Source organism: Amblyomma maculatum, chromosome 2 (genome assembly GCF_055883805.1).
Source record: "Amblyomma maculatum isolate TAMU_Amacu chromosome 2, ASM5588380v1, whole genome shotgun sequence".
Classification (NCBI taxonomy): Eukaryota; Metazoa; Arthropoda; class Arachnida; order Ixodida; family Ixodidae; genus Amblyomma; species Amblyomma maculatum.
The window spans coordinates 13,719,557-13,863,735 of record NC_139345.1 but is presented as its reverse complement, the minus strand read 5'-3'; the positions used below and the strand labels follow the sequence as shown (position 1 = coordinate 13,863,735).

Here is a 144,179-nt window from a genome sequence, read left to right as displayed (position 1 = left end):
CTAGCTCATGCTGCACTTGTGTATTAATAGTAACAGAGTTTGCACGTTATTTAGTGCCCTGACCAGGCTCATCTTATTGATATTAGGGGGAGCCGTTCATATTAGAGCTGTAAAGATTCGTGGTTTATCACTACTCTTGTCTCACTAGTTTAACCAGTTCAAAACATCGTTTTGACAGTTTCTTCCCTATCAGACGGCATACTTTGCAACCACCTCAACACACACGATCTGACCTGGGATGCTCTAAAAATTAGCCCCTTATACATGCAAGCAAATGTGCTTAGGTATTTTCTGCTATCCTTGAGTAAAGCGGTCTTCTTGAGGAAAATATTTTCAAATATGTGATGAATGATCCTACCTTTTAACTTGTAAAGTTAGTGATTGATTGGGATGTGCAGGATCCTTTCTAATTCACTACTGCACTGCCACCTCAAAAGAGCTCACTGACTTGCCTATAACAAGTTCTGTGAAATGTTCTGCCCTCTCTCTCTCTCTCTCTCTCTCTCTCTCTCTCTCTCTCTCTCTCTCTCTCTCTCTCTCTCTCTCTCTCTCTCTCTCTCTCTCTCTCTCTCTCTCTCTCTCTCTCTCTCTCTCTCTCTCTCTCTCTCTCTTTTGAATGTTGTACTGTTATGTTCTGTACATAGTAAGTGCGCATGTATAGCAGAGACTAATATTTGTCCTGCTCTGTTTAATGCCATAAAGGGCTGCCTTAGTGTACATCAAACAAGTGCCTCAGCTGCATGTACAGCATTTATGAAAAGGCATACATGACTGGTTCCATTACATGGTGCCATTTGTGCTTGCTTGACTGGCTCTCATCAGGCAACTGTTTGTAGCTTGCACATCTGTTCTCCTGCATGTGCTTTTCCTCAGCATAGGACTTGATGCTCTGCTTCCTTGGTTGGCTCTGGTCTGGCAGCTGTTTCTGTCCAGACCACCTGTTTGATTTCACATTTGCTGGGCAGTCCATTGTGTCGAGCATCTATGCTTCTTCGTCTTTGATTGCTTGTGTTGCATCATGTTGCGATCTTGTTCAATAAGGCTAACACAGATGCGTCATATCCATAAGCTTTTTCCTCCACCTGCCTTGCATGCTCTGCTTTTCTGGCTGTGTACCACATTCAGCTGCGCTGTCGTCATTTTTTGTTGCAGCATTGTTTTGTTCTCTCTTGTCATGTATAGTGTAATTCACTGGCATTGAGGTGGCGGGGGCATAATTTAAGGTGCTTACTAGGTGCACTTCATTGATTTGCTTCACCATTAAAAACGCTTGCTTGCATTTTTCACTGGGATGAACAAAAGCTGGGCGGAACTTGTGTGCGCACTGCCCTTGCATTCACATTGCTGAATCAGTCGATATTCTCCACCTCATATTACAGCCTAGCCATCTCATGAGTGCCAGGCACGTCATTAAATAAGTTTTTCTGTCTCTTTTCTCATTTGCCAGTAAAGCTTCTGCACTTTGTGTGAGGATGCTACTCTGCAAGTTATCAGTCCCTGCTGCCTACACACAGTTTGAGTGGCTAATGTCTCATCACGCTTTATCCCCATTTCATTTTTTTTCTTTGACATCCTCCATCCCAATTTCCTGTTGGCATCAGGTGAAGGTGTGCCGCACTCAGGTCAAGTGCCCACCTGATCCAATCTGGGAAGAGGACTTTCTGCTCGAGTGAGCTCTTTTTGCATTGTTCTCCGTGTCATCGTTGTTGTTCTTTCCCTTGTTTTGTTGTCTTCCTGAGCTTACTGACTGCAGTGTTTTCCTTGTGAAGCTACTGACGTTCAGAGCTGTGGGGTAAAAACATGGGCATGCAGAGATGTTACTTGATGCATATTTGTTCTAGTTTTGTGAAGTTTCGAAAATGATTTGCTCCACTGTCAGGATTGCTGGCTTGCGTTGTCACCATCTCTATCTCCTTTCTTTGTCCTATTCCTTTTTACTGATATGCTTGTCTCGATCGAAAAGCCAGTTTTTTATTGACACATTTTTTTACCTCAAATGGTAAATTTTTCTGTATTAAATTTAGAAACTGTTGAGTGTTCAGAGGATTGAGTTAAGACATTAAGACATGTCTTTACAAGATTTCATTGTGAAATGTACTACTTGTTAAGGAATTCCAAAGGTATGCAACCTTAGAGTGTTTGGCACAGCTTAGTAGGACTCTGTCTCTTTTGAAGTGAAAGGGGCTGTTTTTAATCACATTTTGTGAGTGCTATAAGATGGCCATTGTTTTAGACCTGACTACTAAGGATCATCAAGATGTTCTCAACAAGTTCGTTAGTTCCAGTTATCTCTGGCGAATTCATCATAGCTGTTGCATCTCCACAGGGATCTTCCGTCAGACGTCACATCTTTCACCATTACTCTTTACACTAAAGGGAAAAGGTCAAAAGACATGGAAATGGGTAAGTGGCACAATGCTCTCTTGTACTTGCATGACATTTAGCAGTGTTTCTTTAGTGATCAGCCACCCCACCGTGGTGGTGCAGTGGTTAGGGCGCTCGACTGCTGTGCCTAAGAATGCGGGATCGAATCCTGGCCGCGGCGGCCGCATTTTAATTTAGGCTAAAAGCAAGTGTGCTGTGCAACGTTAGTGCATGTTAAAGAACCCCGGGGCGTCGAAATTTCCAAAGCTTTTCACTACAGTGCCTCTCATAGCCTGAGCATAGCCTCAGTCACTTTGGGGGTGTTAATCCCCAGAAACCAAATCAAACCATCTAGTGACCAGCCACCGCCTGTTCCTCTGCTTCTTTCCTTCCAGCGGAAGTTACTGTTGAGTTGGACAGCCTGGTCAACTGTGAAGAGACCGAAGAGTGGTTCTCCTTGGGGGGGCTTACACCACCCATCCGTGAGGATTGGGGGTCCCTGCGTGTGCGCATTCGCTACGTACACGAGGTCATCATGCCACTGGCTGAGTACACGGCATTCAAGGAGGTGCGTGCAGTGGTCAGTTGCATCTAGTAAAATTGCTGCTCGGATAGTGATTGTAAAAACCAACACTAATTTTGCAGCATGAAATAGTTGGGGGCAAGTTATTAATGCTTGGAGAGGCTGTTACGATATAATTCCTTCTGTCAGATTCTAATCAATTCTTGCCATGCACCTATCTCTCTATCTCATTGGCAGCCAAGGCTGATTGGGTAACAAGGAAATGCAAAATAACCAGAATGAATATGAAATCACTTTCATTCTCTCCATAGATGTCAGTGCACATACCAACATACACGCATGCTGTAATCAGGCCCGTAATTACATAGATGGGCGTCGTGAAACTTTTTTCCCTCGACGTATGCCCAATAATTGTATACTCAGTGACATCTGTTTACTAATTACACCTCATTTTTACATATCTAGGTCCTTTCCAGCCCAAGCAAATCATCTTTCTTGAAATAGAATGGGTGCTTGATGTGCACTGTTTTGTCATGGCCCTGCAAGCACTCCACTACAGCGAGGAAATTTTCTGTTCCTTACTCTCTGCATTGCTTGTACCGGAAAACTCGTGCAGTGACAGTGACTTTCATTTTGTCACCATTCAGGCATTCCTATAATAGCACTCCTAAGACGTATATTTACTGCAAAATTCTGGCAACAATATTTGAATGTGCTAGTTAACTACTCATGTGGTAGAACAAACAGCATGTGTACCTATCACCACTACTGCTGTGTTACGTCCATTTCATGAAAATCGTCAATAAGGGCAGCCTGTTTTGATAGAAAATCTCTACCCGCCAGAACTGCTGAAAAATGTGGATAAGCATGAGAAAGCGGTACTTTGGAAATAGTATAGCAGTGGGGCTGATTCCTCGAATTTGGTGTACTTTGCCCCCGATAAGTGCAAGTAATGCTTGCAAAATATGTAGCTAGTTGCATGTGATGTGTTGGTAGTTGCTCCTGTGTCAGCATTAAGATGACAACAGCATTGGTTACTTGTTACTCATGGTGCCTGTCACCTACCTCTGTCAATTAACTGTTGAAGAGCAAATTAATGAAATTGCACATTATGTGATGCTTGATGTAGCCAGGCATGTGCAGCTTGCAGTATCCATGTTGGCAACACAACTTCGATCTCTCGTGCCTTATGTGGCAGTTGGTAGTGGATGAGGAGCTCCACCTGGTGAGCGTTCTGGCAGACTTGTGCCACAAGGATCGCACTCCCCTGGCCAGTGCCGTGCTCCGGGTGTTCCGCTACGAGAGAAAGGAGGCGCTCCTGCTCAGGGACATGAACAACCGGGAGATCGACCTCGAGGGTGCGCTGGACCTTTCCTTTCTTCTTTTGCTCACATTCCTCTTTTAATGCGAAAGCCATTGTCCAGCCTTGCCTCTCCTCAATTTTCTTATGTGATGCCTTGCTGGTTGCCAGATCAACTTTAACACCAGTCATTGCTGAGATACCAAAGTGGCGAGTGGGACGACTACATGCCATTTGCTCATACAGCATCGTTAACAAACCTTCATTTGGTGCCTGACTTCTTCCCTAATATCAAAATAGTTATGCAACCCTTCTTCATACAGCGATACCTTATTGCTTCTTTTTTACCATCCATTTGCTAGTTGAGTTGAAGGCTGTTTGCGATTGGTTTTGAACCAGCGAAATATATCTCCAATTGTATGCTGTGAAAAAAATAAAACAAAAACATTTAACACTTTGCTAAACTCGCTTAAAGCAGTTACGTCTTAATTAAATCCCTAGCAGTCTTTCTTTATTTAGAGTGCTGAATACTGCTAGAGTACTAAATAGAGCTATGTAGCTCTATTCAGTGCGAAAGCCTAGTTTCATATTGTGCTAGGCATTTTACCTTCAGCCAAGCTCAAGGTCAAGCCTTCAAAGTCAAACCACAGTAACATCAGTGCTGTCCCATGACATTGACCTTTGATCTTTCACCTTGAGTAACATACTCTAGACAAACACTACATCAAGGAACCACATAATTCATGACATCACAAGGTCATATGATTTGTATAAAGAAGCTACCGAGCCTTTGCCGAGCCAGTCATGGAACAGGAGCCAAGCATGAAGCCAAGTCTGATCGTAAAGGTTAGTGGCAAGTGATAGTTGGCAGATGACATGGCTGAGCACCCATTCATAAGTAACGATGTAACATGACATAACGATGCCACATGTCACGAATTTGGAGAAGTTGACAACTTAGTTTTGCTCATTTGAGTTGGGAGGATGGGATAGGAATCAACCTTCCAGGCCTCTTGGGTGGCGAATAAGGCGGACTACTTCTAGGCCATAAAGGCAAGTTTGTGCGGCTTGCTTAATGTGGGGCTTATATATCTGTTGCGCGGCAATTGCGAGCACCCAAGCATCTCATGTCACCAATAAATCGAAAACCTGTAGCATAAGCGCAAAGTGAAGAAACGTAACCGTGAAGAAACAGAAAGATGATCGCATGATGTGTGATTATTTACCTCTATTAAAGAAATTGTTGGAAGATGAATGCACAAACTCATTCACGCTTGTGTAGAGCACTTGATCAAGCGGTGCTGTGCAGTGGAAATGAAGCTTAATTTTAAAGCAGGTACCCGCTTTCAGTGACAATACTTGTTTTTATGTGCAGACGAATAAAATAGAATATAGTAGTTGTGATAAGATTTTGTGCCATTTACTCTGGAGGATACCACTGGAGCACTCTGGACTAGTGTGGTGGGGTCTGTAGATTTCCTGTATTGGGCGAGAGGAAACTTAAATGGTTTCCTAGCCGTTTGCAACTACACTGGCACAGACATCAGCACATTCTCTCAAATGCCTGACCTTTCTGCAGTAGGAATTCGCATAGTTTGCTCTGAATACTGCATTGCATTGTTTTTTGTATGCAATATAGTGGTGAAGAACCTTTTAGTAGAGGAAAAACTGAGAAAAAGGAGAAAAAACAAGCTACAGAATTTGTGGTAAATAGGTTGACATTATTAATCCTCCAAGACCATTGGCACCATGTTTTTAGACTTTTGACTTTTGCAGCAGTTGTACTGCCTACTGTGACGTTTATTTAGGGAACAAACTTGATGCGATCTAATTTGTCTGCCTCAAGGATATCTCTCATCTAAGGTACCTTAGAAAAGTAATTTTCTTTGAGCTTTATGTGCACCAGCAGTTAAAAGTTTATGGAACGCATTATAATCCTCTAATAAATTTAAGCAGTGTACCTTTGATATGGTGTCCCATAACCTTTGGATGTCAAATGTACAGCCTTTGTCAAAAATATACGGCCTAAGGGGTTCGTTTCTAAGCACTCTAACTAAGCCCCTGGAAGCAATACTGGAATATATAGGTAAGCATAGAGAATAATGGGGACTAGATTTGCTGTCTACTGGATCTCGGACGGTGCAGATGCCCCACTATGGGGCTTAGAAGCAAAACCCTTGGGCTGTGTATTTTTGGCAAAATCTGTACATGTTTACCTTATTAATGCTGTTGACATGTTTTCATTAAAGCTGTGTTCTGAGGTATCATTTTCATGTGTCAGAGATAGCAGAGTATGTGCAGCACAGAGAGTAGGTCAGAAGTCCTGTACAGTAGGACTCTGCTGTTATGTTGCTAAGTGTTACATTTTTGTCTGCTATGTCATTATTTACTGGTTCCATTGTAGCTTTCTTAGAATGACACTGCAATGCAAACTCTGTAGTAGCATTGCAATTGTACATTCCTGCATGACACATCACGAGCACAATTGCAGCCATTTAAAATATCAGCATGGCTTGTCATTATTTGCAGTTCATCCCCCGAGTTGCTTAGCAAGGCAATGTCATCAGCAAATCGCAGATTACTGAGGTATTCTCCATCTACCCTTATTCCTAACTGCTCCCATTCCAAGTCTCTGAATACTTCCTCTAAACAAGCTGTGAATAGTACTGGGGAGATTGTGTCTCCTTACCTAACACCTTTCTTTATGGGAATTTTGTTACTTTCTTTATGTAGAACTATGGCTGCTGTGCAGCCACTTTATATATCTTCCAGCACTTTCACGTACGGCTCGTCTACCCCCTGATTTCGCAACGCCTGCATCACCGCCAAGGTTTCAACTGAGTCAAATGCTTTTTCGTAATCAATGAATGCTATGTATAAGGGCTGGTTATATTCCGAGTATTTTTCTATCACCTGATTGATGGTATGGATATGATCGATAGTAGAGTACCGTTTCCGAAACCCTGCTTGATCCTTTGCTTGATTGCAGTCTAAGGTTGTCCTGATTCTATTAGCGATTACCTTAGTAAATACCTTATACGGCTGATTGGTCTGTAATTTTTAAGGTCCTTAGAGTCCCCTTTCTTGTGAATGAGGATAATGTTTGCATTCTTCCATGGTTCCGGTACCGTCGATGACACCAGGCACTACGTATACAGGGTGACCAGTTTTTCTAGCACGATATCCCCCCCATCCTTCAGCAAGTCTGTAGTTATCTGATCCTCTCCAGCTGATTTCCCCCTTTTCATAGTTTCTAGTGCTTTCTTGACCTCGTCCTTCGTCACTGGTGGAACGTCTAACTGTTTTTCCCTACCGCCAATATCATTACGGTCCTGACTACTTTGGCTACTGTAGAGATCTGTATAGAACTCCTCGGCTACTTTCACTATCTTGTCCATTTTAGTGATGACGTTGCCCGCCTTGTCCCTTATCGCATACATCTGGTTTTTGCCTATGCCCAATTTCTTCTTTACCGCTTTAAGGCTTCCCCCGTTCTTTACAGCATGCTCAATTTTCTCCATGGTATACTTCCTTATATCGGCCACCTTGCGCTTATTGATTAGCTTTGATATCTAGGCCAATTCGATCTGGTCTGTTGGATTGGAAGCTTTCATACTCTGGCGTTTCTTAATCAAATCTTTCGTCTCCTTAGACAGCTTACCGGTATCTTCTCTAACTATCCTACCGCCTACTTCTACCGCGCACTCAGTAATGATATCTCTGAAATTATTGTTCCTTGCCTCTAGGGTATTGTCGCCATCCTCAGTTAGAGCTGAATACCTATTCTGTAGCGAGATCCTGAACTCTTCTGTCCTCCCCCTCACCGCTAATTCGTTGATGGGTTTCTTTCTTACTAATCTGTTGCGTTCCTTCTTCAGATTTAGGCTAATTCGGGACCTCACCATCCTGTGGTCACTGCATTGCACTTTCCCGATTACCTCTACATCCTGCACAATGGCGGGGGTTGAACACATTATGAAGTCGATTTCATTTTTAGTGTCTCCGTTAGGACTTTTCCATGTCCATTTCCGGTTTTTCCGTTTGCTGAAGAAGGTATTCATGATTCGTAAGTTATTGCGCTCTGCAAACTCAACTAGTAACTCCCCCCTGCTATTCCTAGAACCAATGCCATAGTCACCTACTACCCTGTCTCCTGCCTGTTTTTTCCCTACCTTGGCATTGAAGTCGCCCATTAGTACAGTATACTGCGTCTTTGCTTTTCGCATTGCCGATTCTACATCTTCATAGAAGCTTTCAACTGCCTGGTCATCATAACTACATGTAGGTGCATAGGCCTGTACAACCTTCAGTTTATACCGCTTATTAAGCCTAATTACGATGCCTGCAACCCTCTCATTAATACTATAGAATTCATCTATATTACCCGCTATGTACTTATTGACAAGGAAACCTACTCCTAGTTGTCGCCTCTCTGGTAAACCTCGATAACACAGTACATGCCCATCCTTCAGTACAGTATATGCCTCATTCGGCCTCCTAACTTCACTAAGCCCTATGACATCCCATTTCATGCCCTCTAGTTCCTCTAACAGCACTGCTAAACTAGCTTCACTAGCTAGGGTTCTAGCATTAAACGTTGCCAGGGTCAGTTTCCAATGGCGGCCTGTCCAGCGGAGCCAGGCTTTCTTAGCACCCCCTGCTGCATCACAGGTCTGACCGCCGCCGTGGTCAGTTGTTCCGCAGCCGCTAGTGACTGAGGGCCGGGGTTTTATGGAACTTATCATAGGAGGTTGTGGCCAATTACTGTACCAGGGTGGCCAACTCCTGTTCTGGTGAGGGAGTGCGTTGCCGGAGGTGTTCACCGGCATCAGGTCGCACCCCAAACCTGTGTATGCAACTCCATCGACACGCGGATTTTTTATCTTTTTTTTTTTTTTTTCATCCGGTGGAGAATTTGACCGGGATTTGAACCCCAGTCCTCTTGCATGCGAGGCGGATGTTCTACCGCTACGCCACCGCTGCACTGCAAATAATGATTGATGAGCTGGACAGAAAAAGTAGAAAGGTAGGCTTGAAAATCAATATGCAGAAAACTAAGGTAATGTTCAACAGCCTCGGGAAGGAACAGCAGTTTACATTAGGTAGCGAAATACTGGAAGTAGTAGGCGAATATGTCTACTTAGGACAGGTAGTAACCGCAGATCCGGACCATGAAAAGGAAATAACAAGAAGAATAAAATTGGGATGGAGCGCATTTGGCAAGCACTCGCAGATTATGACTAGCAGCTTACCGGTATCGCTCAAGAGGAAAGTGTACAACAGTTGCATCTTGCCTGTACTCACCTATGGGGCTGAAACATGGAGGCTAACCAAGAGAGTTCTACTTGAGTTGAGGACAACCCAGAGGGCTATGGAACAAAAAATGGTAGGGGTAACATTAAGAGATAGAAAGCGTGCAGAGTGGGTCAGAGAAATAACTCAAGTTACCGACATTCAAGTGGAAATTAAGAAGAAGAAATGGACATGGGCGGGATATGTAGTGCGAAGAGAGGATAACCGATGGTCGCTGAGGGTAACAAACTGGATTCCAAGGGAAGGAAAGCGTAGCAGGGGGCGGCAGAAAGTTAGGTGGGTGGATGAGATTAAGAAGTTCGCAGGGGTCAAGTGGATGCAGCTAGCACAGAACCGGGTTAAGTGGAGAAATATGGGAGAGGCCTTCGCCCTGCAGTGGGTATAATCAGGCTGATGATGATGATGATGATGATGGCTTGTCATGGCTCGACTGTATCAACAATGGTGAGAACTGCCCATGCTGGGAGTCACCTCGGTGCACATTTAGAGTGCGCATGATGACAATGCGCTGGTGACAGCGGGACACTGCCCATTAGTTTGACCACTACTGTTGACATAGTTGGAGCGACTTATTAGGATGATACTGGATTGTAAATGGCAAGTGAAATGGTATGACACCACCTTGAATGCTGTACAAGGAACGAGAACGACTGCGTCACAACTTTTGATACGAAATCACGCGTCTTTTTTTCAACACGTTTCGCAAAACTAAGGTATGACGGCAGCTTTTCAGCACAATGAACCCAGTATGCTCTCGCATAAAATCTCTCATCTTGTTTTACACAATAAGTAAATTTGGGCACATTTAAACAAATATGCCGACCGTCAATACTTCTGCCCAACCCTGCACCATTCAAACTTCAAATCCATGCTGTCGTTATTTTTTGTAGCGAAAGCTACACTACACCAGCTGCTTCACAATGTCAGCATGGCTGCGCGCTGAGCTGTGGCACCACCGTTCCGTCACCATGGCTGCGCAATGTCTTTTAAGCAGCTAGGGCACAGGGGTCGTGACGAGCAAAGCAGCTGATGACGTCATCAGTGATGTCGCACCTTAACTAGTACTAGTGATAGTTATGACTAGTACTAACTAATGGCTAACTAGTACTAATTAGCCATTAGTCATGGCTAATGACAGAAATTATTGTGATGACGTCATTGGCCGTATGTAACGTCATCATGACGTCACATCTTGCTATGACTAATAACCTGATGTGACGCCATGATAACGTCACATCTGGTCATGACGTCACCACGTGATTCATGCATATACGAAGCTGACCCTGACAGGCATCCGATCCAGGTGTCCTTGCGGAGCCTTTCATTTGGTGCGTATGCCGCACCACACAGCTTACAGAAGCAGACGCAGTAGAGTAGACATCAGCGGATATTGGTTTACAGGAAAGAAAAGGCGCAGTATCTGTCACAAGCTTTAGCCGGTAGCCAAGTCACTAGTAATCAGTAGTCACAACTGCTGTGGTCTTGCACTGCACATGCCAGGCATCCGTGCGACGCCTTTCATAAATAAAGCTGAAACCATAGAGTAAACTACTTTGTGCAAAAGTCATGTCTTTACTTTCAAGCCGAACCTAAGCGCAGCCATGCAGATGTAGCTCTTGCGTAACTCCAGGTTTAACCACAAGCTAAAGCACAGCTAATATTTTTTTTAATCATGGGACAAATTAATGGTAACACCCTCTATATTTGCATTTGTCATTTATCGTTATGGGACTCCTGCTATGTATAAACCACTTTGAAGCTGCTTCTAAGTGAATTTTCACCTGCGACAAAGCCTGTCACAAAATGCTCTTGGCCATTTTCACCACTATAAGGGTTCTTCATTGCTGTCACTGTTTCCACTGCTAAGGCCTGACTCTTCACCACCCTCATGAATAAAGACCTCTTTGCTTCAGTTCATTGCATTTGAAATTCTTCTAACCTTAAAACATTTAATAACAATATTTGGGGACACTGCTGTCAATTCTATCCCTTCAAGAAATAGCATTAAAAGTCCTGGAGTTTTCAGTGTTATGAGAGTTCCACTCGAGAAACAAGCTCATTAAATTTTTGTTGTGGCGCCTTTCCTTGCCATAATGCAGAGGAGACATCAACGTTGTTTCGCACGACGTCATTGACGACGACGCTGATGGACCATTACATGCGCTCGACAGGCCACGAGTTTCTGAAGCACACCGTTTACGAGTCCATTATCCGTGTCATGGATGGGAGGCAGTCCTGCGAGGTGACTGAGCTCTGCCTTTATCTCCGCGTGCGAAGCGTGGCATGCTTAATACTCACTTTGTGAATCTAGCTTCAAGAACCTCCGCATATGTAGTAAGAGTGTATGTATCTGAAAAGTCAATTATAATGAAAAGCACCAAAGCATGCTGTATCACCATTGCTAATCATTTTTGCTTCAGCCATGCTAACATGAACTAGTTTACATGCTCTCAAACCTGATTATTACTAATTGCCAGCATCACTTCTTGTGTTAATTTTAATTCTTTGAATGTAATATTTTGCACTGCTCTGCTGGTTCAGTGTTGTTTGAACGAGTGCAGCTTGCTGAAATGAATTCTTTTGCTAGCGTTAATAGATGCTAGGAGTAGAAGGCAACACAATTAGATCACCATTTTCTTTGTAGCCCCAGTTTGATAATATCATTTTCTTTGTTGCCAGCTGAATCCCAGCAAACTTGACAGCCCTTCAGAGGCCTGTGCCAATGCTGAACACTTGCTTTCTGTGCTTGATTCAGTTGTTGAATCCATCTTCTCATCTGTGGAACATTGCTGCCGGTGGGTACATGCTTTTGCCCCTTTAGTGGTTGCTAACATCTGCCTTCTTGGGGAAGAAGCATTCAGTCAGTCAGTCAATTCTTTCTTTATTATTTTTTTTTTTTGACAAGAATAAAGGTCAGTCCAGTGATGTTGTGATTGCTATGCCAATTGCACCAAACTGTGGCAAAATTCAAAGCCTTCTTCATAGTGTGACATTACAGTGAAATTAATTAATCTGCACCAAAGTCCATGTTTTCACTAGCCGATAAGTACTTCCTCCCAAGAATCGTTCACGCGGTCGTTAGGTATCATGAGCATGGGCATCATTCTGGTAGCACCGATTGCCAGTTTTACACCATAGCTTTTGTGCCTCATAAGCGGCATTGTGTCGAGCAAGAACAGTGCACAGTATGTGCGAAGCGATACAGCTGCGATACAGCTGCGACACTGAACTCAAAACTTTCAATAATATGACTGGACGGGGTGTCTCAACGAAATCGGCTTCATGCCATTGTTGCATTCAGTTTGGTCAGGGCAATACTGTGTAATTCCTCCTTTAGGATAGCATTTTAAATATAGTTTTAGCATAGCACAATCTGTGTTTCACCAACAAGAACTATTTTCATGGGGAGCTATCTGAGCCTGTGCAAATGGTCCTGAAGAGTATGCACTTACCACTCTGCAGGCATTACTAGATGCTCTCTGTGGAAGTGGATTGCGATTCGATGACTTTCCAGTGACTCCATTTTTTTTTCTACACATCGCTTTTCTTTTCTAACTTGGTTACTCGAACAGCAAAAGATGGCATGCAGTGGTGCGCAATTTTTCATTATGTGTAAGCTGTGCCAGCAAAAAAAAAAAATGTCTAGAAAAAAGCACAGCTTACACTGGTAAATGCAGTGTACATCTGTGCCAAGCACTGGAATTTCTCTGGCAAACGCACACTTGGTGGCTTCGGCCAGTCACTTCACTGTCAGTGAGGCATTTGGCCTGTGTTATCAACACTTTCATTTTCGGTTTTTTGCCGGAAGGTTTTTTGCGCCTACAAGGAGGGTAGCACTTTCAGCGGCTTGGACAGAGTAAACGCAGCAACTTGCAAACAGAAAATGAAAGAGAGAGAGAGAGATAGAAGAGTGTCAACAACATTGGCTTGTTGCTGATAACTGTGTGCGAGACCAAGGATGGTAGCAGCGTACACCTCACAAAGGCCGATCCACATGACGGACCATCGATCCGCGGAACGTGTATTACCTATTCACTCATCACTGTCATTGGTCCGATGCCGTCAAGGGACTCAGCAGACCAAAAAGCAGATGACACGCAGGACAAATCAAAGAAGTTGCTAATTAAGCTATTGGCAACGCCGATAGGCAGGCAAAGGAAGGAGAGAAGCTTTTGTCCGTGCGCACCTCAGGCTTACTGACCCCTCTCTGTCAAACTTCCCACCTCCGCATCCCTATCCCTAACAATCGACTATACTCCGTCTCACAAGCTGTTTGCAGCACTGCGAAAGGCAGGGGTGCCTGCACTAGCGTCCCGAATCGGTGGGGTGACAGCAAAAGCACAGTTATCTATTATAGTGCACCAGGGCGCCACTGCCTTTCACAGGGATGGAGTATAACTACAGGGCAGCAGTGCGAAGACCCATTTCCTTCTATTGTCCCACGACAGCAGTCGCAGGCTGCATGCCTGCGGAAAGGGAGCCCATTTCTGGGAAGAATGGGCAGGTTACCACACCTACCGGAAACAGCTTCGCGGCCTGCCTCGAAACTCCACTGGAGAAAAGGCATTTGACATTTCTCGCTGGACAGCTCCATGGGACAACAGCGTGCCTCGCATAGTAGTGACATATGAACACATAATATGCGGTTTGCGGACAGACGGTCCATCGTGTGAATCAGCCTTAAACGTCATACACAGACTTGTTTAGTTTGTAGTGGTTATTGTATAGTGTGGTATGCAAAACAGGACAGTAAGAAAGAATATCGCAGCCGATCTGCGTGGGTAATTGAATGTAAAGTGGGCGTGCCAGCACTACTTGGCCAGGTTAAGCAGAGTTGGATAGGTCCAAATTTATGGACACACTGATGAGACACGCGGCTCAACAGCTGCCATTGCCCCCTCTGATGCCACGTCTCTGTAGTGCGCAGTGCAGCAGTTTCTCCGTCTTTAAGGTCACAGAAAGCGGATCAGACAGAAAAGCAGTGGTCAGGTGTGGGACTTGAGGTCTTAAAGGAAACAGCATGCGCTTTGTTTCCAGTTGCTCGCGTATGAGGCCTCCTTGCTGTGCTTCCTCTTCGCTCACCAAGAGTGAAACAAACCGGTTCACATAGCCAACACGAACTTTTTCACAGCACGTGTGCTTGGTGTAAGAGGGAATCTCGAATAGAGAATGCTTGCCACCCTCTCTCTTTCTTAATTTCTGTTTCACACTGAAGTTATTGTGGCAAACCCTGTACCAAGGCCAGCAGTCTGCTGTTATCAGCTTGTAGTGCTTATCTGCCTCGCTTCTTGGTGCATATGTATACAGTAATTGATTTTTACTTTTTTTTTTTTTTTAGGACATTGAGGTACATTTGTTACTGCCTCCAGAAGAAGGTGGCATCCAAATGGCCTCATGATCCCATGGTGAAGACCAGAGTGGTCAGGTAAGGTTAATTAATGTTAGAAGTGTGTAATGTACGCTTCAATGACCAGCATTCCAAGGCTTTGCACTGTTGGAAGAGATGTGCCATTGAGGAGCACTTTATGTTTTGTAAACATCTTAGAGTAGTCTCGAAAGGCAGCGTGCCAGTGCAGCAGTTGTAACCACATCGTGACCAGCTCCTAGATGGTGGGTTAATTTAAGTTTAAAGAGACACTCTGGCAACATATATCAACTATATTTTCTTTGCAGCAATGGAAAGCTCCTTGCCTGAATAAACGTATACTGACCTCTAAGGCTAAGAAATATGGCAGGACACTATAAAACATTATTTTTGGACATCACTTTCATTATAAATAATTGGCATCGGCTAATCCTGACATTAACTAGGCGGTGGACTATGGCAGTAACGAGCTTTGCATCAACTCAGAGGCATAGGTTTTATCAAACTTACGGTTTAAAGAACTAAAGTGACTTTGAAACTGTCATCAGTATAAAAGCACTGGCGATACCAGCAGCCATTTCTTGCTGTTAGCAGCAGCGCAAATGGCAGCACCATAGTGTCAGCCTGCTTTTTCAAGACTAAAGGCAGTGCAGTGCAATGGACAAAGATGACAGAAACGAAGACAACACAATAATGGGTCATTGTTATCTGCGCAGACTCCTTACTGAACAACAAAAATCGCAATGCTTAGCAGTTAAAACTTTCCGAAACATATCTGCAATATATGCACGTAATTTTCAAATGTAATTTTCCTGTCACCAACCCATGATTTTTCTCTTGCTTTGCAGTGGATTCATTTTCCTCCGGCTTTTGTGCCCAGCCATATTGAATCCAAGGCAGTTCAACCTTATTAGTGGTATGGATTTCTCTTTCTTAGAAACTTATGTGAATGTGCAAATGAGTGGTGAGCAAATTTGCACAACTCTAATTTTTTCCTATAAAGTGGTGTTTACATGAGAGGACCAAAGATTTCTTTGTATATTGCTTCTTATTATGCAAAGGAAGTCCTTTTTACATTTTCTGGCATTTATTTTTATATGTCCTTCTGGTCACTTGTAGTGCTTCTAATTGTTAAAGCATAGTAGCTGATGCATGAAATTGGACGCTTTTTGCTTAAAACACTTTCTTAGGAATAAATTTAACAGGTGCTTTTTATATTAGTCAAGAGCAACTAAAGTAAGAAGTGTGAAATGTAGTTAGCTACCTGTGCTAATCTCTGGTGCTAGTATTTCTTTGTTGGCACCATTACACTTTCCTTCTGCTACAATTTGAGCTCTGCTGCATTGGGAACTCTCATGTGGTTGGCTGTTGCTATAAGTCAGCGGTAAACTATGGGAGAGCTCCGTCTTTAAATGATGCAATAGCGTAAGCTACCGACCCACATAAAAATCCCTGCTTTAACCAAGCCATATGAATGTGTCTGCGTGGCCAATGGGTAACTTGAATTCAAGGGTCCTGGCAGGCTGATTCTGATATCGCCCTCCCATATGGCAGGAGAGGCCTGAGTTGGCAACTCCTGCCAAACATAATGTCAGTGCATGGCCATGTCAGCTGCTGGCTATCGCCAGCCAGCGCCACACTCGTGACTTTTCGCTCACAATGCCGATGCTGGATTTTCTAGTGAACAGGGCCTTTAACGCTATTATTGTGTTGAAAGAACAGCTGTGCCAGGAGAAACAGTGGAGTTGAGTGCCTCCGGTGGGGTGTGAAAGGAGGAATGCTGAACAGCCCTGTGAAATTCTGTCCCTCTCTAGATACTCCATCGGAGACAGCGTCACGCAGTCTCATACTGGTGGCCAAATGCCTGCAGAATCTGGCCAATCTTGTCGAGTTTGGGGCAAAGGTGAGCCAGAAAGAAAGCCACACTGGGACGCACCAGCATTATTGCTCTGATCTCTTTTAACAGGAGCCCTGGATGGAAGTTGTGAACCCTTTCATACTGAAGAACAAAAATCGAATGATTCGCTTCCTGGATGAAATAGCTGTAAGTGCAGCCGCACAGCTTATTTCTTGTTGCTGCATCTGAGTAGCAATCACACGGATGTGCCACCTTATCCTGCATGCCTGTGATAAGCTTGTATGGAGTGGTTCATTCAGTATTAATGGTGACACAGGAGCGCCATAAACCCTCGATACTATTGCCAATGAAAAGCATCAGTCACAATGCTTGGCTGCTAACCAGCCACATGCTGAGAGGGATATTCCCACGTTGGTATCTTTCTCCAGAGGGAAAACTACACAAACAGTGGATCAAATGGACTTTTATCATGCAAAATATTGGATATTTCGTGGCACTGATCACTTTTCATTTGTGGATTTTGTTCACACTTAGCACAGGTTAACATGTAGTTAATGATGGGCATACTTGCTCAAATCACTACTCACGTTAACCACTCCGAAGGTGGCATGTAGCTGAATTTAGAAATGAGGTACTTCTTGTTGTAGTTCATGCATGCTGTAGAGGGTTGCAGCTATGCATTCATTGCATGTTAGGAAGTCAGTGATAGTAAATCTGGATGGTTCAGGTTTCCACTGCTGGGCAGTGCTTAATTTATTTGTATGCAGCATTGTTTTGGTTAGCCTTCCCTTGCTTATCACTTGAAGTGCAATATGTCACTGCTCTGGTGTATCTAAGACGCTGGTTCCTTAATTAAGAAGTTGAATGTGCTGCTCGCACTGTGGATTTAGTATTTGGTGGAACGCGATAAAGGGTAAAGAAATTATAGATGATAGGAAAATGGATGGAGAGAGAAAACAAAATAGTTGAAAAAATGTTAAATATTCAGAAATGTATAGTTTGTCCATCTCATGAGTGGTCTGCCTAGCTGTGCTCCGGTATGTGTTATTATGGGTGCAGACACCCCAGCAAAGGTTGCACACAGTGGGGTGATCATTGCAGTCTCTCGCAAGATAAGTAACATAGTTATGTGTATACATCACATGCTCACAGAATGTTCCTGAAAAGCCGGAGCCAGATGACACGTTTGCTGGGGATCCTGCCCGTGACTTGGCAACGCTGCACCATATATGTGTTATGCACAAGGAAGACTTGCTTGCACAGAGCAACGAAAAGGTACTTGCTTCCTGCTATAGAGAGGAAAGCATGCTTCAGAATGAAACTTTTTTCTTAATTATTAGGGCCAGGTGGCCAAAAATTTTAGATTTGGTCAATTTTTAGGAGCTATTGTCAAATCTGGTGTAAATTCCTGCCTATATAGTTTGGTTAAATTCAAGTCGTGCATTTTAAATATAAGGATGTTTTTGTGCACCTATTTGACCTCAGTATAAATATAGCAAAGAAGTTAGCTGTATGTCATTTCCTTCATTGTAATGCACTCTGCACAATGAGAATAAAGTTTTCTATCTATACATTTTTTGAAGGTTCAAAAATTGCTTTTGCAAATTTATATCTGATTCACAACAACAAATTACAATCAAAAATAGCATAGCTGTATTTTATAAATACTAAAGCGCATCCTTAGAAAATATTATAGTGATACAACGGTGGCAGGTGAAGTAACGTCCTGCACAAGCAGTAAGGTTGCTTAAAATAACAGAGTATTTTAAAATTTCGATAAGCGTTTATTGAGTGGATTGAATGCTTTTTTTTAAAGCAAACATGGGAAAATGCAGCTTATGGAGCTGCAAAGTACCGCATTTCATTAGAATTCTCCTGCAGCGTATGCAAGTCCCTAGCGTTGCCTCTGAAAAGCATCCTCGGTGCAAGCTTTCTTCACCATGTGGCACTGATGGGACTTGGGCTCAGCAGTTTCTTTAGCAGACAACCTTAAGGCTCACAGACTGTCTCGCGCATTACTCGGTAAAATAATTCCCAAGGAGGTAGGATACCTAGTCTCTATAAAACTTTCTTGAAGCCCGTGTGTCCCTGACTGAACCATGGCAACCCGACAACACGCGGTGAAGCAGCTTTGAGCTAATTGCAGTGGTATTTTTGAGAGTCAGGGTGCAGCTTTTGGGGACAGAAACAGCTTGTTTATAATTTTTTTTTAAACTGCTCGGGGATGCACAGAATGCAAAAAAGCTCTTTTTAACCTGCCTGCAATGCCACAAACGTGGTAGACATCATGTTTGAAATTCGTAGCAGTCATAAAAACAGCTCAGTTCTGCCCATTGGTGCGTCACCTCGCATGCTCACAACACTTATTTTTATCACTTCTCGTCTACATTGGAGGCCGGGGTTGGTGGACATCAAAGAGGAAAGGTTTGAGCTAATAAAACAAGCAACAACAAAAGATGCAATTTTTTGATGAAAATCGTCACCTCATTCGTGTGTGCTCGTGTAAAATTGTGAATTTATTCAAAACGATTTTCATAAGAAATCAGGCCATACTCGTGTTTGTATATGTGCCCTTGCATTAGGCATTCTCAAGGTTCTGTTTTTATAATATGCAATTCCTCATAACAGCTTGTTTACCCATGTATCAAGGACACTATTACTGTGCTGTGGTGCATTGCATGCAATACCGCCTACTATAATACACATACTGGTAGCCACGAGGTGGCAAAAAATGCCATAGAATCACAGGAATTTCAGTTTTACTGTGTGGCCAAAAATGGTCCAGTTGCATCCATTGCACAGTAAATATGTCATGGACAAATACAACAACTGGAAAAAGTGTAAAAAATATAAACTGCATTTCCTTAGTTGTCTCATATGAAACACCGACTATAAAGACAACTGATATTTGCTTAAAACTAGCACACTGCAAGCACAGAGCTGGATTGATTGCTGCAGTACAGGCATTGGGCTCCTAACCTTGCTCACAGTGCTCCAGTTTCTTCACCTGTGATTTGTGTGTGACACAAAAATCCATAGCTTTATGAGAGTAAGAGTGGTCATCAAAGCCCACGTGCAGCTTTTGTGGAGAGCTTGATCAGCAACTCGGTAACATGGTGCCAAATGCAAGCTGTAATCGAATAGAATATGGACTGTCTGTCTAAGCACTGATTGCAGTCGATCTAGTGTGGTATTGAGCAAGCAGCACTACTTTTTCACTCTAGTCTCATCACAGCCCCGCATTTCTTTCGCTTTTGTTTCTACTAGACTGTGTAAGCAGTTAAAATATTTTAGGTCTCGAGGAGGTTTTATTGGCTGTCTCTTTTTGTGCTGTATATTGGCCAATCCTTTTTAGAGTTGGAGGCTGCAGCAAAGCTCAAGATGGCAGTTCTCCATCCCGACTTCTTTAGTAGACATCGTTTGTCTGTGCAAAATGCTGCACGCACAAAAATCGTTTTTTTTTTTTCCTCCTTGTAGACCTTTGGTACATTGAACCTTTTTTTTTTTTTTCTTTTCTCAGCCAATATTAAAGAAGGTGATCACAGTCACTGATATGCTGTCCAAGCATCGCCAGCACTACATGGATGCTGCAAGGTAGCCATGGGTCAGCAGTGTCTGTGCACCCTACCTTTACTGCCCAGTCTTTCTGTTTGTGCTGCAATGGCATGCCTCTTCTGGGACCCTTCCTTGTTTCAGCAAAGGAATCATTATGTCAGTCTGTTTTCCACATCCTTGCCTCCATTTGTCATCTCTTGTGTGGTACCAAGCAGCCGTTTGAGCAGTTAACATGTGAATAAACACAGGTGAGCATCTTCCCGCAAGATTTAAAACGCCAATGGTTTGTTTTTCTTCAGGAGGTCACAGGCATCAGATTATGGAATGCTGTTAAGTTATTATTTGAAGCCTCCGTTAATACAGCTGCATCATTATAGTGTCCATGAAGCACCGTTGCTCATGGAATATCTCTCTAGATAGTTCAGATGCTAATGGCCAAAAATAAATTGTAGCTGTAAACCATTTACCAAAGTGCCAATGTACCTGAACCTAACTCTCCTGATTTCTCAGCTTTCCATCTGTTCATTTTGCATCTTCAGGCATTTTGTGATTAGAAGTGTTTACTATGTCCTGTCCTTGCAAATCCAGTGCTACATAAAAGATCACTGTGATAAGAGTGCTAGCCGGAATGCTGCTGTGTTTGCCATGTTGTGCCCGAAGTATTATTCATGCTCTTAGAAAAGCTGCCGTGCGCATAATGCTGCAGAGTAGTCAGCTGTTCGAGTAGTGAAGGTTGCTTTATTGCAATATGCAGTTCGGCTTCAAAAAGTAAAAAAAAGTCAATTTACTATTTTTTTTTTTTTATTCTTAGTTATTAGTATTAGTGGGCCCTACACTTTGCTCAAGATGATCTAGTGCAAAGTTTGTTTGTTTCTTTTTTCTTTTAGCTTGCATTACAGGAGAGGGTTCAGCAGAGCGCAGTGAAAATGGAATTCTAGCTTTTTTTACATACTAAGTGGTGATCGCCTATTTCGGACAAATGGAAACATTATTCAAGAAAAGTTTCATCATTGCACAAAACATGTAAAAACACTAATTTTTCTTTGGAAAGCACTTTTTCACTGCTGGTCCTGTCATTTGCTGGTGTTCACTAATATTTTTATTTTTTTTTTTGCTTAGCTGGTAGCTCATATTCTCTGTATATGTGTGTATTCAATCTCACATAGGCAATTCTCAACCTCCCTTTTTGTGTTAATATGCAACATGTTTAGGTGCTTGATGCTGCCTCTCATGTAAAAGTATTTAGCTAAAATTTCCTATGCCTAACTTTTACTGCTCGATATTATTACTGTATGAATGTAGTGCTTGCTGTGCCTGCCTTTACCTGGAGATATTGTATTTGAAGATAATTATTCCCTAGTGTCACTCATGCAAAAAAGAAACATGCTGCAGATACATCATGCTTACATTTTGACGGTGCTTGTAATGCCTGTAAATAAACTGTATTCATATGCACTTCTCTGTAGGTTTGCTGTCTGTTTTTTGCTGCTTTCACTCTGCATAAAGTAGTAGCATATTCAAATCTGCCACCCCAAACACAGTTTCTAGCTTCGCAAACTGAAAAGCGTGATTATTTGGATTAAAATCCAGAGACTAATCTCCAGAACAGAGATGGGTAATTTCGACCACCTGGGGATCTTTAATGTGCGCTGACATCGCACAGCACACGGTCCCCACTTCGTTTCGCCTCCATCGACACGGCGGCTGCGTTTCGATGGAGACGAAACGAAGTGGCGTCCGTGTGCTGTGCGATGTCAGCGCACGTTAAAGGTCCCCGGGTGGTCGAAATTACTCTTAGTCCTCCACTACGGCTCCCCTTTCTCTCTTTCCACTTCCACCTTCTCTTACGGCGGTGTCCAGGTGTCCACAGGGCAAGTGTGACAGGTACTGCGCCTTTCCCTTCCTGTGAACCAATTATTATTATTATAATAATCTCATAAGGCTTAAACCTAATCTCGCAACTTTTCCCACAAACCAAACCAGCCATTCAATCACCTGCAGGAACAGAACGACATTTGGCATTTGTCAGTATCCTTCAGTGTCAAATGAAGAAAGGATTCTTAGAGCTGGATCCACATGATATCAGGAATACCAATATATAACATTGAACAGAGGTAGGGTTGCCCACCTCTACACCATGATGTTGAGTGGAATGTGCCACAACATTCCTTTCCAGATTGTATTGAGCTATTTTTTATATTTAAGTGAGCATCCTGCTAAAGACTTTTTGCATTGTTATAATTTTCAGCAATGGGCAAGTTTGCTATACAGCATTTCAGTTGCTTTAGTTTGTTTTTGTTTAAGATGTGGATGCCTGCAAGATATATTTTGAAATTTGGACCTTTCAATCGTTTTCCGTGCCGGAAATAGTATGCTCGTTTGAGGTGAGCACCTGGTGACCACCAACTGCGCGGGTATATACCTTGACACGGTCACCCGTTCTAATTGTAACTGGTGCAAGCCCACGCGTGTTCAAATCAACGAAAGCCCTATGGCATCAACTTGCATGGGCATTGGCCGGGACCGTGCTCGTAGTTTATATTGTCTGAATTAAAGGTCAAATTTTACTGTACTGCAATTGCACTCTATACTTCGCAAGATAACTTTAGATCCGAAACCAGTGGGTTGACTGTACAAACTTCCACAGTTATAAAAAGCTCTATTTTTGCATGAATAGATTGTAGTTCATTTGGTTGGGTTGTTTTCAGTAATATGATTAGCTAAATCGGTGTTATACTTTCATTAAAATATATTTGCAATTATATCAAATTTGGCCTAAGTGCTACCACAGATTTTCTAACTAGTATTTGTTATGTTCTTGGAGGAGAATGGGAGAGGCTTTCGCTCTGATGTTGGTATAGTCCGGCTAATGATTTGATATGATCAACAAAAAAACTTCATGGGAATTTGGAAATATATTGCACCCCCATCCCCATTTAATAGCCTCAGCTAAGCCTATTTTGGGGCTTCCAGCATTTCCCACTGAAAATTTTGAAAATGTATTGCACATAACTGCCAAATAGAGATGGCAAACCCCATCATTCACCTACAGATTCAGACATCATACTTGGTTTACTTCTAGCTCAAGCTTATTGCCTACCATAGACTGCAATGCCCAAAATGACAAGCTGAAGATTAGCCATTACTAGACGTGAAGATTTTCAACCTGATAGAGTCGGGTCCAATATTTCGAATGTTCGCACTTAGAAATATGTAACCTTTTTTTTCAATTTTTTGCTATTGCTATACTTTCTAAGACACTTCACAATGCATTTTTAGCAAAGTCACTAGTGAAGTTTGTGCATCTGAAGGCCTGGACTACCTATGTAAGCCTTATTTTTAGATGGATGGATTTTTAAATGATGTACCAAGGCAGTTCCCATAGTTCTTACTTGAGCACTGCAGCCTTCAATAACACACTCCCAACCAGCATAAAAATCAATTCAAACTTTAATAGTGTTTTGTACACCACAAGAATGCAGATCCACAGCCAGGCAAGAAATCTCCAAAATTAAAGGACAGACCACTTTCACCATTTTTGCAGAAGGCCTTAAAAGTAAAGCATCTTCAAATAAAGCTTAAGTTTGTGTATGTGCCTAACATCACTGAATTACATGCACACAATCACGTGGTCTAGTGTCTTTGTACCAAGGACATGAATGTGGCAGCAGGAACTACTATACTAATTCGCTACACAAGTGTAAAAAAAGGCAGGGCTACGTGAAGGTTAACAAGCTTGGCTGCTGCAAAAAAGCAGAATAACTAGCAGTTTGCAACTGCATGCTCGACGGATATGCAGCTAGGCACTTTTGTGGAATGCGGTGCGAATGCACACTCAACGTTGCATGGGCACCTCATGACAGAAATAACCTTGTTTCCTATTACAATGGGAACAGCAGCACTGTGCACGAGGTTAAATAGTACATATGCGGCATGAAACTTGCTCTCAGCGTGCACTCTGGGATGAAGCATGGCAGTGGTCACTGGCACTGTAGGTTTAGCTTTCTTCAAAGAAATGCTACCCAATGTAAAAAAACAAACAACACAAAAACACTCATAGAGCACAAGCAACTACATACAACTGAAGAAAGGACGCCCAAACACCTAGGTAACATAAGTTTGATTTAAGCAATTTTTGAATGCTCTGCATCTAAATGAAAACTGCACCCATTAAAGTTTCCAAGAATAGATGTTATGTGCCTTTCAGAGAAGTAAAGGCTACTGCATGCTCCACTTGCATCATAAGCGCTTTACAAAAGCGTCATTTGTGTACCCTCAGAGACAAACATGACCTTCTGTGGTAACAGCATACTTTGGCTTTCAAACTGAAACAATGTCGGCAACTGACAGATGACAATGCCCATGGGCAGCACTGGTTACAGTAATATTGTATGCAAATATAGCCATTCCACCAACCACTTCCGCCACAGCTGCTGGAAAACGTCATGACCAACTGCAGTCAAGTAGAAACGCATCATGAGCTACACCTTGCTTGCCAGGCAAACTTGCTGAGCTTACGGTTGGTAGAATTGCTTTTTAAGAGCAGCTTGAAATTTTGTTGAACAGCAACAACAGTGCCAGAAACACTACGCCCTGGCACATATTGGCAACTGGCACGCAAGGTTTCATTTGGTGCCCGTACACAGGCTATTAAATTTTCATTTCTCCATCCTACTACTCATATGAATCACTATGTTGTAACTATAAAGCTTACACATCATCTTTTCATCCATGATTAAGGAGGACAACTTGTAGCCTTAGATTACACTAAGCAAAGCCATACACTGGCCAAAAAAAAAATAATAAAGCACAAAGCGCAGCATACAGGTAATTGCAAGCACAACAAAGAAAAAATGTGCACTGCAAAATTCAGTAGGCGCACAGGGTTTACCAACAACACTGCCATGTTCATGTGCCAAATGAAAGTACTACTGCCATTATCAGAGCAAGTGTATCAATGTCAGTGTGCTGATCTATGGCTATGAGTGACTTCATTTGAAACTGCATAACGTGAACAGGGCAACACACAGAGGCAGGCGTTGAGGGGGACAACATTCTATATAGTGCAAGACAAAAACAAGGAGATTACACAAGTCCACACAGGCGTGCACACACACAACAACGGTAACAACTAGAAACCTGCAGGAGATGAACACAGACTTTCCAATGTATTCTTTTCAGTGGTGAGAAATGCTTCATGCTGAAATCACAAATTGAAAGTTTTCTCAACAAGTTATCATATGAATGTGACCAGTGGTGAAGGATTGTGCACATAAATGATATGAAACTTCAGTTGATGGGAGACAAAATGTAAGGCAGGACTGCACGGCTGTCAACAGCTTTATTACCTTCCACCTACACTTCAGAGAAAAACTCCTCCTCAAAAAGAGACAAGTTTGCATCACATTTAGTGCACTACTGATGTCATTAAGAAAAAGAGGGAAAAGAAGAAACTAGACTAGCACACAAGATAACCAGGATGACAAAACACCGGGACTGGGACGTTCACATAAATAAACAACCAACTACAAACATACTGAACATAGCAGATAAGAGCAGGAAAATAAATGACAGCTTCTCATCATGAAAAATGGCGGCTTCTATTGTCAAGACTGTAAACACAGAAATCCAGGGACATGGCAGCGTGCATGGGCACAAGCCAATAATTAGCCTGAAAAAAGATAGGAGGCTTCTATTATTTTCTAGCAAAGCATTTATTTTGTTCTACGAATAAAAGCACCGGCTGCACAAAAAGGACAAAGGCAGAAAATTACTCATATCAAACAGTACACAAAGAGCAACTAACCATCAGTAAATATATATTCATAGAAAATAAAATAATTATGGTCTTCTTGGTTGGAAAAAAAAATTATATTAAATGATAGAAACAACCGAAGCAAACCACTGAACTTTAGCAAACAGTTTGGTTTGTTATTTTAAAGCAGCGCTAGAACACTGACAGAAAGAAAAAGGAACACACTGCACTATCCGTCCATGTTCTAGCATGTTTTAAAATAATGTTTAACCAATCTGTCCAACAAGCCACTCAGTTTGGTTTGGTTTAGTTTATGGGATTCAACGTCTCAAGCGGCTTAGGGTATGAGAGAAAGGGCCACAAGAGAACAGAAAGAAAATATTTCTTCAAATTGAGAAAATGTCATAAGGAGAAAATCTGAACCAAATAAAATTCATGAGCTAGGCTAGTTTGGTGCGGTTCCTCACCAGGATAAAAGACCACAGACACTTGCAGTCAAAGCTAAACAAGAAATGGATCCACATAGATATGGGACATGCAATTAGCTATGCCATGATAAAATCACTCGATAACAGAAGGGAAGATCAAGAGAAGAGAGAAAAGCGGTGATGAAACTGATGGCACATTTGTTTTCTGGGTGGGATGCAATACTTCAAAAGAGCCATTTCACATGATGCTGCACCGATTTGGGTCGTTTGGGTCCACCTGTGAGAACAAAGCAGGAAGATGGTGAGGAGTACACTTCAAACATTCAAGCAGCGCTAAAGTGCCCATCTCAATGAGGGTCATAACCTTCCATCAGAAAAAATTTCGACCGGCAAAGTCGCATGTCAGACAACCACTTTGCAAAATAACAGTGGCACACTCTGTAGACACAATGAACCTTTTTGTCGCACATGGCCTCGGGACATGCACGCTTTCATAGGCAAACAGCACAAATGCACGTTTACTCACAAGTACAGTCGAACCTCGCTATAACGAACATGAATATAGCGAATTATCGGATAAAACGAACTAAAATCAAAGTTTGTTTGGTCTGTGGTTTATTTCTATGGGAGTTCTTTTAGTATAACATGGGGGTTCTTTTGGGAGTTCTTTCGGTATTTCTATGGGAGTTCTTTCGGTAGCTGTATCGGTAATAACGCAGCAGTATTTTTGCATTATAACGGCAAAAAATGCGTAAAGGGGCCGGAAAAACTTCAAGAAACTAAATTTTTCAACCAATCGAATCGCCTGCAGCAGAAGTGTATTTAAATAGCCCGCGAGTTCGCGTGCCGCGTCGTTTAGCGGCAGCAAAAAAAATAAATACCACCAACGGCTTATGGTCAGGGATCACACCCCCGCGCGCGGTGATATTGGAGGTCATGAACGGCCACGGCCGTAGTCGAGAGAGAGAGAGAGAGAAAGACAGAAGACTTCATTTACACCGACATGGACCTTGGGGCAGAGGCTAAGCCAGGGGAAGGATCTCCTCCTTGCTGGCTCTCCTGCGCCGTGGCCACATAGATTTTGGAGTAAGCCTTCTCCGCCAGGCGTAGGACGATCTTTTGTTCATCCGCATTTGGGCTGCGGATGTAGCCAATCGTTTCTTTCCTTATGTTACTCTGCATAATGAGTTGACAGGTGACCCAGAGGCTTGCAATCTCTGCAATTTACCTCTAGGCCGAAGTCGAACGCCGCCGCCGAAGTACCGCGTCATCTAGCGGCAGAGACAAAAACTAGCATTAACAGCCCATAGCCTCCGAGATCGCCACGCGCGGTGATCTCTGAGGTCATAAACGATCATAGCTGGACTAGACCGTCTTCGCCGTCGCCGCAGCTCGAGTTCGGCCATGCAACGACTGACAGGCATCTGACTGGCATGTTATCACCGTTGCCTTGTCATGGCGTGAGCACCTGCCGTCCCTCTGCTACTGCGGCAGACAAGTGCGCGCACTACGCTCCCCGAGAGATAGTTGGCACAGTCATGGAAATTGTGCGCGGAGGCAACATCCCTTCTTTGTACCGTATTTACTCGCATAATGATCGCACCCCTGAATTTTGAGGTCAAAATTCCATTTTTTAAATTGCCCGCGTAATGATCGCACCCCTGAATTTTGAGGTCAAAATTCCATTTTTTAAATTCCCCGCGTAATGATCGCACCCCGAACATGGAGCCGCCTGGTGGTTGATCTGCAGTCATCCCGCAGCGAATGCATTCCGACGAGTTCCCAACCTAGTCTAGTAACGTTGGAGTTCCCATGATTAAGATATTGTGTGTGTGTGTGTGTGTGTGTGTGTGTGTGTGTGTGTGTGTGTGTGTGTGTGTGTGTGTGTGTGTGTGTGTGTGTGTGTGTGTGTGTGTGTGTGTGTGTGTGTGTGTGTGTGTTTTTGCATTGTTGTTTTTTTTTTTTTTTTGGCTCCGCCACGCCCACAGGCGGAGGCGACCCGTTAAAAAGGGGACAGCCATCATCACCACCATCACCATGCTTTGCGGCGTTCGCCATTTTGCAATTCGGCAGCGTCGTAGTGTGCTTTGTGTTTTTGTGCGAGTTTACGCCATTTCACCATGGGGCGGTATGCCAGTTACACCGCCGCGTTCAAGCTCAAGGCTTTCGACTATGCACTGGAGCATGGCAACCGCGCTGCTGGTAGGCATTTTGGCGTGGACAAAATGAGGATACGCTATTGGAAGAAGCAGCGCGAGAAGCTGATGGCTACGAACAAGACACGGCGGGCTTTCCGTGGACCCAAAACGGGCAAGTTCCCTCGTGTTGAGGAGGCGGTCCTAGAATACGTGAGGGACCTGCGCAAGGATGGTTGTGCAGTGTCATTAGAAATGATACAGACGCAGGCGCGCACAACTGCCAGGAAGCTGGGAATCGCCGCAAAGGATTTCCGTTCTAGCTCCGGTTGGACGACTCGCTTTATGCGACGGAATGGTCTTTCCCTGAGGCGCCGGACGTCGTTGTGCCAGCGGCTCCCAGCCGCGTATGAAAGCAAAGTGATAGACTTCCATCACTTCGTCACTAGGCTTCGCGAAAAATGCGGTTACCTCATGTCGCAGATTGGAAACGCCGATCGAACTCCACTGACGTTCGACATGCCCCGGAATACAACTGAACGAGAAGGGTGCTCGGAGCGTCCTCGTGAAGACGTCTGGCGCAGAAAAACAGCGATGCACAGTCATGCTTGCTGTGACGGCCGACGGGCGGAAGCTGCCACCATACGTAATCTTCAAACGGAAGACTATTCCGAAGGGAAACTTTCCCCGTGGCATCCATATACGTGCACAGATGAAAGGGTGGATGACTGCAGACCTGATGGTCGACTGGATCAAGACTGTTTGGGGAAGAAGACCAGAAGCATTTCTGCTTCCCTCGCCTCTGGTTTTGGACAGTTTTAGGGGTCACCTTGTGGACAGCGTGCGTGCCAAGCTGAAAGAGCTGCGCACGGACATTGCAGTCATTCCTGGCGGCCTGACTTCGCTGCTGCAGCCTCTCGACGTGTCTTTGAACAAACCGTTCAAGGACAACGTTCGACGACTTTATGCTGAGTAGATGGCAATGGGCCAGCATGATTTGACGCCGAGCGGAAAGATTAGAAGGCCATCCGTGGAGATGCTGTGCTTGTGAATCACAGAAGCGTGGAGCAGTATCCCCGACGAGGTAGTGGCTAAGAGTTTTAAGAAGACAGGCATATCTAACGCTTTGGATGGAACGGAAGATGACTTCCTGTGGGATTGTGAAGATGCTCCCAGCGACGACACTGCCGTTTTTGATGAGTCGTGCAGCAGTGAAAGCGAGGATGGCGAGGATTCAGACTTTGATTAGAGTACTGACGAAAAAAAATAAATGGGCATTGTGCACTCCATGTGATGCTTAATGTGCGTGTTTATTGCGAAGGTAAGCCTTACTCAGCTTTTAGTTTTGGTTGTAATCGAGATATATGTTCTAAGACGTCTGACCTGCAACTTGTTTGCGTTTTCGGTGCTCAAAAATTTTTTGTAGAAAATTTACCCCGTGTAATGATCGCACCCCGAAATTTGTGTATTTAAAAAAAAAAAAGTGCGATCATTATGCGAGTAAATACGGTATTCATTTTTGCTCTCCAGCACGCAAGGAAAAGAGATTTCATGCTTATGCTAAGCTTTTAATTAAAAAATTGCACATTTTCGCACCTTTGTGTTGTCCATATTAGTGGACATTTTGTTTAGTTTTATTAGCAAACTTATTTACAGGAATTTGGGTGCGCACTTTTATAACGAATATCGGATATAATGAACAAATTTTCACGCTCTGTACTGCTTCGTTATAACGAGGTTAGACTGTAATGCAAAAATGATAACGATGAAGAATCACTTCACCACCATGGTGAATGTGTGGACAGCAATTAACCAACGGTACAAATTAAATATTGTGGACCTCTGAAGACCATAGTGGAGGGCTCTGGGTTAGTTTACACCACCTGGGTCTCTACATTGTACACCATACAGAGCAGCACACTATGGTAAGGACTGTAGCTGGGTCTTTCGGCTCAGGGCAGAGTACTTTCTAGTAACAAGCCTTTCCCACCCTCTCAAACAACAAAAATACCTTGTCAGAAAAAGAGGCATTACCCACTGAAGTAATGCAATTTTGAATACACTGTTCTCATGCGTTCGACAGCTGCGTCTACATCACTCATCATGGTAGCAAGATCTGGCCAGATGTATGAAGCCATGCTGCCATGTTATGCTTGTCGATTTTGCAGTCTCTTTGCTTTGTGTGCGTCATCATGACTGCTCATTTAGCTCTGTCACTGCATGCCTCAGCACGTGTTTGGTTTGTGGGGCTTAATGTCCCAAAGTGACTCAGGCTATGAGACATGCTGTAGAGGAGGGCTCCGGATAAGTCTACCACTTTAGCATGCATTGACATCACACAGCACATGGGCACCGCGGCCAGGATTCGATCCCACATCCTTAAGCACAGTAGTCGAGCGACCTAACCACTGCAGCACCACGGCGGGGTGCCTCACAGCACGTGTGTCATCACGGTGGCCAATTTTTGGGTTGTGCTTTATAGGCCTTTTCATGACCAGTGGAGGAACTGTTTTTTGGGCCAGGATGGGAGCAGAGGAGCTTGACCATCAACTTCCCCCGAGCTACACATGCAGACCAGTGTCCAACGTGGTGGTGCCCTTAGACCACCTTTTTAATATGTCTACACAGCTGCTTCCGATTTCATGTGTAGCTTGATCTCGGCATCAGAGCCACTGAGGCTCTGGTTGGGCAGCGCATTTAGCAGCTGTGTCTGCCTCGCTTACCTACCATGATAGAAGTGGCTAGATGTACTGCACCAGGCTTTTATGCTGAAATCATATAGCCGCCACCTTCAGGCCACAAGGCCCATCCACCAGTTAAAATACAGCTTTGATGCCAACGCAACAGCCTGGTACAAACAATGCTATGCTCTTCTGCTTTGTCAAAGGAGACCCCAATGCAGCACATTCCTAACTGTCCAGTGCAGCCATGTGTTCATCGCCCATACTCTTGCTGTTGAAGAGCTGCTTTTAGGCATGGCACAACTATTTGTGGTTCAAGCATTCATGGTCCCTGGCTGCGCTGTGGCCCCTTGTCATTACGTTCATCAAATTCCAGGTAGGCAGGGAATGCTCACACTATAAGTGGTGTATCGTAGACAAGACAGCAACGCACCTGCTGGTGCGCGACAAACGATCACTGAAGATGTGCACGTCTTTGGGGAAAGGGCGCAGCGCTGCCCTAGATCAGATGTCGCTGAACTGTTCCTTCTCATTCCTTCCGCACGTGGTTTGAAAACGTCCCACGGCAAACGGCCGAGAGTGATGCAATGGTATTTGTGGAAGGCGCACCTTCCAGTGCATGGTACGGAGTTCGATATATCGAACGGCTGGTAAAATTGAGTTCGATATGCGACGCAGCTTTCCCACACTTTTACATGGGATTTTCAAGGGGATATTCAGTGAGTTCGATAAAACCAAAATTCAAATTATTTGGATTATCTGGATTCGACTGTAATAGCAACAACAGAATCTCAGTCATGTCTAACCTAAAGAGTAATTGACCTTCTGTGAAGGCCAAGCCCTAGTAACATAAGCTGAATCCTTCCAATGTTAAGACAACTACATGAAGGGGGGCTCAACACGCACCAATTTTCCCAAGGTAGACAAAGCATTCGTAAATGGAGGCATTCAGTACACAGAACATCTTTCCATATACTGACTAAACAAACGCCACGGAACGAAGGCTTACATTGTCGTGGAAGATGTGCTCGCTGCGGAAGCCTGATGCTCCACCGATGCCGGAGCTGCGCTCCGTGAGCCGGCTGAACTGGTGCCGACGGCTTTCCCGATGGGCTACTTCTTGGCCGTCTGGGTTGATCAAGGCTGTGCGCTTTTGTTCTCCCTTAGGCCACTTGGTGTTGCGCATGACGAGCTCTCCTGGAGGGTTGTGCGTGACACCACAGTCTGGGCTCCAAATCTGCACCAGCATGAAAGTTCATGCAGACTATTATGAATGCTCCATCCATGCACAGTGCACAGTGGTTTCAAAAGAGGGACCTCACTTGTGCCATTAAAGTATCATAGGTACCCATGTTAGAAAAGAAAAAGTTTCCAGCAAGCAGAAACACCATAACTTCAACACTTTCATAAATTTGTGATATTTTACAAGAAAAAAAAAGAAAGAAAACAGAACCTGGCCTCGGTTCTGGTTAATTACTTTGTGCGTCAATATACTTGTACCCCCACAACAGAGCGAGAAAACACCCAGTGTCGTCAGTTCCTTTTCTGGATTGTGAAACGATACATTTGAAGAGGCATTCTGTGATGCATAAGCGCAAAAAAACATTGTCAGACACTTGCTGTGCACACTTTGTCCCTACTATTCTTTCTAGCATACAGGACAACCTGCATTTCTCAAAATGGAGTCTTCCAAACTGGGGGCCCACCAGCAGATGAATCATAGGCAGAGTGAAGCAAATTTAGTTAAGAACTGAGAAAAGAAAGGGAAATACTGCTGCAGAAAGGCCAGGGCCCGTATTCAGAGTTTTCGTCGTTATTGAAGTGTCACTATCTCACGTGACAGAGTCATCTGATCGGTCGAAACGCCACTGCGTAACCGGAAGAGGTGGCAGCATCATGTTCCGGCGTTTCTACCAGGTTGGGGAGATACAGACACTTACGATAAAGATGCAAACTCGGAATATGAACCCTGTTTTTCTGCCGCCGTTGAGTATTAGCAAATTGGGAGAGTTGCTGCGACCATTACTGCACACTTATTGTGGCCCTTTTTTCCTCAGAAGACCGTGCTGACCGTGCACTTTAGAAGCATTATGAAAGTGAAACTCCCGACGGTTGCTGGAGCTCGCAAGACAACATCGCATTTTTTTTTAGACCAACACGTGCAGCAGACTACTTCCACTGCTCCTGTTAAGACGAAAGGCCGCCACTTTTCCTTTTTCATGCGGAAGAAAAAGGCACTGATGTAGTCATGCGAGAGCAGCTATTTTCAGTGTCCAGAGCCTCAAGGAGCTCCGCTCCGACCATTGCACTATTTTCCTGCAGAAACACTGAACCAGTATTCAAGCCACACAATGAATATTGATGTGTTATATTGGAGTTCCATTTTTTAGGCTGCCTGGATTTCCGGACGCTGCTTCGGCCTCCTGAGGATCCAAAAAAATTGGTCAGCGATTGTATCATACTTCCACTGCTCCAGTATGTGATGCACTGTGCTGGTTGCCTTGAGTGCATTAGCCAACAAATGCAAAATTCCATTTTTTTTTTTCCATTTCCCAAAAGTTGTTTGTTGACCTATATGTGAGTAAATGCTGCAGTTATGATGCCGTCGACTGGTTACTTTCAAGCACTCTAAAGTCGACTGGTTAATACTAGGCATTCATATTATACTTCAGCTGGTTAAGTGCCAGCCATTATAGTACTAATCCATGCTCTGAAAAAAGTTACGAGTGGCTAGACGCTCTGGGTTAATTAAGCAACTCTGTACAGCTCGCTAATCCCAGCATGCTGACCCAATGCTGTGGTTGCCCAAGAATGAGCTGCAAAGAAAAGCGGATGCTCTGCAGACACTATGATGAGTTCTGTGCATATTCCAAGTCCATGTCAATGAAGGATATGTTCGTGGCTCAAAAAGCTTGCCCTGTGGGTCCTACTGCACCCAAGGTAATTAAAAGATGGCCCACAGGTGGGCTACTAAGCACGAGGATTAGGCCTCTGAAAATCGCTGCCACTGCAGCAACTCATTATTTACATATAGCAGTGGTTACGCTAGTCAACCCTATCAGGTAATAAGGAACAAAGAAATGGCAAGGATATCCTGACAATGGAAATACATACGGTGATTGAAGCACCTGGCTTGATCGTGTAGGTGCGTTGGAACTTGAATGTGAACTCATCATTGCCTGCTTTGCTGTGAACCTTCCATCCGCCCAGAGGCACCTCCTGTGGAGTTTCAAAGAGGTGGAAAGAAGAAAAGGCAGCAAAAACATTACACGTGTAAAAGATGCACAAAGTGGTATGGCATGAAAAAGAACATGTGTAAAACAAATGAAAATTAAAAAATAAAGAATGAACTGTAACAACAGAGGCAACTTGTTATTCGCCTCATCCGTCCAAGGTGGTGAACAACCTCCTGCACTGTCTTGAACAGCTGCTACCCTTCCCCTCCGAGCCTCCCTCTGAACCACTGTGATGTGGACAATGAGAAATGAACACAGCCTTATGCACAGCATTGGTAGTCTGTTCTCTGCCACTCCTGCTGTGCGCCTTCTGTCAGCACCACAGAGAAGGAAAGCACAAGCCACTTCATGTACACTGTAGATAAAACGCGAGTGTGCAATCCACTGCAATTTGTCAAAAGTGTTGCCTTCACCGAGGTTAGGCTTAAATGCCGCGGATGAATCTATGTATGCTGCTGGACTTGGATGAGAGTTCCCTTGAATTTGCACTTTCACAGATGCATTCTGGGTCAAAAATCATTTCCTCTCGATGTCATCAAAATGAAAAATATGAAGAGGCATAAAAGCTTGGGGTGCAAGTAGACAAGACTTCATGTCGCAAAGTGGGCCCACATTCTATGGCTGCGTTGCACTTCAAAATGGGTCAGATCAGCACAGTTTCTTGCCATGTCATGCGCTTTCACTTGAACTGAATTGAATATCTTCCAATAATTTCCAGCTGTAGTATTTTTGATATGTGACAGGTACTCCATAAACCACCACAGGGCTTGAATGCTACATTGCACACATTATCGCAATGCTAGAGGAGCTTGAGAAGATGGTGGAAACAAGTTAATTCGCCTGGTTTACCTGTGAAATTACACTTATTCTTAATCTAAGGTCCTTTTTTCTCTTCATTCAGACAACCAGCTGAACATCATATAGTACCTTCAATTTTTTTTACTACTTGCCATTCTGCCACAAAACTTTCTTCCAACTAAGTATTTCTATCAGCAGCGATAAAACTAAACAATCAAGCATGGCCTCATTCTATGAAACACATTAGCGCCCTACAAAATAAAGCTAGCGCAACCAACCCCTTTATTATAAAGTCACTGGGGCCAGCAATTATACCAAGGTCTTTAAAATACCAGTTGTTGGTGATGACATGGTCTAGAAGATGCTGTGAATACCTACTTACTAAACATGTTTTGTTGCTTAATAGAAAAAAAAAAAAAAAAACTAAAATACCTTCCAACTAACTTTTCATGCTATACTTTGTCACACAAGATTTTTAAACTCTTGTGGAAGTACCTCTTAAGTATGAGGGAAACATGACTACGAATGCAACTCAGTTTGATTTCATGTGAAAACCAAAGGCTTGAAATGAACATGGTGTCGCTTTTTGCTGGTTTTTTTTTTTTCTTTAAGGCAACAAATGAGAAATGAGCGGCAGCCGAGCCTTGTGCTTTGCTGGCCTCGAGCTTCATTTATTCGACAGTTTTTTCTCTTCCCTACTCCTCGCTGCACTTTTGCTTTCTTCTACTTTCTGAATACCTTCCTTCCATGTTTGAAGGCAGCTTTATCTTTTCTTCCTATGCGCTGCACGCTTTCCCTCACAGCTCCGAGGCCTACATATTGGTGGCTTCTCCTGAGCACTGCTACGTCCGGTGGTTAAACCACCAGATTTTTTTTTTCTAAACTTTTTTTTTCTAATATATATATATTATAGGTGGCACACATGCAGCGATGTCATTTTGTGGAAAGTGATCGCCGCGGCGACCCGCTTTACTATAACAAATTTTTACTAAATATGTCTGTACTAAAAAGAATGTTACAGTTATCTATGGTAGATGAACTGAGGCTTCAGCTTCACTTTACTATGTATATCTAAGTTTTTACTAGAGCAGGGTTCTACTGTACTGATGGCCTTAATTTACAAGAGGAAAAAAGAAGTATGTCTTGTCAGCATAATGTGCGTTCCGTGCCGCATAGGTTATGGTCTGTGATTTGAGTAAAAAGGAAGGTGGAGGGTTAAAGTAATCGTAAGGTTTGAAAAAAAGAAGCACTGACCTTTGTTCCTTTATTGTGGATGGTGACATATCTGCCATCAATGCAGTGCTCAGAAATTTCAATGTCTCCCTTTGCAGATGCAGTCACTTGAGCGTCAGTGTTACTCTGTTCTTCATGGTGAGACATAAATGTGCGCTTACGCTTGGTGCCACGATGCGGCGTCACGAACATCTCTGTACTACCTGCAGGGCTGGCGGCTGGACAAGGCAGGAGAGTATCACAAAGCAGATGTCAAAAAACATTGCTGACTGACTTCAGACATCGAAACACTGCACAGCTCTTAAGCATGCTATGCCATACACAAAATGAACTGTCAGACATTTCTCCTGTTCTTATTCTACACAGCACTGTAAGCTGACAATGCAGCACAGCTGTAACACAGCCGAGGGATGCGAAAATATTTACCTGGAATGTCTGTCGCTGCACATAACTAGTTCTATGTTCGAGTTTATTGAAGGTATTTTCCGTGGCTGACAGCAGCAATGATTTATTCTCTGATGATCGCCAAGAATGCCTGCCTGTGGGCTCCACTGCCGAGCTATTCAATTCTTGTGAACAGAAATTGGCCCAATAAACAGTTCCTTTCTGTGCAATATCAGTCTGCTCGTCCATACATGGCATCGGCACTAACACAAGAAAAATTTACAGAATTCCTCTTCCGATTTCCAATACAGTTACCCCTATTTTTTTTTTCCTTCTCATTAGTCTAGGCACTGATGTTTTAGAAACTGCAAAACTACTGCTGCTGCTGGTATAATTGAGTGTACATAGGATTCTACCTGTAAAATTTAAACTTTGGTTGTGTTATGCTATGTCTCTTTCACACTACTGAAGTATTTTTTGGTGTACGACTGGTGTTACAAACTTTTCAAAGCTGCGTTTGTTGCAGAAAAAAGGTTTGATTTGGTTTAAAGAGTTTAATGTCCCAAAGTGACTCAGGTTATCAGAGATGCCACATTCGAGAGGTCTGAAAATTCGGCCACCTGGGGTTCTTCCAAACCTCCCAATCTCATTCGCTAACCTGTCTGCTAACTCCACACTCTCTTCCACTGGGTTAGAATCACTGGGTTAAAATCTCTATACATAATACCTCTCACTGCCGCTATAATGGAGGAATGGATCAGCAATTTTCTGCCCCATTCTGATGCTCGACTGTCTTGCTGCACGGTGTTTACAAAGACGACAGATGACCGCCGACAATCAACCTTTGATTGCTGTATCACTGTCAGCCCATTGCAGGCAAATGCGCAGGCTTGGTCCAAGTACAGATGCAAAAGCGAACCTGCCACTGCGAGTTTGCTGAACAGCCGCATTTTGAGCATGCTTCACCACATTGCCCTCACAGTCCACACAGTGAAGCATCCTCAAAATGCGGCAGGGCTGTGAAGACTGCTACTGCATTGCACTGCGTAAAGGGCCCCATTTCTAATATGTTTCTTTCTAGCTTGAAATTTGCTTTATTTGATTGATCACATTTTGAATCCCATTGAAGACTGAATGGCATTTCAATATACATATTAGTATATAGAGTACTGGCGGTGATGCGAATGAGGTCCTAAAAATCGAGCAATCGGTCGCAATGTGCCTGAATTTCAGGTGCTCTTAAAACATGTCGTGGTGCCACAAGTAAGTCTAAATAATCATGCATATCCAAAAAAAATCTAGGGTTCGAATTTTTGGTCGGCAACTGTAATGTTGAACCGCACATAGAAATTTTATGGAATCCTTCATTATGGTCCTTTAGTCTTTCATTGAGGCATCTGCCTGTTTGCCCCACATAGGCCTTCCCACATGTCAGGAGTATCTTGTACACGACACCTGTGCGACATTTGACAAAGCGTTCCCTGTGCAGTACTCCGCATCCTTCCTTCAGCTCGCTCGTTTCAGTACAGATTATCAAAGCATTCAAGATGACTTCAATATGGTGCCTTATTCTACTTATTCCCTGCTTCACTTTCCTCATGGCATCCACCAAATGCCCTATGTTGACAGCGATCACTATGTGAAGGCCTTGAGGTGTAGTGCTCTAAAATAGCACTTACATGGAGTGATGTTCAATCGTGTCTCTTCGCCCTCCAGCAGCTTGCGGTAAGCAGCAATCTCCAGGTCCAAGGCCACTTTGATGTCCAGAAGATCCCGGTATTCAATCAGCTGCTGCTCCATCTCAGCTCGCAGTCGCTGAATCTCTTCTTCTTTGGCACCCAGCGCTCGCGTGTGCCAGTCACGTTCCTGCTCCAGCAGCCGTTCCAAGTCTCGAACCCGTGATGACAACGACTGGTTCTGCACATGCCATGCACCAATAGTCCTAGACGTTAATAACTGGACGTCAAAGGAGAATCCTGCTTCAGGCACCAGTCATCTCCGCCCGTGCTTACAAAGACTGTCCAACATGACTATCAAAGTAGGTGCTTAACACTAGTACAAGGCTGCAGATATGACAAACTATAAAATATATGAAAGAAAATAACTGCCTGTAATACAGTGCAGTCCACTTATAACGATACCAGATATAGCGATATATTGCTTATTACAATCAAATTATATAACAATCGATTACCGGCAGTACATCGGATACAACGATAGCTTTATCGCCGCCCGATAGGTGTTTACCGCGAAAATTTGATTGAATATTCAATAAAAGATAAAATATTAAGAATACAATTACGTGAAAACTCGACAGATGTGGCAAAAACGAAAGGAAATGAGCACTAGCATCATCGCAATCGCAGCCGTGCAAAGGGTGCTGCTGTGGCGGTATCGTCATCAGCATTGCCGATTCTGCGTCCGTGGAACATGGCGGCGACCACATTGGCGGACGGCGCATAGCTCACGAGGTGAAATGGCAGATTCATCGGGATTTTTGTCAGGGTTTCAAGGTTGGAAGCCTCGTGAAAAATAATGGACATTCGCACTCTACGATTTTAACGATCACCAGGCAACAATCATCAAGGCTGGGGATGTCCTTCAGTTCATCCAGTTGCTAATCGGTTTCGTGCATGCAAAAAGGACTGCCGCCAGCGTACACGCTACTGGAAGCGATGCTCACAGCGATTGTCAAGCTTCAGCTGCTGCTCAAGCGAGAGCGAATTGTATGGCTATTGATGTATACTGGAATGAATTGTTTAGTGCTCTTTACGATGATTAGCGTTGCTCAACCCGATTTACTCATCGTAAGTAGGCATGCCTACATGCATGGGAAAATATGTGGGCATGCTTTTTTTTTGCTGGTCCAGATATAACGATAATCGGTTATTTCAGGTTCTCAATATCATTATAAGTAGACTGCAATGTAGTGTCCTATATTACTACATGTATGCTGACTCCAAATATACGGCAACCCCAAACTCTTACACCTTGCTGACTATATAAAAAGACTCAAAATAAGTAAATGTACACTTCCACTCACCCATTTCAGGATGGCAACATGGCATGCACAGCACAATGTACAGTCAAAACTCGATTTAACGTAACCCGATTTAACGAAAATCTCGATTTAACGAAGGTATCCTAATTCCCCCTCAGACGCCCATAGGGTTCAATGCTTTGACTAACCCGAAATAACGAAACCGATTCCGTGATCTGTCCCGATTTAACAAACCCTTTTTACGAGAAATAAAGGTGAAAAAGTGTTAATTTTTGGTCTATTTTGTAGACAGCACCCCAAAATTTATTGATTGCGAGAAATCGGTGCGGCCGTTGCTCATAAAGCGCACGCAGGCAAAGATCACCGACTTCTTTGGCGGAAAATAAATTTGTAGTCCCCTCGGGCCTTTCTTGTCGAGTAAGAATGTTTGTTGTTTCTTTTCATACGCGCTAGCGGCGCCGGTCGTGGTGTTGGCCCTACCCACTCGAAAGTAGCGCGGGGGGTCATGACGATGACCATACGGACCCCCAAAGATTGCGCCAGTTATATGATTACCAACTTTGGCGCCAATTTGTCATTAGCTGTGTGGCTTGCCGTCCCGTCGGCGGTATTTAGGGAAGATTGTTGCGCCGCTAGCCGGACCGTCCTTTGGGTGGGTGCTACCGGCGTGAATTCGTCACGCGCGAGTGCGACGAAAAGTGAAAATGGTACGTGCTAACCGATACGACCGCGATAAGCTGGTACGGTTTATGCGGATGCAAAATGCATTATGTTCAATGGGTGCTCAGTCGGGGACTTGACTTTACTACTTTTAAAACGAAAGTACTGTTTAAGCGGGTACGTTTTAACGAGGTTTTACTGTAATCGAATGTACTGAATTATGTGCCCCAAGAAATGCCTCATTCAATTTAACGAAGTTCTCGATTTAACGAAATAATTCACGGCTCCCCTCAACTTCGTTAAATCGAGTTTTAACTGTACAACACATTGCAATCGCAAGACCAGCAGTCAAAGGCAAATGCAGATCAAAAGTGACAACTGCACTAATCGTGCCTTACCAAACTTCCAAATATTATTGGAGTTGCAGATACCGTCAAGATGTGTTCTCTAAAAGCTACCCGAAATTTTCTCATGCTCTCTATCGCTCATTAAAGTGAGCTGGGTAAACTGTGCAAAAATTCTGATCATTATAACGAAACTATTTGCACACATTTCTTTCTCTGACACATAAAGTTCTATGCATTCAACTGAAAACTGATGTCAGCCCAGCATACACACTGCCAATGGCTTGGCCAGATCTTAGATTGCACAAATAGCTTGATTCTGCACTTAAGTTGACCCCCTAAGTTCAGACGGCTGGTATAGGTTAAAAATGTGGGCTTATATGCAGCAAAACATTGTGGTTATGCAAGAGCAAGCCCATGGCAAGAGCTCTAATATGAGCATTGCAATGTGTATATTTCATATTTCTTCCAGAGTAAAATTCTGTTTTCACAAGTGCTGAAAGCATTATGCCAACACCAGCTTAACACTAGCAGCTTACCAGAGACTCAAGCTCCGCTATGCGAGAGTTCACGCCCTCCAAGCGTGTCTTGTAGCTGTGCAGTTCATCAAGAGTGACAGAGGAATCTGAGGAGCGGCGATCCAACAAGTCCTGCAGGTCGTGCATCTTGGTTTCATAGATGCTCTGCATTTCCTCCCGGTTGAGCCGCATCTGGGACTCATATTGCTCACGGAGCTCTTGCAGGGTGTCAGCCAGTTTGCGCTCGTAATTTTCTTTGAGTCTCCCATCAATTTCTGTTATTTCTGTTTGCTTCACCACCCGCACTTCCTCCAGCTCCTGTTGAAACAAAAACACATGGACATTTTCCAAGGAGATTTGCTGAAAGCCACAGATGCAGACTAGCAAACAGTCTTGCCAACCTATAATGATATTTAAAGATACTGTCTATGTCCAAATACACTTAATTAAACCTAAGAGTTAACAAAAACTGGAAACCAAAATAAGAAATAAATGTAGATGAAATCAAAAATTATTAGAGTAAATTTTGTGGGGATACATGAATTTCATTTCATGCCCCATCGTAATGGCCGCGCGTTATTATCGCACAATTTTCGGGAGGTTTGCCAAGCATTCTATGTGGATTAGCCTTGTAATGTTATACTTATTTACATAACAAAAATATAGAACAAAACCCAGGACAACAAAACTTTAACGACATACACACAGACGTAAACAATACTGCCACCCGACCTTTTATGCTCAAATGTCAGTGGACAGTGAACACACCTTGCTCCTATCTCTATGTGTCTGAAACTAGTATACTTATATTCATGCTCCTACACTTTGAACCAGCTGTGACACTTGTCGTATTTCTCTGCTCTGTAGCACTGAATGTCTTTTTACTCACACTAGGTATCAACTCAAAAGTCAGGCCCAGGCAGAAACAAACATACCTTCTCGTAAAGAGACTTCTGAAAGTCTAGCTGCTCATTCAAGGTCCTGTTCTGGTTGCTCAGGTCAGTCACACGCAGAATATGAGCCTGCAGGTCTTTCTTTGCCTTGTCCAGCTCCTTTGCCAAGTCGTCTCTGTCGTTTTCAGCATCCTGTGTATATGTGTAAACTCGCCTCTTTAGTGTGACATTGCAGCAAAAAACAAGTAGCATGGCAAAACAAAAAAATAGTAATGTCATGCTTAAGATTAATTAACATTTTCATTTTTGCTACAAATGAAAATGCATGACCACCATCTGCTAATCACCACTTGCACACGGCAGACAATGTTTACATCACATAAAAAAATATAGCAAGGCGAACATTTTCAAGTTAACTCTGCGTTAGGTTCAAACAACCTACAGACATCAGCATTATGAGAACCTGGCATGAAAGTCAGTTACTTGATTTGCTGACAATAGTAGAACTGCTTGTTTAAGCCCATGGCCAATAACATGATATCATGCTGAGACACTTTTGTTGTTCTTTGTTATTAAAAATGCGCAACAATCATGAAAGAAAAAAGGCTCCCCACCTTGAGTTGTGCAAGTGCCTGGTTCAGACGTCCCTGCAAGTCAACAACCTGAGACTCCAATGATGTAGCACGACGTTCAGCAGTTGACCACTCTCTCTCTCGCTTGGTCAGCCTGCACACGAATTGCAGAGTGTACAAATTATTCAACTCAAGACAACTAATTACACCAGGAGTGACAAATGCAAACAATGTATCCCTACAAGAACGCAGCTGAACCTTCTCAAATAGGCTGCCATTTATGAGCCAAGGTGCAGTCACAACACAGTAAAATAAACTCATGGTTCATGCATGCACACCAAAGAAAAAAAAATTAAATCAAGGATATTGAAGGGCTTTAAGTGAGTGACCATTTGGGACACTTGGTGCGGATCTAATACATTGGATCAGCGAAAGACATAGGAACATAAGAAAAAGTACACAGGATAGCACTGTGCCATGTACACTTTCTTGCGTTTGTGTCTTTTGCTGGTCCAATATGTTTATTTTCAAGGACTTCCAAGGCCATTCAAAACAATCTTCAATTACCTACTATGAAGCTATACTTTCAATCTTACGTCCCAATAAAATAAATATTTATTGCGCACAATGAAAAAAGCAGTCTATCTGCACTTAACTCTGATCTGTACTTTTACATTGAATCCTCCAACAACTTCCTCACCATGACTAAGGAGAAGCAAAAATCGTATGCCTTTCCATAGCTCTGCTGAAGCACACACAAAAAATAAATGTGTCAAGCATGGTCAAAACATCACACCTCATTTTTTGGGCAAAATCTCAGACTCGAAAAAAAAAAAAGTTGGGCAGGAAGGTACAGATTCATGACAGACAACAGCGCAGTGGACACAAACTAAGAAGAAGCAGGGAGGTGTTCTCTGCAAGTGCAGTGTCTCACTGTTAGGCATTCGATTTTGCTGTAGCAATGAGTCCTAACGCCTTCTTTAGGCCTGCTAGGCAATCATCTTGCCTGCACCACATTTGCTCTATTTTTTTTTTTTTACCTTCTTGTGCTGTTTATTTGAAGCTTACTTGCCCACTGCAGAAAGGCTAAAGCATTTGCTTCATTGTTTGCATTCCACTCAATGCGGATTTGTAGCATTTGGCACCTCTGCACTGTTACCAAGCCACATACACTAAGCAATTTACTTTCCAGGCATTATGTAAACAGCGTGTTAACAAACTGAAATCTGCATGTTGAATCAAACCTAGACGCACAAGCAGTGCAATACTACAACATGGTAGTGACCTGCGTCCTTGTAACCGCTGTTACCGAGCCACACACACTAGGCAATTTACTTTCCAGGCATTATGTAAACGAGTATATTAACAAACTGAATGGCCTTGAGAACGAGGTTAAAGGGTTTGAGGGTCCTCCAAGCACTCTGAAAACTGCAACCAAGTCCACAAGCACAAAGTGAAACTCCATAAAATCGCATGCGCCAACTGCCACTTGTCATTATGCAGACTTGACAGCTATTTGAAGTTGCACTGAAACTAGCTGCTGGATGGTTGTATAAGCTGTGCAATACAACTAATTCATATCCTTTTGAAAACTAATTTAAAAGGAACCTCTATAACATTAAAACCTTCATGCAGATCTTTCAAACTATCAGCAGAAGGGTGTGGGGATACACGTAAATCACCTGTCCCATTATATCAGCCGCGCGTAATCATCAGGCGAGTTTACACACGCTGGATGGTGAGAGGAAGGACACACCAGCTGCCCCCCACTGCCTCCCAGTCTCCCGCAGCGACGTAGGTTTCCCTCTTTCCTCCCGGCGCTACCCAGAAACAGTCTCTCAACAGTCCTAATGTGACAGTCCTAGGGTGCCTCGATGCCTTTCACCTCCGCTTTCAGGGTGGAGACACTGCTCTCTCTCTGGTAACATGTTGGGTCCCACTCACCCGTTTGGAAGCACTGAGCGCAATGGCGCGGCAGCTAGTTCTGATGATAAAACTACCAAGGCAGGCTGGTTGCTTGTTTTGTTGGTCATCTGCGCAGAAGCTCTTTGCCTTGAGAAGTCTTTACATTCTAATATGCGTAGCATACCCTGTCGCTGTTTGATCACCTGTATTAGTCAAAATTTCGGTTCCTTAAGACTTAGCATGAATGTCTTTGTGTAGTGTAACAGAAGTAGTCCGTACGTAAGAGAGCTGTTTTGAGAACATTTTGAGATGGTTACAGGAGCTCTCTCTAGAAGGTTTCAGACTAGTTTGAGATAGTGACAGTGTCGTTCTGGAGATCCTGTGAATAGCATGCATGTTGGAATATCCAAATAGTAGTATTATATTTTATGTCTTTTATTTATGGAATATGTGCGATGGCCATCTGTGGCTAAGTGCACTGTAATTTCAGCCGATGTTTCGTTTTTTTTTCTGCCCTCCAGCACACTTACACAAACGAAACTCCTCGTTCCGAGCTACACTTTCTGCACAATGCTATCAGAAGTCTCCTGTATTGTCCACAAGACCTGAGCGACAAGTCTTGATGAGTAGGCTCGAAAACGTGTCATGCTCTCGTAGCTGTTAAGCTATGCCACAGGCGAGGTGGGGGAGTGGTAAAGACGTCCCCATGAATTAGCAGTTTTCCATCTCTTTGTTCGTCATATTTTCGTCGTTTTAACCGGCGCTCTGCGAACATGTGCTTTTAGCTGAAATGATGGCTCCAAGGGTAGGTGAGGATCTAACCTGCTAGGCAACACCTAAATTTACCAAGGCTTTCTTCAGTAACCTGACTAAGTAAGAGTTTCCCGGTTAAATGGCATTTTGTGCAGTTCACAAAGGCACTGACTACCCCCCCCCCCCCCTACCTGCTCCCTTCAATTTTTTCACCCTACCTAAGTTTATTTTAATGATGCCAGTAGGTGAATAATCAAGTTACCCATTTCAATATAAAAGAGATGGCAGAAGGTAAGAAAAAGGGGCTTCCTTTTGTTGGCGTCACAAGTCATTGGCATGAGCAAAATTCGTCACGCATGTGTCTGCGCTGAAATCTTGAGATTTCTCTATTTTTCTTTCTTATATAGATGACTTCAGCAGCGAGGAAAGCTTGCCTGTCGGCTTCCTGGATACTGCCTTTAAGCCAGTTATACTTTGCGGCACGGGCAGAGGCTTTTTATTTTTCTTTCCTTTTGCATGCCTCAGCATAATATATGTCTTTCTGTGTGCTTTATGATTATAACTAGGTTTCTCATCCATCCCACACGCATTTGCCTCATCCAACGATTAAAGAGCGAGAGCGGATTGTTCTGCACAAGCTACATAGGCAAGCCAGGGAGACCATATTCAAAAAGTGTAGCAATCAGGGGCTTATTTTGTCAGGTTTCTTGGTAACCAAATCACCTTCAGTGGTTTTCATAGATATGTTCACATTAGCTCGACAAAAATAAAGTATGGTCCCCTTTTAGAAGAAAAGTGCAAAAATGCAGATGAAGAGATGACAAAACAAGTCGTTTCCTTCTAAAAACTAGCTTTTTCTCTCGAATAATCAACTCCAGGCTATTTAATAAGTACACTAGGCTATTTACGAAAGTAAAAATAACGCTTTATTTAAATTTATCATCAAAAAGGCAACATAGCAACTACAATACCGCTAGCAGTCATTCGGAGGAAACTCAACCGTCTGCAAGATATTGTTTCAAACAGGCGACTGGAAAAACTTAAGAAAATGTGACCCCCTGGATTGAGATTTGTCCTCAACTGCCAGAAAAAATTGCATTTGCTGAGTTGAATCTACCTCAGATATCATACTGGAATGAGATACAGGGAAGAAATCTGAATGAATGGTGGAAAAGTGGGTTTAAACTGCATAAAGATAAATTTGTAGGCTAGATCACCCTCTGCGCTGTTGGCACATTGAAGAAACACGATCGCAGTGTTGTGAAAAGTCCTCGTGCTCAAACAACAAAGCAGCATGTTTGTACGGAATTCGCCAAGTCAACTACAACCGCTGCATCATGTAAAGATCACTCTTGAAACTGCCAGAACATTGCTGCCAAGAGCAAATAAAAAATGCCGCCTTTTTCCATTTCATTTGCATTATTTCAGTCGCCCAAGCACACAAGCCTCGCATGAAGACAGTATTTGTGCAAGAAAACTACCAGAAACTAGCTGCCAATGAAGTAATTACTTGTTAATGCCCAACTAAGCACAGCCACGCAGCTACAAAAAAAAAAAAAAAGACATTGGATCAGGAAGAATTTTTTCCAATTACAAAGTTTCTGAGGAAGCTGTTATTACAAATTTACTCTACTTAGGGTATTCCCCTAAACACTAGACCAACACCACTGGCACTTCGTTTTGCTGACAAATTCACTCTCGCCCTACCATCTAATTAGCTGGCCTTCCTGGTTATAGAGCAACTGCTTCAGGCAGGCGGCGGTTCCTGTATCTGCAACCAGCCAAAATGACGTTCAAAAGTGCGTATGCATGCATTGAAATACTGCAGTACCGGTTTTCTGCACTACTGTATGAACAAATTATAAACCGAGAAACTTGGAGCCCACAACTTCTGACTGCCAAAAAGTATGCACAGGGACTTCAACAACAGTATTTGTTACAGTAAGAACAAAAGAAACGAATGAAGTTGCAGCAGCTCATAGGTTTAGCAGATAATCATGATACCAAACTGACTCATTCAGCAAAACAGTACCGACTTGTACTTCACTGTTACGATCGTCTAGACAGTATCGTAACACACTATCATCGGGTAGTTTATTTTGACACGCCCACAAACTTAATATCTTATAAGCAATGCGGTGCTGTCGCATTTAAAGCTCCCCAACTTGAAATCGCGCAAAGATAGCAGCGAGCGCAGCGCCGGAAGCGACGTTGGCAGCGTCATTTCATCATTTCATTTCCGGACCGGCTTCTCCGGACGCCAAGCGGAATGCCGGATCAGCCGTACTTGGAATGCTAACTCACCCTAGGAAGGAGTAAACGATGCCCAACGCCCACCCAAGCGTGTCTATTTCGAAACCATGCTAACTCGTCTCCCCGTACTATTCAAACACAACCCAAGTCGTTTAAGATGGCGCAGAGACCGACCTACTTGGATGCGTCCCAAAATAACAGCGATACAAAAATACAGAAATGTGTCGACCACACATGGTCTAACAATACTGGGGAACTCACTTGGCCTGAAGCGCTTCGGCGTCAGCCTGCCACTTTTTGGCCTCTAGTTGGAGCTTCGCTTTTTCATTAGCTGTGAGGTCAACTGCGCGGCGGGCATCGGCCAGCTCCCTTTCGTAGAGATTCTTGACGCTGGTCACCTCGCGGGTCCGAGTCTCTTGGCTAGTCTCGATTTGCTGCGTGAGTCTACTGTTCTCGGTTTCCAGCTCACGGACACGGTCGATGTACGCCGCGAGACGGTCGTTAAGGTTTGCCAGTTCATTCTTCTCCTGAATTCGGGTGTACCGTGATTGGCTCAACGGCGAGCGCGAACGCCGGTCGTGGCGTGAGCTGCTGCGCCCACCATCGGCAGGAGTCTGAAACCCGGCTGGGTTCTCCTCGTTGTCGCCGCGGTCCTGCGACGTCGACGCGCTGTGACTTGACGTCGTCGTGGTGACAACAGTCTTGCGGACGCTCCTAGACGACATCTTCGCTAACCGGTATCACGGCTCCAGTGCGCTGCGAGTTCCGTAAAGCGTGCACGGCGTTCTGCGTGTTGCCTCGCCCGAATACCGGCACAACCAAATACACAAGATGGCGAACTGGGCGAACTGCCGCTCTGCTGCCTCTTGAGCCACGGCCGGTCTCGAGGGAGAGAGCGCTTCAGCGCGCGCCCTCTCCCTCGAGACCGGCCGTGCTTGAGCACACTAGTGCCGCACCGCTGCGCCGCCACGCTCGCCCGAAGAGCTTTAACGGCAGTAAGACTCGGTTCTGTCACGTGCTAACGCCCATGGTGACGCCCGAGGTGACGTCAGCGCTACGTACCATTTCCGTTCCTACTCGTTCCACCTTTTGCCACATTTGCACTATGCGCGGTTAATATGAATTTGTTGATGTGTATTGGAAGATTTCGTCTTCGTCCGGGGAATCGTCCCTTCGCGTTGGCCCTAAAATAATAGTTGGTCGCCGTCCTTTCTCGCTCTTTCTTGATTTGTTGCGCTCTTTTTCTGTCGTGCAATTTGGCAAGTAAAGGAGCGATTTTTTCTTATGTTTGCGACATATTTTTTTTTTTGTTTCTTAAAACAGATTTCTTTTCTTTCTGTCTGGCCAGTCGTGTAACAGTCAAATAATAATAAAAAAAAAACAATTTTGGGGCCAATAAGAAACTCTGTGTAATCAATAGACGATGTTCGAAACTGCTGAGCGTGCTTTCTTTACCGGGGAAACTCAGAAATATCTCGATAAGGATTTTCAGAGTCATGTTTGAGCCAAAGCACTGCATGTACTGCTTATCTTTCACCGATGAGTCCTTTCTCGTCTTTAATGAGCGGCAGCATACTTTTTACCACATCTTCTATTTAGCTTGAAGTTTCATGGTGACAATGGCGCAATAATCGTCAGCTATGGTCGGACCCGAGCGACGGCGGCTAACTCTGTCCCATTGTCGTCTTAATGCGCGTATTTAGACACTGGCTCAATCTTATCATCACTGTATTCTCAAGTGAACCAACATTCTAGTAACGTGGTGAGCGGTTATTTTACGCTGCGTGCACTTGTGTTGGCCGGAACAACTTTTGTGGCACTGCACATAATTCCGTGCGCGGTACCGCGTGCACTGCGCCAGTATCGTTTCCGAACCTCGGCTAGCTGCGTAGTTCTAATGTGCCTGTGTCTCATGTGTCTGTCGTCATGCTTTCCCCTCTTAATATTGCTACACCCAGGTGACATTGCATCAATTCCTGGCCCTTAGATTGATGATGTCCTCGCGCTAGTGAAGGAATGCCATGAAGAGACCGCTTGATATCGCGGATAATAAGTCAAGAATTAGTTGCTTGAAAGAAAGCATTGGCAGTATGCCTGACGTGAAAAACAATATCGCTACTGTCAATGAATCGCGACAACAGGCAAGTCCGGTATATATTGTTGTGGGGATACACATGAATGCCTAGCTGTCTCGTTATAACGGTCGCGCGAAATTACCACGCGAATTTACGCCCGTGCGATTAGGGAGGATGGTGAGAGAAAGGGCACACAGACCCCCACTGCCTCCCATACTTCCGCGGCGACGACGCCGCAGGTTTCCCTCTTTCCTCCCGGCGTAACCAGGCCGGAGACCTCAATAATTGGGATTTATGCGCTACTTGCTAGACAGGGGAATTGGACAACACAAGACACTTGCGCTTCTGTCGTGTGTTGTCCTTCACCTGTCCCCTGTCTAGGAAGTAGTGCATAAATCCCCATTATGATCAACCACCTGGCCCCTGTGTTAGGTTTTGTTACTCGAAGACCTCTCTACAGTCCCAGACGCCTTTCTCGACTCTCTCTGCCTTTCGGTGGGGGATCGCGCGCGCGCGGTTTTGATTTTCCGCCGGGGAGATCGTCGCCACCACCTCAGTTACCCTACGCACTTACCGCTGCAGGCCGTGAGCGCGAATCCATGCCAGCTGAGCAGAACACTCCACTCACCACCTCGCGTGTCATTTCCCTATTTTGGAGGGGTTTTATTTCACCCCCGTACATGAGCAGGACGTTCACTCGCTATGTAGGTTGTATTTGATTGCTATATTTTGACGTGTACTCGTGCAGAATAAAGCCTGTTCGAGTACGCCACTCGGTGTTTGTCCCCTCTAGACCAAACCCGCCGCAGAGGCAACTTCTCGCACCGCGGGTGGGGGTCCCAGCTCTAACTGTTAGGGCTGGCACGCTGGGGCTAGAAGGCGACGTGCGTGTCTAGTCCCCCTTTGGTGCGTTTTTTAGTGCGAAAGCAATACTACGCCAGGTTTCGGCCCGTCGCGTAGTCCGTGGCCGCAGTCACGAATGATCTTGAACAGCCGCGAAGAAGAAGAGGAAGAAGAAGAACGCTCGGTCACCCGCAGCTAATGCTTTTGCTTCATATACGGTTCATCAGCGTTGAACCCTTCTCATTATTTTTTTTTTCTTTTAAAGTAACCCCCATAATATCAAAAGCGAATAAGTTGTTGATGTTGTGGATGACATCAACAATCGAATGCGAAGAAAAAAAATCTAATCAAAGGTCTACTCGAAAAAGAAAATGAAGACTATGAGGAATCAGAAAAAAAAAAAAAAGAAAAGCTTTTTTCACTCATCTTAAGATAAATGCTGGCGACATACAGTCGCTAAGCGCTGAGATGATGTTAATCGTCCCTTGACTGTCAAATTTCTCAACATTAAATCAAAGCTCAGGCATTGCGTAATGCTTACAACCTTAAAGACCTCGATTCTCCTAAGGTCCAGCAGAGCAGAGCTGATTACACGTATACGACTCCGTCTGCTAAGTGACTGCGTTTTTCGCGTCATCACTCGTGCATCAGCAATTTCACTTCTAGCCAACTTCCGCAGCATACTCTTAGGTTCATATTTCAAAATCCTTTCTGCACATATGCTCTGCTGACATATTTGCACAGAAACATCTGATAAAATTTCCTATTCAAATTTCCAACAGCGAGCTTGCGCTTGGATGTTCTTTGGTGCTCTTCCGCAAAGACGATAACTATACCGATGCTGCGGCCCTAACATTGCAATTAAAAACGATTATCAACCTTCTTTCGGGCAGATATGCACGACAGAAGGTTGATAATAAAGGTTTTAATGAAGGTTTATTTGGGTGTCATGCTTGCTATTAGCACATCAAATGCATTTTTTGGTGCTGAATTGTTCTTCGAACAGGCTATAATGAAATTTCCAAATTGTATCCCTGTCCTAGGTAGCGATTTCAATTTTCCCACTATCGATCGGTTGCCTTCTTCTATCTGTTCTCAGAATAACCGTCTGAATGTGTTTGCTGTTTCACGTACCTTTCGCGGCTGATACGTACAGGAACTCGCACGCGCGTCCTGGAGGAGGTAGCGACCATATGTAGGCTGGTCCACTGCTCCTTAATGCTGCCACGGGCCAACAAAATGAAAGAAATCAGTGCGCGACTATGCTCATATACCGATTTGCAGAAAATGAATCATATACTTTTTAGTTTTTCCTCCTGGTTTGCGGATACCGTTGAAATGTGATCCGCTAACGGGAACTGGCGCCTATTGCGCGATAAGCTCGAAGAAATTGAAGCTACTGTATCCCACAATTCAGAATCCGTGCAAGATCGAATGACCTCTTGTTCACAGCCTATGTGAAAAGAAGCCTGAAAAAAAAAAAAAAAAAAAAAAAAAAGGGGAGAGCTCATAGGAAAGCCAAAACGCTTCACTGGGAAATATATAATAACATTTCCGATCTAACTACAGCTGCAATCCTGGAAGCTAAGCAAAACTACTTTAGCCGAACTGTCCCCAATATGCTTACAACGAAAACAAAACAAAAAGTTCTGGCGTACAGTATGCTTGACAAATCATAATTTTTTATTCAAACTTATGAGCTGAAAATTACATTCATAACTTTCATGTTGTATATTGCGTAAAATTTTAGACGTAATAGTTTTTCAAGAAACAAAGTCTAGTTCAAGTCCAGTGCGCTGTTACAATGTTTTGTTTTCAAATACTGTAAACTACAAGAATGGAAGTTAGCCGCCTGCATCGTGGCCGACTGAGGTCTTAGAAGCCCGTGTTCTTGCCTCCACGCAGAGCTGACACGCGGAGCCCAGGGCTTGCAGAAGGGTTGGGCATAATGTACTGCGTTCAACAGTACACAGCACGTAGCTTGACGAGAATCAGATGCCGCAGAGACGGACGGTTTTTTGTGTGTGTGTGGTGGGGGGGGGGGGGGGGGGGGGGGGGATGGCAAAGGCTGGGCGAACGGCTAGGGGTACAGGAGTGTGCAAATGTGCATATTCCTTACTGCGTGTTTGCCTTCCTTGTCGTTTCCGCTTTGTTCCTTTCTTTCTGCGTGTCCGTTGACGGCTTAGCGGCTTTGTGGTACGCACTCAATGCTCACAAGTAAAGAACCTCGTGGACACCTACATAACTTTGGCTCCTTTATTCTTAAAGAAAAGGAATCTCGAAATGTGGTTGATTCTGAAGGGACGGGGTAATTGCAGGTAACTCAGGCATTACTAGAAGCCGAGCTGTCTTTAGGCTTGTACTACCGCCTGAGCTCGCCCCCTCAACCTAAAGTCTTACAGCGGCTTCAATATTTGCAGTTTTCTGTTGTATCGAGTATCGTTAAAATACACGATACACTAAATATGTATTTTCCCTACCGATACTCCAATACTTTCATTTGCAGTACGCGATACCTAATAGATACACAAAATGTATCTAAAGATAGTGTCGAAAACACATGTAACTTCGATACTGCTCATGACTGCCCGTAAGTGAGAGCTCGGGCTAACTCGTGTGCCGCCTCGGTGCGCTGGAGACCTTTCTATTCAGCTGTTTTCCGGTAAGGATTCTCACCGCTTCCGCTGCGATCCTGCCCTTTGCGTAATTGTAGATGGCTGTTTTGTTGTCACTAATTATGAATTTTGCTTCCGTTCCTACGCAAGCGAGCGCTATCGCAACTTCTTAGCTGTTTCAGAGTTGCGGCTTCTGATAGTGGCTGCTGATACTGGGGCGCCTCGGACGTCGACTACCTAAGGCTCCTCTATAAAGAGAGGAGCCTTACGACTACCGAGGTACAGTAACCAAGGCTATCGCCGCACCCCACTTTCCACTCGACGCATCAATGTATGCACGCTGTCTTGCTGTCCAGTGGCTCGAAGCGCTTTTTGAGTGCTTCTGTTCTCTTTTGCCTCCTCATGTTTCGAGGAAGAGGGGAGATGGTCCTCGGTATATCTGTGGAATGCTAGACTTTGTTGCATCCCTGTCAGCAGGCCTATCATATTTAAAATGACTCTTCCTGTAGTTGTCTGGGTTAGCCTTTCGAGTTGCGACGCTCTGACTGCTTCTGCTATTTCTTCCCACGTATTGTACGTGTAGCAAAATAGCGAGGAGCTTCTCTGTGGATGTACCCAATGGTAGGCCCAGGACCCTCTTTATGCATCGTCTAATGAGTGCTTCTAATTTGCCTGGTGACGTCATCACAAGTAGCGCAGTCGTGACCGGATGTGACGTTATTACGACTCACTTTCGGTTAATAGACATGACCTGCTGTGACTTCATGATGACATCACATCTGGTCATGACGTCACGGTCGATGACGTCACCGTGTGATGGCGTCCTAGTTACACTCATTTCCAGGCACGATATACACCACTGATGACGTCATTGCTTATTTCAAGTTACAACATACTTTACTGCTGATGACGTCATCATTAATTTCAAGGCACGACATACACCACTGATGATGTCATCATTCATTTCAAGGTAAGATTCTTGATAAATTTTGTCAATTTCGGTCATATAAGGAAGTGAATTCAACAGCCACACCGCCGTAGATCAGTTGGCAGAGCAAGAGCACCGGACATTCGGAGGCCGTGGGTTTTGACCCGTCGGCGGCATGATTGTTTTTCAAACAATTATTATCCCCATGATTACGTGATTAGAAACACACACACACACACGCACGCACGCACGCACACGCACGCACGCACGCATATATAGTGGATTTCGCCTCATCGTACTTTAGTGGTCCAAAGTGCCCTCTACAATTTTTTTAGACCAACCAACCAAGACTCTTGATAAATTTTGGCAACTTCGGTCATATAAGAAAGTGAATTCAACAGCCACACCGCCGTAGATCAGTTGGCAGAGCAAGAGCACCGGACATTCGGAGGTCGCGGGTTTTGACCCGTCGGCGGCATGATTGTTTTTCAAACAATTATTATCCCCATGATTACGTGATTAGAAACACACACACACACACGCACGCACGCACACGCACGCACGCACGCATATATAGTGGATTTCGCCTCATCGTACTTTAGTGGTCCAAAGTGCCCTCTACAATTTTTTTAGACCAACCAACCAAGACTCTTGATAAATTTTGGCAACTTCGGTCATATAAGAAAGTGAATTCAACAGCCACACCGCCGTAGATCAGTTGGCAGAGCAAGAGCACCGGACATTCGGAGGTCGCGGGTTTTGACCCGTCGGCGGCATGATTGTTTTTCAAACAATTATTATCCCCATGATTACGTGATTAGAAACACACACACACACACGCACGCACGCATATATAGTGGATTTCGCCTCATCGTACTTTAGTGGTCCAAAGTGCCCTCTACAATTTTTTTAGACCAACCAACCAAGACTCTTGATAAATTTTGGCAACTTCGGTCATATAAGAAAGTGAATTCAACAGCCACACCGCCGTAGATCAGTTGGCAGAGCAAGAGCACCGGACATTCGGAGGTCGCGGGTTTTGACCCGTCGGCGGCATGATTGTTTTTCAAACAATTATTATCCCCATGATTACGTGATTAGAAACACACACACACACGCACGCACGCACACGCACGCACGCACGCATATATAGTGGATTTCGCCTCATCGTACTTTAGTGGTCCAAAGTGCCCTCTACAATTTTTTTAGACCAACCAACCAAGACTCTTGATAAATTTTGGCAACTTCGGTCATATAAGAAAGTGAATTCAACAGCCACACCGCCGTAGATCAGTTGGCAGAGCAAGAGCACCGGACATTCGGAGGTCGCGGGTTTTGACCCGTCGGCGGCATGATTGTTTTTCAAACAATTATTATCCCCATGATTACGTGATTAGAAACACACACACACACACACGCACGCACGCATATATAGTGGATTTCGCCTCATCGTACTTTAGTGGTCCAAAGTGCCCTCTACAATTTTTTTAGACCAACCAACCAAGACTCTTGATAAATTTTGGCAACTTCGGTCATATAAGAAAGTGAATTCAACAGCCACACCGCCGTAGATCAGTTGGCAGAGCAAGAGCACCGGACATTCGGAGGTCGCGGGTTTTGACCCGTCGGCGGCATGATTGTTTTTCAAACAATTATTATCCCCATGATTACGTGATTAGAAACACACACACACACGCACGCACGCACACGCACGCACGCACGCATATATAGTGGATTTCGCCTCATCGTACTTTAGTGGTCCAAAGTGCCCTCTACAATTTTTTTAGACCAACCAACCAAGACTCTTGATAAATTTTGGCAACTTCGGTCATATAAGAAAGTGAATTCAACAGCCACACCGCCGTAGATCAGTTGGCAGAGCAAGAGCACCGGACATTCGGAGGTCGCGGGTTTTGACCCGTCGGCGGCATGATTGTTTTTCAAACAATTATTATCCCCATGATTACGTGATTAGAAACACACACACACACGCACGCACGCACACGCACGCACGCACGCATATATAGTGGATTTCGCCTCATCGTACTTTAGTGGTCCAAAGTGCCCTCTACAATTTTTTTAGACCAACCAACCAAGACTCTTGATAAATTTTGGCAACTTCGGTCATATAAGAAAGTGAATTCAACAGCCACACCGCCGTAGATCAGTTGGCAGAGCAAGAGCACCGGACATTCGGAGGTCGCGGGTTTTGACCCGTCGGCGGCATGATTGTTTTTCAAACAATTATTATCCCCATGATTACGTGATTAGAAACACACACACACACGCACGCACGCACACGCACGCACGCACGCATATATAGTGGATTTCGCCTCATCGTACTTTAGTGGTCCAAAGTGCCCTCTACAATTTTTTTAGACCAACCAACCAAGACTCTTGATAAATTTTGGCAACTTCGGTCATATAAGAAAGTGAATTCAACAGCCACACCGCCGTAGATCAGTTGGCAGAGCAAGAGCACCGGACATTCGGAGGTCGCGGGTTTTGACCCGTCGGCGGCATGATTGTTTTTCAAACAATTATTATCCCCATGATTACGTGATTAGAAACACACACACACACACGCACGCACGCATATATAGTGGATTTCGCCTCATCGTACTTTAGTGGTCCAAAGTGCCCTCTACAATTTTTTTAGACCAACCAACCAAGACTCTTGATAAATTTTGGCAACTTCGGTCATATAAGAAAGTGAATTCAACAGCCACACCGCCGTAGATCAGTTGGCAGAGCAAGAGCACCGGACATTCGGAGGTCGCGGGTTTTGACCCGTCGGCGGCATGATTGTTTTTCAAACAATTATTATCCCCATGATTACGTGATTAGAAACACACACACACACGCACGCACGCACACGCACGCACGCACGCATATATAGTGGATTTCGCCTCATCGTACTTTAGTGGTCCAAAGTGCCCTCTACAATTTTTTTAGACCAACCAACCAAGACTCTTGATAAATTTTGGCAACTTCGGTCATATAAGAAAGTGAATTCAACAGCCACACCGCCGTAGATCAGTTGGCAGAGCAAGAGCACCGGACATTCGGAGGTCGCGGGTTTTGACCCGTCGGCGGCATGATTGTTTTTCAAACAATTATTATCCCCATGATTACGTGATTAGAAACACACACACACACACGCACGCACGCATATATAGTGGATTTCGCCTCATCGTACTTTAGTGGTCCAAAGTGCCCTCTACAATTTTTTTAGACCAACCAACCAAGACTCTTGATAAATTTTGGCAACTTCGGTCATATAAGAAAGTGAATTCAACAGCCACACCGCCGTAGATCAGTTGGCAGAGCAAGAGCACCGGACATTCGGAGGTCGCGGGTTTTGACCCGTCGGCGGCATGATTGTTTTTCAAACAATTATTATCCCCATGATTACGTGATTAGAAACACACACACACACGCACGCACGCACACGCACGCACGCACGCATATATAGTGGATTTCGCCTCATCGTACTTTAGTGGTCCAAAGTGCCCTCTACAATTTTTTTAGACCAACCAACCAAGACTCTTGATAAATTTTGGCAACTTCGGTCATATAAGAAAGTGAATTCAACAGCCACACCGCCGTAGATCAGTTGGCAGAGCAAGAGCACCGGACATTCGGAGGTCGCGGGTTTTGACCCGTCGGCGGCATGATTGTTTTTCAAACAATTATTATCCCCATGATTACGTGATTAGAAACACACACACACACACGCACGCACGCACACGCACGCACGCACGCATATATAGTGGATTTCGCCTCATCGTACTTTAGTGGTCCAAAGTGCCCTCTACAATTTTTTTAGACCAACCAACCAAGACTCTTGATAAATTTTGGCAACTTCGGTCATATAAGAAAGTGAATTCAACAGCCACACCGCCGTAGATCAGTTGGCAGAGCAAGAGCACCGGACATTCGGAGGTCGCGGGTTTTGACCCGTCGGCGGCATGATTGTTTTTCAAACAATTATTATCCCCATGATTACGTGATTAGAAACACACACACACACACGCACGCACGCACACGCACGCACGCACGCATATATAGTGGATTTCGCCTCATCGTACTTTAGTGGTCCAAAGTGCCCTCTACAATTTTTTTAGACCAACCAACCAAGACTCCTGATAAATTTTGGCAACTTCGGTCATATAAGAAAGTGAATTCAACAGCCACACCGCCGTAGATCAGTTGGCAGAGCAAGAGCACCGGACATTCGGAGGTCGCGGGTTTTGACCCGTCGGCGGCATGATTGTTTTTCAAACAATTATTATCCCCATGATTACGTGATTAGAAACACACACACACACACGCACGCACGCATATATAGTGGATTTCGCCTCATCGTACTTTAGTGGTCCAAAGTGCCCTCTACAATTTTTTTAGACCAACCAACCAAGACTCTTGATAAATTTTGGCAACTTCGGTCATATAAGAAAGTGAATTCAACAGCCACACCGCCGTAGATCAGTTGGCAGAGCAAGAGCACCGGACATTCGGAGGTCGCGGGTTTTGACCCGTCGGCGGCATAATTGTTTTTGTCCCCATGATTACACACACACACACACACACACACACACACACACACACACACACACACACACACACACACACACACACACACACACACACACACACACACACACACACACACACACACACACACACACACACACACACACACACACAAAATCCCATGTGCGCTCGGATGCGGGATCGAATCCCGGCCTCGGCGGCCGCTTTTCGATGCAGGCGAAAAGCAAGGCGTCCGTGTGCTGTGCGATGTCAGTGCACGTTTAAAAAACCCGGTGGTCAAAATTTCCGGAGTCCTATAGCCTGAATCGCTTTGGGTAAGTTAAATCCCACAAACCAAACCAAATAAAAAATTATTCAAATTGTCATGCAAATCCAGGAAAAAGCTAAAAAACAGAGTGAAGGTGAAAAGCAGACGACAAACTAAAATTTAGCTAGACGTCGATAACAATCCGGGGGTGTTGAAAGACCCGAAAGAAAATTCTCAGGGCAACAAGAACTCGCAGACAGGCACGGCGATCAGGATCTCCGTGTTTGCAGACGCTACGAGCACCATGCCATCGAACGATCACGCAATAGCACTCGAATAAATGCGATCTACTATCTTGAACGCAACTTCGCATGCACGGTGGCCGCATGGCAACAAAGCCGCCGGCTGCCCCGCTCAACGCTCCAACTTCAGCGCGGAGAAAAATGAGCTAGAACTACCAGAACGGCAAGATGTTCGCCAAAACAAAAAGCAAAGAAGCATAAAAAATCTACGTAACGACGACGTCACTTTTCTCAGTCACGTGACCAGACCGAGTCGTCCTGCAATAAAAACCTCGCGCTATTTCGCGGGTTCGGTTCGGTCCGTGTAGCAGGAGGAATGCGTCAGACAACGCGGCGCGCGGCGGCGCGCACCTGGCGATCTATGCCTTTGCGATGTGGCCGTAGACAGCGCATTTACCGTCTGAAGTCGGGAGTTCATTTGACTGGAACAAAACAGCGTCAATTTTTGTATTATTTTCACTAACGCTCACTTTGTTAGCTCACACGGCTTGATGCTGACGCTCAAGCGGTGCTCACGCGTTTCGTTTACCCAAGGGCATGCATGCCGAGTGCCGGCTCACGGTGCGGTATGGACTTTTCGAATAAGTGCCTGCAACTAATTTGTGGCTGCAAAAGTGAAATACTTTGAAGTTAGCTGTTTTGTACTATGCTGATTATTTAAACTCAGATTTTACGTATTACCTGGTGGTCGTCGTCTATAGGCAGATTCGCAATTTCATTTTGTTATGTAAATCAAGTTATAGCACGTGTGCGCTGAAAGCAGGTAGCTAAACGTTTTGCACTGCATCGACAGCGACATTTTTAACATGATCCTGGTCGGTACTTCGAGCAAAATCATTGGCAGCATTATTAAAAGGCACCGTCGAAACAGCTCGGGAGCAGACACATGTATTGTGGTGGGTGGGTGTGTCCCCGACGCGGCGATCGCGAAACGTCACGTGACTATTGGTCTGCCGTCTGCGCTTCGCTGGTGACGTAACATATCCTTTCGTTAAAATTGATCGTTCTCGCTTTATGGCTGGAATTTTCGGTTTGTTCATGCACAGAACCTATCTTCTGCATAGCGCGCGAAGTAAATATTTCTGACGGTGGCTCGACAACGAGCTCCGATAAAGCCGGATATGAGCCCCTATAAGACGTGTGCTTCATACTGTTTTTGCACGTATATATTTTTGCTCGCAGTGAACCGAGATGCGCGACCTACTAACCCAGAGCGGACTCTTCGGATAAATATGCAGTCACTTGACCTTACACTCGTTGATGCGAAACCGGTATCGTTTCTTGCAGTAGCCGCACACATGGATTGCCTTACCAACCTACGCTGCTGTTGCGTAAAGTGTGAAAGAGGAAAAATCAAGATATGTGGCCAGAAGAGCAGCCATGCTGTCTACGCGGTGCGTGATGCCATCGCCGCGTAAACCCGAAGTACGACGCAAGAACAAAAAAAATGTGCCCAGACGGCGTGTTCGAATATGGAGGAGGGATCTGGCGCGCGAGTGAAGCGCGAAGGGGGGTGTGGCCTTCAGAGCTGTAACGGCGGGACAGAGAGAGAGAGAGAGAAGGAAAAAAAGTAAAGTAAACCCCGGGGGATGGGTGCGAGGGCGCGTTGCAGAGGAGAGGATGAAACTCGTGTTGCGCAAGTACGCTTGTCGGAGCATGGAAGGAGGTGTCTAAAAATGAAAGATAGTATGTGAAAATAACACAAAGTTAATATATAGAGAGAGAAGTCACTCGTGCCAAGAGCAGCCGCTTCTGTTTCAACTTCATTCACACTCTAAGACACACATCCTCGGCGACCATGGCAACAGGGATTGGTCAACGCAAGCAACGAACTTATCTCCTCGCTACGTTTCGTGTTTTATATATTAGGATTTTGTTCCCATGCCGCGACAAGCCAAGGTCAAGCAGATGGTGGGGGAGGGTGACGAATGCGTGAACCTACAGGCACAGCGAGGGATGGACCACGCCCGGATCGTTACACGTGACGTCATCACGCCTCCCTCGTGGCTGCTGTACTGTTTTGCAGCTCTGCACTGCACGCGACGTTTTCTCGAACTTGTGCAACGCGGACCCGTTTGTTGACCACAGCTTTTATAGGCACTGACACGTGGAGCAAGACTCATAAATGGCACAAATAACTGTGCCCTGAATCATGGCCTAATTTCATTCCATACCTAGCAAATAACTCAATAAAAATCTAAGGATACAAAGTTAAAAGAAATTTCCATTTGAACTATTTCAGCAGTATGACTGCTGTCACCTGCTAATTAAGGACCGGCACAAAATGAAGGCTGCTTTTAAGCTTGAGACCCTAGGTTATCACAATTTCAACTGCTTTATTAATGCGGACTGACACAATAAATGAAAAAAAAGTTTAGCCACGTCTGGAAACAAATGCGGCACGACGTTAACTGGTAAGCAGAGTACCAGTTAGTGCTGGTCAACAAGCTGCTTCAGTGCAGTGGAAGGATCTTTAAAACACTCCAAGAAACAAAATCTAAGCTTAGTTCAAAATGACCACACCAATGATGTGAACAAAAACATTTTTATAAATGAAGATAAAAATCTCTAACAATTTATGCATTATTAATTTGCACATGGACGATGGACAGCTGGCCAGCCAGCCATAAACACATTGTCATGATTTCTATATATACATGCAGATACGGTAAACCATACCAATGATGTGAAGAAAAACATTTTTATAAATGAAGTTAAAAAAAATAAAAAATGGACAGCTTGCCAGTTAACCATAAATGAATTGCCACGATTTCTATATATACATGCAGATACTCTCCTGCAGATGTTTTATTTGCAGTGAAAAGACCCCAGCTATAGGTTAGTCCTAGCCAATATGGAGTAGTAAGGCGATTCTTGCAAAGTATAATCCCTCTAACTCACACACACATGCAACAACATGCGCAAAGTTAACAGAAACAGCATAATTTGTAAATGCTATGGTCAGCATACTCTTTTTGCCAAATATATGTTTCAACTAGCAAAATATGTTTCTAGAATTTCTCAAATTTTTTGATGGTGGGGAAAACTAGCCTGAGCTGGTCTGAAAATGTTACTTCAACCTCATCAAACACAGGGAAGAAAGTGTGGTTGAAGGCGTAAAAAATCAATCCTCGTAGTCTCAGCTAATCTAGTCCTACTTCTGCTACCAGTGACCTAGATAACTAGCTATGAGCATCAGGTTCTTAGAAATTCATGTCAGCTAACTGACAGACCCGTAAAGAGTGCACATTTTAAACTTAACATGTTCACTGCGTCGTGGCCCACCGGTGGGTCACGCAACGCAGTCGAGCCGTGCTGGCGCAAACAACGAGGCGTTTCTTGCAGTGCGGCGACGATATGTTTCCACAAATGCATGAAAATGAGTTTCCATTATCATATCACAGATGGCGGTAGAGATATAACAGATATAACATTTCGCAGGTAGCGAGGAACCGAGCGCACATCAGGATCGTCTCTATCGTATTCGACCCTTGATGGATAAAATAAATTGCAATTTCTGCTCAGTGTTGGAGCCAGGCAAAGAGATTGTCATTGACGAAACGATGATTCAGGCAATACATCCCAGGTAAAGCCCACAAGTATGGAGTCAAGCTATACAAGGCCTGCACGAAGGAAGGCTATACATTGAAAGTGCAAATGTATGCCAGAAAATCTGATGCCATAGCGGGCATGGGGCATGCCGAAGAAGTAGTAGTAAATTTGATGGCTGGCTTCACCGGCTGTGGTCGCACACTTTTAGTAGACAACTTCTATGCGAGCATGCCGCTTGCTTCACGCCTGTTGAAGGATGATACATTTTTATGTGGCACTCTCCGGGCGTTGAGTACAGTGACCAAATGACGTCCTACTACTCCTGCCTACGGAAAGGGCTCAAGTGGTATAGGAAAGCTGCGGTGGAGCTCATCGTTGGAACTGCAGTTGTGAACGCATGGGTTGTCCGTTCAATGGTGGACGGTAAAACATCGCCAATCATCGAATTCCACGAGGACTTGGCACGCGCACTTTTCGCCACAGCTGAGATTGAGACCGAAAGGACACGCGGAACAAAGTGCGCCCATACGCTGGAACAGGCCGATGGACCTGCACGGTCTGTCCGAAGAAGATGTACTGGATGCTACGCATCGCTGAGAGCTCGCAGAAGCCCAGAGCAGGCAAGGGTAATGGCGAAGAAAGTTGTTACATTCTGCGCAAATTGCGAGGGAAGGCCATTTATGTGTTTGCCATGTTTCAATCTTCTGCACGAGTAGAACTCCTGAACATAGACTGCGTTTTAGACATCGTGAGCTGGTGGCACGTAAGACGTTTAGTCGCAAAGGTTGTGACTTGAACTGTTTTTTTTTCTTCGGAAAATTATTCTGGAAATATTTCAATAAAATGTCGAGTTTGAGGTCTAATTCTTGTGTCTTGGTGCTTAGTGAATGCTGAAACGCAGGGTCACGTGGCGTTGCCCACAAAGAGGAGCTGGTCGGTGCGTAGTAAATGTAGCAGGCAACGGCTTCAAAACGCAAACTCTTTACTGTGGAAACTCGTGCATGCCCCGTAAAAGAAAGAAGAATCGAGGGCGCGAGAGCAACAAGCGCCTCTGGCACTTGTTCGGACCAGAACGACCGAAACTCTTGGCCGCGATCTAATTACATAAAGCAGAAATTTTGTCGACAGAAAGGGCGCCGTTTTTCAAAGACATCCTTGAGAACTTGCTTCAGTCACGTTCATTGGGGATGAAGCGAGCAGAGTCGCGGTAATAAATGACTCGATAAGTTCTCCAGGTGCCGTATGCTACAAGGATCCATGATCCGTTTGGTTCTTTACATCAGGTCAATTTGGTTCGATGACGTAGCCGTGCTATTCAGACGTTCGTGGGAAGCGACCTGACTATTGGCTCATTGGCGACCGGTCCTCGCTATTGGACGCACCTTGCAGCCAATATTGAACCACAGTGCGCAACGAATGGCGAAGGCTATCGTCAACGCAGGTATCTGCTGCTTTTTATTTCTGTGATTGGTCAATCGTCTGTCAGGCTTAATTGCGTCACGCGAAACAGAGTGGAAAAGGGGCAATAGATTCTTATAAAATGCGGCCCCAGAGGAAGCAACTTCCTGGAAATGCACGAGCCAAGTGAACCACCTGATGATTTTCTGCGCTAGCATACATGATTTAAGTAGCCCGCGCAAACTGCGACTGAAAATGCCAGTACAGCCATCTTTCAGCAGGCGGAAAAAACAGCCTCATAAGTGTGCCCCACCGGTGTGTTACGCCGCACCCGCGGAAAGCGTCGGGTGACCCACCGGTGGGCCATAACGCACAGAGATCAAAACTATGATAAGGGGCTACGCAGTGAACGTGTTAAGAAAAGATGTGCAGCAAAACATTGTTTCTCTACATCTTTGGAAAATTCAGAGTACGATTTTTTAGTAGCAGTACATGGTACATGTACATAGAGACTCATGCACTGGCAAAAGGAAATTAAAGACCACCCCCTCCACACACGCACACAGAAGTGCACGTAAATACTTCGTGCACACCTTGGCGGCACAAAGGTTGCAAAGATTATGTGTAATTTCACACAAAACATGACAGCTAAATTAGTTAATTTGCAATTCCATGACGAACAGAACTGTTATAATGGAACTTCTAACATTGTTACTGAAGTTGCTTAAGATCCTGCTTCTGCTAGACAAATGACACAAAGAAACATCATAGGCTAAACTAAGAAGGAATATCATGCATATATTATTGCTATACAAATTATTTTAAAAGATATGTGCACTTATGCATTATTTACATTAAACGAAATGAAGGGCTGAGGTTCACTTCATGCTTTTGAGCTGGAAGGCGAGAGGTAGTTTGTAATAGAATTCTGCTGCCGTGGCTGCTGACTGCTTTTTAGTCGCTTCTGTGATCGCCGACTTTTTGGTGTTTCAGCCATCCTGAAAAACAAACAAAAAAGAATGAATGTTTAGCAACACAAATTAATTTTCAGGAAATATAATGCATCTCGTTTTGTCAGTGAACAAATTTTACCACTAAATCAAAATCTGTCCATACTTTATCTTAAATGAACAAAACGCTGACTAAAATATGTATGAGGATTTAAAATTTTATTTTGAAAATGAAAATTGCATAAAACTACTAAAGTGGCCTGTTGCGGTGGAACCCTAATTATCCCTGTAGTAGCCCACATCTTGGTAAACCCTAGCCGCGGTGGCGCAGTGGTTACGGCACTCGACTACCATTCCCAAGGATGCGGGATTGAATCCCAGCCTGCTGCTGTGGCCGCTTTTCGATAGAGGCGAAAAGCAAAGAGCCCATGTGCTGTGCAATGTCAGTGCACGTTAAAGAACCTTAGGTGGTCAAATTTCCGGAGTCCTCCACTACGGCGTCTCTCATAGCCTAAGTCGCTTTGGGATGTTAAACCCCACAAACCAAACCAAACATCTCGGAAAAATGTCACTGGTTTTCGTAAGTGCAGTGTTTTCAATTGTTTTAAGAGTGCTCATTTTGCTTCATTATTTCATTATATTTTGCACTCTCTACAGTCTGCCCGTCAGCACAAATCGCCCTTCTTTTGCATTGCCTATGATGTGCTTTTAGTATTTGTCACTAGATGGCACTACAGGCACTACAGGTTTTGAATTTCTTGGATAAGGAGCTGACCATGGCCCACTATACCTTCCGTCAATAAGGCGCGCATTCCTGTGCTGAACAGGTGTAAAAACTAAAGTGAACACTACTTTGTACTAAAAATGTCTAATTACTGTCTGGAGGGTGATATTGATATCAGTTTCTGGTACACCGCCTTTGTCGACGTGCAATCATCATTGCGGGTGCAACTCCACCGCTTCCAGCAACAGACTACATAAAAACGAGTGCATGCTTTGGTAAAAAAATTTGTCGTAAAGTTTTCTATAGTGTTTCCGACAAAACTGTAACAGAACTGATCACTTGAGACAGCAAGCTTTCCAATGCACTGGAAAAAAATCGGACGCTTAAGATGCTGTGTGCTGTCCCTTTAAATGAACATGTTGAAACAACCAAATTTACAAAACAACTTCGGAATAAAGACTTGCAGACTGAATCTGTGAACACACAAATGGAATGGTCACATCAAAGCAAGAAAGTAAAAGAATTCTTGTGCACAACTACTACTTTCTAGAAATCTTTCAAAGAAGACTAACTGCTACTGAGCTAACAAACCAAAATATGCCAAACTGAATCAAAACAGTAAAAAGTACAAAAATAATTGCAGCTTAAACAAAAATTAAGATGCAGAAAAAAAGAACAAACAATGGAACAGAATGGAGACTTTGCATCCTTCCTAAACTCTTACATATCAGTTCAGTTCAGTCGTGTCTGACTCTTCGTGACCCTATGGACCATGTCACGCCACGCTTTCCGGTCTCTCACTATCTTCCTAACATCACATAACTTCATCTGCAGCGTCTCTGGTTAACCCTAGTTGAATTGTGAAAGAAACGGCGGAAGCTTCTTTTGTCTGCTACACTATTCCCCTATCACGCCCTATCAGTATAAGGTGCTACATTATTGGGGACACCAAAGCTCATCTTTCAAGGGTATAACGCGAGAGTGTAAGCTACCAGCCCACATGTAAAGTCACACTTCAACCAAGCCACATGGACGTGCCTGCGTGTAGTGGGGGTAACGAGAATGCAAACGGTTCTGGCAGGCTGATTCTGATATCACCCTCCCATATAAAAGGAGAGACCCGAGTTGGCAGCTCCTGCCCCTGGCATAGGGGTAACGTGAATTCAAATGTCACGGCAGGCTGAGGCCACCCAAGGTTTCACTTTGGCTGTTGTAGTATTGCATTTGCAATAAAGATAGAGAGAGAAAAAAAAGAACCAACTTTACTCACAGGTGTTACCAAAATTTATGAGAGTCACTACAGAAATTTTCATGTCACCGTGCCCTGTTGCACAGAAGGCTACAACATGTCCATGTTGGTGGCAGTGTTTATTACCGGCTGTATGAGAACTGTTAAGGCATATTTTCATTCTGTGTTGTCCCCACCGCGGCCACTCTCCACTGACTTTGACATAAGGCACACTGAGGGGACATCTATGCTAGAAATTGTTTTCAAAGTATGTTCATGTTGGTGGCAGTGTTTATTAACGACTGTACAGGAACTGTTAAGGCATATCTTCATTCTGTGTTTTCCCCGCCACAGCCACTCTCCACTGACTTTGACATAAGGCACACCGAGGGGACGTCTATGCTAGAAATTGTTTTCAAAGTGGTCAATTATTTTCACTACTCTTAACACAGATGTAAAAAAAAAAAAAAAAAAAAAAAAAATTAAGGGAACACTTAAAATTTGCTTTTAAGGGTATTATGCAAAAGTATTTCTCTCATGAGTGGCTTCGCTTCTTAACCTTTGTTCACGTACATGACCTTTGCCCCTCACTTTATTACTAATCCCTTAATTGTTGTTTCTGTTATCTTACAAATACTACTAAATATATACTTGTAAGCTAAAAAATTATGTTCAAGATAACCCAGCAGCGATATAAGGCCCCACTTAACCAAACTGTACAACAAACGTGCCTGCGTGCCCTAGGAGTAGCATATCTGAATTAGAATGCAAGAGTCCTGGGGGAGTTCGATTCCACTCACCCTCCCATCTGAATTGAGGAGCAAGAGTTCGCAGTGCCTGCCAAATCATCCATTACACATTGTCATCTGATATCACACAGCCATACAATCAATCAGTGTCCAGCCATGCCAGCCACCTGCTACCACCTGCCCATAATTTTTCGTTCACAATGCCAACGCCAAAAATGCCGACACCAGATTTTCTGAAGAGTGGGACCTGTAACTCTATCACATTAAAATTGGCTGGTCTTGATGGTATATTATGTGGAATGAGAATCCAAGAGATCTAAATATTTATCATCAGCATCATGACCCTACTGCACTGAAACATTTGTGTTCCTTAGGTCCATGGCAGCCCGGCCAGTTGCATTGGTTTGCTTGGCTAGGTCCTCAGCCTGCAGCTGGGACTTCCAAGCCACCCAAGTACCAAGTATGCTAGAGGGGTGCTCCATGCCCCACAGCGAAGGGTCCGACGGGCCGGGGATCTCTCTATCATCGTATAGATGGTAAGCCCATAAGCCATGTAAATCACTTTAAGTAGCCAGGAATCATTGTATAAAATGACCTCAAATTGAAAACACACATAAACAAGGTATGCTTTTCAGCTTAAAGAAAAAAATCAATGGTACTTAAGGCGAAAGTGAAACCTCATACCTGAACAAACAAAATTAACTGCATATTGTCACGGGTGAAAATAGATAAGCAGCAACGGCCAGATGGCAGCCTGCGGTCGCCAACGCACTTCGGTCTCTTCACCTTCCTATGAGCGGCTACACCATTGGCAAGAACATGTAAAAAGGCTGACTCAAGTCCTCACAGCTCTCCCTAAATAATCTGCTGCATCGACATCGACAGCAGCTACACGGCTCTGCTGAAATATTAATAACAATAGTTAGTTCACAGGAAGGGAAAGGCGCTATAGACACCTGAACCACACTGTAAGGGAAGGAAGGAAGGTGGGAGTGAAAGTGCAAAGAGAGAAAGGGAAGCCTAAGTGCAGGGCTATGGAGTAATTTCGACCCCCTGGGGATCTTTAATGTGCACTGACATCGCACAGCACACGAACGCCTTTTCGTTTTGCCTCCATCGAAACGCAAGCGCTGCGGTAGGGATTTAACCCAAGAACTCCGGCACAGTAGTCTGGCGTCTGACCACTGCACCACCGCGGCGGGGCTCCTGCTGAAATGCCTGGAACCGTTTTCATGACTTCAGTGGCATGAGGTAAAAGTTGCAAAGCACTTAATAAATTCTTTAGGTCTGCAGCTGTTGCAGGTTAGTCTTGTCTCTTCTAAATGTTAGAATGATCGTCTTAGGCCCACAGTTTATTCTCGACCACGTCTACAAATGCTTTTGCTGTGTTAACAGTACTGTTTATCGGGAGACGTGGAATTGAATCTTGATCGTAAACATGGCAAAAGTACCCAGGGGCCACACAAAATGATGCACCAACTTAATGTGATGACAACGCGAATTTGCGATGCTTTGTGATCTCAAAGGACAATCATTCAAGACTGAAGAAGGCCAGGCTCTCAATCTGAACCCTGTCAAGCAATCAGGAACAATTAAAAACAAAAATCATTCACATTTCTGGCAGATATAATTCTGCTGAAAATAAGCTTGAGGTGTCAGAATAGTGTTGCCTTTGTGAAAGAAACCACCGAGAGGATAAGACAGACCTAGGCATTCAAGTCATGTTGGAATGATCTAAAAGATAAGTCCTGCAGGAATAATCTTGTATTTTCAGTGTTTCAGATGAACCATTTGAGACATATCTCAGAGGAAAAAGCAAAAAGTGTCATGGATAATGAAATGTCAATGCAGACTGTGTGTACAGAACAGGTAGATGCTTGGGCATATTGGTTCATGATTCTAGGAAAAACAGTGCCAAACACTTGTACAGGGAGGAAAAAGACACGCGCTACTATCTTTGCCTTTTCGGTCCAGATTTCTAAGAAACACACATATATATAGTGAAAATTATGAAGAAGAATCATTGTTGCCTTTTCTTCAGCTAACTCAAAAATTGCAAAATGATGTACTGCTTGCTTTACATTTCTTAATGCTATCAATAAATCCTGCTCGCACCTCATACATGAATGCTTGAAAATATTTTTCAGCAGCGCAAGCGGTTAGAGAAAGCTAGGTACTCTTTCCATGTTCCTGTGTCAGTCGCACAATTTGTTCTAAAAAAAGGCATGCCAGGAAAAGGTGGAGGTCAATCAAGGGGTGTTGTATAAGACAGAAAACGTTAGCATTGTACCATACTTTCACGGGCGCTCCCATAATCACCTAACAACATAACTTAACAAGAAAATGCAGCCAGCGGGTGCTAAAGTGGTTTTTTTGGGGCACCACTTGAGGTGCAGAAAAAATATTGCAGATGTCACAAAAGGCGACCTACTACACAAAGAAACATAGTGGCACATTTATAGAAGACTTTGAAAGTGTCATGTACCAGATACCTCTTTCCTATGCTAAGTAACATGTTGGAGAAACTGGTAGGCACCTGAATGATAGACTACAGGAAAAATAATGCACCACCTTTAATCCTACAAGTGTTCACCTCCTGTCTTTGCTGTGCTGCGAGACCAATGTCAGCTAAAGCATGCTCAGCAAGCCGAGAACATTTTGTTACCAGATGCACTGGCCTTAGAATCATAAACACTCATTCGCAACATGGCAAAAATACAGACCTCTTCTCGGACACAGGGCTGCATGTAAATTCCTGTGACGACAGCATTTCACGAATCATTGGCTTATTAAGGCAGGTGTCGATGTGCTCGTTCACTCGAGACCAGTCTGTCTCACGAATGACGTGGCCGCACACGGGGCACCCAACTGAGGTCGGCTCTTCCTCAGAACCAGCTGCCTGTTCCTTGAAAGATCCAGCTGGAACACTGCTATTCACTGCTGCACTGTGCTTGGTACCTTCATCCTCAGAGGCATGACGTGATGCCTCAGGGCTTGAGTGCAGCAGCAACTCATCAAAAGTTCCTGAAGTGTCCACACTTCCAGTGCAGTTCAGCTCACTGCAGCAGAGAAAGAAAACAAGAACAGAAAGAAAAGAACCTTAGGGCATGACTGTTGCAAATTAAAGATCCTGTGAGTAATGGAGACTTTTGCTTATTGCTGCTTTTAATTATCAATCCTTGCTGGCAGAAACGGCCAGGAGTAAAGCAGCTACCTGATACGGCAGGTACTGAACTTGAAAGACCATAATGATGTGAACACATTAGTTCTCTGAAAGATACCAGCATTCACAAGACAGACATTCAACTTTCCTGAGAGTTGCCCTCAAAGTAGTAATTATTCTGGCCATATTGCACGCTGCTTTCTGTGGGTTGAAAAGCCAGGAAACGAGACCAGAGAACATAGAAAGCTGACTGGACTACCGCTAACATAACGTCACTTTGCTTTTCAGCAGTAGATCTTATATTCTTGATATGTTGGACAGAACCTTATGCTAGGCAGACAGAATTAAGTTAGATGCTTTCTAATGACTGGTCTCTGGGCAACTTTAATGGTTTGTGAGAGGCAAAAAAATTGTAATAAAGTCCAAACAAATATGGAGGAAGAGTTTATTGACGTTCCATTAACAAAGTTGGTGCATAAACTCGAACAGGAAATAATTAGCAATTTCTCAAGAAATGGCTGAATACCAGCCAAAGAACTGCCAACAATGAAAATTACTGATAAAGGTGCCTTGTGGAGGATGTTTGTTTATAATTTAGAAAGGAATATTGTGAGCAAATAATTATTTCAGACAACACACTTCTCTTATGCTTATACTTTGACCTGATGGTTACCATTGTGGTAATGTAAATTTCAGCGACAGGTGGGGTAAAGTGAAATGGTGGTGTCATCCAGAGTCTTTTGTAACTGGTATCGAAACAGACCCGGTCATGCATAGTCGATTACCTGCTTATTTATCCATCCATGTGGACAGATGTATCCATCTATATGGGACAAAGTGACGTCTAACCAGTTTTGTAAATGCCACAAAAATAAGTAATTGATTGCATTTAAAATCACTTCATCTTGAACATAGCTGATTTCAGTGGTCAATTACAGAATCTGTAAAGTGACTGAACAATTACAGAAATTGCAATTGCATTATTCTCCTTCCAAGTTTATTGAACACAACATAAATACCACACACGGTGAACTGCTGTTGCTGGCTTGATATGTTGTTATATCACAACTCGTTTTTCAGTGTTGTTGTTGCAAATTTTTGCCATATTTTCTTGTAAAGAGATGCACAGCAACAGCTAGGGATCTCTCAAGCCTGCGCCAGAGGTTACAGGAGGCACTGGAACATATGACACGCACACCAGTTCACAAATCCCCAATTTCCTTTGATCTGCATTGACAAGAGTTATTTTCAAGTTACTGGCAAAAGTCATAGTTAGGCAAAAGTTGTTTCCCTTTTATCTGGCCAGCTAACGCCAAGTTTGCCTTAATAAAACACTGCAGTCAATCAACTGGTGCTATGACAAGGAGCTGTGGGTAAGGCCAAGGACCAGCTGAAAAAAGTTCTCTGTAGATGATTTTTTGGGACTATCAGAGGGAGCTACCAGTGGGCAAAGGCAGCCTAGGTGGTTCGATTTGTCAATTAGCTATAACCGCATATAAGTTGAAACCCCTTTCCCAAAAATTATGGGGGACATTTAAGCGCAGCTTTAAAGGTATGATGCGATAGCATAGGCTACCAGCCAACATATGAGGCCCGGCTTAAACTAAGCAGTATGAATGTGTCTTTGTGGCCTAGGGGTTAACGTGAATGCAAGAGTCCTGGCAGGCTGATTCTGGTACCCCCTCCAATGTTAAACAAGAGGCCCGAGTAGGCAGCTCATGTCAAACATAATTACAGGCAACCCTACGTCCAGTCCAGTTAGTGCTCAGCCATGTCAGCTGCCAGCTACTGCCTGCCAGCACCATGCTCGTGATTTTTCGCGTACAATGTCAATGCCGGTGGAAGGCTGCCGACGTCAGATTTGCGGTGAACGGGGCCTTTAACGCACAGGCTGACCTACAGGCAAGAACAAGAATCAGATTCTCTTTCATTACTACATAAATTTCTCGCATAAAGTAGATGATTAAAGAAGAGTTCCAAAAGTAAGACTGATATGAAACCTCTTGTACAAGGCCAGTACAGGAATTAAAAACCATTGCACATAAATTTGAACACAACAATAACCTGGCAGTAATAGCCCAAGCTAACAAGCAGAGCTGACCCACTTGTAAGGTTTGAAGTATAGTAGAATCTCGTTAAACAGAAATCAGTTAAGGGGGAGGCGGTGCTAAAATTGTAATTTTCACAAAAATAAACAACAGTAAAAAAGCTTTTTTTGTTTTCGTTGTTTTGAACTGTACATGTATTAAAGAAAATTGTCATCAAGTTTGTATGTCATCTGCGCAGCTTTGTGGGGTGGGGTGCACTCACAGCGAAAGAGCCTATGATGCTGATTTCAAGAGGCAGCAGCATAACGGGCAAAAACTGAATGCAGAGTAAATTCCTAAGTTAGAATACTTCTTTTTGTGCTCCATAGCCAAAAAGGACCTGCTGTCGAGAGTACAGAAGACAGCTAAAAAAAAAAAACTGAAAGAAAAGGCAAGTTGTTGGCCGTGGCGATAGCGGGTTGACTGGTAAACCAAAATAGAAGCTTGGATTGACCAAAACGCAGCACATAACCTGTGAACACTGTTTTTGTACCATTGGGAGCCTGGCCAACCAAAGTGCTCGATAAGCTAGAGATAGAATATGGAGCCTAGACGAAGCGGCATACCCAGCAAGCAACCAAGGAAAGCATTTCACGAGCTCAGACAAGGGCGTAGGATAGCTGTTACCTGGAAAAAAAAAGAAAGGCAACTCGAAGCAATCACAACAGAGCGGTGTCATATTAAAAAGAATGGCCCAACGTGTGAGAGGTACGGGGATAGATACTCCGCACCTCCACCAAGTTGTTACACGGAAGGCTTTCGTGAAAAACGGGACGTATGGGATGTCAGGGGCCTCGCGTCAGCAGCCAGTCCTCTCTGGCTCTGCGCGTGCACCACTTCCTCTTTCTTCTTCCTTAGTGCATCTTCATCTTCTTTGCGGCCTGTTACAGTAAGTAACAGGCCGCATTGACTTATTAATTTGGGCCCTAAAATTTGAATACCATGCTCTGAAATCTTTGAACTCATTTTTCTCAGTTTGCACTTTTTGCAAGAGCGCAACTGTTAGGACAACTACCAATTCCAAGCTCTTTCGCCAAAAGCTGCTTCCAAGGTGGTTTCTGGACTAAAATTTTGTTGGCAACAAGGTAAGATACTTTCGGGATTGCCAATTATTCTCTAAGAAAAAAAAAGTATCAAATCTATGCCATAAAAAAAAGTATCAAATCGGTTAAGGAGTGCTCGATGACAGTACTGGAGTTCGCGACGCAAATTGCAACTGATGGCATGTGGGGTTGGCGGACCGGCAGAAAAAAATGAACCTCATTTTGAAGTGACCAGATTGTTAGAAAAATGTCACAAAGAACTTGCAATTGGCTTTATCCTGCACAATGAACTGCCAATGCTGAACCTATTCTTTCTGTAAATAAATTCCTAATAAATGGAACATATCTTCCCGATTCTTTGAGATTCCGCTTAATGTGAGTCTACTGTAGTGCGCGCCTCATGCCGATAGGCCGTCCCCATCTGGAAGTATGGAACTCCATGTGTAGAAAGAATAAGAAAGTTAATCTGTGTGTCAATTGCTTTCATTATGAAAATTCCATTAGCACTCCATTTACTTTGCTCGCTCACACTGGTGGCTGCTTTCCCTGATGGGCATTAGACAGCGAGAAAACATTCGGTAACTTCCGAATCCGAAATTACAGAACTGCTGATAGTTCAGTTTGTCGTCACTTAGCCATCAGCAAGCAAGCATGGAAGGCAAGATAGAGCACCATTTTATCATCTCTGATTTTCATCTGCCTCCAACTGCTGGCTTTACAACTGCATTGTTACACTGTTTTTTTTTTTTCTTTTTGCTTTGAGCTGTGCATAATCCACGGTGCCTTCACGTGGAGGGAGTGGACCCTTCGTTGGCCACCAAGGGCTGCGGACCAGGGGGTTGACTTGACTTATATGTGCCAAGACTAAATGGCAACTGTAGGCCTGACTGGGCATGGGTAAGGCACGATTGCAGTGGCTTCAGCTGTATAAAAAAAGTTTGAATGTGTTTTAGAAGTGAAGCACTAAATGCTTTTGACCTGAAAGGAATGCCAGGATAAGACTATTTTTTAACATTTTAGGCAAACCAGTGAAAATAATGTGCCGAAAATATTCTGCGAAATTATTTTTTCTTGCTAATATTGGAGATGCAAATGCCACAATATTTGCTTTTAATTTAATCCCCAATTCCAAATAGGTTCAACATAAAATAGCTGCCACAGTGCTTAGAAGTCAGCAGCTGGAAAGTCACAATACTCCTTATCTCATTCAAAATTCCAGACAATACAGAAACAGAAAATATTGTGAATAAAAGAAATGTCAGTGGTTGATGTTTGTAAGCAGAAAAATGCAATGTTCACTCACAATTGAGCACACTCTGGAGAATCCTGCTGCTGCTGCTTATTTTGTCTCTGCTCATCCAAGCACGCATCCACGTGCGCATTCACAAAATCTGGGGAGCTGTTTTCCAATGTCTTCTGACAGACGGGGCACTGGGCTGCCTTCTTCGATGACAAAAATGCCGATAAAGTTGGTTGGGATGATGAAATGGATGTGCTTTCATCAAAGCCAGACAGCCGTACTCCTGAAAAACACCAAGTGGATCCATGACGTCATAAAAAAAGGGTTTACGAATATTGAAATTTTTGAATCAAATATAAATATATAAAAAGATGCCTTCAAATCCTGAATATCTTATATGTGAAAAAGAAAAGGAAATTCAAAAATAGCAATCTTTGTTCGTGTTGTTTATTTCGGAATTTTCATGATATTTTCAAACAAAATTAAACTAGGCTAGCACAGAAGTGTATATCCTACTGAACATTTCAGTATAAATGTTGCATAAATGTTGTACAGGAAGGGCCTGCTTGAATCTGGGCGGAGCTGTCATACTGCTGCTGAACACAGTTAACTTTCGTTAACTTGGCCTGCAAAGGATCAGAACAAATGTCTGAATAAACTGAAAGCTCGGAATAAGAATGGGCCTGAAAAAAACTGCTGATGGCCGTTTGCATCCCAGTAATTTATCTGATGAACATCTGCATGATAACTGCCTGCATTTTTGATGAAACCAAAGTGAGAACATTTTTTCCTGGCTTAATCAAATGATTTGCTTTTTACACACTGTCTGGAAGGCACCCTTCAGAAAGAGAAGGTTCCTCTTCACAGAACGGCTCGTCGCGTTTTGAGGATGCTTCACTGGTCGAGAATTACGGTGAAGCACACAGTGCTATGAAATTGCGGTGGATTTGAAACGTCCAATGTATTATTCGGAAATTTTCGAAAATTCCGAATATCAGTGTTTAAATACGAATTGAATACCAAACACATTCAATTCGTATTAAAAATTCCGAATGCCTGTATGCGCCTCTTGAGCTCAAACTAATCCAAAGTATTAGGAGCTCTATCAAAATTGTGATAGATCTTGGGACTCTTATTAACTGATAAATTACTGATAGCTGACTAATGGAATTTTACGTGTACCGAACACATTCAATTCATATTAAAAATTCTGAATGTTTGTATGCGCCTCTGGAGCTCATAAACTAATCCAAAGCAGTAGGAGCTCTATCAAAATTGTGATAAATCTCGGGACTCTTATTAACTGATACATTACTGATTGGCTGACTAATGGAATTTTACGTGTTGTAGCATCACTCAGGCCATCAGGCATGCCATGCTGCGCATTGCTGTGTGGCGTGGTATGTTACAGTGAAAGGTGGTAGATTAATTTTGAATCACCTAGGGTGCTGTAAAGTGGCACTTAGCAGAGTTTATTAATATCCATCAGCATGGAATAAGCCCCCATACTGGCCAGAGTGATTTCAAAACGCCTAATGTCTACACTGATGCTGGGAAAAAGAGAGAGAGAGAAAAACAGTGCTGTCATCTGACACTGGGAGCTGAACTCTTTTCACCACAGCAACCACTGCATCTGTGGTGGGAGTTTTGTTTGCAACTCAGCAGATGGTGTTGGAGCCCCAACCACTGTTGTTACTATTCATTTTTTCACTCAGTACTGCCATGACTTGCAGTTACCATTCATTCTGGCTGAAAATCTATCCAAATGAAGTCCACTGCCAAATGTCATTCCAGTGTAAAATCAGAGTGTAGTATGCCAATAGGTTATCCAGAAGTGTCACTCAGATGTAGGCATAAATATCTGTTCTTGGTAACTAGAAATAGTGCAGCTAGGAGACTGAGCTTCTCTAGAAGTCTTTAACGTGCTGTTCCTGGCAAGACCAGAAGTTGTAGTTGTAGACATTGTAGGATTGTTCACATTGACTTCTTCATCACTCAGAGAGACAGGTAGTAAACTGGTAAATAATAATAACCCTACCATGCATACAGCTGAAGTATAAGCAACTGGTGTACATTTTCCAGCATGACTGACTCAAATAACCATTCTTAATTGGCCAGCACTGCTGGCACAAGTTGTACTAACAGTGGCAACTTGATGCATTTGCCCAACATACACGGAATGTGGGGGCCTACCTGCATAGCAGGTTCAACGCGTACATTTAAGGTTTCAGGAATGCCAACCATTCCTTAACCATGGGGTATCAGTTACGTTTGGTTGTATTTGGAAGAGCGCTTTAGTTAACCTAAGCCAGTTGGTGATACTGGGTCTGCAGACAGACTGTGCAATACCTTTGGCAATGTCTTCAACAGAACTTGACATTCAAGAGCAGATGCAAGCCAACTATTACTATCTTCATTTGCGGCTATGGCAAAGAGGATAGAAATTTTCTTTTGAATGCTTCAATGCAATGGATGGTGCAGTGTAGACATGTCCTTGCACGAAGATGTAGCAGCCATGTTGGAAGTCTATCAAAATGGGGAGCAATTTAGCAACGTATGGCTTGTTAAAACTGCCGGCAGACATAGAGGATGAAGCAAACGGTGATGAAGTCTTTGCAGAGCAGAATAAATGCATCATTCGCAATCCCCTTCAGGATGTGGTCCACCTAGTCGGTCTCAACATGGCACTGTTCACTTCACGGCATAGCACTAGGGCATTCTGAATGTACGATAGGTACGGCTCAGTGGCTACTGTGCTGGACAAGTAAGACCTTTTTCACTGAGATTGCATCCAATTGGATTGCCATATGTCTTTTAGCTTTTGTTGAAAGATAAGCCAGTATGTGACGCCATCTTCATGCTTCTCGAATCCGACGTGTGCTGTTTCCGCCATGTAGGAAATTATGTTAGCAAGCATGACAGTAGCATCCCATTAGTTGTGCTTGCTTACCCGCTCATACACGGCAAGCCACTCGTCGATGTCGACTTCATTGGTCTTTCCCTCAGCACTCCAGACAGTTTGTTCACGTTATTGAAACTGACCCCCCCCCCCCCCCCCCCCCACCTCACCCGCTTTTGCCCATCTCTGCACGGCACGCCGTGTAACTATCGGGTGGACTTCCATCGAGGTTTGCGAGGACCCGCATGTTCCTCTGTGCACTTTTTGTGCGCAATATGGCCATGCTTTGAAGAAATGCAAGCTCAAGATTGATCCTTCGAAAGCGTGCTGTAACCATTGTGCAGGGCCACATGCCTTGGCGGCTTGCCCTAGCTCCGCCCGGGACCCCAATATTAAGTGTGCCCCCTGTGCTGCCGCTGGTCGCCCATCGAATCATCATGCAGGACATGAGTCGTGCTCTGTTTTGCACGAACGTTCGGACAAAATCCGCGCCCGCTCAGTGTGGACCTTAGCAGTCAGGTGGCCTCGCGTCCCTTGCCCGTTGGCACCCCAAACCGTAACCCAAACATCGAACACACAGAAATCTGGCAATGGAACTGTAGGAGTTTCAGACGAAAACAGGGTTTACTGAAACAATATCTCTGCACCACCCTCATCAGACCTGACATTATCTGTTTGCAAGAGGTAGGAGCCGACAGGTCACCGACGCTAGCAGGCTACTACATGGTCCGCCAACCCCACATGTCATCAGTTGCAATCCTCGTCGCAAACGCCATTACTGTCATCAAGCACTCCTTATACGAACCGGACGCTGAGCACTTACCGATAGAAATAGTGCCTAACAAACGGGGCTGAAAGAGCACATTCGTTATCAACACGTACAGGGTGATCCACTTCTAGCTATAACACGGTCACTGCTTCCAAAGCATCATTGCGTCAGATGCAGGCGCTTATCGAAGCAAAGCGATATATGCACAGTGGGACGCGGAAGTGATGTTTCGTATGGCCTGTCGCCTGGCTTTATGGAATGGCCAGTTAGGACGCAATAATGCTTTGAAAGCAGTGGCCATGTTATAGCTAGAAGTGGATTACCCTGTACAAGCCACCACGACCCGTAAAGGCCGACTTCACCAAACTTCTTTCCGAAGCCACCCGACTGGCGCAAGCAAACCAGCTTATCGTGGTCGGGGACTTCAACGTGCCCCACCAGAACTTGGGGTACCAGTCAAACTCAACCAGACGAGTGACAGTCGTGCGAGCAATAGAAGCCCTCGGCTAGGAACTTCTCACCTACCCTCTATATCCGACCAGGGAAGGCGACAGCATCACCCGTGACTTCTGCCCGGACCTCACCCTGGTCAAGAATGTTGCTGAGGCTACATGAACGAACCTAGAGGAAACCCTGGGAAGCGACCACTGCATGCTAAGCACACCTACCACATCAACCACATCTACCAAAATCCGAAGGGATCTGGGCGCTGCCCACATCACTAACTAGTCCAAATTCCGCAATGCATACGTCCCATCAGGTCCAATCCAGTTCATATAGGACTGGAACGAAGACATCAGACAAGCACACAAGAAAGCCATTGAAAAAATAACGCACACCAAAAGCCCCAGAAGTAGACCGCCATCTTCTCAAGCTATGGTAGAAGCACAGCCGCTTTGTGAGACGATGGAAAAGACAGCGCCTAAATAGACCTCTCTGGCTGCGGATTGCGCAGCTCACGGAGGAAGCCTAGATATATGCCACCAACCTAGCACAGCAAAATTGGCAACAGGCGGTAGCTGGCATGTCAGCTGCCAGCTACCGCCTCCCATGGTTTCTTCTTCTTTCTTCGCTCTTCAGACAGGCACTGGACAGGCACAGCAAAATAGGGAGACTGTGGCCAATGTAGCTCTCGCTACAAAAACATTTTGCTGTGCATTAGCCCTGCGAAATTCAAGTGAAGTCTCCTCCAAGGCAGTGTGGGCCATCACCACAGGTGCAGCGGCACTACACTTGGACTCGAACATTGCTTCTGACAAGCTTCACAGCTTATGACGCGTTTTTCAAGGTCAGCATCCATGGTGGGCCACCACATGTAACTCCTTGAGATTTCTTACTTCTCACAATTCCTGGGTGCCCTTCATGAATCTGCTACTATGAGAGCCTGCTGCCGCTTAGGAATGATGACACGCATACCATACAGCAAACAGCCCTGGTGGATAGTGAGTTCCATCTTTCTGTCAAAATACGGTTTTCATTGTGCATCCGGCATAGATGACGGCCAATCGTTTTTGGTCCACACTAGGACTTTGCTTAGTGTCGTATCCTGACATGTTGCACGAGCGATAACGGCACTAGTTACAGGGAGTGATTCCAATTGAAGGGTATGGAATTATTCAATATCCTCTGACTGTTCTTGCTGCGTTACAATCGGCAATCTTGAAAGACAGTCTGCCTCGGCGTTGTCGCTAGACTTTCTGAACAGCAGTGTATAGTGGTAAGCAGACAATGTCCCTGCCCAACATTGTAGGTGAGCTGCTGCAATAGGCGGAATTCCTGTCTTAGGTCCGAATATCGTTTGTAGCGGCTTGTGGTCTGTTACGAGCGTGAAGCTGCACCAATAAATCTACCGGTGAAACGTTTTTACTCTAAATACAATGCCGAGACCTTCTTTTTCAAGTTGACAATAGTTCTTCTCAGCCTCTGATAACGTTCAGGGAACATTTACCACAGGCTTTACAGTCCCATCCGGAAAAATGTGACAAAGAACAGCACCTATCCTGTATTTTGACGCGTTGCAGGAGAGTTGCAACAGCTTTTCCGGGTCGTAGTGCACCAGGATCGGCGAACTTTCCAAGACAGGCTTAATTCCATGAAAGGACTTCTGGCAGGCTCCATTCCAGTTCCAAGGCTTTCCTTGCTTCAGCAAGCTCATATATAAGGGGTACGCTAGTGTAGACAGGCTTTGCACAAACTTTCCATAATAGTTGACCGTTACAAAGAAGGACTGGAGCAGCCGCTTGTTTTTTACTCTGGTGCTTCCATCAGTGCAGAAGTTTTTCTGTTGAAGTTCGGATGTCCTCAGCAGAGATAATATAGCCAAGATAATGGAGCTCTTCCTGGAAGAACAAACATTTCTTATGTCGCACACGTACATCAAGCTCCAGCAGACGTTTCAGAATGTCCTCGAGGTTCTCGATCTGTTCGTCCTTTGTCTTACAGGTGATAAATATTGTCCAGGTAACAGCTCACTCCTCCTAAACCTTTGAGCATCGTATCCATAATGCGTTGAAAAAATACCAGGTGCCGAGGATACTCCAAAAGCCAAACAGTTAACGGTGTAGTCCTTTGTGGGTGTTTAGCGTAAACAATTTCTTGGAGCCCTCTGCCATCAACACCCGCTGGTAGGCTCTGTTGAGGTCAATTTTGGAGAATTGCTGGCCTCTGGCTAGAACGGCAAGAAGATCCTGGATCCATGGAATCGAGTATCGGTCCATATCAAGGCAAGGGTTGACGGTTGTTTTGTAATCACTGCACGATCTGATGCCACCGCCCTTCTTGACTACTGGTACCACTGGTGTTTGCCATTTAACTTGTAGTTGCAGGAGTTATTATGCCATGTCCTTCGAGCTTTTCCACCCCTGCTTCGACAGCTGGTTGAATGGCAAAAAAAAACACTTCTTGCTTTTAGAAACATCGGGCGAGCATCCTCTTGTAGGAACAGTTCTGCATATTCACCAGGAATGGTTTCCAGCTCATCCTTAAAAAGGGCTTCATATTTATTAAACAGCATCTCCAAACGCAACTGCTCATTACCTTGAGGGCAGTATGCAGATGACAATTTGTTCAGTGCAAGGATGCTGCTCCAATTCAGACGAATGGCTCGAAGCCAGTTTCTGCCGATCAGGGGAGATCCACGTCCATCTATGAGGTACAGTGGCAGGATCTTTACTTGATCGCCATGTCGGACCCGACGTCAATCACTCCTTTTGGCACGACAGAGCTTCAACGAAGTCAGTGCAAGATTGTTGTTGTTGCCCTATAGCTTCTTAAACAGCTTCAAAAAAATGATGGACACTGCTGCACCAGTGTCTATTTCTACCAAAAGTGGCTTTTTGTCGACCATTACTTCAAAGGTAATTGGGTCATAGCATTCATGTCAGCAAGGCCTTCGCCGTCCACCTTTGTGAGTATTTGCACTTGTTCCCAGGATTTTTCTGTGCAACACCACAGCAGGCACGCTGAATGTGGCCCTTCTTCCGGCACTTAAAGCATGTATACCGCCAAGTGTGGGCAGTTCCTGCTCACATGCCTCGACAAACCGCATCAAAAATACGTAGCCATCGGCACGCTGCTTCCCGCAAGGCGCTTGACGAATTCAGAAACCAGAGCAGGCGTCGACGCGCCTTAGTCTGCGTGGACCTTGAACAAATCCATTTCCGCTCACTCCAGTCCATGGGCCAGGCGGTGCTCTTGGTTCCTGCTTTTATAGCGTGCACATTTTCCAAAGCACTTTGGAACGTCAGCTTTTTTCTTTCTGTAAACAGGATGCACCAGATATCTTCTAGCTTCAGGCCACAGATAAAACGATCCCGTAGCGCTTGGTCGAGGAAAGTTTTGAATTCACATGCCTGAGCCAAACTATGCAATTTTGCGACGAATTCCGCTATAGTTTCCTTTTCTTGCAACCACTTGTACAAGTTCACTCTTTCTGCGATGACAGACGTTTATGGCGCGAGGTGTCCCCACAGTAAGCTGTTCAGTATCTCGAACGTCCGGACTTACAGCAGCTTCGGTGCAGACAGCGATTTCAGCAGGGCGTTTGTCTTGCGACCAATAAGGCTTAGAAACACGTGCACCTTATCCATCTCGATGGCTTGATTGATTTGTAAATACTTCCTTCGTACGACGATCAGTCGCTTGTCGACTCGTCGTATGGCTCGATGTGTTCCAGACGGCTCATGCTTAGTCTGGTCGGTGCGACGTTCGCTGTGCTACTCGATGCCTCGTTGGCTGGCTTGCTGTCGCTGCTTGTCGCTGTTTCATCGGGCTCCATGCTTGGTCAATCCCATCCTCGTCGCCAGTGTTAAGTTCTTGTGCTTTGTAATTGAGGAAGGGAGGCAGCCGGGCACTCGAGCAGCGAACAATGAACACTAGACGTTTATTAGACGAGCACGTCTACGTGCTTACACTTACATTTTACCTAAGAGAATTAGGCTAGGCTTTACAGCTGCTTTTATACAGCTCAGTAAGCGACCACAGTTGCCCGATGGCGACACAGGAACAAGCCAGATACATCTGAACATGACTTTCCACCTGCTGTTTGTTGACAAAAGCACTGACTGTCAAGCAGCTAATGTGCAGAGCATGTGAATGTCGAAACTATTTGATGGGGCAGGCTACAGCATATTTATGCACAAAAGTTGACACTTCTGGCCATTCTTATGGTCCTTCACTGTGTTGACCTTCCTCTCCAGTGGTATCACCGTACATTTTCCTTTCAGTGGCAATGGTGTTGTGCATTCTTGTGGAAAATACACTGTAAGTAGATCTGCTATTATTCTTGGATGAAAAGATTGAATGCTATGGCCACCACAGTAATGCCAGCACAAATTACATGTGCATGCGTGACGCAGTAAAACTTGCCCCAGTTTGCTGCTATGCCAAGCCCATTCAAGTACAGATGTGGGGACGTGATCATACAATGGAGCATGGGGGTGTGGAGGAAATAATTGGAAAGCACTCCTCTCTCTTCATATTTGCAGGAGCAGTTCACGCTTTTTGAGGGGTGAGAGGGTCTCACATAAAGCAAAATGTGCCTGGTGTGTATGCTGTCATGGACACTCACAGATGGTTGTGTAATGGTCAGAATTATGTTTTTTCTTTTGAAGCTGGCTTCCAGTATCCAATTTTAACAGTTGTAACTGTTAAGCTGGTAAAGCAACATGGAAGTATGTGAACAGATCACTACATACATAGTATATGTGACGGTGTCACAGATGTTCATTACATAATGGGTACCGTTACAAGTGGGCTTGACTCAAAATGTTGCTTAACAATGACTGGTACATAATGGTAATATGAAACCATGACATACCCATTAGGCGCAATCGAAGAGGCTGTCCTGACTTTGCAGCAGCTATTTCTTGGTGCAAAAGCCGCAAGGCTGCCTGCTTGATGGTCTCCAGCTTGTCAGTTGCACTGTCTAAAGTCATGCTTCGTGTCATTACGTCAAACATGACAGTCTTCATCTTCACTGTCACCACTCTGCCCTGCTTTGAAAAGCAAAATATAGCATTTGCATATCATATATCAAACCTTACGCATACCTGAGGTTAAGCCAATGCAGCTGAAGTGACTAAACAGGTGTTTCAGTGATACTCACGCAAATGCCTTCTTCTTGGATCTGCTGGTGGAGCTCTTCGCAAAGTTCCTCACACTTTGAGACAAGTTCCTGAGGATTGCTTATCTCTGCAAAAGTCTCTTCCACACTTTTTGACTTCCGACTTGAGTCGCTGCAGGGAGTTTAAAGTAACAACTTTTTCACATAAAGAAGGCTGAAACCCTACAAGTAGGATGCAAGCAAAAGGCTGCACAACTGACTTTTTACATTTCTGTCGTTTCCTCTTTCAATTGATGACTGAAAAGTTCTTTATATGTCTATATAAATCATTAGTATCTCAGGCAGCTAGCTTCAAGTTAATTTGATGAACACATGCTTTCTTGTGGCTGAGTGAGATGCTGGCTTGCAATGAAGCCTTCTAATTGAGCATTACAGCCGAACACTACTTTTTTTCTTTATTTTAGGAAATAATTTTGCATGGGAAACAACATGCAAGTTATCAAGAGGCAAGAGTTCATGTGGAACAGCAAAAGATGACAGCATAAGGGGTACATGCCATTTGACTTCTGTGCAACCAAGACCGAGTGCAGCTCGAAGGTAGAACCGTGCTGTTACTTCCCCAAAGAGGTGACCGATTTCACCTCGCTTGTCCCATAGGTCATGACATGTGCGTACTCCAAGAGCCACCAATAACTGTTCCTGCACGGCACCAATACCTGGAACCTATGTCAAGAATTCAGAATGTACAAACAAAAGAGAGCTTTAATGTCAATCTTCCTGAACCAGCCTTTGTGAAATACTTTCATTTTGCAATTGTGACACTGATTAAAGTGAAATTTGCAGCACTTCAGGGAAAGAGTGAAATTCTACGGACTGCAATCAAGCAAAAATTTCAAATAAATATGCTCCCCCCTCAAATTCAACACAGTTTCTGAACACGAAAAAAATTTAAAACCTTAAAATTTTGTTTTTATGACTCCACAACAAAAGCAGATATATCAGAATTATGTGAAATACACCTGCTACAAAAATTAAAGCATGTGAAAGCACTTTCTGCAAGCAAGCAGAATTTAGCATTTGCTGGCCATTGTAAAACTTACATAACCCACATGACAATTTGGAGCACAAAGCACAAAACAAGTTTTGTTTCATTACACTTACTTGTGCGCATATTAAAAAAATTATTTAAAAAATTCTAATATTCCTCATTAGCCTTGTGATATTATTTCTGAAAATACCAGTGTTTTTTCAATGATTATTCCTAGCATGAATTGAAATACAGCTTCCATTCATGCCCTATCTATAGCTCCCCACTAAGAGAGAAACAATGTTTTACAGAAACCGAGAAAGGTTGATCTCAGCTCATAACACAAGAGTCAAAAAGGGGTTGGCAAGAAAAGTGCTTTGTATGTACCACAGCCCACGCTTAAATAATTTGTACCTCCAGTTCAGGTAAAGATGTCATAGTTTAGACTGGTCAACTATATTTCCAAAGTGATTACAATTTGGCAATCATCACTCTTAGCAGTTTTAGCCTTTTGCTCCACAGTGATAACTTAAAGAATGGGTCTCAGCAACAGTTTGTATAGTACAATATGAGAATTCAAGCATGAGGAAAATAGCAAAAACTTGGAACAAAGTAACTATGCAGCTAAAACAAATGTTACTATACAATATTGTCAAATACTGTGTGACAATAAAGTTACACGTACAAAACTGTGAAATGCTATCCAATATCCTTGCTTCCCTTCGTGACCATGAGCAGCATACCTCAAAAAGGAAAGCATAATTAGTTTACCAGGAGTAGGACTAGTGGTCAGAACTAAAGGGAGTTCAAGAGTGGTTTGGTACTGGTTAATTACCCCCAGCTGACGATAAATTTTAACATGAATATTGCAGTAATAATAAGCAATGCAGCCACAAAAGGAAAAGTTACTTTGCGTATTGGAAGAGAAGAAACAAACTTGCGGATAGAATCAACATCATTGGGAAGTCTGAATTGGTCATTTGGCTTGCGGATGTCCGAGCAAACTTTTGCAAGGAACATATTGGCAGCTATGCCTGAAATAAAGAAAACTTGTCACTGGGGCAGAATGAAACCAAGAATAGGGATACAAAGTAAATTAAAACATGCACTATGACCTACCAGCACTCGCTGTCAGCTGCGTTGTATCAAATATTTTTTGCCTAATTTCCTGAACAACATCTTCAGCTTCAATCTCATTTTTGGCCATATATTCAGTGATATCCAGGTACGCCTCATCTAGACCAACTGGTGTGAAGTCTTCATCATAAAGTGCAAGTACTTGTCGGACCTTTTGAAACATGAAAGAAGCACAGGCAAGCAATGTTACCAGCATATAGCTATGGTGACAGAGATGATAGCTGTGGCTCCAGTTTTTTTTTTTTTTTCCTTTTAGAAGCGTTTAATATACAATATTTTCCTAAACAGTATAATGTTTTTTTTTTTATCTCGGCTTTTTCCTTTTAAATATCACATGAATGTCTAACAGGAGATGAACTATGCCTCATCCCAAGTGCTTGAGTTCTCTTTTTTCATGCAGATAGGAATAAAATAGCGTCCAGTACCATGTAACAACACCAAGTAGCCCTGTTTATTGCTCTGCTCAACAATACAAACCTGTTCTCTGTTCATAACACGTCAACAAGACTACAAACTATAACATGTGGGAAAAGATACATCAGCCAACATAGCCATTCACACACAACCTGCTCTCAGACTTAAAGGCTATAATCTTGCCTATGTATATTATGACTACAGTAAGAAAAATTTGTCTAGATCCATAACTGGGTTCTTCGATATATACGTGAGAAACCCTAACAGAGTTCCGGTTTCTTTTACCGGTTAACCTCCATACCTTTCCTCCTCATCTTCCTCCTAACAGAGTTCATTTACAGATGCCTATGGTGGCAATGAAAACCTAATTAAGACTCACACTGAAGGAGAATGAGGCAGAACAATAAGCTAACGTGCAGCTTCAAGGTCCAGACTAAACTCTCCCCTTTTGACAACATTCGTAAATGACTGACACTACCAGATAACAAGCAACATACAGCAAAGGCAGAAGTGCAGTCAATGAAATGAAGTCATAACCTCGTTTCCTTAGTGCAAATTTAAAGTTTAACTGTCCCTTTATTTCCATGCTACAGTAGCCCAACCTTATTTCCAACCAGAAACAGGCTAAAGGTCAGACAAATGCTTAATCTTCATGACCTAACAAGACTGTGCTGTCTGCTTTGTCACGATTTCTGGGACACGTAGCGAGACACATTTCTGGAGCTAGCAATAATTTTAACGTTTGCTGTTGGCTTTCTTAACATTTAGGATGTAAATGCCACTGCTTTTTATTTTGGCTCCCATTTTACTCCATATGCACCTTCATGAAAACAAAACACCCTGGCCTAACTAATCAGTGGCCCTTTGTTACCATGTTAATAGATTGTACCACTATACAGTAGAACCCCTTTATAGTAAAGTCACTGGGACCAGCAAAAATCTTTACTATATCAGTTGTTGGTGATAACATGGTCCTGAAGATGTCTGGTAGTTAAATGGACACTTACTGAACACATCTTGTTGCTTAATAAAAAAAACACTCTGAAATACCTTCCATCTCTCCCTTATCATCTCTTCGTGCAATTTTTTTCAGTTATAAAAATTTTGTACATCTTGTGGAAGTACCTCCTAAGCATGAGGACAACGTAGCTACAAATACAACCAAGTATGATTTCATGTGAAAACCAAAGCCTTGCATGAACACGGTGTCACTTTTTGCTGTTTTTGTCTTTTAAAAGGCAATAAATGATAAATGCGCTTGGCAGTCAAGTGCTGCAAGACCGCACATGCTGCACCTCCACTTCCTGCCTCCGCTGCATCATGCTTCGTGCTGCGCAGTGCTGTGAATGTTTGCACGATTTTCCCCCTTCCCTTTTTCTTGCTGCAATTTTACTATCTTTTACTTTCTGAACGGACCGCACCGCCTCCTTTCCATTTTTGTAAACAGCTTTACTTTTTTTTTTTCCTACGCGCGGCGTGCTTTCCCTCCCGGCTCTTGCGTAAAGTAGGCTTCTCCTGAATGCTGCTAAGCCTAGTGGTAAAGCCACTTAAAAACACTGGGTGTTATTTTTTTGTTTTCAAATATAAAAAAAATCTTTGCCTCGTGAATCTAGGTAGTGCGCGGGCGGCGATTTCATATCGCAGGAGTCGTCGCCGCGGCCAGGTGCACTTTATTATAACCGATTTTTGCAAAAAATGTCTTGCTATAAAGGGGGAAAAATGCACAGTTGTCTATGGAATATGAGCTGGGACTTCAGTTTCACACTACTATATCCGAGTTTTTACTATATCAGAGTTTACTATAGCGGGGTTCTACTGTATGCTTATCACCCTTGAAGTAGCAAAGTAATTCTTTCGAAACATAGCATTTTCATTGTTTGGAAAAAACAAGTTACCCTGAGAGTTTGCACTCCCCTTGAGTTTGACGCTGACTCTCATGGCAGGTGTCTGAGTGCCAGGCCGGTGGCTTTGCTGCCTTGTAACTCACAGCACTGCTTTTCTTAAATTTAAACACTACTTGCCTGCCAAAGTGACGAACAATTGTTGCTAAAGGCGGTTCAAACGTCATTGTCGCATGCATGCCTTAAATAAAAGAATGCCACTCCAGAGTGCATGTGACGTACAAGTCCTTATAAGTGAGCCAATAATTCGCAAACACTTCTTTTAATGCTCCTTCCTGCACCTCGCAATGACCACAAGCGCCGGTCTTTCACAAGAATTCCGACCCTCAGCTTCATAAGACCTGCGTGATGTCACGGGGTAGGGACTGTCATTGGTTTGCCAAAAACCGCATCTTCAGTTTTGTACTGTGTAGCAGTGGCAATGAAGCGAACAGCATAAGAAAAAAAAAAAGTAAACAACTGAGCTGGATTGCCTCGGTGACACTTTCATGGGCAGATGGTGGTACTGGTATGAAATCTGTTTCTCTGGCTCAAGCCATTGAATAAATTAACAGGAAAAATGCAAAGACCGTTTTTAACTACCAATATATCTGGTGCTACATGCTAGATAGAAAATTTTTGCATGCGGATGACAGGTGATTTAATATTCATCAGTATAATCGGTTTTCCTCACAGTCAGTGGAGCCTTTTCAAAGCAGTTATAATACTGCACCTGATCTTTAACCAGAAGTGGAATGAACTGAATCGACCAAAGGCATGAAACTAGTTCAAGCAATACAGTTTCATGAGCCACCCGAGAGAGTGACTCTGGTGATACTCCACAATTGTGATAAAGGACACAACAAAAGTAATTCAAACATGTGCAACATAAAGCTGGGGGGCATACCTTTCTGCTGTATGCAGTGTACTTGTCAAAGTTTGGACGGACAATAACTAATGATGGGCACAGCTTCTTGCCAATGAACCCAGGCATTGCAGCTCGGACACCAAATTTTCTGGCCTCATAATTTGATGTTGACTGCAGGCAATAAAACATCAGGGCATTATGTAACAAGCATTCATTTATTAAGATATATATATATATATAAACACCTTATAAACACCCACCAACATTTCTTATGAAACATGAAATAGTTCACATGCCTTTAAAGTTCAAAAAAATTAGTTGAGGTGTAACTCTGGTTAACCCTAGTTGAATTGCGATAGCAATGGCGGAAGCTTCTTTTGCCTGCTACATTATTCCCCTATCTACATTATTCCCCTGTCAGTGTAAGGTGCTACATTGTTGGGGACACTTAAGCTCATCCTTTAAGAGTATGACGCGAGAGCTAACCTGCCAGCACACATATAAATGAGAAGGGTTCAATGCTGCTCTACCGAATGTGGAACGAAAGCATTAGCTGCTGGTGACTGAGCATTCTTCTTCTCCTTCTCCTTTTTTTGCGGCTGTTCAAGGTCAAACGTGGCCCTTCCCGGGACGATGCGACGGGCCAAAACCTAGAGCAGTATTGCTATCGCAATAAAATAATAATAATAATATAAAATAATGATAAAAAAGAAAACTTGAGAGAGGGGACGGTACATAAGAGGAGTTACCAGCATTCCCATGGAACCAACAGCCATTGGTTTGTCCCGCAAAGATGGGTCGTCAAGCATTTCAACAGCTGCATAAAACGCATCCATGTCAACATGAACAATGATTCTGTTCAAGTCACGTGAGTGCTCCATTCTCTCTGCAATTATATCCATCTGTAAATACAAGCAAAAATAAAGTTCACATCAGGAAATAATGCAGAACATATAAATGTGAGCATATATATCATCCAAGCTTCGTCTACTTGTGCTGTGAGCCACCAAAGTCATAAATCATGGTGCTTATATGCTACTGAGTGCTGTCTTGCTGCTACTTTACACTTTGCAACTCTTAATGAAACCTCAAGGAGGTATTACTAACCCATATGACAACACCATATAAGAGACACTTCTCGATCAGTTTTATGCACAGCCCACGCAAGCAGAATCAATTCATAACTGCCCAGCAAGAGTGATCCCAAATGCTTGACGTGGCAAAACTTCCATACAAATAACGGATTTCCTAACTTTCTTGTTCCCTGCCACTATGTGGCAGATGTGTGCAGAATATTGCTTTGGAACCGATAGTAGTTGGAATAGATAGTACAAGACAAAGATGGCCACTCACAAACAGCTTAAACATATTTAGAGTGCCTAAACTGTAAATATTTATTGAAGCAGAAGAAAGTAAATACCCGAATATTGTATGTGAAGCATATGCACGAACATATCTTCCAAGCGCTGGAATTTGGGCATCAGATGCCAAGCTGGTGCATAAGTTCATATTCTGCTAAACCGTGCTTTTACTATGTCACATTGCGCAACATCGTAAATAACTTTAAGGATGCTACATCACTAGCGCAACATCATAAACCAGACTTCAAAAGCTCCATGTGTCGAATAACTTTTAATTGTGACACAACTGGATCAAAACCTACTCCAAATTAAACATTAACACGTATGACATAATTTCAGATTTCCGACTTGTTTGTTTACTACCGCAATGTCGCGTCTTGGCATGCTGTAGCGTTTATTCAATGAGCAAGAAATGAAACATTGCAGGATTTTTATACAGCAAAAATACAGACTCCAGTACAAACCTGATGCTGCGACGATTGCAACTGGGCAGACGTCAGATTTTTCAGCTCCCCAAGCATGGCATCAATCCTCAAGTTTATCCGACGTTGACGCTTCTGTTGGTGCTCGTAATAAGGAGTGCCTTTCGATGCTTCTTGAATAATCTTGTTAACACGATCCTTGTCGACTCCTTGAAGGCCGGCTTTGCTTGCGTTCAGTTCCAGTATTTTCACACCTGTAACATATAATTTATGCACAATTAGCGGCAAGGAACAGAAGTGGAAGTTTACTGCGAACAGAACTTGGTGACAAGGCGACATTCTCAAGTTGACCGCTCGCAGCCGCGGTATTATGTGTTAACTCACCCTGCGCTTCCATGTCGCTTTGGAGAGATTATTGCAGCGTGACAACAAATGTGACTACATGTGAATCCTAACTGCTCACAGGACGCTCATCCAGGCTCCACACCCAACAGTTCGCGGCGCCAAAAACATTGCGACCGCACTGAAACCAAACAAACGCGCCATGCAGCGACGCTGCCGGAACCGGATATGGTGGCTCCGTGGTTCCGGTTCCGTCAGTTCCGTTTTCCGTCAGTTCCGTTCCGTTGTCGTCTGTCGCCATCCTGGCGATCCCGCCTGCCCGCACGCACGCGTAGCTGCATCGCTACTGTCGCTACTTTGGTTTCTGCTTGCTGCAGGCAGCTGCCGCAGCGACGCCAGCAACGCCAGTGTGCGTTCTGTACTTCTTTAGTATGTAAACAAATGACTGAGCGGCTTGGGAATGGAAATGAAGAACAGCTGTCGCGGGCGGCGCACTGCGGAGCTCGAGTGCAAATGAAAAGTGGAGTTACACCCAACGTAAGACGTCAGCTATGGTTTATGGCTCGTGGAAAGTGTGAAATATAAAAGATGATATATCAGCTGTCAGTATGCACTAGAAGACTGTTCACACTGTTAACGCACTTCAGAAAGCGCGCTCCCGGTATCAGTTGCTTTTATGAATATCGTACGATAGTTGATTGTCATAATCTAAACGAAAAGTTAATCGAGAAAGCGAACCTGTGCATTTAATAACCTGTCTTTTAAATTTTAAATGCTAATGCACGCTTCTGTCTCCTAAAACTAAGCTTGAGCTGAATTTTTTAGGCACATTACAATCATTGAATTAACTGCCTGGAAGCATGGTGAATATGTGAGACGGTATTGACGTTTTTGCATTATTTCCAGCTGATACAACTGCTCATTGGCGGGTGCCATTGGTGCCATGCCTCACGTATGTGCAGAGTCTCTCGTCGAGCAGTCAAGGCCTGAAGGTAGCTCTGCTCTCCAGGGAGACACAAACAGGAGTGCATTCACACCGTACAAAGTGAGCAGCAATCTGTAGCAGATTGTTTTCGAAGCAAATACATGACAGCAAATTGTTTTTTGGCCAAAAGACACCGACAGTAGCTGGAATTAATGTATGGTTAATTTTGCCCACACCCTAACATCTCCACTGTCAGCACTACTGAATCATTATATATAGCATCAAGTGAATTGCAAGTGTACAAGCTGTATTACGTACCATATATTAATAGAATTAACTGCATGTTACAAAACACTATGGAAATAAGTTTTTCAGTGGTGAGTAAATTTTAGTTGTACGATATGGTGACCAAATAAATCAGTGTTGGTACATGCTGCGTGTTTTGCAGAAGGGTCATGCTTTCCAACAATTTGTCGTAGAAACTATGTTGGTTAGTATAGAAATCAGAAGCCATAGAGACCTAGTAACAGGAGTACAAGCAGCCCTATCAGAACAGGAGATTCTGCACCTTGATTCCATAATTTCTGAAATCTAGCTCACACTGTATATGTGGTCTGTTTTAACTTTGACAGATTTATTTCCTTGATATAGGGGGATATCCCAACACCTTGTTGCTTGTTAGGTTTATAGCATACACCACTTGCAGGTGGCTTATTGTAGAGTGCGGTTCATATTACCCTGCAGGTTTAACTCTGCCTGCTCACACAGACCAGGCTCGATAATAGATGTTACCTAAGCCCACATGCACCAACCTAAAAAGAAAGAAAAAAGAAGAGACTTGGCTGGTGCTGCCATTATTCCATATATATAACAGCACTGCCAGAATGCTTGATGTCCAAATTAGGGCCAAGTACATGATATCTTATCACTTCCTTTAGAAATCTTGTAATAGAACGTAGTGTTGACCATGTCCATCTCCATTTGGCACTTAAAATGGGCACATGATAACCAGGGGAGGGTAGCCTGTAAACACCAGGTACAGATGCAGGATTTAGAGATTTGGCTGTAAGTTCTAGCTGCCTGCACTCTTTGTCCCTTGAATCTAAAGAGCAATAACTGAGGCAACAGTAGTAGCTAAGGCCACGGTGGAGTGGCCAAACGTGTGGCCCTATGTTAGCTGTAAGTATTCATAAATAGCCGTTACTGGTGTGACAACGAAAGAGCTAATAGGGTGGCATGATCTATTGTTATTGCTGTAATAACGTCATGGCCTTTTGCTGTGTTATAGAGCGATGACATGTGTGTTGTGGATATGCTCGATGTCATAACGTTGGAACCTATGAAGTGCCTCTTAAGTGAAAAACAAATTTTATAAGCGCAATGGGTAAAAGGGTAAGTTATCATCGTGCACAGTGCATCTGCGTGCCAGCAGTCCTGCATACTGTTGCAAAGCCTGCCTTAAGGCATTATACACTGTGCAGGGAAAATATTGGAACTGTAGCAAAGTTGAGCAGTGTGATGACCAAGGCAGAGAAAGATGAGAAGCTTTGTAAACTGCAGACTATGAACTAATTCACCGCCACTCCAGTCCCCAGGGCTACGAATGGCTTGAATCCTGTCTTATAGAACTTAGTCTCTATGGTGCCAGTGGTTACAGTGATGGCAGGAACACTTAACAATAACTACTGTATTTCTGTTGTGCTGGTTATGGTAATAGGGCCATTCTACAGAACTTATTTTACTGCAATGAAGTACCTTTAGATCTACTAATAATTTAGTGAGCTTAAATTCAGTGTATGCAGTACATTGCTTTTCCTATACATAGTGTCAGTAGTGGTGGAAGCATGGAACAGTATGATGCTTATTACAAATTCTTTAATACTCCATTCTTTGCACAGTGTGCACTGCAACTTCAGTAACATACTTATTGCCTGAAAACTTTAACTGCTGATTTTGTGTACTGCAGTGTAAGTATGTGTACAGTACAGTTCACAGTATGTGTACTGGGGCACTCTTGTTACTTTTGCATGCACAAATATATTGGACCACTTCTGTTCTTTTTTAACTTCCTATTTTTTTCTTTCTTTTTTTATTTTTTTTTTTTTAGTATTGAAGGGCTGTGGGCCTTCGTCCATTTGACTTCCTGAATAGCTTGTGCCCACTGTGCTCTATATCTCAATTTTGATCCCAAATGAAGAATATTATCGCTGTGTAAATGTGTTTATAATTATGTTTGCAGTCGTCAACTGTCTTGACCAATCTTCAGCGTGGGAATGTGCCTACACAAACTCAAACTGTTCCTCTCAGTGAGTGCCGACGGTTTCTTTATTCGTTGATCGTTCATATACAGGTACTAGTTCTATTGAAAAAGCACTAATCTAGAGGCTACTAGCCTGACAAAAATCTTGTTTTGCTCAGGAGCAGCTATGATTAGTCAACAGCTGCATAGCAATGTGCTGATATGCATAGCAACTACATAACAGCTGCATAGCAATGCATTGCCAGGGCAACGGCATGTCCCGTTGATTGGAACTGATGTTGCACAGCCAATGAAAAGAGATTCAATTGGTAACAAATTTCTGTCTCTTCCCAGCCAACTAAATAAAGCTAAGCGACAGAAGAGCAAGGCCTGTGCAGCACCACTTTCTCACAATATTAGAATTTTAGCTAATATTGTCTGCAGTTTTTTAGATAGGATAATTAAATTGTGCATCATAAGAAATAAATGGAATAAATCAGTTTAGACCTGTGCTGTAGTTTTGTATTGTTTTAGACTATTTTAACACTTGTATGCAATCTTAGTGAGAAGGAGACAAGTTACCTTGTAAAAACATTGACTAGGCTCCACCTCAACCAACGTCGAGTTCTCTTCCATATCTTAGTAAAAAAGTAGATGCCATGACCTTTTTATAAGTAGTCGGAGCATCGGAGCATATTCCTTGGCAGTGTTTTGTATTCAGTGGCATCTTTTTTTATATTAATTTGCTACTTGCTGTTCACTGTCACCTATATATACAAAAATTTTGTTTCATATATTTGCTCATGTGGTGATTACATCTTCCAAGAAAATTTTCAAAGCATTGTTTGGTAGATTGGGTACAGAAGGTAATACATCAGCAAAGATGTATATATTAATAATAGAAATAGTAATTTTAATAAAAGTAGTGAAGTAATTTTAATAGTAAAGTTATATAACTGTTTGAAGTGGGTAAATATGCATATCAGTAAATTTTTGGTGGTGTTATTCAAGACTTCTGGTTGTATCTTTTTAGGGCGCTGCATCCATCAGTTATCTGCCCAAGGAGAAATCTCACCCGATCAGATAAGTATGTTGTTGCCCAATGTTTTCTTGATGTATTTCTATTAGCTCATTCTATACCCATTTCACTGAAGCAGTATATTGGTAAACTTAAAGGTTTATTACATGCAAAAAAAAGAAGAAAAAAAACAGTAGCAATGATGCTGTTTAAATCATTAGAAGCAGTTCTTTTGTTAATGAAAACTGTTAAGTTGTGGTTCATCTGCCTCTGAAAGTGGAATTTGTTGAAGCTTTGGTCACATTTTGTGATTACATTGCATTGTGTAGCTACTGAGCTTTGGTGTAATAATTCGTTCTGCTGTTATGCTGGATATGAGCAGGATGGTTTACTTTGCTTCATTAATAATCAGCATGTTATGTAGAAGAGAGCTAATAAACAACAGTACTATGTGAATCAGTTATTTTAGCTATGCACTTATATTGAGTTTAGAGAGGGCGATTTTGGAAAACTGTGTGCTCTGAACACATGGAAAACAAGAGACTGGTTGATTTTAATGTTTCTACATAGTTGTCATGGGACATATTTGTTAACCCTTTAACTGCCAACCTCAACTGTATGCATCATGGGAGTTTGTGCCAATATTGCCAATGACAAGTCGCACTTTTTCAGCCTGATGTTTCACTGCTTCTGCCTCCAAAGATAAGTTTGTCATCAATTGCATTGTTTGCAGTTTTCAACCCTAGAGAGCACGAGTCATCGATGAAAACTGCATTTCGTGATGTTTGCACACATTTTAAGTCTGGTAACCATCATTTCATAATGATGCTACACATGAATGCCGATAGCGGCGATTACAAGAAAAAGAGGTGCTTCTTGGAGCAGTTCTGACAGCAGCGCTGCTGACAGTCTCAAATTAGTTTTTGACAGTGACACTGACTTTGTTTTTGAGTTGGATATTGCTTCATACGGTGACAAGAGCAACGATGAAGCCAGTAACGCATTGTGTATATGGTACCTCACAAATTTTTGCTCCTAGTAATCATGAAGACTTAAATATGTTAAGAAGAAGCAATGTCTATGCACTTTTCAGTATATTACAGTGTATTGCATCAAGTATTTTGAATTTGAGGATATCATGACCTATTATTATGGCATGCATTTAGGAAAAGTTGCCCTCAACACCACCTTTTCCTTTTTAAATTTATGTGCTTATTCTAACCAGAAACCAGTGACATATTGTATTTTCAGAACCATGGAAAAAATTTGCTGCTTAAGAAAAATTGACAATTGTGGTACTGTTTTGGCTTGGTTTGTGGGGTTTAACGTCACAAAGCGACTGAGGCTATGAGAGACGCCGTAGTGGAAATTTCGACCACCTGGGGATTTTTAACGTGCGCTGACATCACACAGCACACGGACGCCTCTTCGTTTCGCCTCCATCGAAACTCAGCCGCCGAGGTCGGGGTATTCCGGACAGTAGTCGGGCGTCTTACCACTGCACCACCCCGGCGGGGCCAATTGTGGTACATTTTTTGTAAGTGGTTAAAGGAGTAACCAGTGTCTTAACCAGTGTCCTTTGTTTCCTCTAATCATTTCACCGATTCCATTGTGGAGGACCAAGTTTTTCCAAGAAATCAATAATTGCATGAAGCCTGAAAGTTAAAACACTGGAATAACTTTTCAGTAGACTGTTGTGAGGAGGACAAGAAGCAGTGATGTGGATTATAGCAAGAGCACTATAGCTTTCATTTAACACCGAAAACAATTTGTGCAGTCATTTGTGCGAAATTTGATTTGTTTTATTGATGTTGGACTTGTATAGCTTAGGTTAAAGGGGTCAGGTCATGCAGTAATTTTGCTTTCACATTTATCCTTGTGGCCTAAGCATGCTGCTTGGAGTTGAGACGTGCATTCTGTACCTAAGTACAATGTCACTGCACTTCACTGTTGCAGTTCCAGTTTGCATGCATTTGCTGTGAGGAAACAGCTGTTCATTCATAGATGTAGTGGTCTGCAGACCTATTATTTTTCCAGATAGCAGGTCTGAAAGAGAATGCGGTAATTTCAGGCGTCAAGAACACTTTCTAGTTCATATTATCTGGGTTCCATCCTCCAAAAGTCTACATGTGCCGAGCAATGTCTCACATGCTTGACAGTTATTAAAATTTTTAACGATATCCTGTGCATTTTAATAATGCTGTTTTTTACGAGGCCTGTATTTATTTCTTATGAGAGTTTTGTACTTATGTCCGCCATATAGGTAATGACGAACCCTGTGACCGTGTGACTGCATGAGCATGGGGTTCCCACAACTGCAAATGTTTATGTAATTTGTTAAAACCTGTGCCAGTAGTCTGCTGTGGCTGCAATTGCATGGCAATAATAATAGGGTTCAACAGGTCATTCATTTCCACCTTGGCAATCGCAGTTGTAGAAAGAAAAAGAAAAGAATATTTAACTCTGAACCATTTTTACCTGCAGGCACTGCGCACCTATTTCCTTTGTTGGCCTTTTTTAGAATTCTGTCTGTAGAATATGTTTGTGTGTTTTGTTAATGCTAGATGCATTTGTGCATGACAGCCGGTACCTGATTAAGTTGCGTCTTCTTTCAGCACCTGAGCGACTGGATCTGCGAGACGAGGCAGGTCTGACACCCCTGTTGTGGGCTAGTGCACATGGGCAGCTCTCTACAGTGCGACACCTGCTGTCAAAGGGTGCCCAGATTGGTGCTCAGGGCTTGAAGGGGGAAACAGCCTTGCTGCTGGCTGCTGCTCAGGGGCACTCGCATGTGGTGCGCTACTTGCTACAACATGGTGCCAGCCCAAACCAGGCAGACCAGGCAAGTTTCCTCTGTATTCTTCTTGGCATACTACCTCCATGCTTGCTTGTTTTCACCCCAAGAGGTTCCATTTGTAATATTATGTGAGCCCATCATTACATCTCTGGGTGGGAGGAAGAAAAAAACAACATCCACCGGCACTACATATAATCATGCCATTTGCAATCAAATTTTAAGCAAGGACTAAATTTTGTAATGTGTTTTGCCCATTAGCACAGCTTTAGGGAGCACTTGTTCCTTTTGCCTCAGATAAGCAACTTGAAGCAGCATTTCTGTCAAGGCATAGTAAAAAAATATGGAAAGTAAATATTGTGACCAACGTGGTTCTGCTTTTTGAGTGAGAAGTGAAAAATGTGCAGTGTGTAGAGTACAGAAGGAAAAAGACCAATGGTGCGACTGCAGTATGCATGACAGGTGCTGCAACATCTGGCCAGGTGGTGCTGTGGAAGACTTCATATTGGGATTGTTATTGACAGAACAGGGAGGCTGTACTGCTAGATATGCCATTAGAAAAAACTCACCAGCAAAATCCGACTGCTGTGGAAAGCCTAAACACAAAAGGGCTGGACGAGTATTAACTCCTGCTTCCTTTAGTGATGCAACTCTCGGCAGTTATTGGCTATTTCAGTAGGTTGATGTGAATGTAACGGGGAGAAATATATTTACAAAAGAAGATTAAAGATATATACAGGGAGCCAAGAAGCAAAAAAAAAAAAGTGCGCCCTACATTCAACATACTTTGTCTTCCTCGTTGACCACACCCCAGCACCGTGCTTCATCCTCTTCTTTCTCCCAGCTTAAGGCCATAACAGTATGAACAGGATGTAGAAATGCAGAGCCTGAAGGCATTATTTCTGTGTGCTGCCCAGGAGGGAAACACTGCCCTAATGTATGCTGCCCTTGGAAACCACGCTGCCACTGCTCAAGAACTACTATCAAGCGGCGCCGACATGTGTGCACAAAACAGTGTCTTTGACACTGCATATGACCTTTCGGTTACTATGAGTGCACGGCAAGGTGAGCCTTTCACTACCATACTTAAAACCAGTGTGCAGCCATTGTAGTGGTGCTGTAATACTGCGCTTACGCATACATTTGGTGGTGATGAAGCTAATATGTGGCCTTCAATGCGCTCTCTGCTGTCGTAAAGTGTGCTCAGAAATGTTAAGGGGTCTTCAGAAACACTGGTGGCAGTTGCGCTCAACATACTTTATTCGACACCCCATCTGAGTGGAAAATTGGACTTACAATGCTCATGAAACATTGCACTGTGCAGTTGGTGATCTTATAAAAAAAAGCGGGTGCTGTCAAGATGGTTGAAAGTGAAGGTTCAAAATTTAGACCAGCATATGCAAGGAAACTTTTCTGGAGTGACAACATATACTAGGCTAAACTGCCTCTTAGAGAAGCCTGTGGCTCACGGCATCACGGAACTCAAAGGAATCTGAATAACTGGGAAGCCATGCCAGGACTTTGTGAGAGACCGTGCAGTGCATTTCTCAGCAGATAAAACCTCTTATCATATGAGCGCAGCAAGCAGCTTGCTTGCTTGAATGATTTTAAAACCATTTAGAGAAGACAGGGGCAACACTGCCAAACCTCTGTGCCACTTTTTTTCTAGGCTTTTACATCAGCACTGCGAATCCTCGGTTCGGTTAGCATAAATGGTAAGTATAGTTGTGGAACTGTTTAACTATGCACATTACTTTCCGAAAAAAGTGCTGCATCAGCCATTTCAAAATGAATGCTTTGTGATGTCATGAGACCGCACGACATGGCGAAGTTCAAATCCACTGCGACTTCGAATGCAGTCGCAGGCTATGCAAGCACATTCTTATGGCTTGGTTAAAACAATTTATATTTGGTGGTCTTTCAGCCTTTAGTGCAAGCATGTGTGTGTGCATTGTTGCCAATGTGTTGCACATTTAAGAACTGCATTATTGTTTTTTCTTTTACCTTGCAGTTCAGCAAGTTCTGGACAACTACATTTTGAAGTTGCTGCAGGGATAAATGATCTCAGGCTTGGTGCCATTAAAGTGATGCTCACCAATGAAGATTTCAGCAGATTGTGCTTACTTTTAGGAAAGTGCAGCTAGTTGGCAGCTAGCCACAGTATCATTTTTGTAAAATAGCAAGAATGTTCCTGGCTGTGCACTTTCAAATTTGCAGTACAGAGGTTTGTCTAAGGTAGCCGCAGACTCACTGCCCAGGTGATATGCTGCACTACTTAGAGCATTTGCGGTGTATGGACGGTAAAGCTGGTCTTCGCAGTGTAGGTTTTTTTGTGTATGCTGCCAATGTCAGGAAGTATACGAAAACAGGGTGTAACATGAAAGAATCTTTTAACATTGATAATATTCAGTTGCAAATAAACCCTTGAGAGTACTTAGGCTAGTAGCCATCATGTTGTTCATGTTCTGCGATCATGTTTGAGAAGAGATGAAACAAATTCACAAGTGCGCATTTAGGGTGCTTTACTTCTACACAGGATACTCACATCAAGCATTCACTCTTTTGATTATACAAAATAAGATTGTTTATGTAACATTCAACTTAGCATGACATGTTTACAAGGTGTTTTGTAGATGCCGCATGAGAAAAAAAGAAAAAGGCAATGGTGCCTTGCAGTACACTTCTGATGACACATGATGGAGGAAACCTTGGAGGTAATCTTTGAAAACGGCAGATAACTGCACAACCAGGCGGTCTCTACACCCCATGCTGCTTTTCCTTTATATCCTCCTCTTCTGTGTGCTGATGTACAAGACTAAAAGGGGCAAAAAAAATAAAACTGTCAACATTTCCCTATTTCACCTAAAAGTAAATTCCAAGATAAACCGTCTTCAAAAGAAAAATGAATTTGCAGCATGAAGAGAAGATGCATTAAGAGCAATAAAATGTACTGCCTCAAGGAAACACACACTGTAGACAGAGCTGGAACAGATTTCAGCAGCTTTACTAACTTTTGAAATGTAGAAAATTATGCAGCACAGTACACTTTAATGTTTCAAAATGGTAACTTTCTGGCACAGGTACAGCTCAAACAAAAATAACCACTGAAAAAGTTCTATAATGAAGAAGCTGGGAAAACCGGAAGCCACAGTTAAAGGAACTGACTGCTGAGATCGCAGAATGCATCGAAAGATTATGGTGGAAATTACCCTGGAATATCCCCTTTGGGTGCTGTGTCCCTGTATGGGGACGCAAACTTTGTGCAGCCTGCTGTGCAAAAAGGCAATGAAAAACGCAACTTTATTGGACAACTGGCACCATCTTATGCGAAGTAAAAGAAATCCTGCCTGAAAAGTGTGGCAAAAATGGACACAGCTATGTTCTGTGGCTTGTTGTTTTTCTCACCTTGGACTGTTAAGAATCTGCGCTGACCTAAATACTAGCATTTATTTATCGGAGGAAGGGCTCGTGACTGTGAAATAATGGTATCAACCTTGTTACGAGCGTATTCAGCCTTGCATACACTTGCAAATATTTAGCGTTCCTGTTTGGGAACAGGGTGCCTCAAAGCCACCTCTGCCGGCACTTTCCTTTTCTGAGTGTTCGGTGTCACTTACTACTTTGTGTGCCCTGCTGTGCAAAAAGGCAATAAAAGGGCCCTTTAGGATGTTCGAAAAGCTTGACATCCTCATGTAACTGTACCCTCTTATGTCCAGAACCAGGAAGTGGCCGGTGAGGGTAATTTCTCACTTTCTATCTTTTGTGCTGTGCAACAGCTGGATAGAGTACCTGTGAGACGCAGGTGCTGAGAAGCTTGCACAGAAAAGTATTTTGGACATGAAGGCCTTCGAAACTGACGTTGCGAATAGGCTAATCGCGTGCAGCAGAACACCTAAAAATAGCGCAGTCGACCAAGTAGTCAGTACCTAGAGCCTGTTGTGATGAAGGCTAGACCACATTTCCTACTAACAGCCACCATTAGGTACGACAGCTACAACCACTGGCCGGGGCATGTCGACACACCGAACTCAAAGCACTGCCACCGTGAAGGATGCACAGCGAAGTGTCGGATTTGCTGCCAAAAGTGCCACATCCTTTTGTGTATGCCTGCTCAGAGCAATTTCTTTTACCTTTTTCAGAATATGTATACTCTGAAGTAATTGATTTAAGAAATCGAGCAATAACTCATTAACCATTTTTTGCGCCCATATCTTGCCAAGGACACTATCACACTTTCTGCTAGTAGCATGCATTACTTTTTCTGTACTGATGTGCCCTGTCCCCGAATGTGGACATTGCAAAAGACAATGACAAAATATAATTTTTCTTGCGCAGAGAACTCAAAATGGCCCTCAGATATTTTTTGCATTGCGAAAATTTTTTTCGCACCCGACGGGGTTATATATAAATAATATCGCCAATTATTTTTATCAATTGAAGAACTGCGATATTAATTTACCCATTAATCCATTACTGCATACTGTATCATATATAATACAGTGAATTTTCTTTGTCCCAAATTGTTCTGAACGGAAAAAAAACAATCTTGCTTATTTAGTACTACGGAGTATACTCTGTGGAGTTCATGTGTAAAGCATATTTTAAGCAAGGCATTCACGTGTATATCACATATGATGTATGCAGGTATGGCTATTTTGTCACTATAACATTTCATATTTTTAGTAACATGAAATAAATTCACTGCAATTGAATATGAGTTTACATATTTGTTGGGTTCAGATTACCAGCCCTTATAAATTACTGCTTCCTTTCAAAGCCGTAATATGACTCGAGCAGAACCAAAAATGGCAGAACCGAAAATGAGGTCCTGCACTTGTCCAATAGCCTGTGGTATTAACAGTGAAAGTGTATAGAGTTCACAATAGAATGCGCTGACTGTGGAAGAAAAAGACTACAGTCGCTTGTTAGTATAGAAGGATAAATAAAGAGTGACCATCTTTGCAGGGCAAAAACAAACACGATCGAATTCAAATGGAATGAAAAATTCTCATGAGAAAAGCATGATGCTAAAGAAAATCAAGTATCTCTACCAGCCTGTTACCAGATCATGCCAAGAGGGATACCAGATGAAAGAAGGTGTAGTCATATTTTATTTAGATCCAGTCCGTCTGAATCTCTCAAGCTTTTTCCATTTTAAGAAATTGCAGTTTGGTGACCTACTGGCGTAATTGTCGTTCAGTCAGAGCGGCTTATGTGCAATTTTATACTTTCACAAAAAGTACCCTTAATTGCATTGGGGTAGCATATATGATACAGGACAATATTTTGCAATAATGTCACAACCACATAGTTGATATGGGTCTTTGTATCCTGAATAGAGTTCACTGTAATGTTTCCTTATTAAGAAGGAAATTCATGTGGAAAGGGGTTAGAATTGCATAAAACGAGCTGAAGTGGCATTCTGACAACTTTGGCATTGTATTCCAACACACGACCACTTCTTTATAAAATATGACTGGCATGGTGTTCAATGCAAATGGTGTTAAAGTATTTGTTATATTTTAGTATTGCTTCGTGCCATCCTGAACAAATCTTTCAATAAAAAAAAAATATAAATTATAATGCAATGTTTTGTACTTTTGTAGTTGCTATAAGCTAGTGCACAATAATTTGTAGGCTTATTCAACCATTCTCAAAGAAACGTACACAAATGTGCCACAATGGCTTGGAATGTGGAAATACAGTTGGAAGAGCACCGGATGCGATATTCAGAGGTCGTGGGTTCGGTTCCCACCATCGGCACGTTGTTTTTTCTTCTACTTTGTGTTTAATTATCTTTCCCCTAAACAGATTACATTACTAATTTCTGTGATTATCCAAGTAAACATTAAAAAAAATACATAAAGTACCATCCCCAACGCTTCCCTTGGCCTCGCCGACTGTTGGCTTCTTTCCTAACTGCACACTGAGTTACATTAAAACTAATTGCTGTCTGGCAGCTTGGCCATACTGGTATTGGTTACTCACTTTGGCAGTACGCGATTGTTAACATGCTGGTTTATTATTTCCAGTGTCATGATACATAAAAAAGACTGCATCCACTGATAGGAACGTTCTGTGTAAAAATCTTCTGTGCCACTTTTCACAAACCTGTCAAGCAACCAAGCAGCACTCTAGACAACTTTTGCTGTAGAGAAAAAACTCTGCAGTCACCCCTTTAAGGAGCTGTGCGAAGAGCGAGGGTTTTCACACAAATCTAAGTTAAATGTATTACAAAATGTATGTTATGTATTACACAACATAAGTGCATACACTGTATTACAAAATATCATTGCAAGTAGCACATTCACAGAAAGCTGCCATCACTCAGATATGACATCTCAGTATTGAGCATTTTTACCATGAAGACATTAAAAAAACATTCCCCGCCTGAACCTCTGCTTCATTTGCAGTGAAACCACATGGAGCTTGCATACCGCGGTAACTTTTGTCTTGTAGTAAGATTGACTGGTAGTCACCGGGTTTTATCACGCATGATGCAAAAGCATAATTGTCTGTGCCGAGACAGATGGCTCAGCACAGACAGATGGCTCCAGTACTGTTTTTGGCAGCAGCCTGGTGCTGGTAATTTTTGGTTGTTAGATCTTGGTGCAGGCAATAATGTGTTTGCATCAGGCATGGCCACAACGGGTAAGTACCATGTTTAACCTGCTACCAGACAAAAGTTAGCACAATGCGCAATCTCTGTGCACAATTTCACCACAAATAAACGAGTGGTTGAGGCACGAAATGCTTTTTATTTTTACAATAGAGATGCACAATACTGTAGAAATTCTAAAGACCCATGTAGACAGCTGACAGCTTTGTGGTGAGCAAAGCTGAGCCCCATGGATTTCATGCATTCAATAAGCTAACATGACAAGAGAAGTCAGCATTGGTTTCACAACAGAACCCCATTTCAAATTTTCAAATTCAAAAGACATGAAGTATTAGGATTTTGCCCTTTTTAAATTTTTATTGGGGCAGGAAGTTGAGAAAGCTGCTACAAATTCATATCTGGGAAACATAGCACCTCGAAAAAAGAAAAAAAAAAAGAGGGGGGGGAGGCAGAAGGACAAAGTGCTACTCCCAACTAACGTTATTTACAGGGTCTTGAATATTTGGGGGCTGGGATTTATAAAGTTCCTATGCAAAATCTACTACCCCATTCCAGCTGAAATAACGTTCACAAAGTAGCAAAATATCGTCTACGTTATCTGATAAGTGATTCAACATCGGTACTTGCCTATATTTTCAGAAATCGAGAAAAAACTGCTCTTGGCGGCGTGCACAATTTTCGCAAAAGAGAGTCGAAAAGCTATTTTGACATGATACGTCATCTGTCGAGCAGTGAGACAAGCTCCATCCCGGCCGTTGGCGCGCTTGTCTCGCTGCCCGACAGATGACGCATCATGTCAAAATAGCTTTTCGACTCTCTTCTGCGAAAATTGTGCACGCCGCCAAGAGCAGTTTTTCTCGATTACGAAAAATCTAGGCAAGTACCGATGTTTAATCACTTATCAGATAATGTAGACGATAGTTTGCTACTTTGTGAACATTATTTCAGCTCGAATGGGGCAGTAGATTTTGTATAGGAATTTTTTAAATTCCAGCCCCCAAATATTCAAGACCTTGTAGAAGGCGACCGTGTGCGTGCGTGAGCGCGTATCGGGCAAGAAAAAAAAAATCATAAAAGCTAGTTTTTTTTTTTTTTTTTCTTTTAGCCTTTGTTTTGTAGTATGTGTACACTGTAGCCTTCTGAATAAACGGTGGTTGAGAAAGGCGCTTCGTCCTGTTGCCGTCACCGTTCGCGTTTCCAGCACCTGCTCCTCGCGGTTACGTGCATCAAGGCGGTAAATCGCGCGCAGGTTTTAAGAAGCTGAAATGTTTCAAACTTGTTCCATCGATAACAGAAAAACTGATCAACGCTTGGCTGCAAGCGTTCGGCCAATATAAGTGCTGGGTTCAATCTTTTTGCATGAGCAATGTGCAAAAAACCGACAGACTAAAATAGCGCTTCTCAATAACTGCTTCTGGCATTACTACGCTTTGCGGGACCACGTATGACCACCTCATGGCACTTCAGGAAGAGGTTTGTTTAGGATGTCACGGTCAGAGATGAAAAAAAGCCTGCGGCACTCACCGTTGTTTCCTCGAATAAAAGCGTCACCGTACTTGTTTTTCAGCTGACCATTAACATACTCTTCGGTCTGTTCAAGGGCAATGTTCATGTAGCCGTCAAGACAAGCGAGAACACCTGCAAGTGCACAGTACACAACAAGGATGATGATGCCGTAGCACTGAATTATCTTGCAACAAAAGCACGGTCATATTACCTCGGTAGTCCAAACCGGAATTTAACTTCACGACAACTGGTCGGCCGATGATTTGCTTCAGAAATTCACTGGGTGTTTGACGTCGACTCATTGTTGAGCAGCGCACTGACTTGCGTAAACAAGCTGGATTTCAGCACGCTAAAGAAAAAACAGACAATGACTGTTCAGTCTGAGGAACGCACACAATTAAAGCTGACAACACCATTCACAAAAACATACCTGAGGGTCGCTGCCAAAATGTGCACAGTGAACGACTTGTTCCTAGCACCGCGCGAACGATCCTAATCCTGCGACCTGAACTTGCAGAGAGCCGGCTCCGTGAACTGCGCATGCGCGCCCAGAACCAAAGTGGAAAGGAGGATGCGTTGATTCTCACGACGGATGTGACGTCAAATAACTTTTAGTATTTGCTTTTTTTCTGGAAATAAGCCTCAAACTCAGATGCCAATTACCCCGTTTCACAGCGCCCGAGCCACCCGAACAAAACTTCAAAAGCTGGCGCGCTTTTCGCGCAACGGGTGCTCGCGCCTTGCGAGCCCTAGGTCGCTTTTCATGCGTCGGCTTGTTGTAGTTTGCGGGGCATCATCCCGATAGATGCAAATTCGGTGAAAATCTTATTCAGTTCGTGGATTGTTGCCCTAAATTCAACAGCGCAGCCTTCGGTCCTGTCCCTGGCCTGTCTGCAGCCTCCGACTACGGTGAGTCGTACGCGAATGATGGTGTTTCGTACATGCCCGCGAGCTCTAGGTAAAGCACTTGTCGGCGTTCTGCTACCGTCTTGCAGCTTTTTTAACGAGTTTTTACACGGCAGTGCAGCTATGCGGTAGTCACAATTACTGACGCGGCGTAATCACGCGACACTCTCCGGGCGAAGGCATGTGGAGACTGCATAATGGCGTCGATCCCGTTTCTTCGCGCTTGAAACAATCATTGCATACCTGCTGCTGTGCACCGATCGGTCGCCGGTTGCTGTTGTCTTCGGGGTGCACTGGGGTATTGGGACGTACGCGGCGACTTACAAATGATGTGAAACTATTTGTGAAACGACAGTCACGGAAGTTTGTAATTTGCCTTTTTTTTTTTTTTTAGATTCTTCGTTTGTGGCCTAGTTTGTTTGGGCAGTAGCAGGCATTTTGGTGTGCGCCAGCGTGAACGCGCTGGTTTATGATCAGGAGGTTTTATTGCCTTCCTCGCAGCTTCAGCAGATAGTGACTGGGCCCATAGAAACGGTCGTGCTTCTGTCAAAAAACTCGTAAGGTATTCATCCATGCGGCCCATACGTGGTGCTGCAGTGCAAGAGGTCAGCTTCTTTGCAGTGTCGACGAAGTAGTGTCGACGAAGTGCTAAAGAAGGGGAGTTGCTGGCCAGCTGAGAGACAGTATAAATGTAAACTGGCCCAGTGCGAAATGAGCCTACTGCTCAGCACGAAATGGTTACAAGATACGGGCGTATACCCGCACGAACTTATTGTGCTTATATGCTCATACGTTCCATTGTCGAGTACTCACATCGGTGCATGCAGCAATGAGGGTGACTCTTCGGCTATCATAGGTTCTTGCCCATGAGAGTATCTGCCCTTTTACTACCAAAATAACTGCATTGGTAGAACTCGCTGAGCTTGTTCATATAGACATAACACTTCGAATGCATGTCGCTACCGCCGAGTTCCCTAATATATATCTTTTGCCTGCTCCAACAGCGTCATCACTTTTTGAGAAAACTGGGAATGATAGCAGAAATAATGCCCCCATAAATAGTGGGCAGTGCTTTGCTTCAAGCTGCTGTCAAGGCCATTGACAGCTTATTTGAAAACAAAGCAATAATTAACCTGAGGTGGTATGTTTTGTTCAGGAGAGTGAAGCACCGTTGCATGTACTACCTCGTAATCCTGTCAAAGAGCTTGTAAGTTGCTGCTATAAGCACTCTTCATTACAATTCCATGCAAGCCACAGCATATTCCGCACTTACTGCTTACGATTTAACTTAGTCTCTTTGTTGCTATTTCAGTGTTTTGCAAGTGTGCTAAATATTTGTATTTGTGCTAGCATTGACTGCCAGTCTCGTTGCTGCCTTTTTCCTTCTGCGGCAGGCACTCTCATTTGCTTTACTCGAATCAAATTCTACTGTGAGTGAGTTTGCTGAATTTATGCAAACTAAATGTAATTGCAGTATTGCTCTCATTTATTTACATTTGCAGAGGCAAGGAATACTCGGGGCCGACGTACGAGTTTCTTCCACCAGTTGGATTCCTCTGCTACCTCGGTAGTGCAGTGCGCTGTAACTGGTGTGACCAAATGGATACTCTCACTCCTTCTACTGGTTTAGAGCGTGCTCCTAGTTAAGTTTAAAATACCTTGCTTGCAATGTATTTAATCTTGTTGTGGAATATTGTCACCCTTGCATTTTCTGATATGTTATTATTTGGAAAGCATTCAGAGTGATTTTGGACGCATGATTTGCCTTGGCGGGAGGTGGAGAAACACAAATGTGTGACTGCAATTTTTTGCCTCTCTAGTTTTCAGCCTTTAGAATTAAAGCAACAGATTGATATGTGAACAGGCCTGGCATGGATTAAAGAGTTTGTCATATACAACACTTGACCCTTGCGGGGATAACACAGCTGTGGTTATCTGAGCAAAAGTTCTCTGTATGTGATGGTGTCCGAAACATGGCATTGTCTTAAGTAACTTGGCATGGAATCGGCCACTTCTTGCACTCTCTTGACAGCATCTATTGTAATGTGTGCTAGGCGACATGCCTTCGGATCTGTTGTATATCTGCAGCAGTTGCCTTGATGTATCAAGATGGGGTGGTTGTTGCGAGTTGGAAATTGCTATTCTCCCGACTACACCAATAAAATGCAGTGAAGCCAAATACCAGGAACCAATGTGTTATTTGGTTCATTGTGAAGGCTTGCCATTCTCGTAACTTTGCCAAATTGCTAGAAACATTATTTTTAAGCCCGGTCTTCTTTTGCTCATAGCACAACTCATTTCGTGCATTTGTCAACTTTTTGTGGTTCATAGTTGGCACATTTTGCAGAGGGTGACAAAATTTGAGCTGGTGTGCCACGAAGGTTAAATATCTGTTTATTGAACTCTTCTCGGGAAGCTACATGCAAATCCTGCCTAATGTGGCTGTGAGGGCTTCGCACTTGATTGATGTACCGGCGCTTTACTTGTGGCAGCTGGTCTACATTGTACAGGACTGCCACTTTGAGGAACACCAGCACTGCTATGAAGCAGATTCACAGCATTGTTCCTGGTGGAAGCAAACCACTGCAGATGTTGCCCTCATTCCAATGCAGCTTCAGCCAGTGAAGTTTCATAATGCCCATGTTGGACGAACAAGAGGCCTATGAACTTGAGCATTTCACTTAGTCATTCCTTCCAAACATCCAGCAAAACAAGCAACCTGTTGGGTTTCCCCAAAATCCCTGTACAATCATATATTTATTTTTATTTTTACAAATAGTTTGTATCATAAGCTGGAGAACCTTCACTCAAGTATACACTAGGTTCCTATCTACGTGAAAACTACACACTTGTGTGCCAGTATCAGCAGATCGTTCCTAACGATTGTGGACACCCTCCTAAACAGAGATAAAACTGAGAACATGCAGCGATCATGGGTACATACTCAAAAGCAAGTGGGTACGGAAACTGTGTGCACCTTTGGCCACTGTAATTGTAGTACCTGAATCGCTAAAAGCTGAAATCAGAGCTTCTTCCGACTCTTCTGGCTTTTTTGCTGCTAGTGCGATAAAAAAATTCTGTAGCTGAAGTTGCTGAATCTCACAATTTCAGTGTTTTTTTGTTGTGCGGCCTGACATGAACATTTCTCCATCTAAGCTGCCACCATTCTTAAGATAAAGATCGCTTCTGTGTCACTACTTGGTGCGATATATGTCAGGGATACACATAAGCTCTGCGTTCAAGCGTATGACTCAACATTGTTAACAGCTATAGTCGGCAGCTGCACTTGGGAGTCTTCTGCATATTGATTTTCAAGCTTACCTTTCTACTTTTCCTGTCTAGGTCATCATTATTTGCAGTTCATCCCAGAGTTGCTTAGCAAGGCAACGTCATCAGCAAATCGCAGATTACTGAGGTATTCTCCATCTACCCTTATCCATAACTGCTCCCATTCCAAGTCTCTGAATACTTCCTCTAAGCAAGCTGTGAATAGTACTGGGGAGATTGTGTCTCCTTGCCTAACACCTTTCTTTATGGGAATTTTGTTACTTTATGCAGAACTATGGTTGCTGTGCAGCCACTATATCTTCCAGCACTTTCACGTACGGCTCGTCTACCCCCTGATTTCTCAATGCCTGCATCACCGCCGAGGTTTCAACCGAGTCAAATGCTTTTTCGTAATCAAGGAATGCTATGTACAAGGGCTGGTTATATTCCGAGCATTTTTCTATCACCTGATTGATGGTATGGATATGATCGATAGTAGAGTACCGTTTCCGAAACCCTGCTTGATCCTTTGCTTGATTGCAGTCTAAGGTTGCCCTGATTCTATTGGCGATTACCTTAGTAAACATCTTATACGTAACAGACAGAAAGCTGATTGGTCTGTAATTTTTAAGGTCCTTCCCCTTTCTTATGAATGAGGATAATGTTTGCATTCTTCCATGGTTCCGGTACCGTCGATGACACCAGGCACTGCGTATACAGGGTGGCCAGTTTTTCTAGCACGATATCCCCCCCGTCCTTCAGCAAATCTGTAGTTATCTGATCCTCTCTAGCCGATTTCCCCCTTTTCATAGTTTTTAGTGCTTTCTTGACCTCGACCTTCGTCACTGATGGAACGTCCGACTGTTTTTCCCTACCACCAATCTCATTACGGTCCTGACTACTTTGGCTACTGTAGAGATCTGTATAGAACTCCTCGGCTACTTTGAATATCTTGTCCATATTCGTGATGACGTTGCCCGCCTTGTCCCTTATCGCATACATTTGGTTTTTGCCTATGCCCAATTTCTTCTTTACCGCTTTAAGGCTTCCCCCGTTCTTTACAGCATGCTCAATTTTCTCCATGTTACACTTCCTTATATCGGCCACCTTGCACTTATTGATTAGCTTTGATATCTCAGCCAATTCGATCTAGTCTGTTGGATTGGAAGCTTTCATACTCTGGCGTTTCTTAATCAAATCTTTCGTCTCCTTAGACAGCTTACCGGTATCCTCTCTTATCCTACCGCCTACTTCTAACGCGCACTCAGTAATGATATCTCTGAAATTATTGTTCCTTGCTTCTAGGGTAATGTCGCCATCCTCTGTTAGAGCTGAATACCCATTCTGTAACGAAATCCTGAACTCTTCTGCCCTCCCCCTCACCGCTAAATTCGTGGGATTAGGGGTGCACAAAACACAGGATGAACTATGGGGTGTGGGGGGAACTACCACCATTCCTGATCAGGGTTAGCTTTTTCTGCAGAAGACTTGTGGCTGCTGTGCGGTTTCCATATACTATTAACAGCGTTTCTACATATGCCTTTTCTATGCCATGGTTATGTAATGCATGCATGATTGATGCATAGACTGAATCAAATGCTTGTAATATAAGCAGGTTGTATGTAGGGGTTGCTTACCGTATTTATACGATTATAGCACGAGTTACGTTTTTAGAAATTGCATCACTGAAACAGCACTTCATGCTATATTTAGAAGCAATATCTGAATTTAACACTTTTCTTTTTTTGCTGGTCATCAAGATAGCTTTACCACCAGGTAAGCCAGTTGCGAGGAGAAGGCAAATTTCTGGCAACTTCGAGGCTGTAAAATGAGGCAAGGTTAAAAAAAAGGTAACCATGGAGAAAGACCAGAAGGTGGAAGTGAAAAAGAAAATAATAAAAAGGTGTAGTTATTGAGGGTTCGAATTCTCCTGTTTAATATCATTAGATCATGGCCAATGGGCAAAACATGCAGGGAGCGATGCGGGATTCTAAGCAAGAGAAGAAAGCATGCAGTGCTTGGCAAATCGTGTCTAATCAAGAAGGGGGAAACGAGTGGGGGCATGTTCATGAACAGAAATAAGTAACTGAGTAGCGACAGTGAATAAACCACTCGGATACTTTTGGATTTTTAAATGCAGTCTCCTTTATTGTCACATCCCCAGCTATGGTTGCCTTTAATGTTACGATTTCATGTTATAATCGTGAGCTTGTGTTGGAATCGTGACAGAATTTTTTTCTTTTTATTCTCGACACAAACTCTTCCCTCGCATCATATATTCATTACGGAATTGTTTACCTGTAAATATGGTATATTCTGTGGTTCCTCTTTCATCTGATTGATGCCGTGAACATCGGCTGTGGTCAAGTGGTGTGCCTGAAATCCAGCCTGGCCTTTTTGTTCACTAAAGTCTAGGTTTCCTCTTAATCTAGCGGTGATTACCTCATTGAATACATTTAAACCCAGTTATAACCTAACTAAGACAGGTCTGCAGTTTTACTTCTTGGTTCTGTGAAATTTTTGCGTGAAGAAGAGTGGAAACCAAAATAAGGAGTACATATAAGTGAAATCACCGTGGGAATGTTTACAGCAAACCCCTATTTCTCGTAGTCATAAACTTGGGAAAAAACATTTTGCAATTGCACTGATAGGGCAACTGTGGCAGCATCCTCCACCATCTCCGCTGCAGTTCGCGCAACATGGTTATGAGAGGTGCGAGGAGGGTGGCCAGAGACACCTTGCCTGGGAAATTGTGCAGTCATGCCATCACTGCTTGAGCTTGACTGGCCGTGAAGGCACCTGTGTCTTCACGTATGTTCCCGCTCTGTCTGTCCAGCACAGCCGCCCCAGGAAATACATACTTGCCACTCACATTGCCACTGCTTTCCTCCGTCCCCATTCGAACATGCGAAAGCTGTCATTGGAATCTTGCGAGTAGTTGCATGGTTGTGCTGTTTACCTTTAAATCTGTCAGTGAAGAACTTAGTGATAGATACTGATTGATAATGATAGTTAGTGACAGTGATGATAATGACAGAGATTACTATGATGTCATGGCCGAAACTTACACCATGATGACATCACATTCAGTCATGACGTTACCAGGCGACTCGAGCACATGTGAAGGTTAACCCGATCCAGTCGTCAGTGCAGCGCCTTTCATTTGGCGTTTGCTCAAACGCCACATGACACAGCATACAAAAGCAGACGCAGTACAGCAAGCATCAGCAGCATTTCAAATTGGTTTACAGGAAAGAAAAGGCGTATCTCACACTTCTCCGCGAACACCTGAATCGAGCCATAAGGAAAACGAGGAAGGAGGTGCCATAGTGGAGGGCATCAGACCACCGTGCAATAAAGGCTTTCACCTCATTGCTCTTTAGTGGTCCAAAGTGCCCCTAGAGTTTTTACTTTTTGCTCGTATGAGCATTCAGTTCAGTGCTGCATAGTGTAATGCTAAAAAATCACGAGTACCAGGGACCGATGCATTTGTCACCTGCAGTCGCTCATTACGACCTTGGCTGTTCCTTTTATGTTATTTTGTGTTTGTCATGACACATTAATGTGTTACCCCGCCGGGGTGGCGCAGTGGTTAGGGCGCTTCCTAAGGATGCGGGATCAAATCCTGGCCTCGGCGACCGCTTTTCGATGGAGGCGAAAAGCAAGGCGACCGTGTGCTGTGGAATGTCGGTGCACGTTAAAGAACCCCAGGTGGTCTAAATTTCCGGAGTCCTCCACTACAGCGTGTCTCATAGCCTGAGTCGCTTTGGGACGTTAAACCCCACAAACCATTCATGTGGTTCTGCCAGATATACAGTAACTTGGCACTAACTAACAGAAAGTCACTGTAGAGAGTAGTGATGTGGTACTAGCTGGTATATGGTAAATGGTATTATATTGCGCAGGGCCACTGTAGCATTTTTTTTTTTTTTTTCCCGGAAGCTTAAATGGAATTCTTTTTGACTCGGGCAGAAAAGTTTTGCAATTTGAACGGCTATGCTCTTCTCTAGCGTTGCTCTGTGCCTGCATTTCACTGCAGTGCAGGCTTGAGCCAGCGGCAAACATATACATAACCAGCGCTGCCAGCTTTGGCGAATTAGTCTCCTCGAGGTTGTGGTTACAAAAAATAAAAATAAGCATCAAGATACCCCATGCTCACTTGATATGCAGACTAAAGGTCGTTCCTGCAGGAAGCATAATCAAAATCAGATGTGGGTTTCAGTCTGAGCATAAGCAGAGTTTTCCACATTAACAGTGTTGAGCTGCCCTTCTACCAGGAAGTGCTCTTTGCGAACTGATAAGTACAGTAGAACCCCATTATAGTAAAGTCACCGGGACCGGCTAAAATCTTACTATATCAGTTGTTAGTGATGACATGGTCCTGAAGATACTATCTTGTAATTAAAGTCTGCTTACTAAGCACATCTTGTTGCTTTATGAAAAGAACACTCTAAAATGCCTTGCATGTCTTTCTTATCGTCTCTGTGTCATTTCCTTTTTCATTTTTTTTACCGCTTGTAGAAGTACCTGTTTAGCATGAATGCAACATGGATACGAATATAGCGGAGCTTGATTTCAGCTGAGAACCAAAGCATTGCGTGAGCGCGGCATCGTCTTCCGCTGTTTCCATCTTTTAAGAGGCAATAGATGAAAAATGCGTGACAGTCCAGCACTGCAAAACCACACAAGCCACGCCTCCAATTCTTGCCACTACTCCTTCGTGCTGAACAGTGTTGTGTGAATGTTCGGCCGTTTCTTCGCTTCCCTTTTACTCTATTTTTAAGTGACCGGCCGTCTTCTTTTTGTGTTTGTAGTCAGCTTTACATTTTTCCCCCTACGCGCTGCATGCTTTCCCTCACGGCTCAAAGGCCTTAAAGTTGGCTTCTTCTCAGTGCTGATGAGCCTAGCGGTAAAACCATAAAAAAATGCACTACTTATTTTTTTTTTAAGAAAAAAATTTCCTCGCGATTCTAAGTAATGCGTGTGCAGCAATGTCATTTCGTGGGAAGTCGACGCCGCGGCCAGACGTTGTTTAGTATAACCTAGTTTTACCAAAAGCACCTTTACTATGATGGGACTTCAGTTTCACTTTACTATAGCAGGGTTCTACTGTACAATGATAACCGGTCATAGAGACTCCTCCATATTTCACGAGTGGAATGGAGTCCAGTTTTGTGCCCATTGCAGAAACAAGCTGAACAAGCTGGTCATTTTATGTTTCCGTTTTCTGGACAAGGTGCTTTGCAGCAATACCTAGCCTTCAGGGGCCGTGCAAAAATCTTAGCAGTGACATCCTATGAGATATTCAGAAGAACTTGTCCAAGAAAAAGTATAGACAATCAATACGATCTGTGCAGGGGAGTATGTGCTAGGAGTTCGCATTGCTGTTCTCAATGCCGCTGATGGGTTGCGACCATGCAAGCAGGTTGTGCCACCTAATCTACAATCACAGTGCGACACATTGTACCCGTTCTCCACCCTCTGCCTCCTACCTTCTCTTCATCATCCCTCTTGTCTCTACTTTGCCACCTGCCAATCAAGGTCTCAAAGGGACGAACAACACAAGCTGTCTAAAGCCACCACTTGAAGGACACCAAATTTTGGTTACATGTTAATATGACAGCGTTAAAGGCTGCCATTCACCAGAAAATTTGGTATCAGGGTTGTGAATGAAAAATTGTGGGTGATAGCCGGGAATTGATTGGTGGCAGGGTTGTGCAAAGTCACTTGATCATATGATATGGCAGATTTGGCAGGAGCTGCCAACTCAAGCTTCTCGAATCAGATGGGTAGGTGAAAGGAATCGAACCCTCCAGGACTCTTGCATTTCAAGTCAGACATGCTACCCGTAGGCCACAAAGGCACTTCATACAGCTAGGTTAAGGGAGGCTTTATATTTGTGTCAGGCAGTCTTTCACATAATGTGGTAGTTCATGACTCTATGCTAAAGAGTATGTATAAGATAATGGAGGTACTACCTTTGCCGAAAATAACCAGGCTGCATGCTCCAATTTTCAGTCAAGTAGCAGATAATTCGTACCACTTCTGAAACTGTAAATCTGTGCAAAGTAGTAAAGGCAAGCTGCAGTCCTCACTTCTCAAGTTGTGATCCTTTAGGAATTCATGTTGACCTTAGGATACAAGCTAAAAGCTAAACATACAGCCTGGTTACTTTTGGCAAAGATTGTACAAAGTAAGGGATTAGTGATTAGGAGAGTGAATGTGCAGCTGCCGAACTCTTTACTAATGTGCACGATAGCCGCCTTTTCTCTTCTGCACATTGAAAAAGAACTAACTTGCGAAAAGATTAAGTCTAGCCAGAGGCTCACCGAGGCCTTGCCTTATTTTGACCTCTCTGCAAGTTCGATCCCTGCCAAGGCACAGTGGTACAGAAAAAAATTAAGGCAGATTGCAGTCGTGTATAAGACTGATGACACAATGATGCTGTTTCTGTTTGCCTCAAGTTATCCGTGATTATACTTTGAGACTCATCGTGGCTATCTGTTGTCGGCGGACAAGTGTGACAGATATTATGCCTTTTCTTTCCTGTAAACCAATTTAAAACGCTGCTGATTCCTGTGTGGTACGGCGTTTGAGGAAGCGACAAATGAAAGGCGCAGCACGGATGCCTGGATTGGATGCCTGGCAAGGTTAGCTTCATATATGCGTGAATCGCACGGTGAAGTCATCGGTCACGACTGGACATGATGTCATGTGGTGACCTCAGTTCTGGTTATTAGACATGACTGGATGTGACGTCATGATGTCACATCCGGTAATGGTGACATAACTGTGAACACATTAAGCTGCGCACAATAGATGAAACAACCTCCTGCTTAAACAGCATCACTGTTGAAAGTGGGCGTTGTGCAGTCTAGTTGAAGATTTGGGCGGTTGTACACGAGCAAGGAACTGAGTGCTGTGATTTAACTTCCCAAAATAAATGCCACCGAGTGGTACTTTTTTCTTAATACAGGTCATACATTTACTAGAACAACCTTACTCTGTATTTGACAGCTGTCAATGCTGCAAAAAGCAAATTTTCTAAACTTGAGAATTTTATTCTGGCATGGCTAATCTCCTCTAATCTCCAAAACAATTTTCTTGGGTTCCTTTACTTCTAGAAAACTTGGGATATTATTGGAACAACTACGATGAGAACAGCAAATTTTACAAATTTGAAATTAAAGTGTATGAGAACATGCAAAATGGCGACCATGGCACAAACTTTTTTTTTTCTGCCTAAAACAAGCTGGGGTAATGTTTGTTGGAGTAACCCAATACAGTCCTTTTCTGAACTGAAGGCGGCCGAACGTAAAGTTCGCGTCAAATGGCATGATATGGGTCTGTGTGCAGGCTTCACACAACTCGTACCCTCAGGCAAGTCCAGTAAAAGAATCTGACTGCTGAGCTGCTACCCAGCACAACAGAACCCAGAATGCAACCTAATCCTACGTTAGCCTGCATACTTAATATTTTTGAGGCAAAGCATTCATAGAAGGTTGAAAAAACTTGTACATGCAGAATGCGATAAAAAAATCTGGAACAAGTTTTATGACACGCATGCCATTTTTCACAGCATATCACACAACTTGGAAGAAAGTCGACAACTGCACTTTGAAAGCAAATTTTTGTGAAAATGTACAACACCACTGGGAAGGAAAACAATTGAAGCAGTTGAAACAAAAAAAATTTGGTAGCGTATGTATCAGTGAACCCAGTGTCTATTAAAGAAAGTGAAATCAATGATCTTCGACACTAGTAGAACCTGAATAGCGCTGTGTGATAAGGCTGTCCACAAGTGGCAATAAACAAAGCTGTTAAAATCAAAACAAAACCAAACTTGACAGAACTTGCACCAATATCACGGCTATGCTAAAATAAAATACACAGACACCATATAACCACTGTTCACAATACAAGTTCTACAAACCTGATGCGAATTTTTATATCATAGCTGTAAGAATACTAGCACAGCCTGATAATTACAGTACACCTAAACAATCACTCTACCTGCCTCTATGCATATATTGTACGCATATAGGCACTATGCACATATTTTACTTGACTACAAAGTTCAGCATGGTAGTTAACCATGCACATGAAACAGCTCAGGTATTAAAAAGCCTCTTCCAGTCATGTTCAAAACCAATATATTCTGATCAAATCAACATGCAAAATGTAAATCTTTTGTAAAAATTTTCATTTTGCACACAAAGACAAAGGTAGCTTTACTGCACGTACTGTAGCACGAGTTGAATGCTCCGGGTAAATTTTCATAGTGCTGCAGGGTTTTTATGCGTTTATTATATGAACAATGCAAAAAAAAATCGGTGAACTCCATAAAAGGTGCCACATTAGAACAAAAATTAGCAGTGCTATGCCTAGATAATTCCACTGCAAGAATGCATATGTGCTGACTCATGTTCTGTTGCCATAAACAAAGTACAGTATGTGAGGAATACAAGGGATGGAGGTTTGATTCTCAGAGGAGACAGGATTTATTTATTTTATTTACCCCATTAATCAAACATGTGCTCTGTGCTGTCGTACAGTACAGCAAGTAACGGCATATGGTACCTGTAATAAGACATAGTTCATGCTGGTTACATCGGCTGTCATGCAAAGATGTAATCAATGCAATTCACACTTTTTGTAGTGGCTTGAAATTGTTGACGACTGCGACCCCGAGCAGTTCGCACGTGAACACTGGCAACCACTGTGATTTCGTAGTATCGATGACAGTCGCCGCAGATGATGAGGGGAATGTCTGGTGCCCTCACAATGCATCAGCCATCTCGCAGATAAGTGCTGCCATTCAGCGCCACCATTGCAATTCTTGTTTAAATGGCTATGGGTTGTACAAACTGGAAACTCTAGCAGACTAACAATCTTGTGCATTCGCAATGCCATAATAACATTGCGTGGATAGTAATTTAGAAAAAAATAAATACATTCACAGTTATAACTGGTTCACTGGACAATATTTTGTAAGTAATAATTCAACAATACTGCACAAGAATTTTCAAAACTCCTCTGAGCCTCACTAGGGCACCTATGAATGTCGTGCAGCCTTGGTGGATGGAACCGTGACAGATTATTGTAGATGAAAATGTAGCCATTAAATACTGTCCTTTTTAAAATGCGTGATAGAGCGTTACACTGCAGTGCACAGGTGTAGAACATAAAAACAACATGGCTGCAGCTGCGAGCTATCAGGTGGCTGTTGCACCTACTCCATGATAGTAAATCAGGTATAGGTATCTTCCATGGGGCAGGTAGCTAGTAGCAGGCTAGGCAGGCAAACAGGGTTCGTTCATGGCTCTGGTCCACCAACAATGTGACAGTGCTGCAAGTCATCTATACTTGGGCAGATTACCTAACATGCTGACAACTACTGTAAAGCCAAACACTGAACTTACAAAAAAAATTAAATTGATAAATGAAATTTACTGCCTTTGGATCTGAGCAAGAATGAGAACAGAGGCAAGCCATTTGGCAAGCCTGTTTCGATGCATTCCCTAAAGCCACATCTCTATGCTGTTCTGACCAGTTTATTTGTTTTACAAGAATACACTAGGAAAGAACCAAGCGATCCCACATTACATCTACGTTGTGCACTACAGTTATAAAAATAAAAATCATAGCTAACGAGTACGTGACCCCGTTCGGTAATGAAGTACATTTACTTTGCTGTACAGCGTACCACTCGTCTCGGGACTGACGGACAGCGTGTCAGGCGTTTATCATTTGCCAAAAAAAAAAAAAAAAAAAAATGCGAAGCTAGTAAATCAACATTACACACTATTAAGAAGCGGTCAACACACTTGAAACACAGCTAGTCTGCAAACTATTACCACAGTCATCATACATAAAAGCAACAACAGGCGCATACATGCAGCATGTGCTGAAAAGGCGCGTCCGATGCAAGTGCAAAACTGACGTTGGCCTCGGTGATCTTACGACTGCTAGGGGAAAGCTACATGCCTCACATTCACACTAAAAATTAATTCAAAGCACTTCTGACACAAACGTAAGCCTTCGATGTCTCTGTAGTCACAATGCCTAAACACTTTCAATGGAGCGCTTTATTTAGTTCTGCGCAGGCAAGCTCAGAACTTCGCTCAGACGACCTCAAGTGCAGCAAGAAAGTAACCTTGCTGCAATGTTGGGCAAGTTATACACAGTTAAACGTCCCGAAACAAATCGTTCCCAGCTAATTTCACACAGCGATTCGCGGAAGAATCGCGGCTCTAGCGCAGGCACCATGCTTACCAACATAGCACTCGAGTACGTTAATGTTGCACAAATCAATATATTAACTCATTTCCTTCCGACTTACCAAAGTGATGCTCACCGTGCGAAGTGCGTTGCCTGTGCTGTATAAACACAGAACACAGCCATTTTATGGGTTGTTAGCATTAACAACAAATAGATAAAGCGCAACACAGGCTCCGTAAAGCACTGGAAGGAGAATAACCAGAGTCAATAACGCGTGAAACATTTTTTTAAAACGTTTCATGTAACGCGCCGCAACTCAAATAATTTAGCGGAGGAGGCGATGATGATGATAATGGCGCACGCACCATCGTATCTGAAATTGTTGCAAATGAAACTATACAGTTTCAGTTAAACAAAAGAGGTGGTGACGCATACACTACAAGTGCGAATTTTAATTATCTAAAGGTTTCCTTTTACTGAATTAATTTTTGTTGGTATTGGACGTTTTCGCCGCCTGCAGCGCTGTCACTCAACCGTTGCAACGGCGCGCCATTTGAACCGGCTGGTTGTACGGTGCTCGCACAAGTCTCTGCAGTTCTCTCAAGTTCTCTCTTCTCAGTTCAGCTCTCTCTGCAAGCCGCCGAGAGGCTATATGACTCATTTATCTCGCCACAAGTAACTTTTAAACCACAGTTCAGCAATGCGACACTAGAGCCATTCAATGAAGGACTACACTTATTCCTAGTCTGGCATTTATTTCCTTTGCGCATTTTCACTCTGTCCATTCATAACAAAAACTTGGAAGAAATATCAAGTGGCTAAGTGGGCTTCCCACAGTGCAGTTACATATCTATAGTTATTTCATAAATTGGCAACAGAGTTTTGATTCATCATCATTGCCTGCATTAGGTATGCTGAAGGGAATTAATGGTCTGCAATCATCGCTGCTTCATGCGTTAGCTGCAGCCGCCAACCTTGGCTCATTGGCCGACATTATCTCTTCATCCCAGTGTCTGGTATCCCTTGCTTGTTTCACTCCCTCGAAACCTAATCGATTAGCTGAAAAGCCCTATTTCCTGGATTACATGTCCCACTCTAATGCTTCTTTTCAGTTTTCTGCATCTTCATACTCAAAGATGTGCACCATGTGCTGCAATCTCAACTGCAGGTACTCTACTGCAAGATGCCCAGCACTGTGTGTCATATGGCATGGTATTGCGGCAGCATAGAAGTACCACCCACACAAACCATCAGATGAGGACCTGCTTATGCCCTCACCTTTTTGGACCAAGGACGCCACCTGGCCAGGGCAAATAGGGCCTGCTCATTTCAATAATAGCTGATTACCTTGAAACTGTACTTTAATCCACATCTGTGTTTGTGAAGGTTTTCCAATTTTACTTTCTATAACCTGCTGCACTGTCCTTTGCTTAGGTATTTTAAACTAATGCTTTAATATCCACTTTTCAGCCTTTCAAATGATCATACGATAGCAAGCTGCCTTTTATTACATTATATGTACAGCACCTTCCAAATTTACATTCACCTTTTTTTGCTCTTGGGGAAATGTTTCTCATGGTTCAGATTCAGAGTGACTACCTGGCTTAAAAACATTACTCCCTTCCTACGTCCGAAACCTTCCTACCTATGTGCAGCAGTGACTTTGTGGCTATGCATTCGACTGCTAATCCTAAGGTTTTAAGATTAAATACATGGCTACATTTCGGCAGAGGCATGATGTAAAGACACCTGTGGGCTATACAATGTCAGTGCATATTAAAGGCCACCAAGCAGTCAAAATTAATTAGCTCTTTCCCATGCTTGCCATCTTTCATAGACCGCATTAGGTTTTGGCTATAGTGTTCTAGAATTGAGAAGTGTGCCGTCTGCCGCCGGCGAGCTGGTCGTTTCAGCGATGACAGGAGAGAGGGCGCTGTGTGCAGGAGGAGCGCAGTGAGCGCGGAGCAGACAGCTGGGTGAACCGCCTTCGTCACCGCTAGTTCAATCGGACTCCGAAGGCGCGTAGCAATAAATTGTGTCGCTTTAGCTCCCACACGCTTGTCTAAATGTATTAAAACGGTTATGTTCATGAACAAAACAACTAGTTCCCTATAAAATAAGCGGCCGTCGTCAGGGAACGGCAATACAAATACAGGCAATGTAAGATACAGATTGCCGACGACCTGACAAGCAACGGCAAGATATATTTCCTGAACGTATTGGGTGCTTTATTTCTCGAACACTAGCGGGAGGTTCAATGGCGAATGTCTAACGTATTCCTATGATCATGTAATTTTTTAATATTGGATGCACCGGTTTATGCGGGCTAGACTGAAGTCTTCCATCGACGCTCGCACGTACTGAAAACGCAGTGAATGGTGTTTTAGGCTAGGCTAGCGTACTTTTTGCACCACATGTAAATAGAGGTATGCGAAGATTGCTTGAAGACAGAAATTATGCCAGCGCTTACTGACGACTTTATTTAAATGTGGGCGAATACATATGAACTGGCAGTCCTACTCAAAACGAATTCGAAATGAATGAATGAGAGCACATAGCAATGAACGAAACCACATAATGGACGACGTGAAAAAATAATCGCGACTTATAGTGCAAGAATATGGTACAAACGTATAAAACTGTACAGAACTATATGAGAATATTAATGAACTGTACTAGGCCGTGAATAAATTAAGCTGCTAAATTTGAAAACACACAAGAGAAAGGCAGAATGATTAAAGTCCTCAAACACGATTACTTGCACCTCCTCAGTTTTAGGTGCTTTACCTACTCTGCTTTAGAGGTCTGCTCTTGGTTTAGCGACTTGGCATAAAAACGCAATCGCATGAGGACTTAGAACTTCACTATGTTAACTGTCATTTCTTTGTCATGAGTAGGGCAACCAAACTTGGAAACCTCTGCGCTTACAAAAACAAAGCAAATTCACGCATGCTATTTGCGTTAATCTTTCTTGAACTAAAAAAAAAAAAAAAAAAAAAGCCGTGAAAGACTCGTCCAGCGTGTGCACGAGCTTTGCAAGCTCCGAGGACGGATAAAGAAGACCTCCGTGGTCGAAGTTTGAGATAAATTGATTTTCTTCTTTTTGTGCCGCGCACGATTTGCTTGAAATGAGATAAGCGGAGCAAGTACTGCATTTTGACTTCTTCATGAACTTTCTAGCGACATATCCTGCAATATAAGCTATGAGACGGCTAGAACTGTGCCTAGTGACGTATCTGTGGTCATCTGAAGGAAGGGAATTCAAAGTAGCTTCGACGTCCTCGAGCTTTCCCTCGTCAACCAAACGGTCAAGCTCATCAATAGGATTTGAAAGAAGCTGGGTAGGCTTCTCGCTTGTACGGCTAATTCCAAGTAAGGCATTTACAATCTCAGCATTACAATTTCCTGCCTTTGTGGGCTTCGCTAAGTTGTAAAATGCCAGGGCATTAACTGTCACTAAAAATTGAGCCAGCGTGGGATGATCGTTGCAGCCATTAAATTACCTCACGATGCCGAAGAGGTTTTCTAGTTTGTCTTGGCTTAGTCTCGATGTGATAATGTATGTAAAACCGCATTTTGCAGATAAGTAGTCAACGAGGTCGACTGTGGGCTGCAAAGCTACCCGAAGGCCTTCCGCGGTGCTGTTGCTTAGGAAACCATGCTTTGAGTCAATCATGCTTTGAGTGTATTTCGAGAAGGGAAGGGTTCGAATAGGGAAGGCAGCAGAAAGAGCGCGCAATGAGCAAGAAGAACGAAAGGAAGGAAAAGAGCATTCAGTAAAAGAAGGGGTGAGTCATACGAGACGGACGGAACTGTTACTGTGCTCTCTGCAAACATGTGTTTTCCTGCTTGACCATTCATTGCTCTTCGCTCAACAACGCGCCATAGTACAGCAGCCAGAGAAGCAACGCGATGCAACAAAATTCACGCAGGAAACGAGCCGCAGAAGCAGACGCCCCAAGCGTTTCCTCTGCGGCGCGCGCGCTTGTGATGCGCTCCTACGGCTGACAGCGCCACCTACGCTTTTCATCGCTCCGGCGACCACGTCGCTCCCATTGCCGCGCGCCGAAGACGGCACACTTCCCAATTCTAGAACACTATAGTTTTGGCATTCCCGATCCCTGTGTGCCATGTCAATACCTCTACCTGTTGTAAAGTTGCTCTCATCACAAAGGGTTGAAAAATAAACGTTCATCTTGTAGTTTCTTTAGGTCCTTGAGCATGTGCTGTTATTGAGGCAGTGGGCAATATTTGGCTGGGGCCTTAGACGTGCAATAGCCCAAACCAGATTCGAAATCGAGGAAACAGTTTAGCTGAAACAAATGTCGATTTCAGTCTCATCGACATCAACTGCAATGTCCGTTCTCTTTTTCTACAGGAATATAATGTAGACATGATGCAATGCTGTTCTCCCAAATGTTTTCCGATTGTTCCCAAATGTTTTCCGATTGTCATGGCTACTACAGTTCAAAATAATGAGACCAAAGAGCACGACACACAAGGAATGCTTATCCACAATGGAAGCATTTTATTGCAAGCTATGAAGTAAATACATTTGTCGTGAAGAACAAGCAAAAGATTTCAAGAAACCATCAAAACAAAATTTAAAACCCCATCTAGAAAAGCAAAAATCTAATGCCATGTTTTCATGGAAAGCAGCCATTTTTCAAAAAAGGCTGCTCTTTGAAGCTGCTCACAAAATTATTTCAGCATAAATGCTCATTTGCTACAATCCTCTTTTTTTCCAACTAGACGCTAAGTCTACAAGACCTTGTGTATAAAATGTCACCAACCAGCACGCAGCTGCCATGCCATCAGCAAAACCATGCGCCCAACTGCTCATTGCACACCGGCCAAAACTCTGCACTGCCTTTGGGCAAGTGGAAAACAGCTGCAAAGCATCTTAAAACCCATCCACCTTTTGTTTCTATTTTAAGGTGCTATCATTTCTCCTGCTTCAATCATTCCTTTCGTTTCAGGTGCGATTCCATAAACTGAACTTGTTTATGAACCACCCTAAATTCGAAAATGTGTTCAAACCTGCTGTCTATGAGGCAGCGCCTTCAGAATGCGCGATGGCCAAAAATACTTTTGCAGCAGACTCGTTAATAACAGAGCTACAACCATCAAAACTGGTATGTTTCTCTCCTTCCCTTCCATCACGAAAGAGTCGCTCCCTCCTCCCTGGTTGACTAGCCTCCACAAGAGACAATACGCGTAGGGCTGTACATGTAGGCTCCCTAAATACGCGAAATGCGGAGCGCCATCTCTTAGTGCTTTGAGAAACTATGCCCGCCATGTTGGTTCGGTCAACAAAATGAAAACACTGCCCTGTGCTGGGTAAAAACAGCTACGTGAACGCATCAAATGCAGTCATTATGGCCCCGACTTTTACAGGCATTCTTTTTTTTTTCTTGCTGGTTGGTTTGTGGGGTTTAACGTCCAAAAACAACTCAGGTATGAGAGACGCCATAGTGAAGGTCCCCGACAATTCCGACCACCTGGAGTTCTTTCTTTAAGGTGCACTGACATTGCACAAACACTGGTGCCTTGCTTTTTGCCTTCCATCAAAAAGCTACCGCCGCAGTTTTTTTTTTTTTTTCTTGCTTTCTGCTACCCAAGCACCACCAGTGACCTTTGTTTGAAGGTCGAGAAGCGAGCTTTGGCTCATCCAGCTACAATGCCGATAAGGAGGAGGAGGGGGAGAGGCTGAGCTCAATGGGTGGCCGAAGCATAGGTGCGAGGCCTCTGGCCTTTCTTAGGAAACCAAGCCCGTGCATGTATGGATGTTCTGTGTTTTCTGTATTCATGGTTATGCATGGTGTACCATGGCTGGATTCGAGTGGCGACTGTGCGCTCTTTACGACCTATGCATGGAGGGTGCTTCCTGTCTACTACAGCTGCGAAATCGTGGCACTGTGCGGCATTGACGCGTCTACTCAGTGATGCCGTCATTTGGTGTGCAACAAGCTGGAAAAAAAAAAAAAAACGGAGGCTGGCCAAGCCTGCGGCTGCAAGCCTGCACTTTCACCCAGTTGTGATTCTTGCCAACGAGATGTCATAAACTTGAGCGTTCAGAGCGACCTGCAGTGATTTTTGCCGCTGTACTGAGAGTTATAGATGATAGGTGTGCCGGCCGTGAGCCATCCTTACAGGCTCTGGCTGTGTATCAGCATCTTGCCGAAGAGCCAAAACCAGGGAAAAACTCGCATAAAATATAGCTAAATTATTGGAACAGAGTTCTCTATCACTCGGAAATTGATGAAAGGAAACACCGCAAGTTTTACAAACTTGCAGGCGTGGGCACGTCGTTCAGGGGAAATAAAGTTCAAATGTGTGGCAGAAAACATACGTATGGGTCCGGACCGAAGGAAATACCAAAAGCACACTGCGGCCGAGATGCTCAACTATTGTCATGAAGTTAGCTTCGTTACAAACTAGCCGCAGAGTTTAGCAACATAGGTGGCAGGCAAAGACAAGGGTCGGAAGGCTTTCCTACTATCCTTATATGAGGATGGTGATGAATGTCTCCTGTTATTTCGAGGTGATGTTGCGCACGCCTCAGAACAGGAAAAGCAGTTACAGTGAATGCGCTGTTCAAAGTGCACAAAAAGTGCAATAAGAGCAGGTTACCCTTTTTTTTTTAATTTGCACTAACAACTTAAAACAGGTCAACGACCAGCCTGACTTGCAGACACATGAAGGCGCCCGAAATTTTGGTACATGTGCAGAAGCAGACAGAAATGTGCCCAAAAGCGAAAAGATGCCGTCACACTGGCATATCATTTGAAATAATGCATGTAGGCAAAACAGGTACTCCTCCTTGCTCGGCCACTAATTTTAACAGGCCTGGCAGAACAGGCCCGAGAGGCCAAAAATGTTCATGTGATAAATTCCGTGCTTCTGTAGCCATGTCAATGCATTTTTGACAGTTCCCCTCATATCATGAAAGAAACAAAGTTACAGCAGGAAGAAAAAAATCAGCTTTTGTGCAGCATAATGGGACTGACCTACAATAGTATGCTGCTACTTGCCTTACTGCAGACTGATAACCCAAATCACTTTTGTATTCAGATGGTAATTAGCCCATGTTGCGCACTGTAAGAAATAAGACAAAGTATTACTACGATCAAAATGTGCTAAATAGTACTGTTGCCTGAGCCTACACTGCACCGCTTTTGCGCACACAAAATTGAGACTACATAATTTCTCTAAGTATTTCGCTCTCTCCGTAAACTGAACACTTGAACGCTTGAAGGCGCGAACGCAGGTGCGCACCGGGCGCCGCCACAGAAGCGAGTGACCAGGGTTGGGTAAATCCTGCACACACTTCACGGGGAAGAGAGCACTGCTTGCCTAGAAGAGCTGCCATTATATCTGCAGCGAATGCGCAGGCTATATGAAAGTGCGCGCCGCTGCCACTTGAGTCCAGCCGTTGGTGTATGAATAGCACAGTGCACAGAACACTCTGAAGCATGCATAGACAAGGGCAAGAAACTAAAAGCCTTCTTTCTTGTGTGAGAGTATGCATGAGTGAAAACGAAATGCAAGACAAAAAAGTGCGTGACATCAGCAGACCAAGTGCCATCCCTCGCCCATCAGTCAGAGAGAAACCAATGGATGCAGTATCTGTTGGTACCTCATCGACAAAGTTCGATGGCAAGCGCAAAGGATGAGGAGGTTTGGCTGTCTGAAAAGGACCATGAGAGCTTTGGTTTGCATTTTGTTGCTTTCCAGTGTGTGCATCGCTGCAGTATTTCGCAGAGACCATGTCCAACGCCTTATCGGGCTTGGTTAAAATGTCAGCCTGGTCAGTAGCCCTTGAATATGTTAGCTCTCTTAAATGAACAATCTGAAATAAGCAAGGACGTAAGTTGTGCTGGCCATATTGTGGACTGCTTTCAAGACAATGTGTGTAATGCCAAATAATCTGAGAAGTTGAATAAACCGTTTGGAGTGCCCTGTTTTGTTTTCTAAATATGCATTGTAATACCATTTAACACAGCTTGGCCACCCAACTTGTGCACACCAGCTAACACAAAGCTTTAGCTGCACTACACTAATCCCTCTGTCACACAAACACTTCCGATCCTCATTGAACTCAATCTGCATTCAGGCTTTCAAGAAGGATTGAAGCATCCGGTGCTACACGGGCGTTTTCAGTGAGCATTGAGAAATTTCCTACGTGGTTCGTCGTCTGCTGTCAGTCGCAATGAGTCTCAAAAAGAATTTTAAGATTGGGGTAATGATAGCACGATTTCAGTGTGCACAGCAGCATTCCACTTTTGGCGCCTCAGGTCACCTAACCTATCTTCCCAGCGGTCAAGTGCTACAGTGCAGTTTCTCTTCCGCTCCACAGTTTCCACGCTGACGTAGTCGAAGAGAACGCCACCTTAGCTTCCACTGGCAGTGGACTACGATGTCAATATTATAAAATTAGCCATTCTACGAATGTTCTATCATGCCTTTTAATACATTTATGTGTTATTATGTGCAGTTCTATTGCATTTATTCGTTTTCAAGTTTTAGAGCTCGTTGATGACGAGGGTGTCAATGACCGCTTTTGAGTGTGCTTGAAATCTCGAGAGCGATTGAGGAAGCAACCTTGAGTCAAGCAGGCTCGAGCTCAACTGCACTTGACAGTTGCCGTGTGACAACCTCGATCTACAATGAGTTGAATGTAGATCCAGTTCAATGAGGATCGAAACTGTTCGTATGAGAGCAGTTCAACTCGCATCTTGCAGGAACAAGCAATCTATATACACCTTTCCAATAAGTTACTTGGTGCCACCATATTGTTTGCTCCTCCTCTCTGGACTGCTGCAAACCGGCTCTGCTTCCACTGTGCTTGCACCAAATGCACAAAGCAGTCCAGCAGGTAATATGGTGTCACCCTGTGACCACTTATTGGAAAGGTGCACACTACTATGACTATGCTACAGTATGCTAAGGAAGTGAACACACAAAAAAGCCAGGCAATCATGTTACTCTGGTAACGAATGTTTAATTGTGGCTGGCCTTGCATATGGCGGGCAGTAATGCATGTACCCTTGTCTTCGGACAGGACAGCAGGGTTGTAAGCATCTCCAGCAAACACTGTGCGGATGTTCGTTTTGTTATAAAAATTTAGGAGACACTTGAGATCTGTCTTTAAGAGTATAGCATGGTAGCGTCAACAGCTCCCGTCTGCAGCTTCCCTCAAAGATCCTTGATCGCATACATGCCCCTTGCTATTTTATATAAATGAAGTCTTTAAAGAACTTTGCTGCAACCTACAAAAAAAAAAAAAAAAAAAAAATGTAGGAAGTGCGTAAGAGCTCTAAGATTGCTAAGGCGAACACAACCCGGCACCAGAATTAGAATATGTGACTAATAGGTACGGTGCAGGGAATGCAGCCTTCTAGTTACACACGTCAAATGACAGATCGAATACCACACGCCCATCCTCCGAGGTCCTGTGTATAAGCGCATAAGTGGCCCGAGTATGCATGGGGTTGCCATTAGCCTCTTTGTCACCTCTCCACGGCGGTTTTCACAGCCAGGATGCCTCCTTTCCTCCTCTCTGCAACGCGGCAACAGAGCACGCACCTGCCAGAGCTCTTCACACGCAAGTTCCAGTATGAAGGAAGTTTTTTGATGACAATTTCTGATCACACTTTCTGTACATGACGCACATGAGCCAATTAAAATACAGCTATTTAAATGCCCTCTAAACACGTGAATATTGTGAATGTAAGCATAATACATAAGATAAATTCTCAGCACTGAGTAAAATATTCACAAAGTATTGTCAAACATGAATATAAAAACAAGAAATTGTAATAAAATCTTGAGGATATACAAAAGGCAGAAAAATGCTCATTTCTTAAACTACAGCTTCAAAATGAAGAAGTCTTTTTTTTTTTTGCCTCAACTCCTTCAGCACCATGTAATTTGTTTATTAAATAAAATATTTACACAATCTTGCTATTAGATAATACTAAAATGCAGGTATTTTGATCCTCAATTAAATAAATGCCCATGTTTTTGTTTTGGCTTTATACATAACATAAAAACTTTTCTCCGAAATTTGCAGAAAAAATCCAAGAAGTGAAAGAAAAGGGGGCATGAATATCAAAATAAGACAGCAAGAAAAATAATTCAGAATACTAAAAATATGCTACACTGCCTCTTTTATTACTAGTAAAGATATGGTGCACCTATCGGCAGATTTCTTCTTTTTCATAGTGCTGTTCGGAAGCAGTAGTCATTCTTGATTTCCTGCAGCAGTTGTTGAGAGTCTCATGTACCTATTCTCCAAATCACACTAAAAAAATGCAGCGAAGCCCAACTGCCAAGGAAATAATTTACGTTCTGAAGTTCATTTTGAAGGTGTGCTGTTCTCTCCCAAATATCGCTAAGTTGCTGAAAACACCCATTTTTAAGCTCTGCCTTCCTCTACTCATTTTACAGTTTACAGCATTGGCATTTCCAAACCTTTAACGATTTATGACTGGATTATTTGGTGATATGTTTTCCACAAGGTGGGAGAGTTTGCCATCAAATTTGAAAATCTGCAATAGGAGCTCGGTGTTCAAACTCCACTCGATTTGCTTGAAGAAGTTCCACACTTGAAGTTCTGGAGAAGCCATATCAAGTGTACCAAGCTTTCATTGCTGCTGAAACCCAGCGAATGGAAACAGAACAGTGGGAACACAAAATGAGCACGTGTAACTGACCAAGAGTGATCAGAGATTGAAACTAAGCTTTTCTTGGCCACTAGCTGAAGTTCGAGGCTGGCATTTGACTGATTCATCATCTGAGCTGAACTGAGAGCTAGTAAAATTGTCTTCAAGAGACTTCGCTACTGCTCTCATAAAAAGAAAACTATAGTAGAAGCAGCAGAATCGTGTGAATGGAGCCAAAGACCTCTTTATTTCGAATAATTTTTTTAAATGTCACACTGTGCTAGAAAGAACAAAAAAGAAAATAAAAAAATAAACAAGCTGCACACAAACAGAAACTATGGTTGTCACAATAGCCTCACTGCGGTAGTGCAGTGGTTAAGATGCTAGATTACTGTGCCGGAGTACCCATGTCCGAACCCGAACGCTGGCGGCTGCTTTTGATGCAAACGAAGTGGCACCCATGTGCTATGTGATGTCAGCGCGCGTTAAAGATCCCTAGGTGGTCAAAATTACTCCACAGACCACCACTACAGCACCCATTTCTGTCTTTCCACTTTGACTCCCTCCTCCCTTCCCTTACGACACAGTTCAGGTGCCCACAGAAACAAGTGACAGATTCTGTGCCTTTCCATCCCTGTGAACTAGTTACTATAATTACTTTTGTCATACTATCTGCCTAAATGGGGCTACATGTTCCAAACACGAAAATTTACGTCTGCCAGTGTGTGAGAACCATCATTCATATATGAACGATTGGCTTAAAGCGGTCCTGAAAGGTATAAGCCCTAATCCCTTAATTTGTGCCGGTATTATCTCACACATAATCATCGGCATACAACCATAATCTACCACATTGTGCCTAAGACCACCCAACATGGGTATAAAGCTCTGTTTTAACCAAGCTGTATGAATGTGGAGTAGCACGTCTGATACTGGATCCAAGGGTCTCTGAGGGTTCTATTCCACCTCACCCTCTCACCTCAAAGGAGCTGCCTGAGTTAGCAGCTCCAGATAGCATTGTCCTCTCTTTTCTCGATTCTTTGTCTCTTTTGCGCTTTTCCACAATGTGAGCTCCAGCCAGTTCGGCCATATCATGTGGCCTCATGACATCGCAGAACCAGACAACCAATCAGTGCATGGCCATGTCACCTGCCAAAGGCATGGTTGTGATTTTTCTCAAGGGTGACGCCTTTTACGCTACCGCAATAAAGCAACCATTCTACAATAAGTCACTTCTTGTGTGCTCCACTACTGCTGCTGCATTGTATGATATGGGCAGTTCAAATTATGTCCCTTCTGTAAAGAGCAGTTTGTTTGCACAGCCTCCTATCCGATGTGGATGTAGACTACAATCCAGCACACAACAGCGGCAGGGCAGACACATTAAAAAACATGGCAGCCCTTACGAAAGCCAGCTGCTCTTTCAGCTGATAGAAAGTCCAAGATTTTCCCAATTCTATTATCTTGTAGGCAATGGACAGTAACCCGATCAGTTTAAGTTTGCAAGTGCTTGACAGCCCATTTCTTACAGATTATGGTACTGTTAGAATCCTTCCAAGATTTTAATACGCTTGAGGTCGTGAGGCACTACACACAGGTGTAAAGACTGGTGTATGAAACTTAACACGCAAAAAACGGTGCTTCTTAGAGTCACTCGTAAAATGAATTTCAGTTCATTTCAGTATCGCTTACACAACTGTCTCATTTACGAAGTTTCTAGTTATAAATATCTTGGCATTACTATTACCAATAATCTCTCCTGGAGTGCTCACATTTCAAATATTTGTTCATCAGCTTTTAAGAAACTTTGTTTTATCAGACGTAAACTCAAAGATGCTCCATCCAATCTTAAACTACTGGCTTACACCACATACGTCAGGTCTAAACTTGAGTATGCTTCGATCATCTGGGACCCTCACACTAAAAAAGACATTTATCGAATTGAACAAATACAGAGAAAAGCGGTGAGGTTCATTTTTAATAAATATCAAAGAACGGACTCTCCTACTAACCTCATGACCGCCAACAACATTCCGCTCCTAGAAACTCGCAGAAAAATGACTCGTTTACTCTTTTTGTATAAAATTTTAAACAACCAAATAAACCTCAGTCCTCCACCGTGTGTGAAAGTTCCCAACACTAGGCGGACACGTCATCACCATAGTCACTCACTGCAGCTAATTTATGCAAAATCTAAATCCTTTATGCATAGTTTTTATCCAAGGACAATTTCTGAATGGAACACTCTCCCAGAAAGCTTAATTCAGTCTCCAGACTTTGACCAGGCTCTACAGCAACATTTGTTTGGTTGACAGTAGGGTCGGAGTTTTTTAGGACATGTATTGTTACTTTGATGTCGCACAAAGGTTTTTCATGTTTTCCCTTTTTTTTTTCTTTTTTTTTTCTCTCCGGCTGTTGGTCAACACATTTCATGTCATTACATTGCCTCTGTTTGTTAGTTTTGTCGGTGCTTCGTGTGATTTATTGTGTTTCTTGTGTGCTGTATATATGTATGCCACTCCTGCTAGGACCGGAATACTGGTCTGCAGTATCTTGAAATAAAATAAATAAATAAAAAGCAAGCAGTTTTTCTAGCACAATCTCCCTACCACTCTTCAAAGATCTGCAATTGCCTACCCATACCAGCCGATTTCCCCCTTTGCATTGCTTCTAAGGCTTTTTTACTTCCTCCATGACCAGCATGACCTGCTCACATTACTGCCCGTCATCCTGACTGCTTCAGGGCAATGTCATCAGCAAATTGCAGATTACTGAGGTATTCTCCATCTACTCTTATCCCTGAAGGCATGTCACCTAGCACATAGTACAATAGATGCTGTCAAGAGAGTACAACAAGTGGCCGATTCCATGCCAAGTTACCTAAGACAATGCCATGTTTTAGACACCATCACACACGGATAACATTTTCTCGGAGAACCACAGCTGTGTTACCTCCCCACCGGATCAAGTTTTCTTCTATATGACAAACTCTCCAATAAATGTCAGGCTTGTTCAAGTATTAATCTGTTAATTTGCAAGGCTAGAAGCTAGACTGGCAAAAAATTGCAGTCCCACATTTGTGCTTCCCACCTCCCCCCATTGCAAATCATGTGTTCCAAACCACCCAGAATGATTTTCAAAAAATAGCATATCGGCAAGGGTGACAATATTACACAACAAGATTAAATACATTGCAAGCAAGGTGTTTTAAACTTAACTGGGAGCACGCTCTAAACCTGTGGAAGCAGTGAGAGTATCCATTTGGTCACACCAGTCGCAGCTCACTGCATTACTGAGGTGGCGGTGCAATCGAACTGGCGGAGGGAACTCGTTCGTCGCCACCAAGAATTCGTTGCCTCTGCAGATGTAAATAAATGACAGTAATACTGCAATTACATTTAGTTTGCATAAATTCAGCAAACTCACTCACAATAGAATTTGGTTCGAGTAAAGCAAGTGAGAGTGCCTGCTGCAGAAGGAAAAAGGTAGCAACGAGACTGGCTGTCAATGCTAGCACAAATACAAATATTTAGCACACCTACAAAGCACTGAAATAGCAACAAAGAGAATCTAAGTTAAATCACTTGTGCAGTAAGTGCCCAATATGCTGCGGCTTGCATGGAACTGCAATGGAGAGTGCTTATAGCAGCAACTGCCAAGCTCTTTGACAGGATTACGAGGTACTCGCAATGGTGCCTCACTCTCCCACAAAACATGCCAGCTCAGATTAATTATTGCTCTCTTTTCAAATAAGCTGTCAATGGCCTTGGCAGCAGCTTGAAGCCAAGCACTGCCAACTATTTATGTTGGAGCAGGCAAAAGATATATATATATTAGGGAACTCTGCGGTAGCAACATGCATCCAAAGTGTTAAATCTACATAAACAAGCTCAGTGAGTTCCACCAATGCAGTTATTTCGGCAGTAAAAGGACAGATATTGTCACAGGCATGAACCTATGCTAGCTGAGGAGTAATGAAGTCACCCTCATTGCTGCATACACCGAAATAAGTGAGAGTACTTGACAGTGGAAGGTCTGAGAAAATAAGCACATGAATTCGGTCATGTATATAACCATACTTTTGTAGCCATTTCATGCTGTGCAGTAGGCTTGTTGCACTTCGAGGCTCAGTCCGCACAGGGCCTACTTACGTTTAAGCTATCTCTCAGCTGGCCAGCAACCCCCCTTTTAGCAGTGCGCAGATATTACTCATGTATTGCAGCACTACCACGTATGGTCTGTACAGATGAGTGCCACTTACCTTCCAACAGTTTTCCGAAAGAAGCCCGACATTTTCTATGGGCCGAGCCGCTCCATCGGTTGAAGCTGCGAGGAAGGCAATAAAACCCCGATTATAAACCAGCGCGTTCACGCTGGCGCACGCAAAAATGCCTTATACTGCCCAAACAAATATAAGCGAACTCAGAAATAGTTTTACGTTATCTTTTAGTCGCCTCATATGTCCCAATACTCAGGAATGGAAGTTGTTCCAAGTGCAATGAAACGAGATCGTGGACGCCATTACGCAGTCTCGTCTCCTTACGCCTTCGCCCGGAGACTGTCGCGCGATAGCGCCACGTCAATAATTGAGGATAACGCATGCTTGCGCTGCCGTGCAAAAACTCGTTAAAGAAGCTGCAAGGAAGGCGATGGCAGAAAGACGACAAATACTTTACTTAGAGTTCGCGGGCATGTATGTACGACTCACCGCAGTCAGTAGGATTGCACCGAGGGCTGCGCCCTTGAATTTAAGGCTTTAATCCACGAACTGAATCCGCATTTCACCGAGTTTGCATCTACCGGGATGATGGCCCGCAAACTGCAGCAGACCGACGCATGAAAGACAACCTAGGGTGCCTAGGGCTCGCCAAGCGCAAATGCTCGTTGTCTGAAAAGCGCGCCAGCCTTCCTTTGGGCCATACTTTGGGCGGCTCAGTGAACATCTGGGTTTGAGGCTTACTTCTAGAAAAAAACAAGCACTGAAAGTTATTTGACGTCACATCCGTCCAGAAGAGCAACATATCCTCCTTTCCACTTTGGTCCTGGGCGCGCATGCGCAGTTCACGGAGCCGGCTCTCTGCAAGTTCAGAGAATCCTGCGACGCGGTTTGGATTGAGATTTGGATTGTACCGGCGTGAAGCTGGCTTATAGTGCCCAATGTTGTATGCTTTTCTCTTCAGAGCCGCTACTATTGGCACACATTTGGCAGAGATGCGCAGAGATACAATATACAATATTCTAGAGCGCTGTAGCAGACCATAAGACGTAGCAGACATAGCAGAAAACCTCAGGTAGTTCGGTGGTTCGGTGTGGGCATAGAAAAAAAAAAAAATCAGAGATCATTGTAGTCTGCTGCATTGCAGTGCAACTAAGTGCCTCCTCTGTTGAAAAAAAAAAAAATATTTTTTTTTTCCGGTTATTTTGTTACGTGACTTCGGCAAGGTCATCACGTGATGTTATCTTGCCACATGATTTTGAAAAGTTTGAACTTTTTGCAAGTCATTTTGTCGAGTGATGTCACCGCTAATTACAGTAATTAATCACCAAAGTTAGGTGGGCGGATGAGGTTAAGAAGTTCGCAGGGGTCAAGTGGATGCAGCTAGCACAGAACCGGGCTAAGTGGAGAAATATGGGAGAGGCCTTCCCCTGCAGTGGGTATAGTCAGGCTGCTGCATGCTGATGATGGTGTATCACCTCATTATAAATTATTTACATTTATCATTATGTGCTATCATTTGTAATGGAAGCTTACCGTGCTTGGGACTTGAAGCAGGACGCACGGCTTCACTAGCAGTGGTGGTTTCAAGAGCAGACAGCAGCGCGCGCTCGTTGCCGCCTATTCATATATCGTATTTCGTTAGAAGGGCTCCGATTGATTGATTGATTGAAAACTTACCGCCATCGATACAGGAGCCCCCCTTAGTTCCTTACTCAGGTACGCAGATCCGAACAGGGGGCTGGGACTCCCAAGCTTCTGAATCTTGAATGTTGGTCATTGCCCAGGCGAAAAGGGCCATTGCCAGATTATGTGGTCTAGTGTACTTACCTCTAAGTCCGCAGTGTTTACAGTTTTCGTTTTGTCTGTCCTTTATAAACCATCCTGGCGGCTCAGGGCGTGGTACAGATTAAGTATCATGACAAGGCTTCGGCTGACGTGAATTCTGTTTCACGCCCACGACGGCAGAGATTGGACGAGGGTGTCAAAAAACGCAAAAAAAAAAATAGTTTGAACTTGGAGGAAAGACCTGAATGGATCGATAGCAGAGCAGGTGATCAGATCGGAGGGTAGAGTATGGGGTCAAGCGCGATTACGACGTTTCTATCGATGCTGTTCGGCACAAGCACACATTTAAGCACACATCCAAGCACACATTTAAGCACACTCATTCATGCCCTATGATTTACCCATTAAAACGTCTGCAGTTCCATTGTGCACGGGAATTAGTGCTGCGGCAGTATTTTTAGATGAGCATCTTTACCTCCAAGCGGGCTTTAACTTTGTGGCATCAACAATGGTGATGTTCTCTGGGCAGGTGAAAAGCAACCCATACGTACGTAGCTTAAAAAAGCCTGTCTAACTCTTAATTCAAGGGTCTTGGACAGCTGGATTCCGATTCCCCCCCCCCCCCCCCCCCCTTTCAAACCGTCTTCCAGCTCTACGTACCATGTCAGGTGGTCTCGTCACGTCAGACGACCCAACGACCAGACAGTGCACGGCTATGTCACATGCCAATTATCGCCTTAGGTCGCAGTCACGCTTATGATGTTTCGCTCGGAACGCCGACAAAGCCGACGTCAGTTTTTAAGGCGAAAACCTTTATAGGCTCATGAGTGTGCACAGGATTTGTGAGTCCGCGGATGGTGTTCCGTCGTCATTGTCGAGAAATGAGTTGACTGATGAATAAAAGGATAGTTGTATGAGGTAGAGGGTGAAAAATGTGTCTGTGTGCAAAATTTTCTTGATGTGGTTGGTTGGTTGGTTTGTGCTGTTTAACGTCCCAAAGCAACTCAGGCTATGAGAGACGCCGTAGTGGAGGACTCCGGAAATTTCGACCACCTTGGGTTCTTTAGCGTGAACTGACATCGCACAACACACGGGCGCCTTGCTTTTCGCCTTAATCGAACATTGATGTGGAATAATTAATTAAAACCAAGAAAGCGGACGTCAATATAGCCAAGGACGTCGATATAATGTGCAGATATCAAACGCATTGCGAGCACTATACCACGGACGTTGTAATTGTCCTCGTTGAAAACGAAGTAAAAAAGAAAAACCGAAGTAAACAGTGAGAAAGCGGCAAATGACTGCAAAGAGTCGCAGAAAGGCTTTCGCCTTGCGTCCTTAAAGGGCAACTCCGATGATTTTTTCATCATTTCGAGTTATTGAATGCATTACATTCCTGGATGTGTCCCAACTTAAAAAGAATCATTTTTTCGGAATTACAAGTAGAACTATGTTTAAAATGCATGAAAAGCACATCGAAACCGAAACTTAATTCATGGCCAGAAATGCTGGCCTTGTTAATGAAACAGTGGCGTCAACACACTATCGGAAAAACACTCGCAGGCATGTTGGATGGCGGAAATGAAATCTGGAGACCATGAAGCAGTCCATAAAATGCCTGGGGTAGCCTCATACATGCTTCGAAATTTCATGACAACGTGGGCAGCGGGCAGTAACGCGGGTACAACGTTTGTGACGTCAAAAAGACAATGTTGCCAGCAGAAACCGTCGGAACTAAGGCCATGAGAACAGTTGATTTTAAAATCGAGTTGCGCGCGGATGAATTACCACATGGAGCCCCACATTTGGTAGAATACGTCGAGTGGAGAGAATAACCTACAGTAATATATTTACCAGAAAACGAGAATGTCGAAAAACCTCCGGAGTTGCCCTTTAGGAGATCTAAGTAGCCAACGAATTCATCTGAAAACGGGAGCGTTAACGCTGTCGCGTTAAAATATGGAGTATAAACCTCAGGAATGAATTACTGAGTATAGGGAATAAAGGTTCCAAATCAGATAATTTTCCTTTTCACTCTTCTGTGCTCTCTGATATATCTTCAGTGAAGCTGTTCCTTCTCGGTGAATGTATATCCGCACTGAACCATATACTTAAATCGAAAAACGGCTTCCAGAAGTATTTTAGATATTTAATGAAACTCCGACCTGTAAGCCCATGGAATGCATTTGCACTAATAAACGAATAAAAGTTCAGTTTGCGATTTTCTTTGCCCTGTTTTTCTTATATCATTTCAACAAATAGGTCTGAAGGTTATTGGACACACTGAGGAGAATTGATTGATTGATTGAATGTCCTTTATTGAATTGGAAGGCTCATGGCCATGGATGGGGATAAAGGGGAGTAGACATAATCTTCATGGTTTAGGTCGTCACTCGAATCACATTGCTCTAACCAGGCCACTAAGCGAGCCATACTTGGCAAATATCATCTGTGTGTTTGCATCAGTTTCTAGAAGGGAACGGTAGCTCAGGCGGTAGGGTTCGATCTCGGGGCGTCCAGTAGAAAAAGCAGGGCATTCCCAAAGTAAATGAGATATGCCGCCGCAGGTTAGAGTCGTACAGTGGGGGCACGTAATCATTTCCTCCTTATACTGACGCCAGCGGGCCATAATACGTGGCGTGTAAGCCGCATGGGCGATGAGCTTATTCAAAAAGACTTCTTGACTTTGGGTGAGGTGGGTTTTTCTCGTAAAAGGTGGATCTGGTGTGGCCACCTGCATGCGATGCTGACTGAGGCTACGAAGACTGGTCCGAGTATAGTGCATAAGGGCAAGAGAAGGGGTGAGTTGCCCGCCCAAGGTCGAATAAGGATGAAGCAAGGGGGGTGGGGAAGTAAATGTGGACATCCCACCTGCCAAGGCAGCCGCGGCGTGTGCCGCCGCATTGCCCCCTGATTCGTCCGAGTGACCTGGGGTCCAGTGAATAGCGACAGTTCTGGTCGCGAGTTGGTGGCGTTTAAGGAGACGCTGTATAGCCGTAGCTGTTGCATCTTGTGAACCCGGAGTAGCGATTTCCTTGTAAGCTTCAAAGGAATCAATAAGAATACGTAGTGACCCAGTTCCGGTGCAAGGCACTCCTGACAAGGCTCCCGATATCGCGAGGAGTTCAGCGTGAAGAGGGGTACCCTGAGGTAGATGGCAGGCATAAGCGCCTGAAAGGGAAGGGTTGTCATCGCATACCCAGGCCATAGATGCGAATTCGCTTGTAATGGATGCGTCGGTGTATATGTCAGTCGTATCGGGGATTCGCTCTTGTCGGTGATGGGCAGCTAGGAGCTCCCGGGGAATGACAAAATCGCGGTTTATAGGTCGGCGATGGACGCGTGTGACTACTGGCATCTCCCAAGGGGGAAGTGATGCATATAGGGCTGGTGTTTTGTCGTTACGCTGTTCATCCCAGGCCAGCAGGCGACGCCCCTGGACAGTGTTCTCTAGACGTATTCGATGGCGCGTCTGTGACTCGGTAACGATGGTAGTGAGAGGTGGAAGAGCGGCCAAACGCTCAAGTTCGGCTATAGGAGTGTGCTTAGGTAGACCGGTAATAGTGCGTAGTGTTGCGCGATGAAGGCGTTCGACCTTAGCGAAGTCAGTCTTCGACAGTTGGAGGACCGGTGTGCCATAGAGGATTTTTCCGACCGCCGCTGCTCTGGCCATCGCACGGCAGGCATGCTGCCGCGCACCGCCGTGCCGGTTGGACAGGCGACGAATAGTATGTAGCAGTGCTGGCCAAAGGCGTTGTAACTGATGAACCCATTTCTGGGGGCTGTTGCAGCTTGATATGGGCAGGCCAAGAATGCGGATTTGCCCATTTGAGGAGGTGATGGTGTTGCCTCCGATGTGAAGATGGATCTGCATACTGGGGTTGGTTTTATGTTTTCCATCGATACTAATCAATTCTGTTTTATGTGGTGCGAGTTCGAGGCCAATTTTGGTTAGTGTATCTTCAAGACAAAGAAGGGCCGCGTGAAGTTCAGTCTCCATAGAATATTTGTCTACGTAATCCGCTGCCTCAGTCCAGACGGTAATATCATCGGCATATATAGCGAATCTTGCGCTTGTGCTGATTTCCAGATTCTCGGCGACGCGTGTCATGGCCAAGTTGAACAATATGGGTCCGAGAATGGAGCCCTGAGGTACACCCCTATCCAAGTAATAGGTTTTGCGCACCCATCCCGGAGCTTTGCCATGTAGCTGAATGGGTCTAGATGTCAAGCGGATCCAGATTTGGGCACGATTACTAGGAAAGCGTTTGGCGAGTTCCTCCAGGATAACCTCATGGCGAACATTGTCAAAAGCTTTGTGTATATCGACAGCCAGGAGATAGTCAGGTAGCGTTTTACGATGAGCTCTATTCAGAACTCTTCGCAAAAGCCAAAGGCAGTCATGCGTTTCAAGGTTAGGGCGGAAGCCGGCTTGAGCTGGATGAAATCCAGGACTGACGTATTCAATGTAGTGACTAATCCGGGTATGCAGCAGGCGCTCGATGAGTTTACAGAGATGTGAAGTCAGTGCAATTGGACGCAAATTACTAGGAAGTCGAGGGTTTTTGCCAGGTTTAGGGATAGGAAGAATAAGAGAAAGCTTGAGGTTATCCGGTACCGTTCCGGTCTCCCAGTAAGAATTAATGATGTCGAGAAGGGCATCCTGGGCTGCCGAGTCGAGATTGCGAAGCTCCTGCCAACTAACTCGGTCATGCCCGGGTGTGGCGCGAGCTCGGCCTCTTCCGAGGGCTGCTTGCAGTTCTCCCTTTGAGAATGGGCGATCCAGGTCTGGATCAGGGTTTCCGACTGGGAAAATGGAAACTGCTGGTGGAGGCGTTAGGCTGGCGTGTGGGAAAAAGGTGCGTATAACTTCATCTTCAACATCAGCCGGGTTGCCATTGAGAAGGAGATCGGCGAGAGGTGGTGCCCCGCGTGCCTTGCCATTTAGGCCACGAAAGATGCGCCAAAGTTGGGATAGGCCCGGTACTTGTCTAAGACGGTCGCATGTAGAGTGCCAAGCCTCACTTTGCAGGTGAAGCTGGTATGCCCGGATAAGCTTGAATTGTCGTCGAAGAAGCACGAGATCTTTGTGACGTTTTCCGCGTGCCCGAAAACGTTGCGTGAGGTGATCTGCGCGACGCCAAAGGTTAGCCAGGTGAGCATCCATGCCAACTGTGGAATCGTCACAGGGGATATATTCGAGAGCTTGAGTGCGGGCATCTCGGAGTACAGACAGGAAGGAGTCAATATCCGAGAAGGGGGTCGTAGTATTAGCACGAAACTTGTCCCAGTTGAAAAACGAACGTGTTGTCCGAACGCGAAGACATTTACGATTGAGAGTGAGCAAGATGGGCAAGTGATCACTACCCCAAGAATTAGAAAGGACTTCCCAGCGCCGAAGAAGACGCGGTGATGAGAATGTAAGGTCCAGTGTAGTGTCTGCTTGAGAGGGATGGAGACCGATACGGGTCGGCACGTTAGGTTCGTTGCACAGGGTAAGAAGAGTTTGATCAAGGGCGTCATATAGGTGTTTACCACGTTGGTTAGGCTGAGATGAGCTCCAGGCTGCGTGATGTGCGTTGAAATCTCCGCCAATAAGAATAGGATAAGGGTGTGCTGCGTTTTCAAGGTCAGGGAGCCAGGAACAGGGTTCTGCCATGACGTTACCTGGCCGGAAATAGGCCGATGCTACGACGAAAGGTTTTTGGCCAGGGGGGAAGATTTTTACTGCAACAATCTCACGAGTGGAAGAGCAAAGGGATTGAAGCGAGAGCTGAGTGGAAGGACAATCGTTTCGGATTAA

General features: G+C 43.7%; 5 protein-coding genes and 2 long non-coding RNA genes across 10 annotated transcripts in view; 3 read left to right on the top strand and 4 right to left on the bottom strand.

The window, feature by feature from the left end:
• The window catches only part of vap (RAS p21 protein activator vap), a 41,147-nt gene extending 19,414 nt beyond the window's left edge, over nucleotides 1-21,733 (top strand). The window contains exons 14-25 of the mRNA XM_084593291.1: nucleotides 1,602-1,669; nucleotides 2,327-2,403; nucleotides 2,760-2,932; nucleotides 4,086-4,245; nucleotides 11,600-11,742; nucleotides 12,180-12,295; nucleotides 14,839-14,925; nucleotides 15,714-15,781; nucleotides 16,680-16,768; nucleotides 16,832-16,909; nucleotides 17,876-17,998; nucleotides 20,244-21,733. Of these exons, the coding sequence (XP_084449417.1) occupies nucleotides 1,602-1,669; nucleotides 2,327-2,403; nucleotides 2,760-2,932; nucleotides 4,086-4,245; nucleotides 11,600-11,742; nucleotides 12,180-12,295; nucleotides 14,839-14,925; nucleotides 15,714-15,781; nucleotides 16,680-16,768; nucleotides 16,832-16,909; nucleotides 17,876-17,998; nucleotides 20,244-20,321 (1,260 nt within the window). The 3' untranslated portion in view covers nucleotides 20,322-21,733. The remainder of the gene's footprint in view (nucleotides 1-1,601; nucleotides 1,670-2,326; nucleotides 2,404-2,759; nucleotides 2,933-4,085; nucleotides 4,246-11,599; nucleotides 11,743-12,179; nucleotides 12,296-14,838; nucleotides 14,926-15,713; nucleotides 15,782-16,679; nucleotides 16,769-16,831; nucleotides 16,910-17,875; nucleotides 17,999-20,243) is intronic.
• Nucleotides 21,734-23,710: 1,977 nt separating this feature from the next.
• Nucleotides 23,711-48,663, bottom strand: LOC146197985 (lamin-C-like). The gene is made up of 9 exons (XM_084593290.1): nucleotides 48,089-48,663; nucleotides 42,959-43,070; nucleotides 42,387-42,536; nucleotides 41,473-41,769; nucleotides 38,608-38,845; nucleotides 36,566-36,762; nucleotides 34,392-34,496; nucleotides 32,287-32,514; nucleotides 23,711-26,738 (listed from the first exon to the last, which is right to left on the bottom strand). Exons 1-9 carry the CDS (start codon nucleotides 48,550-48,552, stop codon nucleotides 26,700-26,702), a joined length of 1,830 nt encoding a protein of 609 aa, XP_084449416.1. The 5' UTR covers nucleotides 48,553-48,663; the 3' UTR covers nucleotides 23,711-26,699.
• A 16,459-nt stretch (nucleotides 48,664-65,122) lies between these two features.
• On the bottom strand, nucleotides 65,123-92,469 carry LOC146197984 (DNA polymerase kappa-like). Of its 3 annotated transcripts, none has more exons than XM_084593286.1 (12): nucleotides 92,253-92,469; nucleotides 91,911-92,122; nucleotides 90,835-90,987; nucleotides 90,125-90,256; nucleotides 86,906-87,074; nucleotides 86,696-86,820; nucleotides 85,316-85,482; nucleotides 84,802-84,931; nucleotides 84,514-84,691; nucleotides 75,592-75,811; nucleotides 70,719-71,054; nucleotides 65,123-65,342 (listed from the first exon to the last, which is right to left on the bottom strand). In XM_084593286.1, the coding sequence occupies exons 1-12, from the start codon at nucleotides 92,263-92,265 to the stop codon at nucleotides 65,228-65,230; spliced, it is 1,950 nt and encodes a 649-aa protein (XP_084449412.1). In that variant the 5' UTR covers nucleotides 92,266-92,469; the 3' UTR covers nucleotides 65,123-65,227. The 3 variants fall into 3 exon arrangements, with proteins under 3 accessions (XP_084449412.1, XP_084449413.1, XP_084449415.1); XM_084593287.1 differs by having other exon boundaries at nucleotides 84,514-84,688; XM_084593289.1 differs by having other exon boundaries at nucleotides 85,316-85,458.
• Nucleotides 92,413-102,025, top strand: LOC146197983 (ankyrin repeat family A protein 2-like). The gene is made up of 9 exons (XM_084591829.1): nucleotides 92,413-92,463; nucleotides 92,588-92,619; nucleotides 92,683-92,747; nucleotides 93,173-93,255; nucleotides 95,375-95,441; nucleotides 96,408-96,461; nucleotides 99,008-99,234; nucleotides 100,104-100,251; nucleotides 101,198-102,025. Exons 1-9 carry the CDS (start codon nucleotides 92,413-92,415, stop codon nucleotides 101,242-101,244), a joined length of 774 nt encoding a protein of 257 aa, XP_084447955.1. The 3' UTR covers nucleotides 101,245-102,025.
• LOC146197982 (U6 snRNA-associated Sm-like protein LSm6) lies at nucleotides 101,863-107,806 on the bottom strand. Its single transcript, XM_084593285.1, has 4 exons — nucleotides 107,742-107,806; nucleotides 107,523-107,660; nucleotides 107,330-107,443; nucleotides 101,863-102,001 (listed from the first exon to the last, which is right to left on the bottom strand). The coding sequence occupies exons 2-4, from the start codon at nucleotides 107,611-107,613 to the stop codon at nucleotides 101,967-101,969; spliced, it is 240 nt and encodes a 79-aa protein (XP_084449411.1). The 5' UTR covers nucleotides 107,614-107,660; nucleotides 107,742-107,806; the 3' UTR covers nucleotides 101,863-101,966.
• A 75-nt stretch (nucleotides 107,807-107,881) lies between these two features.
• Nucleotides 107,882-110,405, top strand: LOC146197981 (uncharacterized). Its single transcript, XR_014704930.1, has 2 exons — nucleotides 107,882-108,220; nucleotides 109,720-110,405. It is a non-coding gene; the product is annotated as an uncharacterized LOC146197981 (long non-coding RNA).
• A 15,839-nt stretch (nucleotides 110,406-126,244) lies between these two features.
• LOC146197980 (uncharacterized) lies at nucleotides 126,245-137,326 on the bottom strand. 2 transcript variants are annotated; one of them, XR_014704929.1, is made up of 3 exons: nucleotides 136,811-137,326; nucleotides 136,634-136,698; nucleotides 126,245-135,730 (listed from the first exon to the last, which is right to left on the bottom strand). It is a non-coding gene; the product is annotated as an uncharacterized LOC146197980 (long non-coding RNA). The 2 variants fall into 2 exon arrangements; XR_014704928.1 differs by having other exon boundaries at nucleotides 137,081-137,326.
• Nucleotides 137,327-144,179: the final 6,853 nt, after the last annotated feature.

Bases quoted from the DNA above. Each gene is read 5' to 3' on its own strand.
- LOC146197985 (XM_084593290.1), bottom strand. From the start codon at position 48,552: ATGTCGTCTAGGAGCGTCCGCAAGACTGTTGTCACCACGACGACGTCA. The intron at 43,071-48,088 runs GTGAGTTCCCCA...ATTCGTGTGCAG, and splicing joins GCCGAAGCGCTTCAGGCCAA to GCTGACCAAGCGAGAGAGAG. The intron at 42,537-42,958 runs GTGGGGAGCCTT...ACATATACACAG, and splicing joins AGGCACTTGCACAACTCAAG to GATGCTGAAAACGACAGAGA.
- LOC146197984 (XM_084593286.1), bottom strand. The intron at 90,257-90,834 runs GTAACTCCTCTT...TATTGCCTGCAG, and splicing joins TTGGTTCCATGGGAATGCTG to TCAACATCAAATTATGAGGC. The intron at 71,055-75,591 runs GTGAGTGAACAT...TCTCTGCTGCAG, and splicing joins TCTCCAGAGTGTGCTCAATT to TGAGCTGAACTGCACTGGAA.
- LOC146197983 (XM_084591829.1), top strand. From the start codon at position 92,413: ATGCAGCGACGCTGCCGGAACCGGATATGGTGGCTCCGTGGTTCCGGT. The intron at 92,620-92,682 runs GTGCGTTCTGTA...ATGGAAATGAAG, and splicing joins GCGACGCCAGCAACGCCAGT to AACAGCTGTCGCGGGCGGCG. The intron at 99,235-100,103 runs GCAAGTTTCCTC...TGTGCTGCCCAG, and splicing joins GCCCAAACCAGGCAGACCAG to GAGGGAAACACTGCCCTAAT.
- LOC146197982 (XM_084593285.1), bottom strand. From the start codon at position 107,613: ATGAGTCGACGTCAAACACCCAGTGAATTTCTGAAGCAAATCATCGGC. The intron at 107,444-107,522 runs GTAATATGACCG...GTGCACTTGCAG, and splicing joins TTCCGGTTTGGACTACCGAG to GTGTTCTCGCTTGTCTTGAC. The intron at 102,002-107,329 runs GTGAGTGCCGCA...TGCCCCTTTTAG, and splicing joins TTTTATTCGAGGAAACAACG to TCTTGTACATCAGCACACAG.